The sequence below is a fragment of the Ambystoma mexicanum genome, chromosome 4p, assembly GCF_040938575.1.
Source record: "Ambystoma mexicanum isolate Mex_15411 chromosome 4p, UKY_AmexF1_1, whole genome shotgun sequence".
Taxonomy (NCBI): Eukaryota; Metazoa; Chordata; class Amphibia; order Caudata; family Ambystomatidae; genus Ambystoma; species Ambystoma mexicanum.
This window is the reverse complement of record NC_090927.1, coordinates 1,124,317,293-1,124,461,471: the sequence shown is the minus strand read 5'-3', so window position 1 is coordinate 1,124,461,471 and position 144,179 is coordinate 1,124,317,293.

Genomic DNA, 144,179 nt, shown 5'->3' with positions numbered 1-144,179 from the left:
GCAAGGATCAAGACACGGCAGCAGCAGGAATCAAGTGGCAGCACACTGGAGGGGACTGCAACAGGCACCCCAGCAGCCAGCAAGTCCACAACCCCAGCACCACAGGTCCCCCCAAAGAACGTATCTGATGGCACCGCCTCTGGTGGTAGCAGCACCATAGGTGACACAGCTGTCATGCCAGCATGCTCCGACACGGAAAACAGTGCTGGCGACGTAGGTACCATCCATGACCTTTCCCAATCCCCCTGCATGTTCCATCCCCTACACCATGACGAAACCACGCAGGGGCACCCTGAAGACGACGACTGGCCAACCCCCACAAGTCCTGTGCCAAGGCAACATGTGTTGAGCAGCCCCCCTGTCACACCACCGCAAATGTCCATGGCCCAGCAGAGGCAACAGTCCCTCGACCTGCTGATCGAGCAACAGCAGGAAGCGTCCACGCTACTCAAGGACCATGCAAATGAATGCGGGGGTTCCAGGGCAGCCATGGAAACATCCACCGAGACACTCAGGGCACAAATAGAGAAAAGTAGTGAGAGCCTCAGGGGAGAAATGGAGAGAAGCACCGAGAGCCTGAGAGCACAAATGGAGAAAAGCACCGAGAGCCTGAGGGGGGAACTGCATGCGACGTCCAAAGACGTCTGTGCTGAACTTGCTGCTGTGCGCCGTGTGCTCTCGGAGCTCTCACAAACCCTCAGAGACATGCATGGACGCGAGCAGGCAGAGACCTCATCCGTGGCAAGTTCCGTCCAGGGCAGCCCCCAACGCAGATCTGGCAGGAACCTGCGCTCCACGGGCAGGGGTGCCCCTGATACCCGTAGAGGGGGCTTGCAATAGCGTCTACCCACGGACAGCATGCATATTTGGACACTGGTGTTGGGGGGGGAGGTAGTAGGGTGGAGGGGGTGTGTTGGGCTTCACTGGGTGGCGGGTCCATAGGGTGTATAAATCAAATCACATTAACAATACAGCACCTCATTATCATCCAATGACATGTGTGGACATTGATATTTGCGTACGAGGCCTTCATAGGCGTACAGTCCACAATGTGCCTGTACTACACACACACAGTGCCACAGGTCCCCTTTCCGTGTAATAGGCACCATGCGTGGTTGCTAGAAGCATGCATCTATGATGCTCTGTCGGATTGCACGTGCATCCTGTGCCTCATGGACTCCTTGAGGTGCCTCCACATCCCCACCCTCATCATCATCATCATCTTCAGGTGCATGCAGTACAGCGTCAGGGGGCATGGGCACATTCCTACGTATGCACATGTTGTGCAGCATGACACATGCCATGACCATCTTAGAAACCTTCTCATGGCTGTATATGAGTGCCCCGCCAGACCTGCTGAGGCTGCGGAAACGAGCCTTCAGTAGGCCGAATGCCTGTTCAATGACCACACGGGTACGTGAGTGGGCATGGTTGTAGTCCTCCTCATGCTCGTTCTGTGGGTTCCGGATTGGTGTAAGGAGCCATCTCTTCAGTGGATACCCGGCATCACCTGTATGAGACGAATAAAGGGTGTCAGTGGAATGATAGTGCTAAGTAGCCCCCCCCCCCCCCCTGCAAGGTCATTGACGCATCAAATGGGCCACGATGTCATGCATGAAATGAGACTCACCGAGTAGCCAGGATCTGTGCCCTGCGTGTCGCTCCATGTAGCGTGGTATTCTTGTGTTCCTCAGGACCATAGAATCATGGGTAGATCCTGGAAATCTGGCACAACAATGCGTAAATATCTTGTTGGAGTCACACACCATTTGCACATTGATTGAATGAAATTGTTTCCGGTTGCGGTACTGGACCTCCATGGCATGTGGGACAACCAATTCAACATGGGTGCAGTCGATGGCACCAATGCAACCCGGGATGCCGCCAAGTGCATGGAATCCCACTTTAGCGTTGGTAATCTCCTGGTACGTGCGTGGTAGTGTGATGTGGTCGTCGGCGTGCTTCAGGAGGGCATCGTGCACTTGGAAGAGTGTCCGTGAGAACAGTGGCTGTGAAATGCCATGCAACTGTCCCACTGTGTGCTGGTAGGTGCCTGTGGCCAGGAAGTGGAGTGCAGACACCACCTTCAGTAGGGGTGGGATGGCGGTTGGGCTATCTATCATGCTCACGAGGTCAGCATGTGTCATGTCCACAATGGCGATTATGGTGTCCCGGTCCAAACGGTAGAGGGTGTGGATCTGCTCAGCAGTGAGGTTGAACGGATCGGCTCGGAGGCGTGGGATTGCGGGCCGCCTGCGTGGTGGTGGTGGCAGTGCTTGTGGGCCTTGCTGACCCTGCCTTGCCCTCCTCCTCCTCCTCCTCCTCCGTCTCCCCTGTGCGCCCGGTTGTTGTACCTGTTGTTGTTCGTCGTCTTCTTGTAGTTGTAGCACTTGCAGTGCTATCTGGTACCCCAGGCCCAACATCGCTAGTCCTGCCGGTAGCATTTTGGAGTGGGAGTGGTTGTGGGAGGGGTTTGGGTCTGCAATATATGTGCTGTCGGCCTGTATGGCCTCCACCTGTGCTGATTGAATGAATCTGTGGCAGATGCAATCCCTTCTGGTCGAGCACGGCCCGCACGTAAGGCTGCATTTGGCCGCATGGCATCTTGGGATTGGAATCATGTATCAAATCCCGATGGCAGTGTGATGTACTTTGACTGATTTTCATGCTATGCTCCCATTGTTACACATGCTATGATTGCAGCCGCTTACATACCTGTGAAGAGTCAGTGGTATGTAGGGCTCGATCGATGGCCGACCCTCATGCAGCACAGTAACGTACTTCACCGACGGGCGTGGCGTCCCATTTGTGATTGCAGCCAGTTAGCATCATGACACACAGCCGCACTACATTGATGTAATTGTGAATGCAAGCGTTCACAGAAGCCTTTTCGACGTAATGTTGCAAGTGAGGAATTCGAAGGCCAGCATTTTTGGTTTTGAAGTAGCGGCGAGGATACGCCCACAGGTCTGGCTGGAAATGTAACGTTCTATTGTAGAATGTCCTTGGGACATGGCCCATAACGAGCAGGCAATGAATGATATGAATTGATTGGGATGCGCAATAGCGTAGTGGACGATGAGGCAGGACGTTCCCAAATCCATCTTGCTTCACAACACTACAGATCCGGCCAGGGGCACAGTGGTTTTTGCGGACTGCATTACGCACAGACGCGATGGAAGTTTCACATATTATGTGAGTGAATATTCATGCGTTTTCATTGCGGGATGAGGGAATGATGTGTGGATGCATGGACTGATGAATCCGTTTAGGGTCTGCCATGTACATGGGTTTCTTGGTTCACTCCCCTTCCCCTGCGTTATGTGATGCAAGGCTGCCATAGTGGGACATACGTCTCTCTGCCCTTGTCGGATCCTCCCTGTCTCGACGCGCCTTCATACACTTGTGTCTAGGCACGTTACTAATCCCATGTCATGGGTTCTATCTTGACGGACGCATGCACAGTAACCGACGTTGCCAATGGTGTATTTAGCTCGATTGGTTTCGTTGTGATTCGATACTGGATTAGGGGTGTGTATATTCCTTTGGAGTGGGCTAGCATGCATATGGGTGTGGATTTGGTGTGTTGAATGAAGATTGTAATGCATCATGAGTCCCGTAATGCAATCGGTTGATTTGTGTTTCTTTTGGGTGACAGGTATCTCCTGCCCTATTGCAGATGCCATCTCTACGCCACTCCTCCAGATGGTTTTTACTCTCGACTCCTGCAGCTTCGGGTGAATCAGTGGAGCACCATTTCGATCATATGGGACGATCGCCAATGGGCCACATGCCCTTACGCTGTACTGGTGGCTAGGTGCAACATTTCGGCCTTTCAGCTCGACTAGTGCCTGCCTCATGGGACGGACCTGCGGTTCTTGCCGCTTCCATGTTGCCTTTTGGAACGTTGATGTAAGCCCTGTGTGCCATGATGGTACAGGGCGTCACACAAGTGGAAGCCGGTCAATTATTGCAGATGCAGCCCTCGGTGATGATGGTTGTTTTGGTGGGATTTTGCAAATTGATGTGGGGCCTTTGTCATTTGGATGTGCATTTAAATTGTATTCCGATATTTGTCGTGTTGCGTTGTTCTTTGCAGGTGATGTGGCGATTTTCGCTTTGTGGCGGTATGTATTGCGTGATGATCTGCTTTGTGTTCCGCCTTCTGAGTTGAGTTGTGTGGTACAGTACTGGCCGCGTTTGCCTACGTAGCACAGTATGGTCACGGATAGAGGCTGCCATTGTGTCTGTTTACATGATGTGCTGTTCAGGGGCGGGGGATTGGCTTTTGGCCGACTGGTGCCTGTCAGCCAGGTCGATTGGTGGAATGATGGGTTGTTCAGAATGTGGCTGGTCACAGGTGACTGTGTTTGCGTGCGTTTGTTGGAGGGGGACTGGGGTCATGTCCATTGGAATAGCTTCTGTATTGATGCCATCTGTGCCCTGCAGCTCCCATCGGCCCCTCTTGGGATGGGCCTGGCTGCTCAGTCACTCTGCCGACTTGTGTGGTACATGCTTCTGCTGATGGTTGGTTTGTTTACTGGCATGAGTACAGGGCTGGTGCAATCCCCCTCAGGATGCTGTTGTGGATGTTGCCTTGCGCTGGTGGCAAGCGATGGGGGACTACTGTTGTTTTGTGTCATGTGTTCTTGATTTTCATTTTGATGTGTTGTACCTTCACATGCCTGTGCTGCGTCAGTACGGCTATGGTGACATGCCGTACATGGATGCCCACTCACGGGGCGCTTTGAGCCCCTGCATGCTTTTCTACGTTGGCATGCATGGGTGAATAGTGGATTTCACTGGTTGCATAGTGTGAGTACATTGCGCCTGCCAGGAGTTGTGCAATGAGGCCAGGGAGTGGAGTACAGGCACTCAGTGGGCCATTTACGGTTGGTTCGCGTTGCCGTATTTCTCGCCATGGCGGAATGGTACTTTACGACGTGCTTGATGGCGTTCAGTACATGTCTGCTAGGGTCAGAATTCGCGTACCGTTGCGCCATGGCGGTGATTCCGGTTTTGCAAGGCGCGCGTGCGCGTACTTGGTGCAGTTAGCGTTGCCGTTCACTGCGGTGTCGCTAATGGCATCGTACTTTACGGTGACGGGTCATGATCGCAACGAGCGGTGTTCGATGGCGGTCTTGCATTTCCGCCATCATTTTTCCATTTCCGCAAGGGTCGTAATGAGGCCCTATGTGTCTTAGGAGCCCATTTTCTGGGTCTCTGGCTGAGTTTTATGGTGGACAGTAGGGTAGGTCTAGGCAGGATACTTGGTTATAGCAAAGGATATATCTCGCACCAACGTAATCACACCCAGGCAGTGACCCTAAAAGACAGGCTGGACAGAGCCATTGTAGAGTCTGGATGATTTAGCACCTAGGTGGGATTGTATCTTAGGTATGAAGCCAGGACAGGGTAGGGAGAGAAAGGGTATGATCATCTTGATGGCGCGAGAGGCTGCTAGGCCTGTGTAGTAGAATAGGGAAGCGGAGAGTCAGCAGTTGCATATCCTAGAACCTGTAGGATGCTAAGGTTGTCATCTGTGGCATCCAGTTCCTAATTCTGTCTTGGTGACCTATTGGTTGCATTCTTTGGACTCTTCGTCCCGGGATATTTCCAGAACATTGTCGGCCGGCTGTAATTACTTTCCAATGTAATGTCATTGAAGTCATGAGTCCTGATGTTGGAGAGTTTCAGTGGCCCTAGATGGTCCTAATCAAGGTTTACGGAAAGAGACCGGTTTTTAGAGCTTTGCGAAAGGCAGATATTCTTGGTTGTGTTGAATGTGCAGAGGGAGTGAGTTCCACAGAGTTGGAGCCAAGGTTGAGAAGGTGGACCCTCCAATCCTGGCTGAAATGGATGCTGGAATCACTAGTAAGAGAGCAGTGCTTGATCTTAGGGTGCGCGATGGGCGGTAGGGTGTAATCTTCTCTTTTAGGTATGCTGGGCCGGTCTTGTGCACTGCTTGGTGGGTAATGCATAGGATTTTGAAAGTTGCCCTTCACCCAACAGGGAGCCAGTGAAGGGAGCGGAGAGCGGGGGAGTTGTGATCCCTTGGTCACAGAGCAAAATTTAGTCTGGCAGCAGCGTTTTGGGCTCTTTGGAGTTTGTTAGGATTTTAAAACATTATTGCTCTGTGGGGAGAGGGGTAAGCCCAAAGCCATAGTGCAGCCCACGTTTTTGACTATTTTGGAAGTGGGAGTGGTTGCGGGAGAAGGGCAGTATTGCCACATACCATGATCTCAGTTTTACCTCGTTTCAAAAGGAGGTGGTTTCTTGTCATCCATCGGTCAATATCTTTGAGGGAAGCATCAAGGTCAGGACATGGGTTGGAACTCTTTTTTATTCGCAGGATAATTTGGGTATCGTCAGCGTAGTTGTAGCAGGGGAGGTTTTCCGTGCGGATGGTTCCTGGTAGAGTGGCCAGATAGAGGTTGAAAAGGAGAGCAGAGAGAGAAACATCTTGGGGTACTCCAGTGTTCACGCTGCGAGCGGTTGAGACAAAAGGGGAGAGGAAAGCGATTTGTTTCCTGTTGTTGAGGAAGGAGGCAATCCATTTGAGTGTCGAGCCTCGCATTCCTAGGGAGTGGAGTCGGTCAAGGAGGATAGAATGGGCAACGGTTTCAAAGGCTGCTTACAAATCAAGGAGAACCAGTGCTGCTCAACGCTCCAAGTCTGCTGAGAGCTTGAGATCATCCCAGATCAGGGTGGTTTCTGTTCCATGGCACGGCCTGAAGTTTGATTGTGATGGGGTTGAATAGTTTTTTTAATTCTACGACGCGGTTGAGTTGAGAGTACGCAGCGCGGTCAATGAGTTTGGAGCGGTTTGACATGTGCTAATTTAAAGGCTTCTGGAAAGATGCCAGAGATGAGAGAGTCATTTAGTATGGACCTTGCTTGTTCTTCTGCACAAGTGGAGGAGAATGTTTATTTCAGAAGAGAGGCAGGACAGGGGTCAAAGGGGGATCCAGAGGGTCTCTTGCCGGATAGTAGATCAAGGAACTTGTCTCCCGAGACGGGGTAGAAAGAGTCAAAAGATGGCATTGTGGTAGTCTGAGCAATTTGAATAAGGAAGGGCAGGTGTGGGGTGGGGGGGTGAGCATGGATAGTTTGGTATTCAGGGTTGCCATCCTGTCTAGTGATGTGTTGTAGAAATGCAGCGAGAGCGAGTCCCAGAGCGTTTGCAGGGTCATGGTCTGGGCAGAGGTGCAGGTGGGTTTCACAAATTTGAAGATGATCCGGTGGTGCTCTTTGCTGCTGCTGCGACACTTCAGGAATTGTTTATTGTAATATGCCTTTTTTGCCTTTCTAATCTCGATTTGTAATTATGGTGGTGCCGGGCGAGCATAGATCTGCTGAGAACGGTTTAAGATGTTCGCAATTTGCACTCAAGAGAGTTATTTTGGCTTTTGAAAGTCTTCAGGTAGGGCATGAACCATTTGGGGGATGGTCTCACACCCCTCACTGCAGGGCGTGAGGGGGGTGAGAGGAAGTAGTGATTTATTAAGCCAGGAGTCAAAGGATTTGATGGTTAAGGGTTTATCTGAGTTCGGCGGTGCTGGGAGACTGTGTAGCAGGGCTTCAGCTAGGTCATGGAGTACCTTGACTTTGTTCCAGCATTTGTGATCATGTGTAAGGGCAGGGATAGCCATGGGTGTAGGTGGGTGGGTGTGGACAGAAAAAGGTATGGAACAGTGGTTTGTCAAGATGGTATTTATGATTGTAGTACAATCATACAATTGTAGTACAATTGAGGACAGCGCTCCTCGATGTTTCCTCCACATTTCACACGGTCAGCAATTGTATCCTCATTAAACAGTTACTTGATACCATTAGTATCACGGAGCGGGCACTAGACTGACTACTTTGTTTTCCTCACTAGCTGCCCAGACCAGCTGCAACTGTGCTGTTTGTACTCCACAACCTCACTGTGTACAAGCAAAGTACCCATGGTTTTATCCAATAATTGTGGTTCTTCCATGTCTATTTCGTCCCTCTGGCTCACCTGATGTCCTTCTTCGTTTCTCAATTCCAGTCTTATGTTAATGGCACACAGGTTTCCTTGAACTTCCCTGAACTAATATGGTGTCCTCATTTTTTATCTTTAATTGGCTGACCACCATCGAGGCATTGTGTGTGGCTAACAATCTGTGTCTCAATGCCAGTAAGATGGAGATCTTTTTTACTGTGACACCTGCGCCCTGTTTTTCTCCTACCCTCTGGCCGCTGTGTTATGCCCTCTACTCTCACCATCCTGTGAGGCAAATAACCTTGGGTTAACTTTAAGTCCTCTCTCTCTCCTTTACTCCTCATATTTTGGAGCTTGTAAAGAAAGCCCATGCTTTCAGTTTGACCTTCTTACAGGCATTGTACCATTCCCCACCTTCACCCAGAAGCTGAACGTCTGTAGAGCCCTGGTCCTGTGTAGGCTGGACTACTGCAGCAGCCTTTTCCTTAAACTTCCCCTTTGTTGTCTATGCCCCCTTCGGCTAATCTAGAATAGGGCTGAAAGACTTATCCTTGGCTGCAAGCCCAGGTAGTGTATTGCTGCAACCCTATAATGTGTACATTGGCTCCAACTAATTGTAAGATTACAATATGTCCACCGTTGTTTCCCCAAATACTGCCCTGCTAGAGCCTTCTGATGCCATAATTCCAATACTCTGCTTGTCAAACGCTTTTTGAAACAGAGAGTGGGAGGCATGTCTCTGTCTTCAGCCCATGCTTGTCTTTGGTACAGCCTTCCTGCTCCTCTTATACTTGAGCGGGACACCCCTAAAGTGTCAGAAACATCTGAAAACTCTACTTTTGTTTTCCTATTTTACTTAATCCCTTACCCACTAACTCATACCACTGCCACTTAGACTGGTGGCCTGGTCCCTCATGAACCTCACATTTACCATGCCCTATATGTAGTGGACACCATTAAACCCCCCCTTCAGCACTGCCCTTCCCAGTCTACAATATGGCGGATGTGTACCACACTCTACGGACTTCTCTGCCTCAGCAGGTAGCTAGTGGTCTCCCAGTTTGGCATGTCTTGGCACTTTTCTTCTGGGCTTGTATGAGCACTTGATAATCCCTACTCCTGATAAATTGATTGATTGAGTCATTGGTACCACGCAACTAGATGAACCAAATCGTATCAAGGCGCAGGTGAAGTTATAACTAAGGCTGTTATGGCCCAGCTATGGAATATCGCATCTACTCCTCTTTCCATTCATGCACTTCTTTTACTGCACAATGCATATGTGCATTTATATCAGAGGTGTGTGAATGTTTTGGGGATAAGCAAGTGAAATGCATATGCAAAAGATGTGTAGAACATTTGTAAGTGACAGTTGGTGTGTGGAAGTTTACAGGGTAATTCATGGAAATTCGCACAAAAGTGTCGCACGCGGCTGGCGCACAGTGTGCCCGTGCGAATGTCTGCGCCAGCCGCGTGCGATAAAATCAATTTCCGCGCACAGCGTATTCATGGATTCTCGTCTCCAAAAGCAGACGTGGCGCAGCGACCCTGCAGCAGCGCCAGTTACGCCCCCAAGAACGCCCTCGCGCAAGGAAAAGCCATCAAGATCGCAAAACCATCGCAAAGGGCTGCGCCAACCCTGTACCAGTTTACCGGACTGGCAAACAGCAAACGCAAAGTGGGAAATATGTATTATGGGTTTCGGGAACACGCGCGCGTGAGAAGTTTCACACGCGATCTGGCCTGGGGGAGCGTGTGCGTGTATTTCTGGGGTGCGCGAGAAGTCTCACACGCGATCGGGCCTGGGGGAGCGTGTGCGTGTATTTCAGGGGTGCGCGAGAAGTTTTACACGCGAATGGCCTGGGTGCGTGTATTTCAGGGGTGTGCGAGAAGTTCCACACGCGATTGGCCTGGGCGCGTGTATTTCAGGGGTGCGCGAGAAGTTCTACACGCGATCGTGCTGGGCGCGTGTATTTCGGGGGTGCGCGTGAAGTTCCACATGCGATCTGGCCTGGGGGAGCGTGTGCGTGTATTTCAGGGGTGCGTGAGAAGTATTACACGCGAATGGCCTGGGTGCGTGTATTTCAGGGGTGCGCGAGAAGTTCCACATGCGATTGGCCTGGGCGCGTGTATTTCAAGGGTGCGCGAGAAGTTCTACACGCGATCGTGCTGGGCGCGTGTATTTCGGGGGTGCGCGTGAAGTTCCACACGCGATCTGGCCTGGGGGAGCGTGTGCGTGTATTTCAGGGGTGCGCGAGAAGTTTTACATGCGAATGGCCTGGGTGCGTGTATTTCAGGGGTGCGCGAGAAGTTCCACACGCGATTGGCCTGGGCACGTGTATTTCATGGGTGCGCGAGAAGTTCTACACGCGATCGTGCTGGGTGCGTGTATTTCGGGGGTGCGCGTGAAGTTCCACACACGATCTGGCCTGGGGGAGCGTGTGCGTGTATTTCAGGGGTGCGCGAGAAGTCTCACACGCGATCGGGCCTGGGGGAGCGTGTGCGTGTATTTCAGGGGTGCGCGAGAAGTTTTACACTCGAATGGCCTGGGTGCGTGTTTTTCAGGGGTGCGCGAGAAGTTCCACACGCGAACGGGCTGGGTGCGTGTATTTCAGGGGTGCGCAAGAAGTTCCACACGCGATTGGGCTGGGCATGTGTATTTCAGGGGTGCGCGAGAAGTTTCACATGCGATCGGGCCTGGGGGAGCGGGGTACGTGTATTTCAGGGGCTCGCGGGTATTTTTACACGCGATCGGGCCTGGGGGAGCGGGGTACGTGTATTTCAGGGGCTCGCGGTTGTTTTTACACACGATCAGGTCTGGGGGAGCGGGGTACGTGTATTTCAGGGGCTCACGGGTGGTTTTACATGCGATCGGGCCAGGGGGAGCAGGGTACCACTCACCGTCTGCCTTGCGTGTAGAAGAACGCATAGCCAACACCCACCCGCTGTGAAGTAATAGCGTGTGAACCCCAATGCCTGCAAAACACAGGCACCGCACCCCACGAAAAGCAACGCCCGTGCGCGATACGTCACAGATGCGCACACGCGCTAAGGGCTTTTGGTCCAATGGAATCGCGTATGCGTGCTGACGCGCTTACGCGCTAAGGGCCTTTCCTCGATTTACACGCTGACGTGCAGAATTTTCACGTGCCAAATCACTCCGTATCAAGCTGGCCACGCGTAAGCACACGGAAGACCACGCTCCTGCCCAAAAGGCCGAATTACTGCCCCCCAGAGCCCCGAGCAGCCTCCCACGAGCCATCTGCTGCTGCCTGCCTGCCTGCTGCCACCGTGCCCTGCCATTTGGTGCCTGCACATCAGCCATCTGCAGGGTCCAGTTGCTGTGTCCACCCCTGCTGGAACAGAACACTCCCGACTGGGATACCATCGCTCCACAGCCCAGCCCCAGGACCCAGTTGCCCACCCACGTCTGCCTCGGGGGTCGCCATGTCGGGGCAAACACCATCCGAGACCACTGGCGACCCCCAGCCAGAGGGGCAGAGGGCCACCAGCTTCAGTCAGAAGGAAGTTGGTGTCCTGGTGGAGCTTGTCCTGGGGCATTATGATGCCCTCTTCGGATCACCACGCGCCGACAAGGAAGGACGGGACAGGATCTGGGACGACTTTGTGGTTGCCATCAACGCGGAGGGGGTGGCAACCCGCAACATCAAGCAAGTCAAGAAGCGCTGGGAGGACTTCAGGTCCAGGACCCTCATAAAGGCCCGGCGCCTCGTGGAGGGGGGCGGGGGCAGCATGAGTACCATCCAGCTGAGGGTCCTGGAACGCGTACGCCCAGCGCTCCATGCCCAGATCCTTGAGAGGCAGACCCGTCTGGAGTCGAGCGGTAAGTGGCCAAGCATTGCTGTGTGAGACAGGGCATGTTGCAGTGTGCTGGTTGTCTGATACTTGCCTGTATGTGTGACATAGGCCATGTACACGTGTGTGTGTGCAGGGACATCATGGTCATGCATGTGAGACCAGTAATGTGTGAAGCACACGGTTGGTGTATGTGTTTAAATGCAACATGGGGAGCCCTATGCGGAATGGACACATGAGAGCATGCCAGTGTCTGTTCCTGGACATGGGTGGGGGTGAGGGATGGGTGCTGATGCCATGTACATGTATGGTGTCCATGTCTGTGTTTCTGACCTGCGTGTCTGTGACTTGTGAATGCCATGGATGCATGACACATGTCTGTGACAATGTTCAGAATCACTGATGCAGCCTAGTTATCCTTGCATCCAATGTGTCTGGGGTGTACGAGTCCAAATGGATGAAAGTACGTTGAAGTGTGTGCATGTGATAGGCATGACCCATGATGCATGTGAGTCCAAAAACAACATTGTATGCTTCAAGAGTCCCTTGGACATGTTTGCTCAGGTCCATAGCATGCGCCATGCCTGTTACTGCATGTGTTTTGCCTGCACTGACCCATGTGTTGTGGAGGGACATGATGGAAGTGATCTTTGACAGTGCCACTCATCTGCTATCGCTTCCTGTCTAGGGGACCATTGTACAGTACCCTGATGCTTGTGTTCTATGTCTCCCTCTACACAGCGCAAAGTGAAGAAGAGGGCGGAGACGGCGCTGTGGAGCTAAGCGGCGGGGATGTTCCCACGGCTGCAGCGGAAGGGGTGGGTGAGCCCCCACAGGGGCTTGCAACGGCGGAAGACGGTGTGGAGCCATCCAGGTTGGTGGTTTCCACAGAGGAGGAGGAGGCCGCTACTGAGCCGCACATGGGGCCTGGTGGGGGCATCCATGCTGGTGCAAGTGGTGCAGTCCAGGGGCAGGGGCAGGAGGCAGCACAGGTCGCCGTGGAGGTGCCTGTGCATGTCACTGTCCCTGACACTGTGACTGCACCACCATGCACCAGCAGGGATTCCCCATCCCAGGCCCGTCCGCAGGTAGGGGGGATGTCCATGTCATCTGACTCCCCTCCACCTGCGGACGAGGGGACCCCTGGCCGTATGGAGAAGGTCCTGATTGGTGTCGCGTTGCGCACGGCTGTCATTCGTGATGAGGTGCGTGCTTCCCGGGGGGGAGCACGCACGTCATCACGAAGAGCACCGTGGCAACACGGCCCAGTTGGGAGCGGTCATGGTCGGGGGTCTCGTACATGTGTCGGGCACTCTGGCAACCCTCTCCTCCTCTGTGGAGGCTATGCGCCAGTCGTACTCCATGCCGTCTTCCGGCCCAGATGCCACCAGGGCCCCCTGTGGACCTGCCCCGACCAATGCAGCCACCTCGGTGGAGATCCCATCCCTGCCACAGTCGGGAGTCGGAGGTCCAGCAGGGGTGGACACACCAGCAACTGGACCCCAGCAGATGGAGGATGTGACGGCATCATCGGGCAGGGCACGGGCACGACGGCGTCGGTGGATTCCATCAGCCTGGATTCCGTCGTGCTGGCAAAGGCAGTTGCGTCGGAGGCAGCGGCAGGCTCGACGTGGGAGGCATCATGGCTCGGGGCCATCAACATCAGGGGTGCAGGCATCGGCCGGAGGGCAGGAGAACCCTGGAATGGGAGTGGCTTCCGTGTGGGAGCGGTTGGGCCAGCAGATAGGTGCAGAGCGGCAGCGGGCAGAGGAGGAACGGCTCACAATGGTCAGGGAGGAGAACTCCATGCGGAGGGCGCTGAGGCGGGCTGAGTGCCTCGAGGGTCTTCGCAGGGAGTTGGAGCTGGACACTGCATTATCCCTGCGGGACCTCGGGGCCAGGGAACATGCCCGCCTCCAAGCCATTGAACAGGAGTTCGATGATGCCCTGGCACATGACAACAACCAGTGAGCCGTCGGACTAGCCCGCTGCCCTTGTAAATAGTTATGTAGTTAGTGTTAGGTTTCCTTTGCTTTTTTATTTATTTTGGACCTTTTGGACAATCGGCCACATTTTTGTATATAGTTTTTTTTTTATTAGGTAGTGTTGTTAGATAGGTTTCATTTCTTTTGTTGGGATCATGGACCCTGGCTTGTTCATCTGTACATAGTTCATGGTTGGATTTTCTTTTTATTTTACAATTTACCCATGGAGCAATGGCTTTCGATTATTATTTTGCATAGGATTTTCTTTTGTGGACTGTGACTTTGGACACCATTCCTTTGGATTATGATTTTTGGTTTTGCATTTTTTCACGGACATGCTTCTTTTAATTTTTTTACATTCCCATTTCTGTTTGTTTATTTTTGATTCAATTTATGTTTCCTATAATACATATTTCTTGATCAAACTTCAATGTGTAGTATCATCTCATTGGTTTCATGCATATCATGATATGGGTTTTGAGATTCACTGACACCCATTGGGTGTATGTGAGGGACATGTGTTCGTTTCCAAACTTGCAATTGGTGTTCTATCATGTTATTGCCATTTCTAAGTGGGTGGATGCAATACTCGGGTGGGTGTTTTGCATTTGGAGGCTGACCATAGGGACCAGGGATCTAGATTGTGATGACATGTTGGCTGGGGAACATGAGTTGGGGCCTGCTGGCAGGTGCCCCACAGTGCTGGGGGGTGGGGGTGCAGGGGAACATGAGTTGGGGCCTGGTGGAGGGTGCACCACAGTGCTGGGGGGTGGGGGTGCAGGGGAACATGAGTTGGGTGCCTGGTGGAGGGTGCCCCACAGTGCTGGGGGGTGGGGGTGCAGGGGAACATGAGTTGGGGCCTGGTGGAGGGTGCACCACAGTGCTGGGGGGTGGGGGTGCAGGGGAACATGAGTTGGGTGCCTGGTGGAGGGTGCCCCCACAGTGCTGGGGGGTGGGGGTGCAGGGGAACATGAGTTAGGGCCTGGTGGAGGGTGCACCACAGTGCTGGGGGGTGGGGGTGATGGGAGACATGAGTTGGACATGAGTGGGGGCCTGCTTGCAGGTGCCCCACAGTGCTGGGGGGTGGGGGTGCAGGGGAACATGAGTTGGGGCCTGGTGGAGGGTGCACCACAGTGCTGGGGGGTGGGGGTGCAGGGGAGACATGAGTTGGACATGAGTGGGGGCCTGCTGGCAGGTGCCCCACAGTGCTGGGGGGTGGGGGTGCAGGGGAACATGAGTTGGGGCCTGGTGGAGGGTGCACCACAGTGCTGTGGGTTGGGGTGCAGGGGAACATGAGTTGGGTGCCTGCTGGAGGGTGCACCACAGTGCTGGGGGGTGGGGGTGCAGGGGAACATGAGTTGGGGCCTGGTGGAGGGTGCACCACAGTGCTGGGGGTGGGGGTGCAGGGGAACATGAGTTGGGTGCCTGGTGGAGGCTGCCCCACAGTGCTGGGGGGTGGGGGTGCAGGGGAACATGAGTTGGGGCCTGGTGGAGGGTGCCCCACAGTGCTGGGGGGTGGGGGTGCAGGGGAACATGAGTTGGGGCCTGGTGGAGGGTGCCCCACAGTGCTGGGGGGTGAGGGTGCAGGGGGACGAGTGGGGGTGCAGGCTAGTCCCCCGTGGTGTGGGCTGCCTGCAGGGGGCGTGGAGGTTGTGGAGCGAACACCTGGGAGGACCCACACGGCCAATTCACGTGTAGTACTCCATGGAACCCCTGAAATACACGTACCCTGCTGATGTCGCATGTGAAACTTCCCGCGCACCCCAAGATACACGTAGCCAGGACATTCGCGTGTGAAACTTCCCGCGCACCCCGAAATACACGTACCCAGCCCAATCGCGTGTGAAACTTCTCGCGCACCCCTGAAATACCCACACGCAGCCCATTCGCGTGTGAAACTTCCTGCGCACCCCTGAAATACTCGCACCCAGCCCAATCGCGTGTGGAACTTCACGCGCACCCCCGAAATACACGCGCCCAGCATGATCGCGTGTGGAACTTCTCGCGCACCTCTGAAATACACGCACACGCTCCCCCAGGCCCGATCGCGTGTGGAACTTCTCGCGCACCTCTGAAATACACGCACACGCTCCCCCAGGCCCGATCGCGTGTGGAACTTCTTGCGCACCCCTGAAATACACGCGCCCAGGCCAATCGCATGTGGAACTTCTTGCGCACCCCTGAAATACATGCACACAGGCCAATCACGTGTGAAACTTCTCGTGCACCTCTGAAATACACGCACACGCTCCCCCAGGCCCGATCGCGTGTGAAACTTCTCGCGCACCTCTGAAATACACGCACACGCTCCCCCAGGCCCGATCGCGTGTGGAACTTCTCGCGCACCCCTGAAATACACGCGCCCAGGCCAATCGCATGTGGAACTTCTTGCACACCCCTGAAATACATGCACACAGGCCAATCACGTGTGAAACTTCTCGTGCACCTCTGAAATACACGCACACGCTCCCCCAGGCCCGATCGCGTGTGAAACTTCTCGCGCACCTCTGAAATACACGCGCCCAGGCCAATCGCGTGTGAAACTTCTCGCGCACCTCTGAAATACACACGCCCAAGCCAATCGCGTGTGGAACTTTTCACGCACCCCTGAAATACACGCGCCCAGGCCAATCGCGTGTGGAACTTCTCGCGCACCTCTGAAATACACGCACACGCTCCCCCAGGCCCGATCGCGTGTGGAACTTCTCGCGCACCTCTGAAATACACACACACGCTCCCCCAGGCCCGATCGCGTGTGGAACTTCTCGCGCACCCCTGAAATACACGCGCCCAGGCCAATCGCGTGTGGAACTTCTCGCACACCTCTGAAATACACGCACACGCTCCCCACGCCTGATCGCGTGTGGAACTTCTCGCGCACCCCTGAAATACATGCGCCCAGGCCAATCGCGTGTGGAACTTCTCGCGCACCTCTGAAATACACGCACACACTCCCCCAGGCCCGATCGCGTGTGGAACTTCTCGCGCACCCCTGAAATACACGCACACGCTCCCCCAGGGCCCATCACGTGTGGAACTTCTCGCGCGTGTAGAACTTTGGTGCACATTTTTTTCCTACGCAGGGACGCTACTGCCTTCTTTCGTGTGGCGGACATGTATGGGCCTGTGCGCGTCTTTGGCGTGCGCTGTTTTTCCCTATTCCATTTCATGAATACGTGTTGTAGGCGAGCGTGTGGACGTTCCGCGCACTTGCCTACTGTACTTCCCCCGTGATGCCCACATTTTCACGAGTTGTTCCCCATTCTGCGTGTAACGCCCCGTGTTACGCCTACTTTTGTTATGTGCGCCGCGCTATGTGCGAATTCGCTGTGGCCTTATCGCACGGCGTTCGATGACCTGTGCGCCAGCGTGCGCCAGCGTGCGCCAGCGTGCACCGCGCACTTTTTCAGCGCACATCCCACATTTTGCGCGTGCACGGACTTCCATGAGTAGATGTGCGCTGTTTTCTGTGCGATAATCGCACTTGCACTGCGATTTTCGCTCTTTCACTGCGAATCGCACGTTTTCGCACGCTTGCGCCGAGATTTTCGGCGCACATTAATTCCATGAATCGGCCTGATAATATGTTGGTAGGGTTATATGTAGATTTTTTTACTGATTGGTGGATATATGTGTGACTGTTTCAAAGCAGGCAATGAGGGAGTGCTACAAACATAACAGTAAAAATGGTAGAAGGGCTGTCTTGTGCGATGGTGTGCATGTGCAATCCAGGCTTTTTAATAATGCTTGGCCTAGAGAGGGGACTGCGGAGACCGTGGATAGTCATGAAGAGCCATAGATAATGGTCCTAATTGTATGCTACAGAAAAGTATTTGGGACAGAAAATTGTTTCTGTGCGTTTTTTTTCTCTAGTGTACAGTTGCCCATTATTGGCATAGTAGAGAATGCTAATGGGAATGTTGGAGAATCTTATTGAGTCTAACTAACTTACTGAAAAATGTAAAGTAGAGGGAGTCTATAAGCTTATTTTCTTTTACTTCTATTTTTTAACTCTGAAAGGTGGTTCCTAAAGGAACCTTTTTTGGGTTGTTTTTTATTTTAATTTTCTTTTCTTTTTGCAGCACAGGCCAGAAGTAAGGTGTGGAGGGAAGTAAGGGAAGCAGCTGTAAGCACAGCTATGGAGGTGCAGATGAACAGGGGAATATGTTGGACATACATTACATATAAGGTAGGGGGCAGTGTTTCTCATGTTCCTTGATTACTGTCTTGAAAGCACTGTGAAACTGCTCCCCCCTGCAGAGTGGTTTGTTGCAGTATATACAGAGTACTGTTTTCTTCGAAAGATATGAATAAACCACCTCTTTTATGGCTTGCAAGTTAACTGGTAGGATTTTGTGCCCCATAGGAGTAGCCTGTGTGGTCACAGTGTTGGTTGAGGACGATGAGGAAGAGGAAGACAGCCCACTACTTCCTGAGAAAGGAACAGCCTTTCTGATAGCATTGTGTCGGTTGGATTTGGTGTGGCCGCGCATGAAGGTGGTCCTGTAGGAGTACCGCCCAGGTTTTCTGTGACTGAGTACACTCAGTGCATTTCACCAGCTTCAGTCAGAAGGAAGTTGGTGTCCTGGTGGAGCTTGTCCTGGGGCATTATGATGCCCTCTTCGGATCACCATGCGCCGACAAGGAAGGACGGGACAGGATCTGGGACGACTTTGTGGTTGCCATTAACGCGGAGGGGGTGGCAACCCGCAACATCAAGCAAGTCAAGAAGCGCTGGGAGGACTTCAGGTCCAGGACCCTCATAAAGGCCCGGCGCCTCGTGGAGGGGGGCCGGGGCAGCATGAGTACCATCCAGCTGAGGGTCCTGGAACGCGTACGCCCAGCGCTCCATGCCCAGATCCTTGAGAGGCAGACCCGTCTGGAGTCGAGCGGTAAGTGGCCAAGCATTGCTGTGTGAGACAGGGCATGTTGCAGTGTGCTGGTTGTCTGATACTTGCCTGTATGTGTGACATAGGCCATGTACATGTGTGTGTGTGCAGGGACATCATGGTCATGCATGTGAGACCAGTAATGTGTGAAGCACACGGTTGGTGTATGTGTTTAAATGCAACATGGGGAGCCCTATGCGGAATGGACACATGAGAGCATGCCAGTGTCTGTTCCTGGACATGGGTGGGGGTGAGGGATGGGTGCTGATGCCATGTACATGTATGGTGTCCATGTCTGTGTTTCTGACCTGCGTGTCTGTGACTTGTGAATGCCATGGATGCATGACACATGTCTGTGACAATGTTCAGAATCACTGATGCAGCCTAGTTATCCTTGCATCCAATGTGTCTGGGGTGTACGAGTCCAAATGGATGAAAGTACGTTGAAGTGTGTGCATGTGATAGGCATGACCCATGATGCATGTGAGTCCAAAAACAACATTGTATGCTTCAAGAGTCCCTTGGACATGTTTGCTCAGGTCCATAGCATGCGCCATGCCTGTTACTGCATGTGTTTTGCCTGCACTGACCCATGTGTTGTGGAGGGACATGATGGAAGTGATCTTTGACAGTGCCACTCATCTGCTATTGCTTCCTGTCTAGGGGACCATTGTACAGTACCCTGATGCTTGTGTTCTATGTCTCCCTCTACACAGCGCAAAGTGAAGAAGAGGGCGGAGACGGCGCTGTGGAGCTAAGCGGCGGGGATGTTCCCACGGCTGCAGCGGAAGGGGTGGGTGAGCCCCCACAGGGGCTTGCAACGGCGGAAGACGGTGTGGAGCCATCCAGGTTGGTGGTTTCCACAGAGGAGGAGGAGGCCGCTACTGAGCCGCACATGGGGCCTGGTGGGGGCATCCCTGCTGGTGCAAGTGGTGCAGTTCAGGGGCAGGGGCAGGAGGCAGCACAGGTCGCCGTGGAGGTGCCTGTGCATGTCACTGTCCCTGACACTGTGACTGCACCACCATGCACCAGCAGGGATTCCCCATCCCAGGCCCGTCCGCAGGTAGGGGGGATGTCCATGTCATCTGACTCCCCTCCACCTGCGGACGAGGGGACCCCTGGCCGTATGGAGAAGGTCCTGATTGGTGTCGCATTGCGCACGGCTGTCATTCGTGATGAGGTGCGTGCTTCCCGGGGGGGAGCACGCACGTCATCACGAAGAGCACCGTGGCAACACGGCCCAGTTGGGAGCGGTCATGGTCGGGGGTCTCGTACATGTGTCGGGCACTCTGGCGACCCTCTCCTCCTCTGTGGAGGCTATGCGCCAGTCGTACTCCATGCCGTCTTCCGGCCCAGATGCCACCAGGGCCCCCTGTGGACCTGCCCCGACCAATGCAGCCACCTCGGTGGAGATCCCATCCCTGCCACAGTCGGGAGTCGGAGGTTCAGCAGGGGTGGACACACCAGCAACTGGACCCCAGCAGATGGAGGATGTGACGGCATCATCGGGCAGGGCACGGGCACGACGGCGTCGGTGGATTCCATCAGCCTGGATTCCGTCGTGCTGGCACAGGCAGTTGCGTCGGAGGCAGCGGCAGGCTCGACGTGGGAGGCATCATGGCTCGGGGCCATCAACATCAGGGGTGCAGGCATCGGCCGGAGGGCAGGAGAACCCTGGAATGGGAGTGGCTTCCATGTGGGAGCGGTTGGGCCAGCAGATAGGTGCAGAGCGGCAGCGGGCAGAGGAGGAACGGCTCACAATGGTCAGGGAGGAGAACTCCATGCGGAGGGCGCTGAGGCGGGCTGAGTGCCTCGAGGGTCTTCGCAGGGAGTTGGAGCTGGACACTGCATTATCCCTGCGGGACCTCGGGGCCAGGGAACATGCCCGCCTCCAAGCCATTGAACAGGAGTTCGATGATGCCCTGGCACATGACAACAACCAGTGAGCCGTCGGACTAGCCCGCTGCCCTTGTAAATAGTTATGTAGTTAGTGTTAGGTTTCCTTTGCTTTTTTATTCATTTTGGACCTTTTGGACAATCGGCCACATTTTTGTATATAGTTTTTTTTTTATTAGGTAGTGTTGTAAGATAGGTTTCATTTCTTTTGTTGGGATCATGGACCCTGGCTTGTTCATCTGTACATAGTTCATGGTTGGATTTTCTTTTTATTTTACAATTTACCCATGGAGCAATGGCTTTCGATTATTATTTTGCATAGGATTTTCTTTTGTGGACTGTGACTTTGGACACCATTCCTTTGGATTATGATTTTTGGTTTTGCATTTTTTCACGGACATGCTTCTTTTAATTTTTTTACATTCCCATTTCTGTTTGTTTATTTTTGATTCAATTTATGTTTCCTATAATACATATTTCTTGATCAAACTTCAATGTGTAGTATCATCTCATTGGTTTCATGCATATCATGATATGGGTTTTGAGATTCACTGACACCCATTGGGTGTATGTGAGGGACATGTGTTCGTTTCCAAACTTGCAATTGGTGTTCTATCATGTTATTGCCATTTCTAAGTGGGTGGATGCAATACTCGGGTGGGTGTTTTGCATTTGGAGGCTGACCATAGGGACCAGGGATCTAGATTGTGATGACATGTTGGCTGGGGAACATGAGTTGGGGCCTGCTGGCAGGTGCCCCACAGTGCTGGGGGGTGGGGGTGCAGGGGAACATGAGTTGGGGCCTGGTGCAGGGTGCACCACAGTGCTGGGGGGTGGGGGTGATGGGAGACATGAGTTGGACATGAGTGGGGGCCTGCTGGCAGGTGCCCCACAGTGCTGGGGGGTGGGGGTGCAGGGGAACATGAGTTGGGGCCTGGTGGAGGGTGCACCACAGTGCTGGGGGGTGGGGGTGCAGGGGAACATGAGTTGGGTACCTGGTGGAGGGTGCCCCACAGTGCTTGGGGGTGGGGGTGCAGGGGAACATGAGTTGGGGCCTGGTGGAGGGTGCACCACAGTGCTGGGGGGGGTGGGGGTGCAGGGGAACATGAGTTGGGTGCCTGGTGGAGGGTGCCCCACAGTGCTGGGGGGTGGGGGTGCAGGGGAACATGAGTTAGGGCCTGGTGGAGGGTGCAACACAGTGCTGGGGGGTGGGGGTGATGGGAGACATGAGTTGGACATGAGTGGGGGCCTGCTGGCAGGTGCCCCACAGTGCTGGGGGGTGGGGGTGCAGGGGAACATGAGTTGGGGCCTGGTGGAGGGTGCACCACAGTGCTGGGGGGTGGGGGTGCAGGGGAGACATGAGTTGGACATGAGTGGGGGCCTGCTGGCAGGTGCCCCACAGTGCTGGGGGTGGGGGTGCAGGGGAACATGAGTTGGGGCCTGGTGGAGGGTGCACCACAGTGCTGTGGGTTGGGGTGCAGGGGAACATGAGTTGGGTGCCTGCTGGAGGGTCCACCACAGTGCTGGGGGGTGGGGGTGCAGGGGAACATGAGTTGGGGCCTGGTGGAGGGTGCACCACAGTGCTGGGGGGTGGGGGTGCAGGGGAACATGAGTTGGGTGCCTGGTGGAGGCTGCCCCACAGTGCTGGGGGGTGGGGGTGCAGGGGAACATGAGTTGGGTGCCTGGTGGAGGCTGCCCCACAGTGCAGGGGGGTGGGGGTGCAGGGGAACATGAGTTGGGGCCTGGTGGAGGGTGCCCCACAGTGCTGGGGGGTGAGGGTGCAGGGGGACGAGTGGGGGTGCAGGCTAGTCCCCCGTGGTGTGGGCTGCCTGCAGGGGCCGTGGAGGTTGTGGAGCGAACACCTGGGAGGACCCACACGGCCAATTCACGTGTAGTACTCCATGGAACCCCTGAAATACACGTACCCTGCTGATGTCGCATGTGAAACTTCCCGCGCACCCCAAGATACACGTAGCCAGGACATTCGCGTGTGAAACTTCCCGCGCACCCCGAAATACACGTACCCAGCCCAATCGCTTGTGAAACTTCTCGCGCACCCCTGAAATACCCACACGCAGCCCATTCGCGTGTGAAACTTCCTGCGCACCCCTGAAATACCCGCACCCAGCCCAATCGCGTGTGGAACTTCACGCGCACCCCCGAAATACACGCGCCCAGCATGATCGCGTGTGGAACTTCTCGCGCACCTCTGAAATACACGCACACGCTCCCCCAGGCCCGATCGCGTGTGGAACTTCTTGCGCACCCCTGAAATACACGCGCCCAGGCCAATCGCATGTGGAACTTCTTGCGCACCCCTGAAATACATGCACACAGGCCAATCACGTGTGAAACTTCTCGTGCACCTCTGAAATACACGCACACGCTCCCCCAGGCCCGATCGCGTGTGAAACTTCTCGCGCACCTCTGAAATACACGCACACGCTCCCCCAGGCCCGATCGCGTGTGGAACTTCTCGCGCACCCCTGAAATACACGCGCCCAGGCCAATCGCATGTGGAACTTCTTGCGCACCCCTGAAATACATGCACACAGGCCAATCACGTGTGAAACTTCTCGTGCACCTCTGAAATACACGCACACGCTCCCCCAGGCCCGATCGCGTGTGAAACTTCTCGCGCACCTCTGAAATACACGCGCCCAGGCCAATCGCGTGTGAAACTTCTCGCGCACCTCTGAAATACACACGCCCAAGCCAATCGCGTGTGGAACTTCTCACGCACCCCTGAAATACACGCGCCCAGGCCAATCGCGTGTGGAACTTCTCGCGCACCTCTGAAATACACGGACACGCTCCCTCAGGCCCGATCGCGTGTGGAACTTCTCGCGCACCTCTGAAATACACACACACGCTCCCCCAGGCCCGATCGCATGTGGAACTTCTCGCGCACCCCTGAAATACACGCGCCCAGGCCAATCGCGTGTGGAACTTCTCGCACACCTCTGAAATACACGCACACGCTCCCCACGCCTGATCGCGTGTGGAACTTCTCGCGCACCCCTGAAATACATGCGCCCAGGCCAATCGCGTGTGGAACTTCTCGCGCACCTCTGAAATACACGCACACACTCCCCCAGGCCCGATCGCGTGTGGAACTTCTCGCGCACCCCTGAAATACACGCACACGCTCCCCCAGGGCCCATCACGTGTGGAACTTCTCGCGCGTGTAGAACTTTGGTGCACATTTTTTTCCTACGCAGGGACGCTACTGCCTGCTTTCGTGTGGCGGACATGTATGGGCCTGTGCGCGTCTTTGGCGTGCGCTGTTTTTCCCTATTCCATTTCATGAATACGTGTTGTAGGCAAGCGTGTGGACGTTCCGCGCACTTGCCTCCTGTACTTCCCCCGTGATGCCCACATTTTCACGAGTTGTTCCCCATTCTGCGTGTAACGCCCCGTGTTACGCCTACTTTTGTTATGTGCGCCGCGCTATGTGCGAATTCGCTGTGGCCTTATCGCACGGCGTTCGATGACCTGTGCGCCAGCGTGCGCCAGCGTGCACCGCGCACTTTTTCAGCGCACATCCCACATTTTGCGCGTGCACGGACTTCCATGAGTAGATGTGCGCTGTTTTCTGTGCGATAATCGCACTTGCACTGCGATTTTCGCTCTTTCACTGCGAATCGCACGTTTTCGCACGCTTGCACCGAGATTTTCGGCGCACATTAATTCCATGAATAGGCCTGATAATATGTTGGTAGGGTTATATGTAGATTTTTTTACTGATTGGTGGATATATGTGTGACTGTTTCAAAGCAGGCAATGAGGGAGTGCTACAAACATAACAGTAAAAATGGTAGAAGGGCTGTCTTGTGCGATGGTGTGCATGTGCAATCCAGGCTTTTTAATAATGCTTGGCCTAGAGAGGGGACTGCGGAGACCGTGGATAGTCATGAAGAGCCATAGATAATGGTCCTAATTGTATGCTACAGAAAAGTATTTGGGACAGAAAATTGTTTCTGTGCGTTTTTTTTCTCTAGTGTACAGTTGCCCATTATTGGCATAGTAGAGAATGCTAATGGGAATGTTGGAGAATCTTATTGAGTCTAACTAACTTACTGAAAAATGTAAAGTAGAGGGAGTCTATAAGCTTATTTTCTTTTACTTCTATTTTTTAACTCTGAAAGGTGGTTCCTAAAGGAACCTTTTTTGGGTTGTTTTTTATTTTAATTTTCTTTTCTTTTTGCAGCACAGGCCAGAAGTAAGGTGTGGAGGGAAGTAAGGGAAGCAGCTGTAAGCACAGCTATGGAGGTGCAGATGAACAGGGGAATATGTTGGAAGTACATTACATATAAGGTAGGGGGCAGTGTTTCTCATGTTCCTTGATTACTGTCTTGAAAGCACTGTGAAACTGCTCCCCCCTGCAGAGTGGTTTGTTGCAGTATATACAGAGTACTGTTTTCTTCGAAAGATATGAATAAACCACCTCTTTTATGGCTTGCAAGTTAACTGGTAGGATTTTGTGCCCCATAGGAGTAGCCTGTGTGGTCACAGTGTTGGTTGAGGACGATGAGGAAGAGGAAGACAGCCCACTACTTCCTGAGAAAGGAACAGCCTTTCTGATAGCATTGTGTCGGTTGGATTTGGTGTGGCCGCGCATGAAGGTGGTCCTGTAGGAGTACCGCCCAGGTTTTCTGTGACTGAGTACACTCAGTGCATTTCACCAGCTTCAGTCAGAAGGAAGTTGGTGTCCTGGTGGAGCTTGTCCTGGGGCATTATGATGCCCTCTTCGGATCACCACGCGCCGACAAGGAAGGACGGGACAGGATCTGGGACGACTTTGTGGTTGCCATTAACGCGGAGGGGGTGGCAACCCGCAACATCAAGCAAGTCAAGAAGCGCTGGGAGGACTTCAGGTCCAGGACCCTCATAAAGGCCCGGCGCCTCGTGGAGGGGGGCCGGGGCAGCATGAGTACCATCCAGCTGAGGGTCCTGGAACGCGTACGCCCAGCGCTCCATGCCCAGATCCTTGAGAGGCAGACCCGTCTGGAGTCGAGCGGTAAGTGGCCAAGCATTGCTGTGTGAGACAGGGCATGTTGCAGTGTGCTGGTTGTCTGATACTTGCCTGTATGTGTGACATAGGCCATGTACATGTGTGTGTGTGCAGGGACATCATGGTCATGCATGTGAGACCAGTAATGTGTGAAGCACACGGTTGGTGTATGTGTTTAAATGCAACATGGGGAGCCCTATGCGGAATGGACACATGAGAGCATGCCAGTGTCTGTTCCTGGACATGGGTGGGGGTGAGGGATGGGTGCTGATGCCATGTACATGTATGGTGTCCATGTCTGTGTTTCTGACCTGCGTGTCTGTGACTTGTGAATGCCATGGATGCATGACACATGTCTGTGACAATGTTCAGAATCACTGATGCAGCCTAGTTATCCTTGCATCCAATGTGTCTGGGGTGTACGAGTCCAAATGGATGAAAGTACGTTGAAGTGTGTGCATGTGATAGGCGGAGTCTGCTGCAGAGTCTTTTGGTTGCGGTTGTGAGAGGACTCTACAGCTTTTTGCTCCTGAACCCAGTGAGGACCTGCTTCTTGTCCTACCTTTGTTTTGCCTACTTCCACCCGGTGACTTTAAAATACCCAGAACACCGCGGAGCGGCCGCGGAGTCTGCTGCAGAGTCTTTTGGTCTTTAGGCTCTGCAGGCTCCGCGGCGCCTCCCCCAGAAAAATCCACCTACTGAATCACCCAAAGACAGCCAAAGACAGCCAAAATAGTGTAAGTGACCTACTTCTCATCACGCTACATACACCTAAAGCATCGCTCCCCGTCCTGCAGGATCTCAAACCCGTTACATGCTCCTCGCCTACCACCCATCCACGCCCTGCATCACTGACCCTGAACTTGCTGATCGCCTTGAGCCCAGTTGCGACCGCTGACAGCCCTGCTGTCCCTTCGTGTGCTCGCACCAGCTGGCCTGTAACCAAGCGATTCATCTTTGACGCCGGAGCCTGCCTGTGCCTACTGTACACGCGTCTTCACCCCACCTCACACCGAATAGAATCCTCTACCGCCCGCGCTTTTGCGGCCTCGCCCCTGCTACTTAACGTTCTAACTTCTGGCATCTCCAGTTACCCTCGTCGATCACGAGACGGAAAGGGCTTCGCCCTTGGATCCTAATCCTCCAACCCCAACCGCTCCAGAGAAACAAAACAACCATACATCCTCGTTCCATTCGTTGATCAAGAAACTGAAAGGGGTCCGCCCTTAGATCCTGAAAGCGTACCTGACTTTCTACAATAAATCGAAACGAAGATTCACCAGTGCAGCCTCGCTGACCGGGAGACCGAAAGGGCTTGCCCCTTGGATCCTGAAAGCGCAACTCGCGCCACTACAAAAGGACGAATCAAACATTCACCTGCGCAAAATAACTGATCAGGAGACCGAAAGGGTTCGACCCTTGGATTCTGAAACCACAATTTGATCCACCAGAGAAAACCGAAACAAGGATACACCTACGCAGCCCCTGCTGACCAGGAGACCGAAAGGGCTTGCCCCTTGGATCCTGAAAGCGCAACTCGCGCCACTACAGAAGGACGAATCAATCATAGGCATGACCCATGATGCATGTGAGTCCAAAAACAACATTGTATGCTTCAAGTGTCCCTTGAACATGTTTGCTCAGGTCCATAGCATGCGCCATGCCTGTTACTGCATGTGTTTTGCCTGCACTGACCCATGTGTTGTGGAGGGACATGATGGACGTGATCTTTGACAGTGCCACTCATCTGCTATTGCTTCCTGTCTAGGGGACCATTGTACAGTACCCTGATGCTTGTGTTCTATGTCTCCCTCTACACAGCGCAAAGTGAAGAAGAGGGCGGAGACGGCGCTGTGGAGCTAAGCGGTGGGGATGTTCCCACGGCTGCAGCGGAAGGGGTGGGTGAGCCCCCACAGGGGCTTGCAACGGCGGAAGACGGTGTGGAGCCATCCAGGTTGGTGGTTTCCACAGAGGAGGAGGAGGCCGCTACTGAGCCGCACATGGGGCCTGGTGGGGGCATCCCTGCTGGTGCAAGTGGTGCAGTCCAGGGGCAGGGGCAGGAGGCAGCACAGGTCGCCGTGGAGGTGCCTGTGCATGTCACTGTCCCTGACACTGTGACTGCACCACCATGCACCAGCAGGGATTCCCCATCCCAGGCCCGTCCGCAGGTAGGGGGGATGTCCATGTCATCTGACTCCCCTCCACCTGCGGACGAGGGGACCCCTGGCCGTATGGAGAAGGTCCTGATTGGTGTCGTGTTGCGCACGGCTGTCATTCGTGATGAGGTGCGTGCTTCCCGGGGGGGAGCACGCACGTCATCACGAAGAGCACCGTGGCAACATGGCCCAGTTGGGAGCGGTCATGGTCGGGGGTCTCGTACATGTGTCGGGCACTCTGGCGACCCTCTCCTCCTCTGTGGAGGCTATGCGCCAGTCGTACTCCATGCCGTCTTCCGGCCCAGATGCCACCAGGGCCCCCTGTGGACCTGCCCCGACCAATGCAGCCACCTCGGTGGAGATCCCATCCCTGCCACAGTCGGGAGTCGGAGGTCCAGCAGGGGTGGACACACCAGCAACTGGATCCCAGCAGATGGAGGATGTGACGGCATCATCGGGCAGGGCACGGGCACGACGGCGTCGGTGGATTCCATCAGCCTGGATGCCGTCGTGCTGGCACAGGCAATTGCGTCGGAGGCAGCGGCAGGCTCGACGTGGGAGGCATCATGGCTCGGGGCCATCAACATCAGGGGTGCAGGCATCGGCCGGAGGGCAGGAGAACCCTGGAATGGGAGTGGCTTCCGTGTGGGAGCGGTTGGGCCAGCAGATAGGTGCGGAGCGGCAGCGGGCACAGGAGGAACGGCTCACAATGGTCAGGGAGGAGAACTCCATACGGAGGGCGCTGAGGCGGGCTGAGTGCCTCGAGGGTCTTCGCAGGGAGTTGGAGCTGGACACTGCATTATCCCTGCGGGACGTCGGGGCCAGGGAACATGCCCGCCTCCAAGCCATTGAACAGGAGTTCGATGATGCCCTGGCACATGACAACAACCAGTGAGCCGTCGGACTAGCCCGCTGCCCTTGTAAATAGTTATGTAGTTAGTGTTAGGTTTCCTTTGCTTTTTTATTTATTTTGGACCTTTTGGACAATCGGCCACATTTTGGTATATAGTTTTTTTTTATTAGGTAGTGTTGTTAGATAGGTTTCATTTCTTTTGTTGGGATCATGGACCCTGGCTTGTTCATCTGTACATAGTTCACTGTTGGATTTTCTTTTTATTTTACAATTTACCCATGGAGCAATGGCTTTCGATTATTATTTTGCATAGGATTTTCTTTTGTGGACTGTGACTTTGGACACCATTCCTTTGGATTATGATTGTTGGTTTTGCATTTTTTCACGGACATGCTTCTTTTAATTTTTTTACATTCCCATTTCTGTTTGTTTATTTTTGATTCAATTTATGTTTCCTATAATACATATTTCTTGATCAAACTTCAATGTGTAGTATCATCTCATTGGTTTCATGCATATCTTGATATGGGTTTTGAGATTCACTGACACCCATTGGGTGTATGTGAGGGACATGTGTTCGTTTCCAAACTTGCAATTGGTGTTCTATCATGTTATTGCCATTTCTAAGTGAGTGGATGCAATACTCGGGTGGGTGTTTTGCATTTGGAGGCTGACCATAGGGACCAGGGATCTAGATTGTGATGACATGTTGGCTGGGGAACATGAGTTGGGGCCTGCTGGCAGGTGCCCCACAGTGCTGGGAGGTGGGGGTGCAGGGGAACATGAGTTGGGGCCTGGTGCAGGGTGCACCACAGTGCTGGGGGGTGGGGGTGATGGGAGACATAAGCTGGACATGAGTGGGGGCCTGCTGGCAGGTGCCCCACAGTGCTGGGGGGTGGGGGTGCAGGGGAACATGAGTTGGGGCCTGGTGGAGGGAGCACCACAGTGCTGGGGGGTGGGGGTGCAGGGGAACATGAGTTGGGTGCCTGGTGGAGGGTGCCCCACAGTGCTGGGGGGTGGGGGTGCAGGGGAACATGAGTTGGGGCCTGGTGGAGGGTGCACCACAGTGCTGGGGGGTAGGGGTGCAGGGGAACATGAGTTGGGTGCCTGGTGGAGGGTGCCCCACAGTGCTGGGGGGTGGGGGTGCAGGGGAACATGAGTTAGGGCCTGGTGGAGGGTGCACCACAGTGCTGGGGGGTGGGGGTGATGGGAGACATGAGTTGGACATGAGTGGGGGCCTGCTGGCAGGTGCCCCACAGTGCTGGGGGGTGGGGGTGCAGGGGAACATGAGTTGGGGCCTGGTGGAGGGTGCACCACAGTGCTGGGGGGTGGGGGTGCAGGGGAGACATGAGTTGGACATGAGTGGGGGCCTGCTGGCAGGTGCCCCACAGTGCTGTGGGGTGGGGGTGCAAGGGAACATGAGTTGGGGCCTGGTGGAGGGTGCACCACAGTGCTGGGGGTTGGGGTGCAGGGGAACATGAGTTGGGTGCCTGCTGGAGGGTGCACCACAGTGCTGGGGGGTGGGGGTGCAGGGGAACATGAGTTGGGGCCTGGTGGAGGGTGCACCACAGTGCTGGGGGGTGGGGTGCAGGGGAACATGAGTTGGGTGCCTGGTGGAGGCTGCCCCACAGTGCTGGGGGGTGGGGTGCAGGGGAACATGAGTTGGGTGCCTGGTGGAGGCTGCCCCACAGTGCTGGGGGGTGGGGGTGCAGGGGAACATGAGTTGGGGCCTGGTGGAGGGTGCCCCACAGTGCTGGGGGGTGGGGGTGCAGGGGAACATGAGTTGGGGCCTGGTGGAGGGTGCCCCACAGTGCTGGGGGGTGAGGGTGCAGGGGGACGAGTGGGGGTGCAGGCTAGTCCCCCGTGGTGTGGGCTGCCTGCAGGGGCCGTGGAGGTTGTGGAGCGAACACCTGGGAGGACCCACACGGCCAATTCACGTGTAGTACTCCACGGAACCCCTGAAATACACGTACCCTGCTGATGTCGCATGTGAAACTTCCCGCGCACCCCAAGATACACGTAGCCAGGACATTCGCGTGTGAAACTTCCCGCGCACCCCGAAATACACGTACCCAGCCCAATCGCGTGTGAAACTTCTCGCGCACCCCTGAAATACCCACACGCAGCCCATTCGCGTGTGAAACTTCCTGCGCACCCCTGAAATACCCGCACCCAGCCAAATCGCGTGTGGAACTTCACGCGCACCCCCGAAATACACGCGCCCAGCACGATCGCGTGTGGAACTTCTCGCGCACCTCTGAAATACACGCACACGCTCCCCCAGGCCCGATCGCGTGTGGAACTTCTCGCGCACCTCTGAAATACACGCACACGCTCCCCCAGGCCCGATCGCGTGTGGAACTTCTCGCGCACCCCTGAAATACACGCGCCCAGGCCACCCCCGAAATACACGCGCCCAGCACGATCGCGTGTGGAACTTCTCGCGCACCTCTGAAATACACGCACACGCTCCCCCAGGCCCGATCGCGTGTGGAACTTCTCGCGCACCTCTGAAATACACGCACACGCTCCCCCAGGCCCGATCGCGTGTGGAACTTCTCGCGCACCCCTGAAATACACGCGCCCAGGCCAATCACGTGTGAAACTTCTCGTGCACCTCTGAAATACACGCACACGCTCCCCCAGGCCCGATCGCGTGTGAAACTTCTCGCGCACCTCTGAAATACACGCGCCCAGGCCAATCGCGTGTGAAACTTCTCGCGCACCTCTGAAATACACACGCCCAAGCCAATCGCGTGTGGAACTTCTCACGCACCCCTGAAATACACGCGCCCAGGCCAATCGCGTGTGGAACTTCTCGCGCACCTCTGAAATACACGCACACGCTCCCCCAGGCCCGATCGCGTGTGGAACTTCTCGCGCACCTCTGAAATACACACACACGCTCCCCCAGGCCCGATCGCGTGTGGAACTTCTCGCGCACCCCTGAAATACACGCGCCCAGGCCAATCGCGTGTGGAACTTCTCGCACACCTCTGAAATACACGCACACGCTCCCCACGCCTGATCGCGTGTGGAACTTCTCGCGCACCCCTGAAATACATGCGCCCAGGCCAATCGCGTGTGGAACTTCTCGCGCACCTCTGAAATACACGCACACACTCCCCCAGGCCCGATCGCGTGTGGAACTTCTCGTGCACCCCTGAAATACACGCACACGCTCCCCCAGGGCCGATCACGTGTGGAACTTCTCGCGCGTGTAGAACTTTGGTGCACATTTTTTTCCTACGCAGGGACGCTACTGCCTGCTTTCGTGTGGCGGACATGTATGGGCCTGTGCGCGTCTTTGGCGTGCACTGTTTTTCCCTATTCCATTTCATGAATACGTGTTGTAGGCGAGCGTGTGGACGTTCCGCGCACTTGCCTCCTGTACTTCCCCCGTGATGCCCACATTTTCACGAGTTGTTCCCCATTCTGCGTGTAACGCCCCGTGTTACGCCTACTTTTGTTATGTGCGCCGCGCTATGTGCGAATTCGCTGTGGCCTTATCGCACGGCGTTCGATGACCTGTGCGCCAGCATGCGCCAGCGTGCACCGCGCACTTTTTCAGCGCACATCCCACATTTTGCGCGTGCACGGACTTCCATGAGTAGATGTGCGCTGTTTTCTGTGCGATAATCGCACTTGCACTGCTATTTTCGCTCTTTCACTGCGAATCGCACGTTTTCGCACGCTTGCGCCGAGATTTTCGGCGCACATTAATTCCATGAATCGGCCTGATAATATGTTGGTAGGGTTATATGTAGATTTTTTTACTGATTGGTGGATATATGTGTGACTGTTTCAAAGCAGGCAATGAGGGAGTGCTACAAACATAACAGTAAAAATGGTAGAAGGGCTGTCTTGTGCGATGGTGTGCATGTGCAATCCAGGCTTTTTAATAATGCTTGGCCTAGAGAGGGGACTGCGGAGACCGTGGATAGTCATGAAGAGCCATAGATAATGGTCCTAATTGTATGCTACAGAAAAGTATTTGGGACAGAAAATTGTTTCTGTGCGTTTTTTTTCTCTAGTGTACAGTTGCCCATTATTGGCATAGTAGAGAATGCTAATGGGAATGTTGGAGAATCTTATTGAGTCTAACTAACTTACTGAAAAATGTAAAGTAGAGGGAGTCTATAAGCTTATTTTCTTTTACTTCTATTTTTTAACTCTGAAAGGTGGTTCCTAAAGGAACCTTTTTTGGGTTGTTTTTTATTTTAATTTTCTTTTCTTTTTGCAGCACAGGCCAGAAGTAAGGTGTGGAGGGAAGTAAGGGAAGCAGCTGTAAGCACAGCTATGGAGGTGCAGATGAACAGGGGAATATGTTGGACGTACATTACATATAAGGTAGGGGGCAGTGTTTCTCATGTTCCTTGATTACTGTCTTGAAAGCACTGTGAAACTGCTCCCCCCTGCAGAGTGGTTTGTTGCAGTATATACAGAATACTGTTTTCTTCGAAAGATATGAATAAACCACCTCTTTTATGGCTTGCAAGTTAACTGGTAGGATTTTGTGCCCCATAGGAGTAGCCTGTGTGGTCACAGTGTTGGTTGAGGACGATGAGGAAGAGGAAGACAGCCCACTACTTCCTGAGAAAGGAACAGCCTTTCTGATAGCATTGTGTCGGTTGGATTTGGTGTGGCCGCGCATGAAGGTGGTCCTGTAGGAGTACCGCCCAGGTTTTCTGTGACTGAGTACACTCAGTGCATTTCACGTTGGTAGCCTTAGCCTTTGCTACACCCCCAGCAGTGGCAAATAACTGCCACACAATGATTCTCTGTGAGGGATGGAGGTAGGCATTTCCTCTACCTTATCTTCCTGGTCTTCTTAATTGTTTTCTGAATTATTGTGCTTCTTCCATTGTCTAGGCCCTCCAGCTGGTGGTGGTGGCTCCTGGGGAGGAGTGATGGCAATAGATGATGCCTTTTTTGAAGATAAACAGCAGTTTTTCTAATATTCTTCCAAGCATGTGCTGTGTCCTAGATTGTTCATAGATAATGAATAAGAATAGGTGTAGGAGCTGTGCAAGGGTACATATTCAGCTTCAAACTTCCTACATCAGCTGAAAATGCAGTTTTTAACTGTTTGCAAAGCATGGATACATTCGTAAATTGTGGATACGTTTGCGAACATCTCCTCACGCCACACGTGTCGTCAAGTAACACTGTCAAGAAAGTATACAATGACGTCAGATGTTCGCGGACGTCGGCGAACACAAAAACTGTGGGTTACAAAACATTTATAGAAGTATTAAAAATGTGGTTGGGAGGTGGGGAATGGCACAGTTTTAAGTTCAAACTTTCTACATCAGCCGAAAATGCTGCTATATTGCGGGGAAGTATGATATTAGGATGTTGTAGCAAATTAGGGTGCACTGGTAAAAACCCATGAAATTCAGTGAACACAATTTGTTAAAGGGATATTATGGTTAAGTTGCACTAATAGAAACCTATGAAATTCAATGAAAACATTTTGTTAAAGGGATGTTAGGGTTAAGTTGCACTGATAAAAACCTATGAAATTCAATAGAAAAACTTTGTTAAAGGGACGTTATGGTTACAAGTAAAACCCCAAAACCCCAGAAATTCGGCAGTTATGGTAAGCTAAGCAACCATAACACATGCCACCACCGTGAACTGCTAAGACTAACACCCAGAACATGAAAGATGACATCACAAATGTCATTGATGACATCACATATTGCATTCATTTTGATAAACAGTCCCTACATAGCATTTCAGTGCTGGACTGCCCAACTGGGTGGGACAAAGACTGATATGAACATGGGTATTTCCCATCTATGAAAGGTACAGTGAGCTAAAGTGTGGCTGCGGACTCTCGAGTGGGTACCTTCCCAAAGAACAGGTCAATAGCTAACAATTAAGAACTTACCACACAGTTCTGTTAGTAGAAAAAATAAATATAAAAACCCAGAATGCATACACATTAGAGGCACATACAGGAAAACTAAAGTAAGGAAAAAACAACAGCACCAAAAAAATGACAATAACATTAAAGTTGATCATCATGCACACAAGTTAATTGTGGGTTTGAGGCGTGCTTGTTGCCCCATGTATGTGCACCATGAGCTCAGATCAAACTCTAACGAAAGTACTTCAGGAAGATATGAGATGGTTAATGTCTAGATATATAGCACCTTTTGAATTTTAGAAATTCTCATTGTCAGTAAAAAAAACTAGCCTAGACATGTCAGTGAACAAAAACAAGTGTACCAGATATGTGATGTCATCAGTGATGTTTTCAATGACAATTGTGATGTCATCTTTCATGTCCTGGGTGTTAGTCTTAGCAGCGCACGTTGATGGCGCGAGTTATGGTTGCTTAGCTTATCATAACTGGTGAATTTCCGTTTTTTTTCGCTTTTACTTTTAACCATAACTTCCCATTAACACAATTTTTTGATTGAACATATATATGAGTGCAAGGATTGGAGTAAGAAATTCAATGGAATAGAGTAACAGCTTTTGTAATGTGGGCAAGTAATCACTGTGTGCCACTGTCAAACTTATTCCAGGCAATCGTGTTTTGTACGGAAAACATTTATCAAGTTGGAACCGTTAAAGTGGTTTTGTGTGTAAAAGGTGTGCTTTACTGCCGAGAATCCTGCAAGCTCCTTCTAGTAGACAAGACCACGACATTTTTTGAACTTTGAGACCATCAACAAGAAAGACTATAAGGTTTTCGGTGGAAAATTAAATGCAATATTAACAATAACCTTTGCCACAACGTGCGCTGGCACAGTTTTAGAGAAATGAGTAGTGCTTCTACAAGACGTGTTCATTGAATGTAGCACTGCTCTACCTTACATGTACATTTTAATGGTTCGAAATAAAGGGCATAACAATGTAACTTGCTTCTTGAGGCTTTGAATATAGCGAACGATTAAAGATTTATGGGTGCTAGTCATTCTACCCGCTCAGAACAGTATATAATTAAATTAATGCTCAAACAGTGTTTCAGATGAGAGACTTCATAGCTCATGTTCTTTGCAGACACTCAAGCTGTGCGAATTGATTCTAGCTACACAATGCAGTGGTGGGAATGAAAGCCTGCCCACGTTGGTTGTGCTCTTGTGATGTTTATGAAACAGCAATGTTTGCTCTCAATTTTCAGAACATTTGCTTGTAAGCTGTCCTCCCTTCCCTGCAGTGTATCTCTCTGAATTTAGGCCTGGCAAATATCTGTTTATTGTTTGGCATTGAAGGGATACCAGTGGATGCAACATGAGGGCTCTGGAACCAGTCTATGGGGGTCATTATAAGGTGGGTGGTAAGATATTACCGGCACCGGTAAGGAGACCGGTGCCGGTAATCCCTTACTGCCCTACTACGAGGTCCCTTAGTGGGTCCCTCCAGTAACGCCTGGTCTGACCATGCGTTATGGACAGGACCCGTTAAGGGACCTTGAAGCTAATAATGGTACTGCAATTTGCAGTACCGTTATTAGCGCCTTCCCCATTTCCATTGAGCCCTATGGGGGCTCAAATGGGAATGGGGAATGGCTTTTTCAATGGGGACTTACCGGTCCCGCAAAGGTCGGACTGCACCGGTAAGTCCCCATTGAACCAAGCCGGAGTCGGTACTGTTATGGGAGACAGTCATGGCGCAAATGGCGCCATGACTACCACCATACTCGTAGTGACCCCCTATGATCTGATACTTGAAGTGTGTGGACCAGGCCCATAAAAGATATTTTGTTTTTCTTAAGGACCAGGTTTCAACAGTTCGCCATGATCTTATAGGCGATAGGCATGGCAAAGTGTGACAAGGATCGTACCATTTTGCCTTCTTTGGTTTACCTCTCTGCTAGCTATAGCCAGGGCACCCTGCCGCCTTCTGGATTGTTGCTCGCCCATTCCTTTCTTGGCTTTCTCTTAATGGGGTAGGCCCATAGAGCCCGTTTAATCCTGTGCTAAGGTAAACCACAAAAAGAATCCTGCAGTAAGATGACCTTGCCCTGTGTCACACAAGCAGTTTTCTTGAGAAATCCGGCAGAGCACAGAAAGTGGGGTCTTGGTCAGCCTCATTTTGAAAAGTACAATCAGGCAAGGAGCAATCTACGCATACAAGTTGTTGAATCACTTATGTTTAGGCCGTTTGTTATTTGGCAGCATTATTTAGTCTCTCTCTCCTGGCTGTTGATCTGGATTCTGCTCTATTCCAAATGTAGCAAAAACTCACATCTACTGTTCCACTCACATCAAATATCTGTGAAAATTCTCACCTCCAAAACACAACCCCAAATGTAACCTTGACGACATCACTCATTTTTGACACCCCTCGATCTCACTTCAATATTCACGATAATCCGGCGCAAACCAGAAGCTCATTCACACTACTCACACCGCTAGTTACTAGCACATCACCACACTCTCCTGTGCCAAACCACTGTGCACCAATGCCACAGTGTTCACCCACCAAAATCCTTTCTCCCATCATACATACACATATATCAACTATATCAGTGAAACAATCACAGCATTTTGGCATTCAGCACTTCCACAGATGCTAAATCTATACATCAACGCCCCCACAGTGATTACCTCCACCCCAAATCACACCCATGTTTCCTACAATGACCAATTCCACCAAAATACATTCTCATCATCCTACTTTTCAAAGAGGGGGAAAAAGTTAGTGGGCTAGGTGACAGAAATAAACACAGTTTTTGTTCACAGATCAGTGAATCCATAACTATCAGTGCTCCATGGAGGGACAGCAGGGGTTAACTGTGATTAAATTTAATTGCACATGCCCAGCTATCGGAAGAGGAAAGCTACCTTTGTTGTTAATGGAGTCTACACAATCTGTCTTTGTGCCCTGGTCCTTCACCTCGCAATTTCATTGATATGCAGATCTCGTCGGCCTGTCGTGATTCCAGCAAAAGCCTTGTTTGTCTGGGCCTCGTCTCCATGACCTGACACTGGTACTCCCCTTCATCCAATGTAGTCTCATTGTACAACAGTTCCTGCCTGCAAGCCCAGTTCCTGCCTGCAATGTCCATGTTGTCAGCTTGACCTTCTTACAGGCATTGCTCTCCAAAACATCATATCATGTCATTCCCCATTCTACAGTGTTTCTTTAAGCAGTTTAAGTCTAAGTACTAATTACTTATGTCTTCCCAGCTCCACTGGTTTTACTGTGCTGCTGCGCCAAAGTTCCTTATGTCTATATGCCTCATGCTTGAGGAAAAATGCTTGCTCCTACCCAGCCCAGATGGTGCCAACACCACTTGGTGTTTTGATGCACCTCACTATCTCCATGGGCGTGTATGGAAGCTGAGAGGGTCAATGCTCCCTCACATCAGTTCCAGTGAGTATTGGTGAGTGTGCCAAACTGTTTGTGAGGCCTGCCCTCCTTTCTGTACCTGAATCATTCATTGCGCTAAAACAATGTATGGCCCAGATGGGCCAAATCCAAGTAGAGATAGCAGTCGGACATGCAAAAATGGCTGTCAAGTGCATATCTGCCTTGCAAGAAACGTAGATAGGAAATGTGGGGGTGGGGGGGCTACCTAATTACTCATCCTTCGCCACGCTGGCATGCAACCCGGTCAAACGAGATGCTCTTTATACCAGAATGATTCTGACTGGAATCATGACCCGAGTGATACATGAACTCTTCCAAAACCAGTTTTTACATTTTCAAACGCAAGCCTCTAAGTTTCCAAATGACCAATCTAAAATCATATTCACAGTGTTTTATTTATTTGTATTTATATTGTATTTGTGTTTTGGTTTCCATTTCACCTTACACAATTTAATAACGCATACAATATATATAAAGCATATACTTTTCTAGAGAATTCAATTATTAACAATACAAAAATACAAAAGAAATTTAGAACCATTGATTAAAAGGGTTAATAATACCACAGTTTCAATTACGTTAAAATTCATCATTATCACATCCAAGATTAAGAATATAAATCATCCATTTTATACAAATTTAATATCTAAAATCTATTACAAATATCTTAGATTGACAAATTAGGGAAACCTTCATTCCAGCACATATTTGTAACCATACATTAGCTTTTGTCACGTCATTGTCATCTACTAGCATGTGCTTACAAAATGCATAGCTTTTAGCTTAGTTTCAATTATTTCAATTGTCTCGCAAAAGTGACAAGATAATGTAGTTTTTAGTGCTTTAGTTCTACAACTTAGCATCTCGTTAGTAGGTAGGGCATTTAATCTGAAGCACATGCACAATGTTCTCCATTTATGGCATGGATATTTTTGCAAATAATCATGCACAGTATTACATGGCTTTTCTTCAGAAGCAGCAGTATAGGAAAGGCAACATTTACAGATCGTCTCCCTAGTATTGCACCAAACGTTGCCAAATACTGCTCTTTTCACAACTTCAGCATTCTCTAAAAGGGTCTTATCAGTTAAGTTCAATGTATTTAGCATGTTTTACATTTTAGGATCCAGTTGTTTAGAACATAGATAGATAGATAGATAGATAGATAGATAGATAGATAGATAGATAGATAGATGCATTCTTTATTTTCATCATCAACATAACTTTATTCGGCAAAATAGCCATGAAAGTATACACATCAACATCACAATTATAGAACAAAACAAAATCAACATTCAAAACAGCCAGAGTAGAAAGCAGTTTGTCAAGAAGATCTCGGTGAGCAAATTCAGGGTCCAGCAACACTCTGCCATTTTTTTTCTCCAATTTAGACGTTACCACGCTGTAAATACTGGTGATTGTAAGAAGGTCTATTAGCCCGCTTTCCCCCCAGAAGGGTGGCATTTCCACCTGTCAGCACCGGACCGAGAGGCCCAGCCCTGGGGTGATAACCCATTTCGATTACACTGTTAGCCCGGGGGATACGAGACGTATAGGCTTTCAGTATGTCTCTGGCCACAGCATTGTTACAGAGTTTGAGTTCAACAGTATCATCCGCCCCATGTTTGGATATTCTAGCACAGTTAGCAATGTGTTCTTTGGTCACAAATGGGCAACCACCTATAGTTTTCAGCCAATGTAGAGTTTTGTTCAGAAGTGCTTCCCTGGGTTCTTGGCGACTAGAGAGTGGTTTTGGGAAGATGATCCCAGAGTCCAGAGGCCTAGGGTGCATGACTGGAAGGGGATGCACATTTGAGGGAGACCACCCTTTTTGGACTTGTGTGAAATGAAGGGGCTTGGTATGAGGGGGCTTGGTATGCGCATTTGCCCTCACAGAGTTGTGCTCTACTTGCCTGTGGGTATTTGGGCGAGGGCAGATAGGGGCCCTTGGTACAGTAAGAGGGGCGAGGGTGGGGTGGTTCGAGACATGCCCGTCATCCCCATGATTACTTAATGGTTCCCCTGCAGCAGTTGTGGAATCATCCCCTTTAATGAAACTTAGCAGGAGAGCCTTAATGTGCAAGAGTTCGGCCAAGACCAAGTTACAGTTGCAACAGCCTAGAGAAGGACTCATTCCCCCGCCTCATTCCTTTCTGGGGTGGAGATAAGCGTTGGTTTGGGTGTCGGGGTGACAGCTGACCCAGGCATACTGATCACGGGGGGAGGGGCGGTGACACAGAGGTGTTGAGCAGATACTGGGACTGAATCCAACCCTTCCTCAAGCCCCATGTCTGTGTCTGTTAAGTGTTTAGTTGCTGTTAAGGTTGCTAAGTCGCACAAACCCCCCGTTAGTGGCTTCAGGGCCCCCACTCCACTTGAAGATACTACACATGGGCCTTCTCCAACGACTGGTATAGGTGGTGCGTTTTCGGGGGCAGCACTCTCCCCTTGCCCAGTAGGTGATTTAGCAGCGGGCAGGACCGTCACAGTAAGCTCTATAGCCGGAGGAAGCTCTTCCCACACGTCTCGCTGCGGCTGTACGGCATATGCCAAGGAACGGGGGGGGGGAGCCGAGTCCCCCTCTCCAACAGGGAGTTGAACCAACAGCGTTCACCACAGCACTAGGTGTGCTGGGCAGGGACTTGGCTACTAGGGCAGCCATGTCTTGCATTAGGGTGACAGGGACCCCTCCCCCTGGGCTGCCCAAAAATTGCCGGATCTCTTTAATCAACATATGAGCATCCCCGAAGGATGCGGGTGCTACGAGTGCTATGTCCTCAGAAGAAGCCCCTGACAGACCATGTGAAGCACGAGCTTTTCCCAGTTTCCCAGATTCAAATTCCTCTTCAGTTGGCTGATTATTCATTTAGCACCTATTGCAGGACCCATGCCAAGCTCAGGACCATGGAGCACAAGAGGTGTGGGGGCAGGGTACCCCCCACTGTCATTGCCAATAGGCCTCGGGCATGATGACCCCCAGGGAGTGCTCCAAATGGGTGACTCAAAGGACACAGTACGTCACCTTTCACCAATCAGGCAGTCAGCGGACAGTAGGGGCACCCCCGGGCTTCACTTTGTACTAACACTCGCGTAGGTCTGAGAAGAGTCTGATCGTAGAGTTCAATGAAGTCAGGCCTGGATCCAGGGGGCGTAGGATCAACGGGAATGGCAGAACCCCACTTTTGTTTTGCAGTCTTAGGGGCGCTCAGGGTGGCGAGAAAAAGAAGCAGAAAGCAGGTACCTTCTGGGACGTCTGAGGCGACAGCCACACAGCGGCAGGGAGCTGCCTTCTTCTTCAGGTCTATGCGGAGGGGGGGGGGGTCAGGAGGGTGTATGATGGAGCGGCTCTCACCCCCTTAGGACGCCAACACCCGAAGCCATTTCCCCAGACGGGCATTCTTTATTTTGGAAATATAACGTTCCCATAAAAGATACCAATATAATACTGTAACAACAAGTCTGTACCTTGATTAAAATCCAGCAAACATTTCTAAAGATGAAAATATGCAGCTGTAACAAATGTGCTCTTCATGCCAAAGCACGTTCAGAATAAGTATAATTACACTGAGCAGATTTCAAATCCAAAATCGTTAACATTGAGTAAAACGCTACGGGCACCTGACTCCGCCTCCAATTTCTCAACATTGACAAGAGATATTTATTTCTTAATTCTGCATAGACAGGGTACAATAGCATAACATGTAATAAATCACCAGCATTATGCGAATTACAAAAACATTTGCTCGCTCCCTTGCGCGACTCATCTGTTGAGTGAGCTGTACCTTTCGTGAATAATACATTTGTTCTCAGACACAAAAAAAATGTCTCGCTTCCTTGGAGTGGCATACCCATAAATTGTTTGCTCCTGAAATAGAATTGAAAACTCCGTTTTCATGCTCTTTTTCTTCTCTATGTCTGTTTTAAACAGAGAAATGCTGTCATCCCTTGGAAGCAAGACAACGCACAGCCACAGGTTTGAATCCCGTGCTCGTGCTTTGAAACTGGTCGCTGGTATTAAGCGCTTTATAAAACATTATAATTATATCAATTAACGGTCAGTGTTATCGCATCGCTTGTGTGCCTCAATATTTCTTGTTTTTCTATGTACATAGTGCTAGCACTACTACCCGTTTCCTGCAAATCTAATTAGTCACCTGGTGCATTATATAGGTTAGTAAAATGTTGGACGCATTTTATAGGGGCCGCCTGGCCGACCATATCAGGTGGTGACTTTAAGTTAAAGCCAGCAGCTATTTCCATCCAGTACATTTTGGGATTACTGAATGCTGCAGCCTGTTCTAAATGTACCCGGGCCTGTTCAGGCAGTTCTAATTTCCATTCACCAATTCCCTTTTTGTAGGTTAGTCTAGCACAACCTATTTCTGTTTGACTTCTATTGCATTGTTTTAAAGCTTTCAAAAGTGATTGCTTTGTCATTTTACAATTGGTGTCGAACCATTGTATCTGCTTCTTTGCATTTTTTTCTGTACAGTGAGAATTTCTAAATGTTTTACTTACTACAATCATTATGTTTTCCCATGATAACAATGTTCCCTCTTGATCACTTGTTACGTTGAGACATTTTTTCAATATTGGGTATGATATATAAGCTTGGTTACTTTCTGTTTTTTGCTCAACATGTTCCCAAGCTATTGCTTTATGTATTTCATACTCACCAAGATGCCACTCCTCATCGTGGTCCACACTGGACATAATTTTCCCCCTACAGTTAATCATTAATATCAAAGTATCGTGATTGCTCTCAATCCTAGATACTATTCCAAAAACTACTTTCCAAATCCAGTTCTTAATAACAATTCAAAAATAATGGATTGTTGATCGATATCTAATATTCGTAAATGCGTAATTCCCCAAAGTATCGGAAGGGAATCTGCCACAACCCGTATTGATAGTTCGCTGCCTCTTTTATCAGATGTTGAGTCGAGTAAAGTCACGGCGGTAAGTGTGAAAGCAGAGTCCTCCTCTTCCCTTTCAACCCTTCAACCATGCCACCCATTGAATCACCCACCTGTTTCAAATTTAAATCGCCACCAGTACAATTTGTTTGAGAAGTGACAGTTTCCCATATTTTTTATTACACCTAACAATTCAACTAATGGGTCATCTACGGCGTTGCTCCTCTTTGAATTATAGAAGCTTGCTATGTGCCATTTCAGCACTAAAACCCATCTACGACAAGAATTAAAAGAGTGGTTGAGAAGTATTCTGTGGTCTTTTTATGTTAGTCTCTTTGAAATATAGGTTACCAACCACCACAATTCCTTCCTTTCTGATTGGAATGGCATTAACATGAACTTGGAATTTTGCCCCTTCCATTAACATTTTCAAATCAGAGTACAGAGATGCTGCTGGTGGGTCAATCATTTTCCAAAAAAAAGGCCAAATCGGCAGAATTACTGCCAGTGGTATTTTTGCCAAGATCCCGATGCAGTCCTATGGACTCCAATAAATGGGGACTAACACTGCCTACCACCACTTGTAAGTCTGTGGTAAATCCGCGAGACCAAGTTGCTGTAACAGTAAATCTGTTTTGTGGTCTTTCTGCAGATTCACTGGCAAAATACCATCAAATGTTTAATGAAGCCAATTCTGGCCAAATTATCTAGCCTAATCCTAATCTCTGCATCCAAATCTAATACAAAAATAATATTCATGAGAAAATCTGTGAATCCCAGTCCTCATCTAGGACTAAAGCAGCTTCTGCTTTACTTTATTGAAGGCTGTTGACAGATCAATAAAAGCCAAATAAATTGGTAATTTCTTCCACAATGTTTCCTGTTCAAAGAAGGAAAGGAATGAGCCATTTAGCTGGGCTCCCACGCCTTTCCAGAAACCAGATTGATATTTGTTGAAATGATCATCCACCAATGTCCTATTATTTAATTCTGAAAGAATTCTGGAAGCAAAGACCTGGTCAACCGTTTCAAGAAGGGCAATAGGACAATAGTTTACAGGCTCAAGTCTATTATCCTTTTTTTTAAAAAAGGAACCAGGAAGGAGATCTTCCATGAAGACGGCATTTCGGCTGTCTGCATTATGTTCTTAAAAAGCAGATAAAGTATTGACGCGCATAATTCCAGATTGCTATTCAAAGTGATATTAGATAAGCTATCCAGGCCAGCTGCTCCTGATGGTTTAAGTTTTAGGATCAGATCTAAAATATCATCCTGTGAAATAATTCAAAATGATGTAAACTTGCTCCATGGGGGTCAGAACTCTTCATATTCATTGTTTCACACTTAGGAGGGGTGGGTGACACTGGAACTCAGACCACCCCATTACTCAGTTCACATGACCCCATTCTTAGATAGAATTTTGTGCCTTGTTTAAGTACTGTCTTCACGTGTTTCTCATCCCAGGCCAAGTGAGTAAAATGCTTGTTAGGCAGAAACCTGTGCAGTGCCCTTAGGGACCACTACATACGATTAAGACCACAGGTGGTAATACAAGTTTTAGCTTTGGTACAAGCCGTTACTACTTAGTTATAGTGGTAGCAGTAGCAGAGCAGCCAGGCTTATCTCAAGAGTATATGAGCAGTAGCAGAGATTACACAAAGGGACCACAATTACTGTGACTCAAGCAAACACTGACTCAAGGTTTCAGGTAAAAAATATAAGTACATTCATTTTTAAACCATCAGTTATAAACACAACACTTCTATTAACCTTTAAACAAAATCACACGTTAAATATACTACAACTAACCAATTCACTTTGTACAGTATGTCTCAAGGTAAGTACCCTTTGTTTGAAAGAACCGGTGTTATGAACAAAACACGATACCGCGGATACTGTTGCGATCAATTTTTGACAGTTCGGTCTACTAAATAAAAGCGTATCCGTGACATGAAATGCTACCGGGGCAAAAACACACTTAGCACCTGAGATACCCAGAGGGAGTTGGAGGCAAAAATCATAGGCAATATTTAGGTTAGGCAGACAGCATCGAGAATCACTCAGAAACAGGAGTTCAAAAGTCAAACGGCCGGTGCCAGGGTTAAGTGACACCGGAGACCTGTTGCCGAAGATCACACCGTTAGTTCACGATTCAGCGTAGCCCAAAAGTACTTTGATATTGTCAATGTTCGGAAGCAAAATGTATAAGAAGGAGGGAAGACAAGGACGAGCCTTGAGGATGAAGAAAAGGGATTCACCCAGTTTCCTCGAGCAGAACACAGTACCTTATTCCAATGGTGCAGCTGGTGCCCTGGCAGTTGTTCCTGTTGGTTTCCCGCAGACCCACGATTCCTGGAGCTTCGTTGTGAAGGAGGACGTCTGAAGGGGGTCTGCGCCACACAGGGATGAAGCTGGCAGCAGCGACAATGAATAAAAGGGGCGCTCCTTAAAAACAGGAGAGGCTCGGCAGGTGGCTATCTGGACCACTACAGCAGTGTGCAGCGATTTCGACCGCGACGGAGAACTCTGTCTGAAGAAGATGAGCTGGTTATCCCCACCAGGCTCAAGGGAAGAAGACTCCGGACTGGATCTTCTCTTAGTCGTCGAATGGTAGATAGCTCAGGACTGCAGCAGAGCTTGCAGCCGTCGTTCTCTCCGCTTCTCTTCAGTTCCTTGTAGTTCCAGAGGCAACTCTGACTTCTAGCCCAAGAGACCTGCCTTTTATGTGCAAAAACCCCATTCACACAGCCTGGCTGTCAATCACGCAGCAGGGGGGTTGTCCAGCCGGGACAACCACCTCAGCCAATCATGACAAAGTGTGACTTGGGTTTCCTAGAATACCCTGTGCAGGGGGTGACTACACCCCTTCCCCACATTCAGTCTACCTAGACACCCAGGCACCAAGAGGAGGGCTTCTCTGCAGAAGACCACCAAAAGACGGTGAACAAAGAAGGCGAACTTAGTTTGCCGCGCAAAGTAAAACACAAGAAGGACTTTAACAAAAAGAAATGGTGAATAAACCCAGTCGGAACCAAAAGAAAGACGATTTGGTCAAGCGGGTTTATGCTTAAGGCTGTTAAAAATAGCCAAAAGTATTACCACGTTTATCTAATATAATCGCGGTAGAAAAGTTAGGGTAGATACCACTGCCACCAGTCAAGTCTAAATGTTAAAAGAGTGAAACAATGCTCAGGAAGGTACAGACAGAAAAGGGGTACAGATTAGCCCTTTCCAGTACTCCATGTAAGATGGGGTGCACTGGGTCTGTGGTAAAAGTGACTATGTAAAGTAAATGGCAATTTTACCCTTCTCTGGGGGACAGTAGTCAGCCCCAGCGAAATGGAGTCAGAGGGCAGTCTAAAAGACAACCCTGGGTTACTACACTGAGGGTGCTGTGTAACCCATACAAGAATAGGGGCACCTGGAGTGGTGTGCTCCAGTGCCCAAGATCACACAATGAGTAAAAAACACATAGGCCAAAAGAATGTACACTCTTACCAGGTGGAAAAAATAAACTCCAGAAATCCAGCAAAGCTGCTGGGGGACTCACTAGGTGAGGGAAATTAGCCCTAGAAGGAGAATTCTTCCTAACAATGCTGATGCTAAAACAGGTTTCTTGATTACATTGCATATGTTCAAAACATTATTGCAGAGCTCCAATGACACTCAGATGATTGCTTTCCAACAGGGATTTTGATATGAAATCTAGGACACCCTAGTACACATGCTCCCCGCCTTGGCCACCACTGATGATCTTATCGATGTGGAATTGGAAATTAATCAGAGAATCCATGCCCACATGTAAGGAGCGCTAGAAAACCAAGCGTATGCAGCACTCTCATGTTTTCTCTGGCAGCTGGTTGGTTTCTGCTCAAGTTATTATGTGGTCCACTGTCCCCAGAAAAAAGGAACACAATATGACTGGATGGTGTATGTATGTGTTGCAGAACAAAGGCCACTGCATATATGACTGCCATTTAGCGAAGCTGCGGAAAGAAAATGCTCAGTGGTAAAGGGGAACTCTTCTTCGAGTGTATCTAGCCCTCTTGTGTGTCGACAAACTGTGTGCTTTCACATCTAATGCAACGTTCCACAATCTATGTAACTGCTGAGTTTCAAGAGCTAGAGCACCAGAAAAAGTTGTGTTCAGTGACTATTGTGCCACCAATAATTGCTTGGATCTCCAGTTTACCTGAAAAAATAAAATACCAATGTTCTTGAAGCCTCATTCTGTGCCAATGTTTCATATATATGGATTATCAATGACTTCTGGGGACATAACCTATGTGAACATTGCTATGCACAAACATATTCAAGAACATCAAGAGTAAATTTGCTTTAAATTCACGATTGCTTCCAAAATACAAGTTATTATGGGAAATATATTAATTTATTGTGATTTAGTCCAAAATTTGAACTTTACACAAACATAACAGCATAACATAACATTACAAGAATTATCATCAATATCACAGACCATTGAAATGGTAAAGAATGAAAACATACAGTAGTAAAATAATAAAATATAACACAGATTGAAGGTTAAATCAGATACTAAAACTAAAATAAGTATACAGTGAATGCACAGTTAATGTTAATGCCCCCCCCCAACCCCAATACACCACAGCGTCCAAACTATCCTGGGTTCATTGTATAAGCCTGTACTCAAGCTACCTAAATCCGTGATGGAAGTGATACTTTCAATCGTCCATAAAAGAGCAGGGCAAGGGGAAAAACGTATGTTCCAACCTAGAGTGTTTTACCCAACTTCAAAGACTTCAAAGAAAGGGTAGCTCAGGGACAGCAAAGATGGAAATACCACGTCCGATCTCTTAAGGAATTAATTCGACAGAAGACTCCTCACATGTGTCCAAACTCTCAGGGCAAGATGAGACGGTGTCTGTATTAAGACAGTAATCCCAGAACGAAACTGTTGATAGTATCAAAGCTATGCACCAGCTTTCCCAGCATGCACATGTACAACGGTCCCAATGTGGGGCTGACAGTGAGCACATGTCTGGTAGTCTCCAGAAAATCGGTTCTCCCACAGATACGGCAGTTCCTGTCCGTTGAGGCTATACCCAGACGAGGGCCTGTGACAGTAAGGACCTGCAGTTGGTTATTATGTAACCTTAACAGAAAATCCCTTACATCAGGGTCCGGGCATAGGAGCAGGTAGGGTTGTATCCTCCTTTATATATGAACTACATGAGATACTGCCTCATACCCTTTCAGCTTTTCAAAGTGGGTATAATTTTCACACCAATCCCAGCGATTTAACTTGTTTTCAAAAGACTTTTTCAGGTGGGTGTATGATCTGATTCTCTTCCTGGAGTGAATCCAGCCTATCTCCAGAAAAAGGGATTTGTTAAGTTGTTTAAAGTTACACCCACGCGGGACCTTTTCTGAATGGTAATTACGTCCCGCTATAGCCAGCAATTTACACACAGGCAAAGTGCATGATTTCAGGTAAAAGGTACCCTCAGCACGCAGTGCCATTCCCCTCAACGAGGTTAAGCCCAGTTCTAACCTCAGATATTGCATAGGACAGGAGGGCCCAAGGCCTAATACTGTTCGCCAATAATGACCCTCTAAGATGTTAAGCCAGGTCTAATGCTTCCAAGCCGTAAAGTATGGCAGGTACAAAGCATTGTTGGGACAGTTTTACAATGCCGGCCATACTATACCCTGCAGTTCCTTTTGCAAATTTAAGGGCCTGGAGGGTGAGCAGCTTGGCTCACCTCTTTTTGTGCAATTATCAGGTCATAGTTAGGTAGTACGTCAAATTCCAGGCCCAGTAAGGGTTAGTAAGATTCAGTGAATTCAATCACACCCAGACTGGTTTCAATTCCAGATCGCCTAGGGCCCTTTCTGATGATTTGTACTATCTTGGTCTTCCTTAAATTGATAGTTAATCCCAGCTGAGATGAGTACAGTGAGAGCTCCTCTAGCATTCTCGGTTGATGACCGAGTTTGATCGAACAATATCGGGTCGTCTGCGTAGAGAATGCCTGAGATAGGTGAATTACCTAGTTTAGGGGGACAGTTGGATTTTGCCGCCACGCGTGGGAGGAGGTCAGCAATATAGAGGTTATATAACATGGGAGCCACCACGCATCCCTGTTTAACCCCCATATTAATGCTGATAGATTCTGTCACTTCTCCCTCATTATTGAGTCTAACACTAGTACTATTCTCACTGTGCAGTGTCCTCAAAATATGCATTATTCAGCCAGGGCAATTTAGACCGCTGAGCTTAGACCAGAATGTCTCTCTCACCACCTGGTCAAATGCACTACTGAAGTCAACGCAGACTATATATAAGGTAGCCTCTTTATTACTGAGAGTGGAGTTAATCAATGCATCCAAAACTCTGATATTGTGTGTTGTGCTAGAGCCTGGTCTAAATCCGGTCTGGGCAAAACTCAGCACTTTATTGGCCACCACCCAGGCCTCCAGGTCTCTGAGCACTAGTGTCATAAAGATCTTGCTCGTCACGTCCAACATGGACAGAAGGCGGTAACTGGTCACATTCCTCGGTACCCCTTCTTATGGACCAGAATAAGCACCGACCTTCGCCATATCGAAGGAATAGAGCAAGACCTGCAAACCCGAGAGTAGATAGTCAGGAGAACCTGAGCCCAGTTGTTTGGGTCCTTTTTCAAAACTGAATTAGCTAATTCATTTGGGCCTGGAGCATTTGATGTCTTAGTATCCATGATGGCCTGTTTCTTAATTGTGTGGCTCCTTGGAAGCGACCAAGCTTCACAGTATTTCATTACACAACATGCACATGTGAGGGCCTTATAGAACTTGGTCTTAACATGATCAACCCACTGTTGAGCCGGGATCGGGTTGAGGATTTTCTGAGTCCATTTCCCCCCTCCCTGAGAGAGAATTTGACAGATTTTCCGTGTGTCTCTACTACACAGGGTCCAAATAAAATGTTGCCACTGCCCTCTCTGCTGGGATTTACGATAGTGGTAGAGCCAGGTATGATACTGCAGTTTTAAGATCTTTATGCAGGCGGTAATCAATAGGTGACTACAGAGGAGTGGGCTTCCGATCTGCAGGCTCAGATTTCTCGCCTCATTTGGCGCTTACGGTCTCGAATATTCATATCGAAGGGATTTCTACCCTCTCCCCAATCTTATCTTTGTAGCTTGATTATCCTTAAAGAGGGCTAAGGATTGGTACTCTATCCAATTTTCAATGGCCTCAGGGTTTTTACCACAAAGTTCCCAGTTTATCCTAAAACACAGGGGGACGGCAAGAGTGTTCGCCCTCTCGATATTCTTTTGGGACCAACAAATCCTGTTCCCTGTTTGATTTGGGAAAGTGATCAATACACTGAGCACACCTTCTTCTGAATAAAGTAGTTTAGTTTTAGCCATACGGATTTGTTTTTTTTTTTTTTTTTTTTTTTTTTTTAAACTTTTATTTTTGCTGGCAGTGGTAGTTGACATATACACACAACAGATCGAGAGTATGGTCTTCAAACATGTCAAGGTACATTGCACTGGGATGCTCACAGACAGTAGCATACATTTTCAGGTAAAGATCGGCTGAGTGACATATTGGGGAGCACAATATACAGATATGGGGTCTAGGGCGAGCCATCCGCCAAAGAGGTAGTGTCGAGGGCATTAAGATAGCTGTTGAAGGCAGTCCAGATGTTTTTGGGCCGGGACCGGCCCGGGAGGGTAATGATGTAGTCCTCCTCGCAATTACGGGACCAGGTCACCAAATTCAGCCATTTCTGGAAGGTGGGGGGGGTTGAACAGTTCCAGTTTTGAAGGATACATTTTTTAGCAATTGCACAGCATACATTTAGCAGCCTGGCCTCCCCTCTGGCGCTCTCAACAGCCCATTGACCAAACAACACCCCCATCGGGTCAGGCTCGAGCACCGCATCGCAGAAACCGGACATGGTTTTAAGAACCTCATCCCAGAATGGGGCCAGGTTAGGGCAGTCCCAAAACATGTGGAGATGACCGGCATCCACCGCCCCACAACGGGGGCAGAGTCGCGTGTCGGAATGGGCGAATTTGGAAAGTCTGCGTGGGGTATAGTATAGCCTATTCAGCAATTTGTACTGTATAGTGCGATGTCGAAAGTTAAGGGAAACCCTACTGGTGTGGGAGCACATTTTACCCCACAATTGTTCTGAAACGACAACCCCCAGTTCAGAGGCCCAGTCCTCTCTCGCCTTGGAGGGCGGTGTTGCTGAGGCCGTGAGCAGGAGTTTGTACAGTGATGAGACCACTCCCCTCGCTCCCCCAGAGTTGGCAATGTAGGAGATGGCAGGGTGGTCTGGGGGTTCGCTGGGGAAAATGGGCCAAGCCGCCCGGAACGCTGCGCGGAGTCGGTAATACTGTAATAGCTCGAGTGGCGAGCCCGTGTGGGCTGGCTTCCACGTCTGCGGCGTTATGAATACCCCATCCGGGTAGAAGTCAGTAAGGGCCAGATATCCCAGGTCCCGCCAGTGCCGTGCCAGGGCTGAGTCATTTGTGGGATCCAAGCAGGGGACCTGCCATGCGGGGAGCCATTTGTAGTAAGGGAGAGCTTCGGAGCCAGCAGAGAATATCCGCCTCCAGGCAAACAAGGTGGTCTGGACGGGGTCTATGGGGGAGTCAGGCTCATATTTCCGATGCAGAAGTAGGGACATAATGTTAGCACCGGAGGCAGCAAGGATCTCAAGCCTGACATGCGGGCGGGGAGGAGGACCTGGATACCAGTATGTGGCAAATTGTGCCTGCGCCGCGGTCCAATAACTCATCAAGTCAGGGGCCGTGAACCCGCCCCTGTCATAGGGAAGGGTCATATCACCCCACTTTTTCCGCACCGCGCCAGAATGCCACAAGAATTGGGCACACAGCTTGTGTAGATCAGTGAAGTACCTTCTTCCAGGCCAGACGGGAACATTAGTGAACGTGTACAGGAACCTGGGGAGCAGTATCATCTTGACCAGTGACAGCCGCCCGGCCAGTGATAAGGGAAGAGAGCGCCAGCGCTCTAGTTTGGCTTCGGCCAGTGCAGCCAATGCCACATAGTTGTCAGCCAGAAGAGCCTCCCTAGCCAAGGACACATGAACCCCCAGATATTTGATCCCATTGGGAGACCACCTGAGTGGATATTCAGTGGCCGGCTGAAGTGTGGAGTGCGTGAGGGGGAAAAGTTCGGACTTGGTGTAGTTTATTGTGAAGCCCGAAAATGTCCCGATGCGGGTGATGTCCCGGAGGAGAGGGTCAAGATGGAGATCCGGGTTCCTGACGAAGAGGAGGACATCGTCCGCGTATAGGGAGACCACCTCGGGGGTGCCCCGGAGACGTATTCCTCTGTGCATGTGCCGTTCCCTGATGAAGTCCGCCATAGGCTCAATGGCAAGAGCGAACAGAATTGGGGAGAATGGGCAACCCTGGCGGGTACCCCGGAAGAGAGGAAACAGTGTAGAAGTTTGAGAGTTAACGCGGACTCTGGCAACCGGGGAGGTGTACAATAGTCTGATGTAGGAGATCATCCCAGGACCGACGCCCATGGTCTCCAGGACCAGCCACATGTATCTCCAAGAAACCATGTCAAAAGCCTTCTGGGCATCCAAGGTCACCGCCACCGCACTCACGCTCTGGTCAATGCGGGCCATCACGTTGAGGAGCCGTCGAATATTGTGTGATGTGGACCTGCCAGGGACAAAACCGGATTGGTCCTCATGAACCATATAAGGCATGACCGGGAGAAAGCGATTGGCAATCACCTTGGCGAAGATCTTCGTATCCAGGTTCATGAGTGAGAGGGGGCGATATGAACCACATTCATCAGGCGATTTGCCAGGCTTAAGGAGAACCGTGATGACCGTCTCGCGTAGGGATGGGGGGAGAGAGCCCAGACGCAGGGATTCGTTCCAGACCTCGAGCAGTTCAGGGCCCAGTATGGCTACGTGCTCCTGAAAGAATTCAGCCGTAAGCCCGTCGGGGCCCGGTGCTTTCCCCTTCGGAAGGCTGGAAATGGCCTCTACTATTTCATTCAGGGTAAAGGGGGAGTCCAGCTGTTCCCTTGTAGCATGGGAGACGACAGTGGTGGGGATCTGGGCGAGAAGCTCGCGCATACGAGTTTCGCTATGTTCGGGAGGCTGCGAGTACAGTTCGGAGTAAAAGTCTGTGAAGACCTCTAAAATGTTTTGGTCCGACCACTGGGTCAATCCATTGCTACTCTTGACGCAGGTAATTTGGGCTGGGCCCCACTCCCCCCTGGCCAAAGCGGCCAGAGTTTTGCCAGGTCTGTCCCCCTCGCCGTATTTCCGCGCCGCCTGAGGTCGGCTAAAGTACTGCACCTCCCTGATGGCCTGCTCGTTGAACAACTTGAGTTCCTCTCTTATCTGGGAAAGAATGACAGGGTCAACAGAGGCGGGGTGGGCCCGCTCGAGATCTCGCAGTTTGGTTTCAGAGCGTGACAGGGAGGCCCTTATGGACCTGAGAACCCCAGACTCCCTAGAGATGGCTGCCCCCCGAATGAAGACCTTGAAGGCGTCCCATCGGACCCCCCGGGTGGTGTCCTGAGGTGAGTTGAATTCAAAGTAGGACCGGATATCTGACAGAATGTCTGCCTTGAAGACGATGTCCTGCAAGGCGGCCGATTTAAAACGCCAAGTATTCATGGTGGGGGCCAGAGTGCCCATATTGATGGTCAGTATGACCGGTGAATGATCAGACAGAGTGCGTGCAAGTATACGAACATCCGAAACCACACCAATCAGTTGGGCCGACAGTAGGATCAGATCGATTCTAGAGGAGCTATCGTGTACCGATGAATAATATGTGTATTCCCGCGTTAACGGGTGGAGAGCTCTCCAACTGTCTAGGATGTCAGGTGTCTTGCAGTGTGCTAGGAGCCTGCGCGCTGCGCTCGCTAAGGATCTGGGGGCAGAGCCAGTCCTGTCCACGGCAGGGTCTAAAATAAAGTTCATATCACCACCCCAAATGACCTGTACACCCACGTATCCCAGGAGTATGGACACTACCTGGTCAATAAATTCAGGGGAGTCTACATTGGGGCCGTAAGTGTTCACGAGTAGATAATCTCTATTGGCGATGGCGCAGTGCAGGATGATGTACCTCCCCCCCGGGTCGATATAGCTCCTGTGAAGAACGAATTTAAGAGACTTATGAATTAGTGTCAGCACTCCACGGGCCCTTGTAGAATATGTCGTGAAGTACCTGAGGGGTCCCCAGGTGGGCGCAATGCTTCTGGCCAACGGGCCAGTGGAATGTGTTTCCTGCAGGAGTAACACCTTGCAGTGGTGCCTATTAGCATAAGCCATGATCCTGCGACCCTTGGTGTAATTACTGAGGCCGCGGACATTCCATGTCATTATCGTCACAGCCATGTTAGTACCCAAATCAATAGAATCCCTAGACGGAGAAACCAGGGATGGTGAACCAACGTCAGAGGACGCCGGGTCCCACGTCCCACAGTGTCGGACCCCAGCGCTATAGTCACCGGATCTCCCAATGACAGAGTGATCATGACTGAAGCGGACAAATACATTTCGACAGGCTTAGTGAACATCCCACCACAGGTGCTGAAATACAGAAATAGAATGATGTACAATTAGAGCATCGCGACCCGGTGCGCGACCGGCTGCCAGCCCACCACTGCCATTTTTGAGAACATGTCCCCAATCCCCCCCCAGCCACGTCCCACCCTCACTGCCCACCCCCAACTTGCAGTGTGAAACCCCCACCCCCCCCGCAGGTGTCTCCAGCTAGCCCGACACTCCCAATAACCTGGAGGTCGGGGGGCGAAATCCAACAGGGATGACACCCTTCCCGTGCCCAACAGGGGCACCAAAGCAGCGACAACCAACCAACCAAGAACATTGCAAATGCAACGAGGTGTGCTGTAGCCGTGTGGGCGGCTTTGTGGACAGATATTTAAGACAGCAACGCCGTCAGTAGCAGGTTCTGCGGTAACCGGATCAGAAGACAGGCCACCATAGCCAGCCGAGCGACTCGCCCGGTTGGGCACTTAGGGGGCCTGGAATCATAGGGCTGTTGTGAATTGTTACAATGATCACGTTCCGATTGAAGGATACCCTGGACAAGCAAGAGAAGGCCGATCAGTGTGTGGCATTGGCTCAGACATCCTCAGCCGGAGCTCCCGCCGGGTTGGGAAGCGGTAGGTGCGCCTCGATGAATTTCACCGCCTCCTCTGGTACAGTGAAGAAGTACAATTTCCCGTTATGTGTGATTTTGAGACGGGCTGGAAATAGGATAGCGTAGGGGACATTCCGTTCTCTGAGTAGTTTCTTGACCCCAATGAAGTGGCGTCTCTCTTGCTGGACCGCTACCGAGAAGTCCGGAAAGATTCTCACTGTGTGTGACTCGAGGCGCAGGTCTCCCTTCTCCCGGGCCAGGCGGAGGATAAGATCTCTGTCTCTATAATTGAGAATCCTGGCTATGATGGGTCTGGGAATGTCACCCGGCCTGGGTCTGGGAGCCAGAGCCCGATGGGCGCGCTCAACGGCGAAGTATGGGGACATGGCAGGGTCACCCAGTAGGGTCCTCAACAACGACTCGACCGCGTCTTCCATGCGACCCTTTAAGGCATTTTCTGGAACTCCAATAATACGCAGATTGTTCCTGCGGGAGCGCGACTCGAGGTCGTCACACTTTGCTTTCACATTCCGCATATCTCGGGACAGTGATGCCACGGTATCCTGCAGCGTATGTATAGTATCCTCGTTAGTTGATATACGGTTTTCAGCGTCCGTAATCCTGGTCCCCGCCTGATCCACCCGTGTCTTTAAAGAGGCAACATTCGCATTGATATCATCAAGTTTCTCGTGAAAAGAAGCAAAGTTTTTTGCCATAGCTTCCATGATCGTGGTCAGGTCCGGGGCCGCAGGAGAGGGGCAGATATTGATCTCCGGTTCCTCAGTAATGGGTAGGTCCTGGTCAACCTCCTCCCTCGGGACTGCCCTGGCGAATCTATCCATGGCGCCCCCCCTGGAGGACCCCTTGATCTTACTAGGCATCGTGGGTCAGTGCGCGGGTGTGGAACAGGTAGTAATCTCAATAATAGAGAGAAGTGCGGAGCCTATGCCAGGGGGGAGAACCGCATTTGCAGCGGCCTCTCGGGTGAGGGAGAACAGGGCTCGGCGGTGGCTGATTAGGGTGTGCTGGTGTTGGGCAGCTCCCAGGGCCCACGGCGTGGAGAAGCCCGGGCCGCAGAGGCAGGCGACCCGGGGAGTGGATCCAAGGGGGGGGAGGGGGCCACACAGCAAGTCTCAAGCGGGAACGTGGTGAGCGACGTCCAATGCCAATCCGCAGGCCGCGGTGCGCCGGCGGGTCTCCCCAACGGGCCGCAGTCCGCCCAGGACGGGGAGGGGCGGGCCGGGGATGCAGGGCCCACGGGCAGCCGCCTCTTACCTTCCGGGGGCGCCCCCCCCGATCCCCCAGTAAGGGACCACAGCGGAAAACCGCCCTCAGTCGGCGGAGGGCCGGGACGCGCCCCGCGTCAGCACCGGCCGCGAGCCCCCAGTCAGGCCGCTCTCGGGGGGGGCCGGGCTCAGGACGTCTGGAGGCCGCCGCGACTCCGATCGGGCCGCAGTCCGCCCGATCGAGCGCCCAGGAGAGGTGCCGGGCCCCAGGAGGGGGGAGGGCCTCGGGCCGCAGTCCGCCCGATCGAGCGCCCAGGAGAGGTGCCGGGCCCTAGGAGGGGGGAGGGCCGCGCACACCGCGGGGAGGAGAGCTGGAGTCAGGCCGCCTGATCCAGGACCCCGCTCTGGGTCACCTGGGGTCGTAGAGGAGCCGGAATTTCGCTAGGCAGAGGCGCTGAAGTGCGGGACAAAAGTAGCGAGGAGATGGGCGTACAACGCACAGTGTAGCCGCAGATGCAGACGGATATCGCCCGGTCCCACACGGAGCTCAGGAGCTAGGCAGCCATCTTGGGCTGCTCCACAGCGCCACCTAACATACGGATTTGTTTGGCACTTTAGATTAGTGTTATGTTAAGTACAGGTGTGGGGGAGAGGTACTCGGCCTTGGTATCTAGGCCGGAGGGGAGAGACAAAAGAAAAAATGCTTTCCTATTTAGGAATGCTTTGTCCCCTGCACACTATCTGCGAGGCCAAGGCCTAATGGTTGCTTAAGAATTAGGTGGAAAGAACCTATTAAGAGGTCCCTAAACAATGGAAGCACACTAAACAGGTTACCACCCTTGGTTAATGGAAATAGAAGACATTTTTTAGGCATTTTCAAACATATTTGTTCTGGGATATAGATCTTCCCCAATAAATTCTATTTGACAACTTATAGATCAATTCAAAACAATACAATTTATTATTCATACAAAATAATGGGAGTTGGCCCAACGCGTTTCGAGTTCAAAAAAGACTCTTCATCAGGGGCATCTTTTCATTTTCAATTACATTTCTATAAAGAAAAGAAACATTTTAAATTTAAACAATATACATGAATGCCTGTGCATATATATATATTGCCAAAAGACAATTTTCAAAATAACTTGAGTGTGAACAACATTTCAAAATCACAAAGTAACGCTCAATTCCTCGAGTTTAAGGGTTTAAATGTAGAGTATATATTTTACATCAAGAATCTAGTGACCTGTTACTGGGTTCGAAAGAAGCGCCACAAAGCTATGCTTTTCGATGTGAATCTCATTGGTTGAGAAGATTGTCTTCAACATTAAAAAATGACTTGCTAACATATAGGTGTTATTATAGGGCTATTCTTATCCTATTGCTATAGCCAAAGAGGGTATCCTACATGTCCAATGAAGGTAATATACAATCTGTAGAGGATAGCTATGGTTCAAGAAATAACGAGGCTGTAAAATAGTCCAGTATATGGGTAAAAGCCCAAAGACATTTCTATTCTGTCTAAAAAAGATATTAACTTACTGCTCAAGGATCTTGGAGCTGCCCTATGGGGTTGATCAGGTCCGTGAATACCAGAGAGCCTTTGCAGTTAAAGTGATCCTGTTGACTAATCTATTCATGTGGGTCTGCGTCTAAAGGTTGAAGTCCTGCAGAGTCAAAAAGGGAGTGGTAAGTCTACTATTTCCAGTCAGTTAAGGTATTATAGCTAAGAGTATCAGGGTGACTTACTTCTGTCTCTGTTTTTTAGATCCTGATGGAGTGCTGCATCTAGTCCGGTGAGGGTAGGAGAAGCGTCTGCCATCTTGGATTCAGGAGTCCCTTAAATATGTCTACAGGTGTCTGACATCACTCGCGCATGCACGAGTGACGTCACAGTCATCCTGCCGCTCGCGATTACGCAAGCTTCTACATAATCTTGAAATCATGGCACCAGGCGTGCCACAGACAGTTAAGTATCAGGCTGAGCGTGCGTCGGGGTGCGCAAGCTGTTCTATGCTTGAACTAAATGTGGACCGTTAGTCACATAGTCAATTGGGTTGCCGGTATTGTGACGTCATTCGCGCATGTGCGAGTGACGTCACTGATGTTTGTGTATCAAAGTTGTGTCATTCGCGGAGTGCGAGGCGCTAATTCTAATGGTAGCTGGCAGCTATATTGTGTTTTCAATATGAGGCTGGATGCAATGCCTGTTGCTGTCCTCAAAAGACTTATTATTAAAAAAAACAGAGGCTGTTTGGTGTTCTAACTTAGACAAGTAGTAATTCCCATTTAAGGTTTAAATGTATGGAAAAATAGAAAAATAGAAATACAGAAAAGGTGTCCTTAGAAAAGGAAAACACGGATCATTGCAGGGTGCATATCTGTACATACGTGTTCATAGGATCAAAAGTCTCGGTACAACCATATTGTAGAACGGTAAACACCAAAATGGCTATAAGCCTCAGCCTATTTACCAATTCAAAGGTACTGATCCTATTGCTATCCCATCTATATGGGTGTACAATCTATGTAATATCATATATCTATTTTTTTAAATGCTTTGCAGAAAAGGAAACAATATTGAAGCATATTCATTCTAAAAAGATTACTTATGTCAAAACTCAAATAAATCTAGTCCTGATTTTGTTTCTAACAAATGTTGATTGATCTGGGGCAGAAATATAGAGATAAAATAGGGAAGATAAAAAACAATAAGCAAAAGATCTAAAGAAATGTCTTAAAAAGAAGGATATTTGTACAATTTAGAGGAATGGTCCAAGCTAGTAATCTTCGTTCATCCCTAGGGGGGTCATTGCATCAAGTCGTTGTATCCAAAATAGTTCTCTTTGTGATAATTGTTTTGGTAGGTCACCCCCTCATGGGAGGGGATGTAAGACTTCCAGTATGATCATTTTCAATTGTGAGATATTATGATTGTTATCTCTGAAGTGTCTGTATACCAGATATTTGATGTTCTTTGTTCTGATGGACGATTTATGCTCTGTCCATCTTTCTTTGGCCTTACTGTTGGTTTTACCTACATAGTATACTCCACAAGGGCAACGAATGGCGTAGATAACATTTCTGCTGTCACATGTTGCGTAATGTCTCAGATGTATTTTTTTACCAGTGTTCGGATGTCGTACATGATCGCCTTTGATGATATTGTTACAGTGCTGACAATGGAGACATGGGTATGTCCCTGTTTTTTGCTTCGCAAGTATCGTTTGCAATGGTTTTTTTGGTCTTTCTGCTTTGATCAATTGGTCCCGCAAGTTCTTTCCCCTTTTATAGGCCATCATTGGTGGATCTGGAAATAATTCCTGTAGAGTTTTGCCTGACTTAATCAGGTCCCAATTTTTGTGTATTATCCTTTTTACCTGAAAACTTTTGAGTGCTTCAGTGAGTGTATCAAGTTCTTGGGATCCGATTTATTATAGCTTGCCAGGAGTTCCTTTCTTTCCTGAATTGTTAAATAGGCTGAGGCTATTAGCCATTTTGGTGTTTACCGTTCTACAATATGGTTGTACCGAGACTTTTGATCCTATGAACACGTATGTACAGATATGCACCCTGCAATGATCTGTGTTTTCCTTTTCTAAGGACACCTTTTCTATATTTCTATTTTTCTATTTTTCCATACATTTAAAACTTAAATGGGAATTACTACTTGTCTAAGTAAGAACACCAAACAGCCTCTGTTTTTTTAATAATAAGTCTTTTGAGGACAGCAACAGGCATTGCATCCAGCCTCATATTGAAAACACAATATAGCTGCCAGGTACCATTAGAATTAGCACCTCGCACTCCGCGAATGACGCAACTTTGATACACAAACATCAGTGACGTCACTCGCGCATGCGCGAATTACGTCACAATACCGGCAACCCAATTCATTATGTGACTAACGGTCCACATTTAGTTCAAGCACAGAACAGCTCGCGGACCCCGACGCACGCTCAGCCTGATACTTAACTGTCTGTGGCACGCCTAGTGCCATGATTTCAAGATTATGTAGAAGCTTGCGTAATCGCGAGCGGCAGGATGACTGTGACGTCACTCGCGCATGCGCGAGTGACGTCAGACACCTGTAGACATATTTAAGGGACTCCTGAATCCAAGATGGCAGACGCTTCTCCTACCCTCACCGGACTAGATGCAGCACTCCATGAGGATCTAAAAAACAGAGACAGAAGTAAGTCACCCTGATACTCTTAGCTATAATACCTTAACTGACTGGAAATAGTAGACTTATCTCTCCCTTTTTGGACTCTGCAGGACTTCAACCTTTAGATGCAGACCCACATGAATAGGTTAGTCAACAGGATCACTACAACTGCAAAGGTTCTCTAGTATTCACGGACCTGATAAACCCCATAGGGCAGCTCCAAGAACCTTGAGCAGTAAGTTAATATCTTTTTTAGGCAGAATAGAAATGTCTTTGGGCTTTTACCCATATACTGGACTATTTTACAGCCTCGTTGTTTCTTGAACCATAGCTATCCTCTACGGATTGTATATTACCTTCATTGGACGTGTAGGATACCCTCTATGGCTATATCAATAGGATAAGAATAGCCCTATAATAACACCTATATGTTAGCAAGTCATTTTTTAATGTTGAAGACAATCTTCTCAACCAATGAGATTCACATCGAAAAGCATAGCTTTGTGGCGCTTCTTTCGAACCCAGTAACATATACAAACAAACTAGTCAGGTCACTAGATTCTTGATGTAAAATATATACTCTACATTTAAACCCTTAAACTCGAGGAATTGAGCGTTACTTTGTGATTTTGAAATGTTGTTCACACTCAAGTTGTTTTGAAAATTGTCTTTTGGCAATATATATATGCACAGACATTCATTTATATTGTTTAAATTTAAAATGTTTCTTTTCTTTATAGAAATGTAATTGAAAATGAAAAGATGCTCCTGATGAAGAGTCTTTTTTGAACTCGAAACGCGTTGGGCCAACTCCCATTATTTTGTATGAATAATAAATTGTATTGTTTTGAATTGATCTATAAGTTGTCAAATAGAATTTATTGGGGAAGATCTATATCCCAGAACAAATATGTTTGAAAATGCCTAGAAAATGTCTTCTATTTCAATTAACCAAGGGTGGTAACCTGTTTAGTGTGCTTCCTTTGTTTAGGGACCTCTTAATAGGTTTCTTTCCACCTAATTCTTAAGCAACCATTAGGCCTTGGCCTCGCAGATAGTGTGCAGGGGACGAAGCTTTCCTAAATAGGAAACCCTGTTTGATTTGGGATCACATCGCCACAGGGACTCAATTTCCCACCTGCACCACACATAGTAAGTACAATGGGGGCATGATCACTATAGGTGTTCAATACAATTTGTAACTGTAGTACATAATCCAACAAGGGGTCAGAAATTGCCATGTAGTCCAAGATAGCACTTTTAGACCCTACAGCACAGGTCAACTGCCCAGGATGATCTCCAGAAGTGCGCCCATTCAGGACCCTACAGTTCCACTCATTCAGTAAGTCCAACCATAACTTCCCTTTGTTGTTTAATTTCTTGGATGGCATAATACAGTAGTCAAAAATATTATCAAAGGCCCCACAACCCCCTAGGTCCACTACCCTCGCATTCCAGTCCCCACCTAGAATGACCGAGCTGCTATCTGGGGAGACCAACCAGCAAGTAAGTATAGAATCTAATTGTTCACCAATTAACTCTGTGATAGATTCACCAGGGGGGTCATATACACAAACTATCAAGATGTTCCGACAGCTGCCCCAACCACCTGGGGGCGACACCTCCACCGCCAGTATATTATCCCCAGGGTTTGGCTGGTAGACTATTCTCAGGTTAAATATAGACTTAGCACCAATCAAAAGGCCACCCATAGGACGGCCCTGTTCACCCTTAGTGGCTTTAACCTGATAGATCGTGTACCCATCAAACTCAATGTCAAAGGTGAACCACGTTTCTTGTAACATAAACATTTTGTGGGTGTGTAACAATTCCACAGAACCATCCCCGTTCAGCCAATGACTAAAGCCCCAGGTATTGCAACTAGTCAGCGACCAATTTCAATCTGGGGCTGTCTTTAGAGCAATCATTGATTTCAGCCACTCCCACCACTGGGAATCGCTGCACATGGCCATGGCCTTTGTCTGAGGCTGAGTCGGAATAACATTGTCTTGAGGACAGCTGTATTTGGCACAGCCCATCAAGGCCACTTCCTTCGAAAGTGGTAAATCCAGGGCATAGCTCAAATGATCAAGCAAAGCTTTGTGCAGCCTGATAAGTGAGATGGTCTCAGGCACGCTGCAATGAATGAATGAAGTTTAGTGGCTGTGGACCCAGGGAAACGGGGGAGTTCAACAAAGCCAAAATCGCCAGAGTTCAAAATCCTGAGCAACGGAATCTTATTGAACAAAGCCAAAAGAGAGGATTGATTGAACTGGCGAGTTCCTTTAGATCCCCGAACTGGTGCTATTGTTAGAGACTTTAGGTCCAACCTCTCAACAGGAGGTACCGATGGCTTGGAGTTGTTGGGTATAGGCGTAAGAGCAGGCAGGAGTTGTTCTTGAGACAATGTAGGGTTTGTGGGTGACTACCCCGTCAGACCCAAAATTGATCTATTAGGCTCAGTTGATGGTGGGGGAGGATTGTGAGGTACGTCCTCTAGTAACCAGCTGGTGAGCGTACCCACTGTCTGTGCTGATCGCCTTTTTTCACAGAGAAGCACGTTTTTGTTGTTTTATTTTAATGTCAGTGCCACTCAGGCATAGTGTAGAGTTCAGAGGTTGAGCTGTAACTGGAGATTTGTCCCCTAAAGGAGGTAAATCAGGGGTAGTCTGTGGTTACTGCCACTTGGCCAACCTTGCCTGCTGTCTCCAGAGAGGAACTTTCTCAGTAGCTGCCTTTACAGGGCCCTTTTTCAGGGGGGCTGATACCATAGCCTTAGGCACTTCCGCTGTGTCAGGTATCGTGTGACTGGAGGCCTCCCGTGAGTCTGGTGTAACAGTCGCTGTTGATTTTTTGAGAGAAATCAAGTGCTTATATAACAGTTGGGTACCCCCTGCAATTTAAGGTCTTCATGGATAGTGCCACAGAGATTTAATAGAATCTTTACTGCAAAGTTTAAGATTCCATTATTTTGGCCTGCACTTGATGTATCATGGGTGCTGAAGTTATCTTGCAAGGGATCGCTTACTGGAGGTGTAGAGTCATAAAGAAGATTAGGGCTTGCAGAGAGGTTGTGTCCCCAGCTGGGGCAGAGGATAAGTTATCCCGAAAACTTCTGGGGATACCTCCAGCTCTGAGTTAGCATGTGCCACAGGTTCTGGGACCTGCTCCCCAGTTTGGACAGTAGACAACTGAGCTGTCTCTGGGCAGTCTTCTAACTCACCAGGACCCCCTATACCCGATTGATTTCTATGGGTAGATCTTCCTTTGTCCCTGCCCCCATTAGATGCAGCAGTATGATCCTGGAGAGCGTAACATAACTGCAAAAGTGAGTCATTGTCAAGATCAAGGGGATGATAACTGTTTTCCGCCTCAGGTAATTGTGCCATGGTATCCAGCATAGGTGGCTCAGTCCCCTGTTGTACTGATTTAGCCCTAAAACATACGTCCAATTGGCCTTTGTGGGGGTCCTGCTCCTCCAAGGAGCTTACCCCCTTTCTAACCCTCTTTTCCCCACTTATTGGGAGTTCTGCCATGTCTGCCCGGAGTTTGGTGGATCAGAGCCCTTAGGGTTTCTTTCTGCGGGTCACAGTTGTTTTCCCGCGACTGGCAGCTTTCCCTGGCATTTAGGTAGTAGAGGCGGACGAAGAAGGGGGGGTGGATATGGGGGGTTAATTCAATTTCTAATGTCTACCCTCGCTCCTGCAGCGCATGACACCTCAGGGCAGGCACACTTAGTAAGTTCGGGTAGGAGGAAAAAAGTACCAGAACGGGTTTGTGGAGCACCTGGTTAATTGGAAAACAAGAGGCATGCTATGTGCTAATAACAAACCTCTCAAACATTGCAAGCTAATCCAAAATATTGATGATCTGGTCACCTCTAGTGGGATGACCATCTATTGGAAGAAGGTGAAGGGTCATTCCAGAAGAGAGGGACCAGACAAAACTGGAAACGACCTAGCAGATCAGCTGGCCAAAACCAGAGCCATCCAGGGGTATCTCCTCGAGATTGAGTCCCTGTTAGGGGAAATCCAGGTCACTGCTATCACTAGGTCCCAGACAAATGCTCATAATGAACTCTCAATTTCCCAATGGAGTAAGGAGACCCCAGATGCTGATTTAATCACGACACAAAAAGGGGATCCCATTATTGGTAAATGTTATCAACACATTGAGGACCCTGAGACCTTTCCTCTGACAGATACTGATTACATTGGGAAAGAGGACCCCAGGGTGTTGATGAAATGTCCACAAATTTTCCAAATCCAAGACGGTTTGTTGGTAAGGAGATCCATATCTGGCTGGGACCAGTGGTTGGTCTCTACCTCATTCTGAAGCCTTATCCTAAGTCACGCCCATGATGCGGCCACAGCCGGTCATCGGGGGTTTCACACTACTCTAGAAATCTTGTGAGAGGTTGCATACTTACCACACATGGGGCAGGACCTCGACCAATACTTGAGGGGGTGTCTTGTGTGTGCACAATTTCAGCCAACATCACTCACACACCGAGCTCCCCTCCAGAAGAGGGGGATGTATTGGTCAGATTTACAAGTGATTTCATCAGGCCCATGATTCGCTCATCTAGGGGGAACAAGTACATGTTAACAGTAACATGCTTGTTTACCAAATGGGTGGAATGTCTCCCGGCCCCAAATTGCAAGGCAGAAACAGCAGCTGCCCTGATGATCAATCACATCTTCTCACGTTTTGGCCTACTCCAAAGGACTGAGTCAGACTGAGGTAGTCAATTCACCAGCAAAGTGATGACAAAGATGTGGGGGATACTTGGGGTAAATAGGAAACTTCACAGTGCATACCACCAGTCCTCTAGTGTTGGAGTTGAGAGGTACAATAAAACCATTGTGAGCATTCTAAAAAAAGTTTGTGGCAGATTCTGGGCCAAGTTTGGACATCCGATTACCGCTTGTCCTGATGGCCATCAGATATACACATTCTTCTGCAACTAAGATGTTTCCATTTGAGCTGATGACTGGACGAAGGATGGTGTTACCTCAGGATTTGCTCTATAGAACACAGGAGCAGACACTGATAAACGTCTCCACAACTCATGAGTATGCTGAGAATCTAAGAAAACACCAACATGTTTTTGCGTATACTCAGCGGAATATAGAAAGATCTGCAGAGGGTATGAAGACCCAATATGATCTAAAAACAACAACAAAAGAATACCAAATAGGAGACAGGGTCTACTTGTACAATTTCCAAAGGAACTAGACCAAAGAGCACACATTTTTGCCCAGTTGGCGCGGTCCTTTTGAAATTGTAGATAAAATTTCACCTGTTATGTACAGAATCCGCATCACCAAAGGCGAAATGACAGAAGAGAAATGGGTCCATATTAATCAGCTAAAGAGTTGTCACCCTAGGCATAGTTTGCAACAAATTGAGGAGCTCAGAAAGAATCAAATAAAGGAGACATCTGAAACGTGAGAATAAGAAAAAGAACCGATAGGATTTATAAATATAATTATGTAAGGGGGAGTATTTTTCTTCATTGACAACTGTCAGTATTGAACGTATGCGTATCCCACTGCTTTCAACCGGATTGGAGGGCAGTTAGTGGCAAATTGTAGTAACCGGTTTGTGTTTCTTTCATAGATTTGTGCTGGTTGCGACATCACTACCAAGGAGGACCTCCCCAGGGACCGGGAAAGGAGAAACCAAAGGAAATCCGGGGTTTCGCTCAACACCATAAAGGAAGACCTGAGGGAAAGCTGTGGGTGTCGGCCCATGTTCCAACCAGAGACAGCGAGAGGAGCGTGGCACACCGCTCTCTGATGGAAGAAGGACTCATACCTGACTGATCCTGCTTTGCCTCATTGAGGAATCCCACTTGCCCGAGTCTCCCAGAAGAGGTCGGGGGGGATATGTGGGATATATTGACCCACTCAAAAGTATTTCTCCACATCACCAAGCTGCATTTGCGGAGAAACAGCAAAGTGGCTGTGCTGGCTCTTTTGAGCACCATGGCCTCAAGACTGCGTTTTGCAGCAATAAAAGGAAGGCTGCACCATTGTGCCAAGCACACATGGGGCAGGATGGAACAAGGGGGCATACTGAAGTAGATTTCCAGTGTGTTCCAAATAATAAAGTGAAAAAGCAGCATTCTTTTGCTGCAAAAGCCCAAAAACCCTATTCAAAAGGAAACCTTTTCACCTTTAAAGAAAATGCTGCTCTGACGCTATTTCCATCTGTTCTTCCTTAAATCACAGTGATTAATAAGGCCCTGCCATGCCCAGTATATTTCATTGTGCCTCAGTAAAACCAAGGCATGATTTCTGAATGACAGGACCTGTCAATCCAACTCTGAAAAAAATAAAATAAAGAACTTCCCTTTTACTTGCATGGGAATACACGTTAATTTCTTTACAAAAGTATCCAAACCTCAGCAGTTCAAAGGCACTCTAACTATTTGAGCCATGTCAGTTTCAATGTATCTGTGCTTCAAACAAACTCTTGCCTACAAGAGAAAATAACTATGGCTGCAGAACAGTGTGGGAATCTAGATAGAAAAAGCGGTTTGGCAAGAAAAATGCCACCTTCAGTCACCACATGGGAAATGTACTATTGCAAAATAAAGGAAAATGCCTGTTTAAAAAGTAAACTGTTGAATGAAAGCCTGCCTTATATAGCAATGTGAAGGGGTGTTGTTTGCTGGTGATAATATACACATGGGCTATTTTATTCTAAAGGTTTGTTTTAATTAAGGACCCAAAATAAGAAAATAAAGGTTTTAAACCATCTCGGCTGGAGTTTGCAAGCTCTAAAAAACAGATTATTCCAGTTTCAGTGCCAAGGCTTCCCCCAGAGGCAGCGAACCACCATAAAATCTCTCAGCAGAAACAAACACCCCACTGATAATTACTAGGTTGGAAAGAATCTAGTCTGGGCAGGGGCCTATTTCAATAGAAATTCTGGGACATCAAAGTGCGAAGCGGATAAGGGGCAATAAACCTTCAATCAAGCTGGAAAAACCCCACCTTGCTTTGGGGGAAGTGACAGTTGGTGGTAGCTGAAAAAGAAAAAAATGGTCCAGGGCAGAACAAAGGACGGCCATTTGCTTACAAAGACTATGTATTAATAAAAATGTAAAGACGTTTATCTCTGCAGCAAGACTTTGTAAAAATGTAAAAATTTTGTAGTTTAAAAGTAATTTTGTGGCCTTTCATTTAAGACATGGTAGAATTCACTGACTATTTGGGAATAGAAATGGCAAAGAATCAGGCGTTACAAGGAAAGTATCCATGATGCCAATCCCTTATGATGATCCTCACATGTGTACAAAGTTATGGAATTTTAGGCTGAACATTTCACACTGAAAAGCACGAAAAACTGGTAGAAGGGCGAAACAATGTCTCACAAACTGGATGATTGGACTTCTATGTGCTGCATCAAATATGGGACTTGTTTATGTAATTTGTTTAGTTGTTTCCACTGTATAAAGGTGCCACTTAGTTCAAAACTGGATTTTAGTTAAAGAAATTGTAGGAGGTTTTGGACATTGTAAAACCTACATCACAAATCTTACATCATTCCCTTGAAACCCAGCCAGCTTAGAGCGAGGCAGGGACTAGCACCCCTGACCAATCCAATAAATTAGAGGCGTCCTTAGCTAAACCTGCACAGCCATATACTTTATTGATGTCACTGTGCATTATAAATAAGAGTCCCTGACAAGACCCCACAGACACACTCTTCCTGAAGTTCCTGCGTTGTGTTCCTGTTCCATTCATCATCCAGATTCCATACCCTAACTACAAGGCCAAAGCATTGCTGACCCTACTCCAGGGCCCACAGCAAAACCTAAGCAGTGCTGATCCTATTCCCAGCAAGGCCTCAAATCTGAAAACCCACTAATCTCCCATTAAAAAGGGGAAAGCTTGTGGTACCTTTTGCATCCAGAACCAGCCTGGCTTGCTGCCAACTAACTGCAAGCCCGCTGCCATCCTGCTATCCTGCAATCCTGCCATCCAGCTGACCTTTAGTATCCAGTGACCAGAATTGCCAGTCCAGAAGTTCCATCCGGTGACCAGAACTGCCCAGCTGTTTGCCAGGCACGCTGCCGTGTAGTGACCAGAACCCTTGACAGTCCAAAATCCCAAACTAAAAGTGGACTGTGAGTACAAATCACCACCCCATAGAAATCCATAGTATACCTTGTCTTGCCTTTGTCCTTATCCCACTCTCTAAGCCCTCCTATCCTTATACTGATAATCTGTAAAACTGTCAGAATTATCCATGCAACCCTGCCCTTGATTTCTAATGCTAACACCATCTCTCTTTTCAATTTTGTCTTGTGTAATCCTATGAAATTAGTCATATTTCGAGTGATCGGACTGGTTTCCGCCAGGGTTGGGCGCTGGGGTGATAGGATTGAACTCGCGAATCAACCTTGGATCTTACTGTGTCCATCTTTGGTGGTCTAGCCTGAATACTCTAGTTTAAAGTAAAAATATTCTTGCCACAACTGATTTCCTTTCCTATTTCACAGCTTCATTTTACTCAAAGCGCACCTTGTTATATCTTGCACAACTCATCCAACTTACCAGCTAGAGACTTACATTCACTTCCATATTGTCCCTGTGATATAGCTCTATCCCCTAGCCCAAAAACTCCAGATCAGTGTATTTCACCAGTTTTTAGTAAAAACCGTTTGGGTAATTTAAGATGGGAATTGAAAAATGCAACTTTTGCACGTGTCATTTTGCTGCCATCTGTTTTAAAATGTCCACTCATTTTTGAAATGTATGCTTTTGGTAATCCATTCTTTTTGATTCTTAGTGTCTTTGCATTGTTGCTTTAGTGAGGAATTATATTTGCTTCAAGGTTTTTAACACACATTCATTATTTATTTGTCCATTTCCAAGTATCATTTCATAACATTGAAAGGGGTTTAAAATATGTTTTTCTCTCTAATTTGGGAAGGGAAGGTCAGATTTGGATTCTGTCTCCTTTTTCGTATTCCTTATTCTTATAATCAAAATAAAATAATAAATAATTAAAAACCAAACAGATAAATAGATAAAGATTTTGACAACGTCAAAGTCCATGCTGGGTGCAACGCATCCTAGAATACCCTCCCGGGACCCCGGCTTTATCTCAAAATTATAAAAACAAGACACAGAACCAGGGGACTGAACAACAGAGGCAGGCCTCCACAACATATCAACAACAGAATGCCCTTTACAAACGATGTGATGTAAGCAATCTTGGCAACAATCTATACATCAGAAATGTAAGAAACTTCAACTTCTTTATCACCATCAACTGAAACAGTGATCAAATGAACAACAGAAAAACAACAGTGCTGCCCCCAAAGGCTTACCGTGAGAAAAGCAAAAAAAAATAGGACGATACTTTCTGTAGAACCACTGAGTTTATCATCAAATTCACATGAAAAGCTGGCAATAGTATTTATTATAAAACACTATACACATTGTTTTCTCATTTCCCATTTTCTCACTCATTTAGTAAACTATTCATTAGTCGATTCGTGGTAGTGATGTCTATAGCTTCCCTGATGGACTATACATGGTATGTATGTTTTGTGTCGTGCTTCCATTCAGAAAAGAACTATATCGAAGATGTCATACATACATCATCAGTACTTATCAAAATGACACGCTAATGATTAATGATGGTGCCATATTCAATGTAACTAACGTATGAATTAAATAAGTAATACTATTTCTTTTTCTATTTACATTAGCTTGTAAAGTGCTCAAACCCGACGGCATGAAAGTGCTGTATCAGGGAAGGCAATGTGCAGAGAACCGTTATTATATTTGCAGATTTGTGCACCTTGTACTGCAAAGGTGCTTCCCCATAAGAGTTGAGTGGACTTCGCACAGGTCTGGCACACCTCTGCGAGCAGTCGAGTGCCTTGCGCGATACAACGCGCAAAGTGTCGATTAGGCCTACGCAGATTCCAAAATAGGGGGCGGAACTTGCAGAATAAGGAAGAACCTGGAAAATGTGGCTGTGTTGAGGAACAGCCCATCGCTAAGCAAGTGTATGCCCATTCCTAGGCAGATCCAAACGTATTCATGGATCTCAGCGTGCAACCTCGCATTGGGAAAAGGTACACGCAAACCCTGTGATCTATCCGCCACACGTATAAAACACAATGGTCATCAAACTAACGTTTACAGCCATGATGAACCCGGCAATAGTAGGAGCTATCTTGCATGAACACCGCAGGAGGAGGATGTCCAGAACATATATATTTACACCACGCAACACACTGTTTGGAATGCCGGATGACTAGGCATATGAAAGGTACAGGTCCCCCCCATGTAATTCTAGGCCTTTTCAGAGAGTGGAATGATGACCTAGCATCAACCACCATTTGCTTCCAGGACCTACCCCCTAGAAAAAGTGCTGACTGCACTCCATTTCATAGTAACTGGGCCCTTTCAGCGAACCACTGCAATAGTTGGTGGGATAGCGCATGCCACATAATCCTGCTGCCTATATCAAGCATTGCCATGCATAACAGCACGTGCATGTGTGCACAAGCAAATATATTTGCCCTGAACACTGGCAGAAAGGCAGACGGTGATCCAGGAATTCTATGCAACTTCCCCTGTGTAGTAGGTGCAATTGACTGCAAACATGTTGCACTAGGGCCCCTCAGATTGACGGAGCACATCTGCCGGAATCGAAATTACTGACACTCTATTAATGTGCAGATAGTGAGTGACGCCAATGGAATCATCATGGAAGTGTATGCCAATTTTCTGTGCAGCAAACATGATAGCTACATCTTCCACCAGTCACGAATACACCGGACACTGGCATCTGGAAAACATGGCAATGGATGGCACATTAGTGAGTATGAATCATCACGCACATGCGTGCATGAGACACACTGACCAACTGACCCTGACAATAAATACCAATGACAACCATGCACACATTTTCATGGGACAGTACCCACCAGCTGTCAAAATTCATGAAACCAATCCATAATACCACAACACCAGCTGAGGTGAAATAAAATACAGCAAATGTAGGCATCTGGGACATAGTGGAGCGCACAATCGGAGTGCTGAAGTCACGGTTCCACGCCCTTGACCACTCTGGTGGGTTGTTGCTATATGCACCACCAGTAGTACGTAAACTCATAGTGGCAGCAGGTGTACTGCACAATGTTGCCACACAGCGTGGCATACCAGTGGAAATGCAGGTGGGACACGGCCCACAACCACAGGCACAACCCTTGCCCTTGTTTGGCCAAAGGGCACGTGGAGAGGCTGCACACACCCAGCTAGTGCAATAATACTTTACATAAAAACCTGCCTCTATGGAAAAAACATGCAGTGAAATCACATCCCAGGTGCCATTCAATGATGAATTGGGGCCTATCCTCTGTGTCCATAACAACACCCTGAGAATGTGTCTCTGGGAGAGGCAAATTGTGTGTGTCTATTAGACATAAATCAACATGCACAAACAGAGCCTCAGATAAGACGTGTAAGTGGGAGTGTTCTACTCCCAATATTAAAAGTTCTGAGTAAAATTATTTTGTAGGCAAACAAAATGTAAGTCCAAATCACAATAATGAGAAATTCATAAGCAAGTAAAAATATGTTGGAACAGAAAAATGCATTAACTTGGCAACATTCAATTCTTAGCACCGAGCAATTCATGGCCATCAAAATCTACATGTTTACTAATTCAGATCCTCCAATACAATTGTCAACCTGTGGGACTACGTGCACTACTGATTGAAAACTTTAAATGTTGCTGTGAGTATGAAATCAGGCGTGCAAGATTGCACATTTTCTCAATGTATTGTAAATAGGGGGCAATAGTACTCCATATTTTAACTTCAACTGAGCATCAGCTAATTGGTAATTGAACTAAAAGCACACGGCACAAGCAACAGAGTCCCCGACCACTGTCACATGGACAACAACTGTTGTGCACGTAGATAAAAACTACACACATGAGACCACAAGTAGGACGGCATAGTAGCTAATGGAAGTGATCAATAAAGACATGCAAGGACTGCCCTGGACCCCTATGCATGTTCTGCAACAATAAACAGGTCAAGTGGCCAATCCATTCTGCACATCTCACCTCACACCTCATCCCCATGTGAGCCTGCCCCATCCGGACACTAGAATTCATGGATGTCCTCCTCTGTAGGCTTGGAAATCACCAAACGCTGATGCTGTGACCTGTACATGCCTACAGCATCAACTCTACCTTCAATTGCAATAGCCATCTTCCCCTGCAGACTGCTGCTGTAGAGAAATACAACACAATGTGAGGGCAGGCAAAACATCTATGCACCCAATTACACAGCAACATGTTCCCCCTTGAGTGACATGCAACACATGCAAAAAATAACTCACCAGCCACCCATCACCACGTGTCCTAGCACTCATGCAGCCAGAACTGCTCACCTCACTCCAATGCAATATAAACACCTCACACTGTGATACCTCACCCACCCACAACACCTACACTGCCTACCTCCCTGAGTGCCATGCAGTGAGGGACCACGTAACGGTTACCTATTTTCATGGTGATACGACATTGCGAACACTCTGATCCCGCCACAGTCAGTATGACACTGAGAAGACTCCCAAAAAGAGACCAATGAGAGGTTAAAAACCCAAGATCACATTGGAAGTACTCCCAATGCCACAATATGGCATCCTCTGATTAACGTGGCAGTGGGAAGTGCAGGAAACACTGGCAGGTGAGCCGATGATTTAAAGTCCAAGACAATGCCATGCAAAGCTATCACCAATTGCACAGAAGACAGGATACAGCAGAAGGCAGCTCTTCACAGAGACAGCAGTCAAACCTGGAGGCAGGGCACTGAGGCAACTGCAAATAAAGAGACAAGCAGGCATGATAAAGGAAAGAGAAAGAGCGGCCAGGGACACTGCCACACAAAAATGAGCAGGCAAGACAAAAGAGGAAGGGAAGGCAAACTTCACAGAGTCAGGATTAAATTGTGTGCAATGTGCTTTAACTGAAGAGAGAGTTGAGATGTGCTCAGAAGCTGTAACAAGGCCCCAAATAATCTGCCGGTGTACCATGCACGGTAAATGTTCACCATGGCAAACAACAACTCCTGTCCAATGGTGTGTGCCTGGTGTCTGTGGTGAACATGGCATCCCCCAAATGGCCAACAATGCTCTTCTGTGTGTTGAATTGTCTTGGGACAGTACTCCCAGAAGGGGAAGAAGGACCAAGATGTGACTGCCTGCGTAGGTGGACATGGCTAGTACGAATCTCATTGAATGGAATGCCACGTGGCAGGCAAGACACGTGAAAAGTGCAAGGAAATACTCCCCATCACTACCATCATCATGTGTCACAGCACACAAACAGCCAGGACTGTCACCCTGGTGACAACTCGCCAACAAAGGCCCTACAAGGACAGAGTCCCTCAAACTATGACCCCACAAGCAGTGCCACCCTGATCGACTTGACAAAACCGCATGCATAGACACATCAGCCTACCATCGCCATGTGTCACATGCAACCATGAAGCTGGACCCGCTCACTTCAATACAAGTGAATGAAAAACAACCCCGCACAGTGCCAGACTACCTGCCACCAATCACAACACAAGTGCAACCCTGAGTGCCCTTCACTTACCTGCACAGACTACACACCAGGCTTGCATCCACTGCCTCCAACCTGAAAAAAAACTTTTGGAAACAGCAAAGACATGCATTGCAGCAACATAAAGATACTCCACGTCCATGACAACTCCCGAATGGAACAAGCAAATAGGCATAGACCACTCAGTGTCGAAGGATGACAGAGTCCAAGAGGGGAGACTGGATCATTGCCTAGCCGTGGAGTGGAGGGAGAGAGAGAGAGAGATACGTGAAAAGCGTTGCAAGGAGGAGCCTGGTCAGAGAGAGCATTCAAAGCAGAAAAAGACCCATGTACGCAACATCCCTGCAAATAAGTGCCTGCTACCACATACCCATACTCTACACCAACCAACAATCTTCCCTGTTGAACACTGCTGTAAATGGACCTCAGGACAACTTGCAGCAGTTCACTCACTCTCCAACAGACCACACACCCTGTATAGCACCCTCCCAGTAAGTGTGCATGTATCCCAGGATGCACTGGTAACTCACACAGGGACAACAGATGTGGGGAGTGGACAATGTAACACATGCATGGGCCCACAATGTGCACACCCACTGTGCAGTCATTAACAGTACCGGATGCGATGAACAAGTAATGAAAGCAAAAAATCATGTAGCAGATCCTGGTGTAGAGAACATACAGAAATAAACAATGTGCAACAAGTGACCTCATTGGGTAACAGAAGAGAAGTCTGTTAGGGAGACACATCTGCATATCCGTACAACCCTACATGCAGAATGTGTGATAAACCTGTCCTGTGGAGCCAATTTATGAAAAATGCCCAGAACTGTGTCACGAGAGGCTTTGACATGAAGCGGCGCCGCTGAGGATGAATAGACCTGACAATGGACATGTGGGGTACATGTGGAATAGTGGAAGGTCAGGGCAAGTCGTGTAAATGTATAAGGGATTGGAGTGGGCAGTGACACAGGTCAAAGGGCCTCATTACACGGAAAGCGGTAATGGTTAACGGCCACCGTTAATGGTAACGGTGACCGTTAACCATTACCGCCTTACTACGAGGTCCCTTAGCGGGTTGGTGCTTTAACGCCTGCTTTTTGCAGGCGTTAAAAACCAACCCGCTAAGGGACCTCGGAGCTAATTACGGCACCGCAAAATTGCGGTGCCGTAATTAGCGCCTTCCCCATTCCCATAGAGCCCTATGGGGCAGAAATGGGAATGGGGAAGGGCAATGGCGGAAGGGGGATTTACTGCCCCACCAACCTTGGAATGGGGCGGTAAATCCCCTTTCCGCCAAGGCGGTGCCGGTAATTTACCGGCATGGTCCAGGGTGCTAATAGCACCCTGGATCACCGCCTTCCGTGTAATGAGGCCCAAAGAGTAGTGTGGATAGGGAGTAAACCTGCAGGGCCCCATAGGAAACATGGGGGCAGGGTGAGAAGAAGGGTGGCAGTAAGGAGACATCATCACGAACAGTGAGGAAAGTGTTTGTCAACCAAAATACACAGAGTGCAGATGCAGAGAGAATGCATGTCGTCAATAAATAGGAACATCCAGAATGTTGGAAATACTGCCAATGGCTAAAGTGTGACAAGTGCTGCCCAATAACTTCCATTAATTGCATCAATTGTGAACGTGCATCCCCAAAACAATAAACCTGTATATAAGTGTAACTTCACATACAGACACATTCATGTGGACAGACATACATCTGCACAGACATTCACCATGACGCAAGCATCACTACCCAGCTAGCAGAAATGTGACATGCATGCAAAGACCATGGTGACCAATAACACAGACACAACACGGGAGACAGTGCACATGCTTACCTGCTGACAGAGCTGTCATAATGTGATTCCCTCATCACCTTCATCGGAAACTGTACCTCCAAAATTGTGAAAGGAGTGCCAGTGCCTTGCAGGGCATGGGGACTAGAGATGTGAAAGGGTGAAGGGTGGACCTCCCATGGAGTGCAGTCACCAGATAAATCAAGATCACTGCAACAACATGGTACATTGCATTTCACCAGCCATAGTTGACAATCATGCATACTTTATTTATTTTTATTTATTTGAATTAGTAGAGCGCTCTGCTGCCCGCGGGCATCGAGGCGCTATGAGACAACTTAAGAAGGCTTGATTCAAGGTTACAAAATTTGGCCTCAGCATAGAAAGCTTGATACAGAGATCAATGTTACAGTTACAGGATTAACAGAGAACAGCAGAAGGCATACATGAGTGTAAAGTGCATAGACATCACAAGGCATACAAGCATTGCCAAACAAAGAGCCTGGTTTTGATGGCTTTCTTGAAGGTTGCATGGGAGTCAATCATCCTAATGAAAGGGGGGAGGGAGTTCCAGTAGTTGGCTGCCATGCTGGGGAAGCTGGAACCGCCCACCCACACTCTGATGGTAAGAGGGACAGTAATTCTGCTGGCATGGACAGCTCTGGTAGGTCTGTAGGAGGTGTGGAGGGAGATTCTTTGTGCTAGATATGGTGGGGTAAGGCCGTGAAGGCATTTGTGCGTCAGTGCTAGTGTCTTGAAGGCAATTCTTTCCTTCACAGGGAGCCAGTGGACTTTCCTCCGGATCTCAGAGATTTGATCTCGTCGGGAGTTGCCAGTTGCAACCCTCAAGGCATTGTTCTGTACAAGTTGTAATTTGGTCAGATTCTTTTCGGAAGTGCCAGCAAGGAGGGCATTACAGTAGTCAAGCCTTGACCCTATAATCGCCCTAGCAATGGTGATGCAATTAGGTAGGGAAAGGAATGGTCTAGCTGCGGTGAGAAGTTTAGAGTGGTAGCCAGAGGTGGAGGCTACTGCGTTGACCTGTCTATTCATGGATAGATCAGGTTCAATATAGACGCCCAGCGTTTTTATGGCTTTGGCTACAGCGATAGGGATGTTATCCACTGTAAAGGAGCGATATTGATCACCCAGTTTGCCAAGTGTAGACGGGGACCTAATTAGAGAGGTTCGGTCTTCTCTCTGTTGAGGCATAGCCACTTTTCTGCCATCCTTGCTTGGATTGTGGAGTAGATGGAGTTGAGGTTGTTAAGGTCAGCAAGGTAGTCCCCTGCGAGGGGGGTGAGCACCTGAGTGTCATCAGCATAGTTGGTGTATGCGATGCCGAGTGCATCAAGGATCTTGAACAAAGGACGTGTGAAGAGGTTATAGAGTGTAGGAGCTGTGCAAGAACCCTGTGGGACCCCACACTTGATGAGACTAGGGTTGGCACAAGAGGTTTCAAAGAAAACCTTCATCACTCGATCCTGCACGAAGAAAGTTATCTATGAACAGGCCCTCAGGGAGAAATTGGCTGCGGTAGCGAGGTGATGGCATAGGGTTTTATGGTCCACCAAATCAAAGGCAGCTGAAAGGTCTAGGAGCAGGAGGAGTGCGGGTTTGCCTGCATCTCTTAAATTGTGCATTTGTTTTTTTAGGTCAAGCAATGCTGATTCCGCCCCATGCCTGGGCCAGAAAACGGGCTGCCTGAGAACAAGGAGGTGGTTGTCCTCAATTAATTTTTGGACTTGCAGGTAGGCTGCTTTGTCCAAAATTCTTAGCAAAAACGGCACAGTGGTGATTGGCCTGTAATAACCTGGGATAGATGGGTCGAGTGTTTTTTTTCTTTTTAGGAGCGGTCTCACCCATGCTTCTTTTAGTCCAGACGGAACATGTCCAGTCTGAAAGGACGAATTAATGAAGGCAGTGATGAGTGGGGTCAAGGAGGGGGCACAGTGCTTGATGACCTGAGCTGGGCAGGTGTCCCCTTTGCAGTTAGAGGGTTTGATGGAGTTGAAGAGGGTGGCGACTTTGAGTTCAGACATCTCCTTGAAATCAAACACAGGGGCTTGGTTGGGAGAGGTGGCAGGTGTGTAGGTATGTTGAAAGTTATCTAAGAGATTGGATAGAACTTTTTGGTGAGCTAGGATTTTGGAATGTAAGGTTTCAAGTTTATCAAGCATGGCTGATTGAATTTTATTACACCATGAATCATCTTTCATGATGGTCGGTGGAGGGGGCGCCGGGGCCTCCAGCTCTCTGAATATAGCACAGATTTCTCTAGTCCCTTATTTGGCATTTTCAATCCTGGTGTTGAAGGAGGAGGCCTTGACCTGAATGATGGCTTTTTTATAGTCTCTGGAGAGATCCTTGTAGGCTGCTTTGGTGACGTCATCGGGCCTTTTTTTCCAGGTAGCCAAAGCTACCCTTTTTTGGAGCGAAATACTAGGAGCTCTTGTGTGAACCAGGCATTGGAATGCTTTACTTTCTTCGCTTTTTTAAGGGTGAGTGGAGCAACAGAGTTGACCGCCAGGGTGATGGTCTGATTGAAGGCAAGGGCCAGAGTATCTGGGTCATTTTGGAACGGGGGCTGGAGTATGGGACAGCAAGATAGGGAGAAATGTTCTTCTTAGTGAGTTTGCGTGAGCTTCTCACATAGACAGCAGGAAGAGGGGTAGTGGTTTTTTGAGGGACTTTGGAGGGGAGAAGGTCAAATTTGATACAAAAATGGTCTGACCACGGGATGGGTGAGATGTCAGAGACCAGGAGTGAGCAATTATGGTGGGCCACCCAGTCGAGCGTACAACCTTTGTCGTGTGTAGGCTGCGATATAGCATGTGTGACCCCAAGGGTGGATAGGGCTTGTAGCAGGGCTATGGCGTGGCCATCTTTGGGGTCATGAAGACCTAAGTTGAGGTCACCCAGAAGCAGGACTTTAGAGGAGTGTTTGAGGTTGTCTGAGAGAACATGGATAAGGGATTCATGGAAGTCAGAGTTTGGGCCTGGTGGGCGATAGACCACGTGGAAGGTGATGGTGCAATTGGGGGTGAGCCTACGTTTAAGAAGGATGTCGTCAGAGATGTGGCCCAATCTGTCTGAAGTCAAGTGTGTCCTTGGAGAGACAGCGACTCCGCCACCTCTTTGATTCAACCGGTCTTGCCTAAATATGGTGTATCCGGGGGTGATGGCAAGGGATAGGGAGTGGCCTGAGGAATCCTTAAGCCAAATCTCACAGAGGAAGAGAAGGTCTAGATTTTCCTGGGTAATGAACAGCACATATGTGTAAAGATTCCCTCAACCCATTGTAACATCAACATGCCATCCTGTCGACCTCAAGGGAACCATGGCAGTTGACACCACTGTGCATGGCTGCATGGCTGCATGTCCACAAGTGCACTCATCATACCCTTTAGAGGGCCACGGGACATCTCAAGGGGAAAATGTTAAAAAAGCAAAAGAGTCCACCTTGGAATGGGCCAAAAAAACTCATGCCAACCTCCTGGCCAGGAGTTTGTAAAAACAAGAAAAAAGTGTCCATGCTGAATCAAGGGGTCCATAATGAACCAAAATCCGACCAAATCGGTCTTATTCCAAAACAAACAGTTGACCCACGACAGGGGAGAGGGAAAGTGCATGTCAATATCCACATGAGTGAAAAAAAAAAAAACCTCCATGAGCTCATGGACCTCATGGCAACGGTGGTCCAGGAGGCTGGTCTGTGCTGGGACCCCATCCTGCGATTGATATGTGGGTGGTTGTGGTGGTGGACCCATAACACTCAGTGCTAATGCCTGGTCTACATTCGCCAGAGCCAGCCGTGCCATGGTTGAATGCACCAGAACAGAACGGATGGTGAGGTGTCCATGCACTTCCTCACTAATGGCCGCAGAGTCAGTATGCACATTCACTCGTGATGCATTGAGTTGCTCCAGTGTCTACCTGAGGGCATCCATCTCCTCGTGGATCACTGTCCTTGTGGCTGAAAATTCTTCATGGATTGTTCTCCTCAAGGCCTGTATCTCACGCTTCAGGGCCTCTCTGTGTACATGAGCATCTGCATGCAGGGAATCCTGCAGACACCTCATTTCAGCCCATCTGCCCTTGATGTTGTCCTCCATGTGCAGTCTGTGGGAGCGGCATGAGGACCACATGACCTGCAGCTGTTGCTCTACCCGGGCCGATGGTGGGGTCATGGTCTTGACCGTATTATCCATTCCCTCTGAAATGTTGTCCAACACATTGCCATGACAGATGGCGGCACGTAACATATGCTGCTTTCAAACTGTCTCCCCAGCCTGAGCACATCCACCACATGTGTGGGGACCACTGCGGCCTGATGCAAGGGACCATGGCATTGCTGTGGTGCTCCTGTTGTTTGCTGCAGGCCTAGACCACTCCCTTGGACATCAGCCCCAGAACCTGATGCCAATTCATGGGAGGGTGGCCTAGCAGGCGTAACCACCGCTGATGGGGGGCAAACCACTTTCTGGCCTTGTGAAGCCAGCTGTACTGCCGCAGACTCTTGGGCCCCATCTCATCTGCCCATTGGGGAACTCACCTTTGCTCTCTTTCATACATACACATACAGCATCAAAGTCAGCTGAGTCCAAACAGTCAGAAGAGGCCGCAGCACAATTGAGGATGGTTGGTACCAGCAGTGGGTTCTCATTGCATACAACACCACATCCTCCACTGGTGGTCTGACGCACCACAAACTTCTTCCTCCTTCTGATCCTCTGAATCTGGTGTATCCTCACCTGCACATGGACAGAGAAATACATTTTGGTCATGTGCCTCGAAAGACAAATGGACATGTGCATCAAAGAGAAGGACATCATATGGCATCAGTCAGCCACCCATATCCACAGACACTACCGCGGTCAACACATGATACACAATTCATGATTGGGACAGAGAACTGAAGACATTGAGGTCCCGGGAAAGGTGAGGAAGGTGGAAACGCATCTGAGGAGGTGCAGCTGAAAATGGGTCTTATAGGCAAAGTCTGTGATGTGAAGAGAGAAGGAGAGAGGATTCGAAAATTACAACAACGTCTATTTACCCACAAGAGGGTGAGGGGAGTGGGCCGATGGAGTGTGGTCAGAGTGTGGGAGGGAAAGAGGGAGCAGGGGTCCCAATGAGTAGGCTATCTGTGTAACTGGCTTTAAGGCAGAGATTGGTAGCAGTACACCATGCCTGTATGACAGATAGGCAGTCATGAATGAGAGGATGAGGGGGAGGCAGAGGATTGAGGATTGGTTGAGAGCTGCGTGTCATCCACATTACAGTGGCATAGCCCTGCCCTATTGCACCAACTCCAAACATGCTGGTGGTGAAGCTGTGTATGTGCAAATGTGGAGTGCATAGATCATATCCTGAGACACAGTTGTTTGGATATAGTGATGAAGATCAAACAAAGTCCTTGAGTGGCTTGAATGTGCAGCAAGTAATCCCTACAGCAATGCCTGTGATATAGGTGTTTATGTTTGCAAAGAAGTCCCTGTTCATGAATATCATCCCACGATGATGGGTCAAAAGTACATGACCATGCATACTCAGACTGTGAACAAGCACCGCCTCTAATTATAATTGATTATTTAAAACACGCTTAATACCCAGAGGTTTCTAGCATGGACCCAGGGATCAAACCCATGTTGCTCCACGTCGTTTTGCTTCCAACGTGCACATGTTGCCCCTGAGCTATCCTCCCAGCCCCTACGACATTGCACATGAAGCCACAGTAACATCATGCCACATCTGAGTGGGCGATGTAGCTGGCATGTCTGAACTCAACAGACAATTGACATTAGTATGGGGAAGTGTGCATGTATCAAGTTCACAGACAGGCCATTGTCTGTGCACCTGTACAGCACAATGATGATAGTGACAAGGAATGTGCCTGTCAAGTATCAACTGACAGGCACGTACAGGCCTTTGATGTCAGACAGGTGCTTCCAATTTTAAGTTGGTTGATATGTTTGAACAACTAGCATGCACATACATAGAATGTAACGCAGCAAGGCACACTCATTGCCATTCATGACGCCTATGACCTTCCACGTGGGCTGTCTACGGCCACGCAATTTTCAGATTGCAAGGATGGCAACCTGTGCATGACAACCCACCATCAGCTATTTTTCACTATGTAGTCAATGCGTAACCTCTTAATACATAAACGTGTTATAGCACTAACTTCATGCCTGCAACTCGGGGCTGCGGTTTGTGTGAACTTATGCACCTTCACTCTGGGCACACCACAAGGCATGGTGACAGACAGCTCAGACATGCATTATGACAAGGCATCCCATAGGAGCAGGTGACAATTTCAACTTGCAAATCAGCATAAAATTATGTGATTGTTGAACATCTATCGCATGTACCTGTCTGTCAGTGCAGAGTGACATGCCACACAAATAAAGCAGACAACAGTACATATAGCTGTTTCTTTTCTTGCTAATTAAACAGGGGAGTACACTGTGGGTGATGTGTACTGTCACACGGAGATGTGCCACACATATCCACCACACAGGATACTCCCAATATTTGTATTTGTTTATTTATAACGTGCAAACCATCAGGCCTGGAGGCATCAGGGTGCAATTTGTACAAAGTTACAATAATGCATATATACAGAAATAAGACTTACATTACATTAACGCATATGTACAAACATAAAAATTACATTACCCAAATAATGACAGAGTTTCTATCTACATACATTGCAGTGCCGCGAAGGCTTAACAGTGGATATACCCATAGGGTGTACAGAAAGTAATAACGGAGGTCAGCGGGCCAGAGTATGTAAGAGAAGAGCATGTCTTAGTGCTGGTCGAAAACGGATTGGAGCCTTCAACCTGTAAGGCGCCAAGTAACCTTTGGAAAAGGAACGCTGCGTACCAAAAGAGCAGTGAAACATGACTGCTCTGTAATGCTTTGCAAAGTTGTCATTGAACTCAATTTATCGTCATCAAACCAACAATAGCAATGACAAAACAGTTTTTGTAATCTGACCCTGTTAATTGCTTATGTGTGATCTGAAACTGTTATTCTTTGACAGATAATGCAGAAATTAAGGCAGAGCCTACAGATTTGGTTTCCTAGTGCTTGCAAATGCATTTTACTTGTCATGCTGAGAATCAATGAACTTAATGCTTACTTTCTATTGTACAAAATTGCTATGCTATTAAATCATAAAAAAAAAATGCTTAATTTATTTTCCAGCAGGTTTGCTTTCAACCAAGAACTGATACTAACTTCACATTTTTTGCCAGGCTAATTTGCAAGATTTATGAACTGATTTAATAAGAATAAAATGTATGAATAAACAGTACATTGTGCACCGGAAGGACTGGAACAAAGGCATTAATTAACTACTTACCGCAGCATGGCTAAGAGAAAAGCTATTTCACGTGTGCTTGGACAATTCAGAAAAGAGAGCAATTAGAGATTAATTGAGGGTGACGAGGAGGGTGGATAACAGAGGTGGGATGCCCTTCTGTGGAAAAATACATCCTACACACCGGCTAAGAATCCAAATGTCCCTCTAAAGCAGGGGAGGAATGGCTGCTCTTGGCCTGTGGCAAGTACATTTCAGTGGGCCATAATACACCCCCGTATCCCCCCAAAACGGATGGTGTGGCGCCCCCACAGCTCACCATTTAAATTGCATATCAGTTATTCAAATGTTTTGCAAATTTAAATACATAGGACACAAAAAGGTGGTGCTCTTAAACATCGCACTTTTTCTTTAATAGGAAGTACTTAACAGATCAACACATAAAGCACTTCGATAATTCAATACATAAATTAAACATGCATTGGGAAACCAAATATAATATATAAACAATAAAGACCAAATTAGCAGCATTAGTGTAGTACATGGCATTTTATTATATTTAGATTTTTATAAATGAAAGAAGAGATGAAACATTGGTATATTATTAATTGAACATTTTTACCAACATCTTCATTCATACGGTTATCAAAGACCTCATCAAATACGGGCTTTCGCAAATGATATCTAACACAAGGGAAACTCGATACGTTCCAGAAGATCTCTCTCTGCTGATATGATCATTATCACATCAAACAAGTCTTGTCTCATTGGCCTCCACTTCTGTAAAATTGATCAGTTTCCAGAGAGGATTTGTTCACTTTTGTCAAAAGAGAAATGAGAAATTGTTCCTCGAGTCCATCACTCTAGCAATTTTAGATAATTTCGCAAGGTCTAAAAAAAGAGGCACCAAGTACTGGGAATTAAGATCCAGCTCCTTATTTCCAGAAAATCCCTCTGTTAAGCCTAATAGAATATGCTCATGAACTGGTCACAATACATCAACTTAAAAAAGGTGGCTTACATCAGCAGATTGTACACCATGTGAGGTCTCTCCAGGAATATGCTTTTTTTCTTGCAACCCTAGATATCTGGAGGGTAATCTTAACTGCCAGGGAATTTAGGACGCCACTTTAAGACAATTCATTTATTTTTGTTGCCATTTCTTCTAAAGGTTAAATTTAATTTGTTTCACTTGGTAAACTGTACTCCACCATTTGCCACGCCCCCAAAAATTCCAGGCCGTTAGTTTGCAGATACTTTCAAACTGGGCCAATAACATCAAAATAGGCAGGGATATGTTGGCTAATAAAATGGCGCTGTACTCACACCATTTTCAAAAAAGCAACAAGACCTAAGGAAACATCTTTCCCGCAAACCTATTTATTTGTGAAATCAATGACAAAACTTCAAGCACATTCAAAAATAGTGTTTAACTCCAAAAAGCCAGTTTCTGACTATTCCCATTGGCTGCCATCTTGTTTCTGCATGTTTTTTTGTAATCCCAGCAACTTCTCCTGTCCTTGACTATAATCAAGATGATCTTTCTAAACATTCCTTCTTTTGCCGTAAACCCCAGTAAAAGTTGCAAAGCAATTTAGAAGAGACTGTAGACATGTTTGCCTCCAAAACTTCAAAACAATCTGAGACACCGAAATGAAGAATGTGACTGTAGCAGCAAATATAGACATCATTAGGTACTACCTCGGCAATCTGTGATCGCAACCCCACATACACTCTTCTCATATTTGCTGCACCCTCAGAAGACTCTCCTGCAATTTCTTTATAATGCAATTCATGGACTTTGAAAATGGACATTAGCAGTTCGTTGAACCCTTTTCTTGGCAATTATTTTACAGTGGGAATGGAGATGGTCCGTCCATAATAGATTAATCTTTAACATATTTATTGACATCTACAGCTTGGTCTACAACCCCTACGTCTTGCGTGGAATCAACTTGAATGATGAATCTCTTTTCCCCGATTTAAGACACTACTGTTGTTCTCATGGACTGAACTATTAGCATAAAAATATTTCTCGCAGTCTTATATGACAATAATGTTACGAGAGATCGACACCCAGATGACTGTGTCCCCATTGCTCTTCTGTCTTCAGCAAAACAAAAGAGGTGATGGCTGGAAGGATTGGAATTAATCCTAACCACTGGCATTGCTCTGGGCAGCCCTCCAGACCATCATTCTTCGCCCGCAAAGCCATCAGAAAAAGTGCAAGACCATATTCAAATCAGGCTTGGTCCCACCACAAAAAAGGCAGTCCATGCCGAACTGCTTAGTCAAATCCCTTCTGCATGAGACCACAAGCATTGCCAAACATGTTTCGGCCTTGTTGGGCCTCATCAGTGAGGAGTACCTTGGGTCTCTAGGCCCAGCAGGCACGGGAACCACGTTTGGGCATACCGATCCTACTCAAGCTAACTTTACACAAAAACAAAAGAGGTGATGGCTGGAAGGTTTAGAATAAATGCTAACCACTGGCATTGCTCTGGGCAAACCTCCAGACCATTGTTCTTCACCTGCTAAGCTATTACAAATGGGTAAAGACCATATGCAAATCAGGCTTGGTCCCACCCCAACAGGGGCAGTCCAGCCTGAACTGCTTGGTCACATCCGTCCTGCGCCAGACCACAAGCATCCCCAAACATACTTCAGCCTTATTGGGTGTCAACAGTGGGGAGTAGCCTGAGCCACTAGACCCAGCAGGCACAGACCCATGTCTGGGGATACCCATCCCACTTGGGGTAACCTACGAAAAAACAAAACAGTTGATGCCTGGAAGGTTTCGAATGAATCCTAACCACTGGCATTGCTCTGGGCAATGCTCCAGACCATTGTTCGTCGACTGCCAAGCAATTACAAAAGGGGAAAGACCATATGCAAATCAGGCTTGGTCCCACTCCAAAAGGGGAAGTCCAGCCTGAACTGCTTGGTCACATCCCTTCTGCACAAGACCACAAGCATCCCAAACATATTTTGGCCTTATTGTGAGCCCTCAGTGTGGAGCAGCTTGGGTCACAAGGCCCAGCAGTCATGGGTCCCATCCCACATCTGGACATAAACCTCCCACTCAGGGTGACTTAAGCAAAACAAATTAGATGATGGCTGAAAGGTGTGGAATTAACCCAATCCACTGGCATTGCTCTGGGCAATCCTCCAGACCATCATTCTTTGCCTGCCAAACTATTACAAAAGGGGAAAGACCATATGCAAATCAGACTTGGTCACAACCATGAGGGGCCATCCAGCCCGAACTGCTTGGTCAGCATCCCAAACATGTTTCGTTCTAGTTGGGCCACATCAGTGAGGAGTAGCTTGTGCCTCTAGGCCCAGCAGGCACGGCACCCACGTCTGGGCATACCTGTCCCCCTCAGTGTGACTTACGCAAAACAAAAGAGGTAATGGCTGGAGGGCTTGGAATTATTCGTAACCACTAGCATTGCTCTGGGCAACCATCCAGGCCATCGGTCTTCATCTGCCAAGTGATTATAAAATGGGAAAGACCATATTCAAATCAGGCTTGGTCCCACCCCAAAAGGGGCAGTCCAGCCTGGACTGCTTGGTCACATCCCTTCTGCCTGAGACCACAAGCATCCTCAAACATTTTTCAGCCTTGTTGGGCCTCATCAGTGAAGAGTAGCTTGGATTTCTAGGCCCAGCCGACACAGCATCCATGTCTGGGTATACTCGTCCCACTTGGAGTGACTTACGCAAAACAAAAGAGGTGACGGATGGAAGGTTTGGAAATAATCCTAGCCAATGGCATTGCTCCTGGCAACTCCCCAGACCATTGTTCTTCACCTGCCAAGCCATTACAAAAGGGGAAAGACCATAAGCAAATCAGGCTTGGTCCTACCCCAAAAGGGACAGTCCAGCCCAAACTGCGTGCTCACATCCCTTCTGCACAAGATCACAAGCATACCCAAACATGTTTCGGCCTCATCTGTGAGTAGTAGCTTTGGTCTTTACGCCAGGTAGGCACGGGACCCATGTCTGGGCATAGACGTCCCACTCGGGGTGACTTGCACAAAACAAAATAGGTGATGGCTGTAAGGTTTGGAATTAATCCTAACCACTGGCATTGCTTTGGCCAACCCTCCAGACCATTGTTCTTCTCCTGCAAAGCCATTACAAAAGGGGGAGACCATATGCAAATCAGGCTTGGGCCCCCTCCAAAAGGGTCAGTCCAGCACAAACTGCATGATCCTCCCCTTACTTTCTTCTATGCACTTACTCTATCAGAATTGTCCCTGGACCTAGTATGTTAGCAACCTCGTCTGTCTCCTCCCCCCTCCCCTTACTGTTTTTTTTCCTCTGCACCCCCCCTCCAGCACTATCTGAAATGTCATCAGGCCTAGTATGATAGTTGCTTGTTTTGTTCCTCCCCTATCTTTCTGCACCCCTCTTCTCACCGCATAGGGCTCAATGGGAATGGGGAGCACGCTAACAACGGGCCCGTTAATGACGGGCCCGTTGTTAGCATGCTGGGCCCCTCGCTGGACCCGTTAAGGACGCCTGGTTTTACTAAGCGTCCTTAGCGGGTCCCGCAAGCGGACCTCGTAATGAGGCAGTAGGGGTTTAACGGGGCTGGCAGCACTATCTGCCCCGTCAAACCCCTACCGCCAGGGTCGTAATGACCCCCATTGTGTATAGGTGCTATATAAATAAACTATCATATCATATGATATCATCCCTTCTGCACTAGACCACACGCATCCCCAAACCTGTTTTGGCCTTGTTGGGCCTCATCAGTGAGGAGCAGCTTCGGTCTAAAGGCCCAGAAGGCACGGTCTTCACACCATTATATCCTTTTTCATTTTTTTCACTTTCTTGAATATACACTTTTGAAAGTAATTTTGTAAGTGGAACATCAAAATGTGACAGAAGTAAGACCATTTCTAGAAGGTCCCCATGATTAATTTCACTCGTGTTCAAATTGTGCATGGATTAATTCGTTCCATCACCACAAAAGGACACCCGTTGTTTCTTAAGCAGTTTTTCATTGCCAGATATACATTTAAAAGTGTCTTTCTTTTGGAAACATTGCCCTGGTTTTTTCATGTATCTACATTTCTGTTATTTTTACAGTGCAATACGAGCGTGACATTGACGTTTTAAGGTCTCGTGCATATGAGGTGTCTGGTGAGAATGTTTAAAATTAGAACAGCCAGTGAAGAATGATGAAGAGGAATATCCGAAAGCGATACATATATTTGCACTATAATGCTTCTAACTTCGGTTTCCTTAGTTTGCAAGTGAGCCAAGAATGCTTAATAAGGTATCCATTTGGATGTTTTGTATAGTACAAATCTGACTCTTTAAATATAGATTGTCACAATCGGTGATGTCTGGTTGAAAGTGATGCTGTTCAGCAAATGCATTGCAACAGAATATGCTGAAGAAAGAACACATGGTTTCTCTATGGGGTTAAAGAGAACATCAGATGATTCAGGGACCTTTTCTGACGTAATACCCTCCCAATCAAGGAGGCTTCTTGTATCTTCTGGGACATTAGAATATTATCATGGTGGAGATTTTGAAAACTTCAGCCAGAGACAAACGTCCCTTCCATGTCTTCAGGTGACACATCTGAAATTCCTCAAAGATCAGTTGGACGAGCAGAGTCCTTGAAATAATTACTTTCTTGGGGTACAACTGCATCACCACAGCCATCCTAAAATAAAGCATTTTGCCATGCAAGACCTAGTTGTCCTAGTTTAAAGTTAATGTATTCCAACGCATACATGGTAACAAAACATAAAATGAAGTATAACAACTACCACTCTAGAAAACCATGCAGTGTAACAAAATGGAAAATTCCATCAGGTAAATCAAAACATTTGATGTTTAACGAAGTCTGTTTCCCATGAGTTTTCAGGGAGTTTAAAATAGCAAACCACATGCATGATGATACAGTGCTAACTCACAGTTGTATGACTGATATTGTTTGAAAGCACTGATTCCGAGCGAACCAGTGCATTATGCACAAATCATGTGTACATGAATGTGTACATATGGTTGTAAATCTTAGACTGCATATTTCAAGAGTCCCCTTTCAAGCAATATCTCCAGGCCAATAAAAGAACAATGTTCATAGATTCAAAGCCACTTTGGCATGCAACAATTGGTCACAGAAGATGTTATCATGAGCAATATATGTTACCAGCTGTACCAGGCATATACTATGCCAATATGTACTCTCTCCCTTCTCCCTACCTCTCTCTCTCTCTCTCTCTCTCTCTCTCTCTCTCTCTCTCTTTCTCTCTTTCTCTCTCTGTCTCTCTCTGTCTCTCCTTGTGTGTTTCTCTTGTTCTCTCTTTCTCTCTCTATCTCTCTCTCTCTCTGCAGGAGGTAGCTGTTTTGTCAGGTGTGCATTTGCTGTTGCTGATAGCAGTGCAACCAGAGAAAAAACAAAAATAACCTGAGTGGAGGTGTGCTGAGTTTTGTTTTTGCAAAAGCAGCTATATAAAAGGAAATATGTGTAAAATTAGACGATGCTTCTAACAAACACTTCTAGTATATATTTTTGCCATAATAAGAAATGCAAACTTGTCTTACTTGCCAAAGCATATTATCAAACACCTCAAAAACCTATATGAATTATGTTATAATGGGTTACCATTACAAGATGAACAGTCAGGCACTCCTATTGTACCCTTTTAAAATACCAAAATACTATAATGAAAAGGGGAAGGGAACAATTAGAATGACTAAGGGTCACTGGCTGCTTCACATAGAATCAAAGAGAATTTTATAAGCACAAGAATGATCCCAGATTGTTTTATTTGACAAATATGTCTGAGAAGAAAAGGGGGTTGTATGCTTGAATAACTATGTGCATAGTACACACTAGTGCTCATTTAATTTTTCACAACATTCACTCTAACATTAACAGACATGGACAGACATGCTTAGAGTTTTATAAATATATATCTGTAAATTAAAAGACTTTGTTAAAGGGACGTTATGGTTAAGTTGTACTAATAAAAACATATTACATTGAGTGGAAAACCTTAGTTGACGGGATGTTATATTTACAAGTAAAACCAAAAAACATCAGATATTCGTCAGTTATGGTAAGCTAAGCAATCATAACTCATGCCACCACCATGCAGTGCTAAGACTAACACACAGGACAACAAAGACACACAATTATTTTGGAATTATGGAACATTTATTTTAACTTTCCCAATGTCTACTTCATTGCAAACTGCAATGAGATTCCAGTCAGATTCCCTAAACTGTTCCCACCACAATGAATGATAATAAAGTCCAATTGAACCATATTCCCACAAAATGGGAGCAAGTCCACCACTTCATATCATGCACTCCCTACCAGAACACTTCCAGCTCAGGAAATTCAAGATTTACGGCTATTCCACAGTGCTCAGCAAACACCTTCACCCAGCGGACCCAAGAGTCCCCCAAAATCCAAACACTCTGCTTTCTGAAAGACATTGCTATGGCCATTTTCAAAGCTCTCACAACTTCTACTAACAAAACTCCTCCTACCCTCCCTTCCTGTGCACCACACCCATGAAAACCGATTGGGTGATCCTCGTGCTGTTCGCAGCCCGCGCTATCCCCTCTCCATGCCAGCCAGCACCAAAAGATCCGGATGAGGCATGTGACATCCCGGACTACTGGGCTGTGCACGGACAGATCATACAATTGGACAGGGCATGGAGGTAAATAAAACAATGTTTAGTGGTGGCTCTGAAAAGAACATTTTTGTTGGCGAGGTTGTAAACAAACATTTTCTTTTTTTTTCCCTTACAGGACCCTCTACAATGCATTCCTTACATTATAAAGGAAAATTGCATTTCTGACATCTGAGAAGTGAATTCCATCTGGACAAAAAAAATCACACCCTGATAATTGATATTATCATTCTCAAAATATGACATTCGTGAAGCATACAAACGAGCAGATATATTTTCATTTATATTCTGTCTTGATTGTTGAATTTGAGGACTGAAAATGTTTGTTGAACATCTAAATGTGTGTCTCTTTTATTTATTTCTGAAAAAAATCATCTGAGCAGCAGCAAACAGTTGCATTAGGCTTTTAAAAAAATCCTTCAGCGCAACTTGCAAAGACACTGAAGTCACAAACCCCAACTGTCCCCTCCACAATGGACAATCACAATATGTGAATATTTGAAGGGAGCCATATGCTCACAAAATGAAAGCAAGCTTGCCCAGCTTGAGCCACAAACTGCATGCCAGGAAACTTCCACTTTTGCCATTTCAATATTTCCAAGCATACCCTGATTATCAGCATATACCTTCAATGACTGAATTGAAGAGTCCCCAGAATCCACACAGTCTGCCTTCTCAAAGACTTCACCATAGCCTTTATCACTGCTCTCACAACTCCTGAAAAGAAAACTCCTACTACCCTCTCTGTTCCTGTACGCCACACCCACCAAACCTGATTGACTACTCCACACAGTCCCCTTTCCATGGCAGGCATCCACAAAAGGCCCGGACGTGGCACAGGCTGTCTGCAGACTGCTGCAGTGTCCATGGACCCGCTTGCAGAGGGCAGCCCTTCTACCCTTTCCACTTCCATGTTCTTAACACTCCCTCAAAGGCTGCTTTCAAAGAGTCACACATCCATCCACCAATCACATCCAAAACCTCTACACCTAACCCTGTCATCTCTCTTCAACACTTCATATGTACACTTGAACACTCAAAGTACATATCATCTCTTAATAAAAAACACATCTGCATCAAAATCTACTGTGCGACTGTCCAACATTTCTATTTCCAGAATCACCAAGATCTGTATCTAAGAAAAAATAATACAGCTATGCTTATATTTAAAAATAAATGTTCTTGAACTCTTTCACAACTATATATGTCTACAGGGTTCCTGCCACTTCCCCTGTAATAAGCTTCACAATAAGCATATTGGGCCTCATTACGAGTTTGGAGGCAGCCATGCCCTTAATAAGGGCATGGCTGCCTCCAAACTCAGTCACGGGTCCGGGTTCCCTGAATGGGGAAATACCAGGCCATTCTGACTTTGGTCAGCCCGGTATTTCTTCCTTCAGGGAACCCGGATCCGGACCTTCCCCATTCCCATTTGAGCCCGATAGGGCTCAATGGAAATGGGAAGGAAGCTAATAATGGGCCCTTTAATAACGGGCCAATTATTAGCTCCCTGGTCTCCTCGCGGGACCCGCAATGGACGTCTGGTCTGACCAGACGTCCAGAGCGGGTCCACAAGGGAACCTCATGACAGGGTGGAATGGGATAAACGGCGCTGGCACCATTACCAGTGCTGTTAAACCCATTCTGCCCACCTTGTAAGGAGGCCCATTGTCTTTTTTAACCTCTCTAGCAAATGCCATCTAGTGCAGCAAGCATCATCTGCTCACACGAAGCAGCACACAAGTACACTGCTCTGCATTTCAAAATATTTTTTTTTACAAGCAGTTTGATGAAAGTTGAAAAATGCTTGTGTGCATGTACAGTAGCACTGTGCCACTTTTCCATAAAATAAAGCTACACCAAATAAAATAGATCTGTACACCATTTTGAAATGCCACTTAATATGTCACAGTTTAATATCGTGGCAGCACATGCATACATCCCAACATCGCCGATTCCAATGTATAGGTGCTGCTTAAGTCTTTCTATTTTCCTTTGCACTCTGTCAGTTCCAATTCACTTCACCCATTATAAAGTTCCAACTACAAGCTCCAGAATGCAAAGGAAAAAACATGACTAAACTTCACAATTACAAACTGTGAAATGTATTCCAAATAAACATATGTAATACTGTGCTTTTCTAAATATTGTTTTGGAAGCCTTTCGAGCAAAGTGAAAAAATGCACATCTCCATTTCCAGCAGCAATGTGTCACTTTTGCATAAAACAAAGCAAAAGCAGGAAACATTGATTTGTACACCATTCGTAATTGGCACTCAGTGTCAGCCAGTTTAATATATTAACATTACATGTATACTTCCATACAGAACCCATTCCAATCTACAGCTGTTTATGCAGGCCTACATTTTTCTTTACATTCTGTGACTTGTACTCCAACATTTATAATGGTAAAAGTGGAACTACAAGCCCCATAATGCAAACAAAAACTCTATGACTACATAAACACCAACAGATTATAATGCATCATGTTGGCAAGTGTTTATATACTCCTTACACATTAAACTTGTACACACCCTAACTTCCATTTAAAGTGTACTACAAATATTTTCCATCAAATTATCTTTGCTTTTACAAATGGTTACAGAGCTTCTGCAAATGCACACACACATTTCATAAATTTCAAGAAAATGCTACCAAATGTATTAACTTTTTCCCCACCACTCTGCCTTCAATTACAAATAGAACCCTAGTTTCCTAACAGTACTTCACCATTACCAAATATGCCCACTAACTTTCTTTTACAATTATAGGAAAGAAGCACATCACTGCAATCAAGAAACGAAAAACGAATACCCTTCAAATCTGACAAAGTAAGTTCATTAATGGACCAGGTATATGTATGTTATTATAGCAACACATTGCCACTATATATATTACCCCAGACTACTTTTTTCAAATCTTTCAGTCTAGCCCATTATATTCCACCATACTCACTTCTGCTCTTTCCATCTACACATCACCATTGCAACACCCACTCTGTCCCTCAAAACAGCAAAATCAACCTAAAGATTCCACACTACCACTGCCTTGCTCACTAACTCGAAACGATCACACCTCTGTACACTCGTATTCCCACAACCTTTCCAACCACACCTTTGAAACACTTGTGTAGAGGCACATTATAAATGCCATATCATATCATATCATATCAAATCATATCATATCATAACATATCACCTAATATACCACTTCACAAACAGTACTCTATTCATCTCTACAATCACACCCACACACCCACGCACCATACACACATTTACATTGAACAACTTCCCCATGCAACCTTTCTCTTTTCCCAACAGACACAACAAAATGCCTACCAAACATCAACTCTGTAGAAAAGAAAGAAAAACTAGAGCAGACAAGACTAAAAGTACACCACATAGTCGTCCACCTCTAAAACAATGGGCCTCATTACGACCCTGGTGTTAAGGGTTTAACGGCGCCCTAAAAGGTGTCGGCGCCGTTAAACCCTTAACTCCTCATTACGAGTTCCCTTTGCGGGACCCAACCTTAACGCCTGCTTTTAGCAGGCGTTAAAGTAGGGTGCCTCAAAGGGACCTTGGTGCTAAGTACGGTGCGGCAATTTGCGGCACCGTACTTAGCGCCTTCCCCATTCCCATTGAGCCCTAAGGGGCAAAAATGGAAATGGGGAAGGGTCCATGGTGAATGGGGAATTACCGCCCCGCCAACCTTGGAATGGGGCGGTAATTCTGCCACTCACCATGGCGGACCCCGGCATGGACCATTGTGCTAATAGCACCATGGTTTAGCGCTGGGGTCGTAATGAGGCCCAATGTATAGAAAACCTTAAAAAGAAAGAGCTACTAGCCTCACTCAACAAACCTAAACCATCCACGACTAAAAAAGGCAAGGCCCCTCTTGCAAAATCAAAAAGTAAACAATTATGTACAAAGAAAAGCGCACCTACTAACAAACCCAATACTCTATCTACCAGTGTTAACATAGTCACAGTAAAGCAATGCAAAAAATGTTGCTACACAAATTGTTCCACCTTAGAGTTCATCACAATCTTATAAAAACATCTGAAAAGTGACAAACTTTCCTTAAATACTACTGCAAGCTCTAATCGAGAGCGCTTTTTGACTAAAGAGAACATTGTTTATATTGATTTTAAACAGAATGAAGCCACTAAATGTATCATTAAACTACAAGTACTTCTAAACAATTTCAGTATCAATATAGAGACCTTTTCAAACTTATGTGATGGTGAATGAATGCACACAAGCAGCACAGAACCATACTTCTATGAAGAAGCGTATAACAACAGGGATGCGGGAGCCGGCCCCTTCAGTCAAGGCCCACAACAAGGTCCTTAAATTCATTCATTTTCTCCTGCATCTCTGACGAGGCCACACTGCCAGCGTTCAACAGGCTGATCCAGCCTGCAGTTTCATCTGCTGCACAATCAGCTGTTGCAGGGTAAGCCTGGAAATTTGTTGGGTGAATGTGTATGCTGGTGCCGTGACTTTCTAAAAAGCTGAACATTTTATTTTTATTCTCCCCTTCGCTAATGGGCGTAAATTGAATTCAGCATCCTGTCTCCTACTGTTTGTTTGCCTCAACCCGACTGATTGGGTCCTTTTCTAAAATTAGACATCCACTGTGCCTTTGGCCTTCCAACATGGCTGCATCAAGATCTTCATGATGCATCTGCATTGGCCTGGCCCTGCTCCCATTGGTTGCCCTCGGCTTGTTAAGCCGATCGTAGCAACTGGAAGGCGGGAGCCGGCCTATTCAGCCAAGGCCCACAACGAAGGCCCCTGCCTGCTCCCTGTCCGCTGCCGGCATGCTGTCTGGGGACTGTTTGCACCCCCCTACCTGGAGCACTCAAGATGCTGCTCCCCCACCCCTCAGTGAAACCTGGACTACCATAACCTTTTCACTTCCATAACACTGGATTAGTTCCCTCCAATTGGACATATTCCTACCCCCTTTTCACTTCTCCCTCCCTCTCTCCATCTCTCCTGTCCCCACGCTTTCAGCCTGTGTTTGTACTGTGTTCCCACCCATTGTTCCAATTTGAATTTAGTTGTCTTCCCACCCACTTTTCCAATTTGAATTTAGTTGTTTTCCCACCTACTGTTCTGATTTAAATGTAGTGTATTCCCACCCACTGTTCCAATTTGAATTTAGTTGTGTTCCCTCCCACTGTTACAATTCGATTTTAGTTGTGTTCCCACCCACTGATCCAATTTGAATTTAGTTGTGTTCCCACCCACTGTTCCAATTTGAATTTCGTTGTGTTCCCACCCACTGTTCCAATTTGAATTTCGTTGTGCCCTTGTGGTTGTATTGCATGCTTTTTTTCTTGTACTTAGTTGGCCCAGTGAATGCGTTGTGCTACTCTGCCTCATTGTTCCTATCCTAACCCTCACCCCCTGCTTCTCTCCCCCTCTCTCTGTATATCACCCATTGTGCTATCTGTTTCTCCTTTCTTCTCCAACTGTTTCTCCATTGACATTCCTTCCCTCCTTACTAAGTCTAGCAGGAAAAAGGGATATCTTGATCTCTAACCCAGGTCTCCCTATCACTGACACTTACACTAATGCTTCCTCCAGACAGACCCTCATCGACATCCTCTTTGTCGTTCCCTCACCAGATCTATGGACTCTTCACATGGTCTCTGTGCTCTCTCCTTTCCCCTCTTCTCCCATTAATGGTGGCACCCACTAGGAGGCCCTCCTAGCCCCCTTTGACTCCTCTAAGGTCATCATTAATGTCTACCTGAAAGGCACTGTCTTGGTCCAAGGCCCTCAGGACAACCTTCTCCTCTTTGATAGATGCTTCCCACGCCTCATCAATTTTCTCTCTTCTCCTGCTTTCCCTTCTCTCCCTTCATCAGCGTCCTTGCCTCCCTCCTCTTCCTCCTCCTTGGCTACCTTGCCCTCTCCATCTTCCTCTCTAGCCCCCGCTCAGGCTTTGTCTACACCTCCTCCACACCTCTGCAGGGCATACCTCTGATCTGTATCCCTCCCCGGAAGTCCTTCAAGGATGGCAACCTTCTCCATATTGCCCCTCTCAACTCTCGCTCAGCTGTCAAACACTCATCTGACATCTGTCGCCTCTTGCAGGAACTTGACATCGATGTCCTCGGTCTCACAGAGACATGGTTCACTGCCAGCTATGTCACGAGCTTTGACACTCTCCTCTCTGACGGCTTCAAGATCCTCTTCACAGCCAGATCCACCCGGTCTGCATGGGGGTATAGCCCTGAACTTCCCTGAGTGGATTCCTGCCACTGTCATTCCTATGCAGACCTACTCCTCTTTCAAATGCCTTGTCTGCAGGCTCTCTCTCTCACTCCTGGCCACTCTCTTACCATAGCTACTATCCATCGGGCAGCTGTTCAGATCACCTCCTTCCTCTCTGATTGGGAGGACGTCCCCTCTTCCCTCCTCACCTCAACCACTCAACTCCCTCCTTCTTGGTGACTTCAATACCAATCTGGATATTCCCTGTTCCTCTTCTGTACTCTTTTGTGACCTCTGCGATTCTCTCTCTCTCTCTCTCTCTCTCTCTCTCTCTCTCTCTCTCTCTTGCCTGACTCAATCTGCAGGGCACACACTGGATGCTCTGATCCCCTGCGACCTCCCCCTCTCCATCCCTATGACCACTCCCCTCTCCTGGAGTGATCATTCCCTCCTTTCCTCCCTTCTCCCCCTGACTACCCCTCAGGCCAAGCCAACTCAAACACTGCCACCTACTTTCTCGGTCATCCGACCCATGAACCATGTGTCAATTGAGGCTTTCGCCACCATTTTCTCTCTTCCTCCTCCTCCGGCTGACTCACATCTTGACACTGCCCTTTCCATGCTGTACTCTTCTATCTATGATACTCTGGATGTTGTCACCCCTGTCATGAGGATCTGCTTGAAGCCCAAAGACAAGTGCAACTCTTGGTACAACTCCCATCTACCAACTCTTAAACGCAATTGTAGGGTGGCTAAGAGGAAACGGCGGGCTTCTTGTACATCCCCTGACAAACTGGCCTGCCACCTGCTCCAAAGGGGTTACCAGCTCCATGTCCAAACTAAGAAGAGAGCCCACATCCAAGCCCGCATTTCTGCGGCCTCTGACAACTCGGCCGGACTCTTTAAAATCTGCAAGGTGCTGGCCAAACCTGCTGTTCTCTACCACTCCTGTTGCCTCCCAGGCCCTTTGCAAAGCCCTTGCCTCTCATTTCAACTAAAAAACCTAGGACATCCTGTCCACCCTCCCATTCTCTCCTGCTCTTCCCACTTCTCTCCCCTCTACCACTGGCCCTCCTACAGCTGCCCCCCAACCCACTTTCTCTTCCTTTCCTCTTTTCTCCCCGATGAGATTTCTAGACAAGTCCAATCTATGAAAGTCCCGTCAAAACAGGTTCTTCCCTGTTCATCTAAAACCAGCTAGGAACACATTGATACCCTTGCTCCTGCTCTGGCAGACTTCTGTAATGACTCCATCACCTCTGGAGCCTTCCCTACCCCTCTGAAGCACTCTTTTGTGTACCCTCTCCTCAAGAAACCCACAGCCGACCCTTCATGCCTGGCTAACTATCGCCCAATCTCCATCACTCTTTTCCTGGGAAAACTCTTGGAAAAGCTGGCCCTCTCCCAGCTTAATCTTCACACCAATTCTGCTGATTGTCTCCACATCTTAACTTGTATGAGAGCATTATGCTGCAAACAGTGCACCCATTTCAAGCTATTTTACTCCTTCAATGAAAATAAGACAAATTACCTCAATCCGAGCTACTAAAGAGCATCCGTGGCAAAGTAGTATCTAAAAGAAAATGTTCAAACTCTAGGACTACAACAGCCAATAGATCAATCTTTAATTGTACTAGTTAACGGTGTGCCAACAAAGACAACATTGTTTGGCAACAACTAGTGGACTTAAACACAGTTAGACAAGCCCTACAATATCTAAAAGAAAACAATGAGTACTACAAAGATATAAACATAGAGGAAAACTTAAGTGAAACCACCCACATTATTCAAGAGTCACCAGAAAGTGGTTATTTTCAATGTGTAGATCCTGTTACAGCAGCCAACATTTTAGACCAATATAGCAGTCACCCACTGCACTCCAAAGGCACAATTGATGATGCTTTAGAAAAATATCAAATGCATCAAGCCAAAGGATCCCCAATGAGCATATGGGAAAAAGGTGTAGATGCACGTTCTTTTCATCTACTCTTTCCAACAGGAAAAGGAGGATGATATGATGAAAGGTCCATACAAATTAGTGCATCAGAATATTGCTTTTTACAAATGTATTCAGAAGACCCCAGATTCAGCCAAAATGTTGAATACATTTTCCACCTACTCTTCGAAAGTGAACTAGCAATGTTATGAGGTTGCACACACATTAAAAAACAGGCTCTAATTTTTTAGATATATCTGCTAAGCAACTACCTCAAAAAATAAAAGACAAAGGTGGCGTTTTGCAGTCAAGTATCACAAATCTCTTGGCAAACCCTTCATGCCTGGCTAACTATCACCCTATCTCCATCACTCTTTTCCTGGGCAAACCCCTGGAAAGGTTGCCCATCTCCCAGCTTAATCTTCACACCGATTCTGCTGGTTGTCTCCATGACCATCAGTAAGTAGTTAGAGCTGCCAGAAGCACGAAAACCGCTCTCCTGAACATCCATGAAGACCTGCTCTCCAACCTTGGTACAAAAGAATACTGGTTCTAACACCACGCTGATGTACGTTGTATGCTAAGGAACCAAGGCCCACCCACATGGTTTGTTACTTAAAGTTGTGCAGACTAAGCATGGGATGACTTGCATGAATTCTTATGCACTGCAAACCAGAATAAAGACAGAATAGACATAAAGACACCACGAGAACTCTGTTCTCTTGACCCTGTAAAAAGTACTATCACCATCACTTCATAGCCATGCTGCATTTTATATGCAATAAAACTACCCCGCCGCTTGGAGAAGTGCAACACTTCTTTTAGAGACAAGAATATGAATCCAGAGGAGCACCACACATCCACATGCTTTTGTGGATAATAGATGCTCCAAAATGTGGGCATGATTCTGATGCCACTGTTTTACAATGTATTGAAAAATACATTACCTGAGACATTCCTTCATAAACCACACAAAGTAACCTACATACACAAGTGTTAGGCTTCCAAAAACATAAATATGGCAAACACTACCAATGTAGATATAAAAACAAAGGGAAATACTATACCAAATGTTGCTTTGCCTTCCCTAGAGCAGTGTGCAAAAAAGGACAAGTAAATAGACTAATGTCTTCGGTAAGACACAGCATTAAAGGCACATCCCTTACAAATACCTACAATATTAGAAGGAACAAAGCATCCAAGTGCATTAATGATTACAATGTAATCATTGACCTCTTGTTTAAAGCAAACATAGATACATAATACATTGTAGATAATTTTACTGCAGTTGCAAGATATGTCACAGCCTTTCTCACCAAAGGTGAGAAAACAGAGCTAAAGGACCTCTGGGATGACATATCATCTGCCAAAAGACTATCACAGAAATTGTACAGCTTTGGTATAAAAATGCTCTCCCATAGAGAATGCAAGTCCTACGAAGCTGTAGACCGTTTAACTGGTACAGCCTTATATGGCAAATCTGAGCACATTGTCTGCCTGAACCTTGGACCAGCCTCATCCCAAAAAAGAGTACTGAAATCCTACCAAGAAATATAAAACATAGCCACAAATTATCCCAAAAGCCAGGACATTGAAAAAAAAAACTATTTAGTTGTCACATACTACCCAAACAGAAGTACTACTTTGGAAAACATGTATCTCTACGACATTGCCCAAAACTACACTTACAAAAACAATGTCACACCAAATGAGACAACTGGCAAATATTCAGTTTCAACTTGTGAAGAAAGCCTAGTGAAGCATACTAAACCCAGTCTAATTAATCAAGTGAAGTTACCATTTACACTCCACAACATAGAGAACTGTATTAGATGGCCCTACTCCAACTTTTTAAACCTTGGAGAAAAGAAAAATAATTATTAGGTGACAATGACTCATTTGAAGCTGCATTTAAAGCAAATGAAAGCAGTATAAACAATGACAATTTCAAACAATACAAATAAATGTTGGACAATGAATGCCAACAAGCGGAAGAAATTGAAGCTCAACTACACAAAGACACTCCGGAGGGCAGTCAACCTTCCCTTACAGCAATCCAACACCCACTTGGAGAACCATTCATTCTAAATGAAGCAGAAATAGCCATGGCTGAGGTAGAAAATACCATACATTAATATAAACAATCTGAGGAAAACTTGTCAGTTCTACAATCTCAGATAAATGATAAACAACTCACCATTTATCTGGAAATCACTCAAGAAATCGAACATGATTTTAAAAATAAAAGTAAAAACTGTACCTGTAAAAATGATAAACCTCTGCTCCTGTATGTAAGTGGTGAAGCTGGTTCTGGCAAAACATTTCTAATTAAAATAATCAGCACATTTCTACAAAACTTAATTTAACAACTTGTCTTGGGAGGATAGCTCAGTGGCAATGTGCTTGCCTTGGAAGCAAGATGACACAGAGCAACACAGGTTCAATCCCTGGGTCCATGCTTAGAAACCTCTGGGTATTAAGCGTGCTATAAATAACATATCATATCATATCACAACCGTTCACCAGTAGTAACAGCCCCCAATGGTTTAGCTGCTTACAACATAGGTGGGGTCACTTTACAACGACAACTACTCCTCCCCGTAGAACACCAAAACAAATTACAATACTACAACAGTAGTATGCAGAGGCTGCAACTGAGAAAGGCAGAATTCAAAAAAATATGAAAGTGCTCTTGATAGATGAAGCAAGCATGGTGTCCAACCTCATGTTGGCTTTTATTCATCTCAGAATGCAAGAAGTTCTAAAAAAAAGAACTACGAGGAACTGTTTGGATGAAAACATGTTTTTGTTTTTGGAGAACTCCTACAGATGATGCCAGTGAAAGGGCAACCTATTTTGAAAACATTAGGACACAAAGAATGCTGCAATACTCTTGGCAGCATTGGAAATGTAAATCTGTGTCAACACTTTCACTACAAAGAACTAACTCAAAACATGCGCAAGTCTGCAGACCTCACATATGCTAACATTTTAAAAAGCATTAGAACTGGGATGCTTACTAAAGATGCAAAGCCCACCTTAAATAGGAGACTAATCCATGAGCTATATGGGCGAAACACATCTGCTCCTGATGTCGTGGAACAATCAACACGCCAAAATCTAATATGTATGTCCTTAATGCCAACACTTGCCAGCTGTAGTCAATTCAATGAAACAATGTTGAAAAAAGAAATGCAACCTCTACTGCATATCAGCTCCACAGACAAACTAGAGGTGCACAGCATGCCATTTCCTACGTGTCAACCAGCAACAGCACCACTAAATAGCTTAAACAAATGTATCTCCAACATAGCCGGATTGAGAAAATATTGACTTTGGGGGTCATTCCGAGTTTGGAGGCAGCCATGGTTCTATTAGCACCATGGCTGCCTCCAATCCCGGGTCCCGGTCCGGTGTCTCTGAATGGGGATTTACCGGGTCATACCAACCTTGGAGGACCCGGTAAGTCCTCATTCAGAAAACCATTCCCCATTCCCATTGAGCCCCTATAGGGCTCAATGGGAATGGGGAAGGAGCTAATAACGGGCCTGCAAATTGTGGGCCCGTAATTAGCTCCATGGTCCCTTAACGGGTCCCGCTAAGGACGGCTGGTCAGACCAGCCGTTCCTGGTGGGACCCGCTAAGGGACCTCGGAATGTGGCGGTAGGGGGTTAACGGCACCGGCATCCTTACCGATGCCGTTAACCCCCTACCTCCAGGGTCGGAATGACCCCCTTTGTGTCTAAACTGACAAACTGGCCTGTCGCCTGCTACAAAGGCAATACCGATCCACGGTCCTCACCAAGAGAGAGTCCACATTCAAGCTCGTGTCTCTGCTTTTTCCATGTGCCAAGGTGCTATTTTTACAGATACCACCGAGAGAACTATGGAACTGCCCCAATTTTTTCCTTCCTCAGTAAGATGCAAAACGGTGTCTTGTGAACAGAGGCATATCTTCCTTTTTGTGTTTTGCTGGGATATTATCTTTTGAGAATGAGAACATTCATTCTCTGAGTGTAATTTCTTTTACTGGAGATGGCATTCATTTGTCAAACATTGGAAATGCCATTTTCCTTTATAATCTAAGGAATGCGTTGAAGAGGTTCATGTAAGGCTGTAAGGAATGAAACAAGAGAAAAAGCAAAACAAATGATTAAAAAAAGGTTTTCTTTCCAAGTACCTAAAAAAAGCTGTTTTCAGAGCCAACACAAAAGAGAAAATCTCATACCCTGGGTTAAATTTCTCTCCCCATTCCCTTGAATTGGATAATTTATCCATAAACAGCGTGGTAGTCGCAGATAGCACATGCCACATCCAGGGCTTTTGCGGATGGCAGGCATGGAAATGGGACTGTGGAGCCCAGGGGATTGGCCAATAAGGTTTCCTGTGTGTGGTATGCAAGAAGAGATTGTAGCAGAAGGTTGTTTGCTGAGAGGAGTGCAGATTGCTATGGCTGTGTCTTTCAGGAGGCAGAGTGTGTGGATTTTGGGACACTCATGGATCCATTGGTTGCAGGTATATGCAGAGCAGTTTGGAGTGGCTGCACATCATGGATTTGATCATGTTGATGTGCAGTGGTATGGAGTGCACAGAATAAAGTGGGTAGACCTGCTCCCACTTTGCGCCACTTTGGTAATGCCCCAACATCCAGCCATTATTATTGTTCATTGTGGAGGGGGCAGTTTAGGCCATGTAACTGGAATTTCACTGCAGTTTGCAATAAGGGAGACATTTGGGAAAATTATGGACATGTTTCCAAACTCTAGAGTCATTATTTCTCACATTGCCCAGAGACATAGGTGGCTGCGCTCCAGTTCATTTGGTCCGCAAATGGAGAAAGCAAGGCCCAATTTCAAGGATGTTTGTGCATTTTGGAGAGATGTTGGCATGACGTCTTTCCATAATGAAATTTCACAGCTACAACATTTTCATTTTTCACAGAGATGGAGTACATCTTACTTTTTTGCAAAATATCCTAAATGCTTTGCAGCCCTTTTTAAAAATATAATAAGCATTTTGCAGTAGGTGTTGCCTGTCTTATTTTAAAACTTCAAAGAAATCATCCAAAACAAAAAAACTACTAAAAAGCTCTTTTTAGAGTCACCAATTTCTTTGCAAAAGAGTTGAATATTTTTGATGCAACCACCAGCAAATTTATTTTAGATGTCCGCGGACTACTGCGCTGACCATGGACTTCCCAGGCTGTGTAGGGGCCTACACATTTGTTTGGTACTTCTATTTTTGAACTGTGAAAGGTGGCTCTGAAAAGGCAATTTTTGTGTGTGTTTTGTGATTCTTTTTGCATTTTTAAACAGGATACAGAAGGGAGGGAATGGAAGGGAGGGTAGGGAAGGGGTGATCCCATAGCTATACAGCCCAGGCTTTCTGCGACTGAGTCAGTGTATTGAACCTTGGCCGCATGCACTTTGTGTACCCCCCAACAGTGGTAAACATCCTCAACACCCAAGACTCATGCTGGCAGCTGGTAGTAGGGACTTCTACCTATCTCATCCCCTTTGTCTTCTTGATCACCCTCTGCATCACCACGCCTGTTCCCCTCCACAGGCCCTTGAGAAGGTGGTGGTGCTAATCATGGGAATGGTGGTAAAGAGGCAACTGCAGCAACCATGGATGCCATTGCATGGAAAAGCAGGGATCCAGCAACACCACTCACCAGCAATTGCTCAGTCCTGGTGTCAGGATCCTGTCTAGGACCGGTTTGTATAATAGCGCACAACTCAGGGCAGCCACAGTTCCATCCATATCAACCACAACAACAAAACCTGCTCCACTCGCTCTGTGTGCACCCCGTTCCTCGTTTCATTCTCTCTTTCGAGGGAGATGCTTTTGCTTTTACAAGAAAGCTCTAGTTGGACACAGATCCTTAGTGCATGGATGTTGGCGTTTACCATGGAAACACTGGCGTCCCTTACACAGGCACATCGTTCTCTCTCCCGTACGGAGAAGCGTTGTTTAATGTGGTCATGTGATGTTAAGGACTTAAGCCCCTCCCATGAACTCCTCAGTGCTTGTGAATTCAAACAGCTAAACTGAACCTGCGTTCTTGTGAACACCTTCTTGATACTGTTGCCGACCACGTTTTTGAAGTAAAGACCTTGCACCTTCTCGTTCCCTGCTCTGCTCTGGGGCTTCCCGATACGACCTACATCTGCCTACTGGATTGCTTTTTGCTGCTGACTCTGTACTTTTGCTGCCCGTGTTCCTAACAACCTAGTTTTGCCTCCCAGACTTCTTTGGATATTGTTTTGTACCTCACCCCCACAATACAACGCTGACCCAGACTGCCATTCACATTGCATAGACTCTGCAACTTGGATCCTTCCTGCTACTCTTTTGACATTCTGCATTCTGACGCATGCCCAGTACATGGACTAGAGACTTCCTCAAGTGTACTCTGACTTTGTTAGGCGTCCACATGCCGTCGGGTCAGGATTCCACTTGGATATTGTCATCTTGCCACGTTTCGGATAGACTCCTTCATGCTTTCATGACTTTCAACCTCTGGAGTAATCGTCCACCAATCAGGAGCTTGAATCCATCATTCTGGAACTTAGAAAGACTACAACACAGTAAGCCGTTTTACGTGCTTTTTACTCATTCTTACCAGCCCTTTGCACTGATATCTGTTTGTGCTTCCTTACAGAACTTCTGAATTGTGCCACCTTACACCCTACCACTGCAATGCTGACTTTACAGTCATTCTCTGCTGTGTATTGACAAAGGTTAGCTTTTGTCCTATTGGTTAATAGTACTGTTCTGTAATTACCATTTGTTCAAGTGACGCATGTTCTTGTGTTTTCTTGCAACCATCGGGGTCCTGTGTTGTTTTCCATCTTTTGATTAATTGACTCCACTGTATGTATATTTGAACATTCAGAGGAGTACATTAGTAGGAAGAACTCTTCTCCTAAACTACGGAGTCAACAACAGACTTTGAAGGAGAGTTCTGACATATTCAGAAGACTTCAATGGACGCAAACAAGACCATGGCATGTATAGTGCAACAGGTGGCTGATTTACATGCTGATATGTTGGCGTCTCATACCGCCACACAGCGCTGTATCAATGATTTGCAAGCAAGTTTACGCCCCCCCCCCCCGGGATTGAGGTACCTCCACATTCAGTGACCTCTGTTTCTGGTTCTGCCCAGCTCCGGTCGGAGTCTGGTCCTGTGTATATGACTTCACAGTTTCCGTTGGCGCCTCCTGAGTGCTTTAACGGAGGTCCCAGGTCTTTCTGTACGTTCTTGAATCAATGTCGATTACATTTCCTATGTTGACCCTCTTCCTTCCCGGATTCCTCGACTATGTCTGCTTTTGTTTTATCGCATTTCAGGGGTACCACTGCCGCATGGGCCAACCTGCTGTTGGTAGTGGTCGAAGTGAGCGGGAGCAGTTGGGAGCAGTGCTCCTCTACTTTTTGAAATTAAGGTTTACTGTTCCTATACTTTTATTTTAAAAATAAACCATTCCGGAATGGTTTAGTTTTACAATAAAATTGTAGGAAGAAGTTGAAACTTGCACTTTCAGTGTACTGCACTGAACGTTCCCTTAAACAGCAGGCACTTGTGGTTGGGGGTTTGAATTTTGCGTGGGAGGGGGTGCCAATGAGGTTTCTGGGGGATGAGGGCAGTCCAGTAGGGAACGTAGTTCCAGGACTTCTTTTTGTACACTTTGACCACTGGCTGTTGGAAGAGGGTAACCATATGCTTTATAATTGTGATGCCCTGATCGACTCCATTGTCGGGGGGAAATTCTGCCGGGGTCGGCTGGGCCGTCCGTGGACCCCCGGGCAGGGAGGCCCCAACTCCTCCTGCGTATCACAAAAATGAGCATGAGGCACACGCAAGAAGCAAGGTGGTTCTGCTGTTTATTATACAAACGGCAGGGATGGGTCGAGGATCGTACGCGTCCGACCTGACACACACACAATCGTGGGGCTCGCATGCCCTTTTTACCTTGGTATGACGCGCTACTTGCGCCACCTCGAAAAGTTAGCAAAAAAACCTATCTCCACTCTGGATTGGTTACTTGAGTGGTAGGGTTAGTATAGCATACATATAGAGAAGGGTATTAGTGGCTGAGGGTCAGTCAGGTGGTATACCTGGGTTGTCCCTGCAATTAGATACATGAGAATTGTTACCTGAAGACCCCTGAGGATTGGTCAATGTTAATGGCGTCAGTGATAAGAGCCCCATGTTCTGATTGGTGCGCTCGCGAGCCTCCCAGCCTGGGACCATCGCCGTTCCCAGCTCGCGGTGTACCTGTCATTTGCAACAATGTTTCACTATGGGTACGTGTAGACAATGCGAGGATTTATTGATAGGCTGGAAGGCCGACTACTCCCACTGTCGCAGATGTCCATTGAGTCTTTTATTTGTATCTGCCTGTGTCTTGTAACGAGGGATCCAGGCGCCTCCGTTCTCCTAGCCTTGGCATCCTTTCAGGTTTGGCTTGGTCACGTGAGGCGGGACCGTGTTTGAGGCCGGATTCTGCACAATTAATATTGTTTTTCCCACTGTGTGCCTTGTTTAATTTGCAGGTGTGACCTTGACGTTGGTGTGCGGCGTGCGAGATTGCAACATTGTGGCTTGGCTGTCTGCTTTTTGCCGTGCTCATTCTGCAGGATCAGCAACCGGGCTCTTGGTCTTTTTAATGTTCATGGAAGCTCTTGCGTGCGGCCTACTTGAATCAGGTGCATAAATGGAGCCGTTGAGTGCACAGGCGCTTTAGGTTATAGGGTTTATGTGAAGCGTAAGCAAGCCATTTAGATAAGTTCATCGTGCGTCTTGCGTTTCTGCATCTTAAAAGCCTATGTGAAAAATAATAAAGATGCACGTCCGTGGATGTGTTCGTCACCTACGTCATAGCATTGAGTATATTCTTCGTGTAGGTTGGTGTAGGAGTGTCCAGTTTGCATGGTCGTACAAGTGTGACCGTTGGCTAGGTCGTCATGGCATCTCTAACGATGTGTTGGTTTAGTCGAGTTGATCCATGTTGCAGGTGTCGGCCTGGGTAGGGCGAGCTGCTGGGCAGGTAGGTGGGCACATCCGTAGGTTCCTGTACCAAGGTATTTGGTCGTCTGGTAGATGGGCAAACTCATCTCGTGGCGGGTGCCTAGGCCGTGATCCCCTAGGCCAAGCGCGAGAGGGGATTGGTGGGAGCCTGTTGTTCCATTCTCCCACTTCAGTCCCCCCTCTGGTCGACTTGTCGACCACAAACATATCCTTTTCTTTATCCCCTCTTACTCTCCATATTTTAGTTATTCCTCCCAAATGTCCATAGTGGTTAACATGGTCCTCAAATGACCAATACATGTATTCACAGGTTCCTCCAGGAGTGCAGTATACCCATTTCCCTATGTAGCTCCTTGGGTTTCCTGGGTTTTCGAGCTTCACAGATGGTGGGTCCAGGTGGTTGGTGGTGATCTGATTGCGCAACCTCTCTCTCTCTTGTATTATCATTCCTGTGTGTTGGCCGTCATCTGCTGGCATCAAGTGGTGCATACCGGCCATTTCAATCATTTCGTCTGTGGTGCGTGCCTTCCGGGCTTTCCAAAATCTTATTATGATCAGTGTAGCTCCAGCCAAAATAGTACATCCAACTATAACCTTCAGTCCATCTGACAGCCATGATGGCATCCATGACGTAATATTGAAAACCAGCTTCCATCCTTTGTTACACCTTTACTTTCATCCATCATTTTAGAGTGCATCTGGGCCAATTGTGAAACTGCTTCTGTCAGTGTACCGTTGTCAGCATCATTGGCAGGGATGAATGTACAGCATGATTGTCCTATCTTTGCGCAAACTCCTCCTTCCATTGCTGTGAGGAGGTCCAGTACATATCTGTTCTGAAGTGCCACCATCCTCACTGCGCGCAGTTCCTCTTTTATTGCGTTGAATCCATTTACTGTAGAATTGATGGTCATCATTAGTTCCCATCTAGTTATCTGGAGCCATTTTGCATTTGCGTAAGCCTGTAATCCCGGATGTATTATTGAGGAGAAGAACATTGCTGCTCTGCTAAATAGTCTGTGTTCTGGCGGAATTGAGGTGAGTGCTGTTTCTGATCTACCCCATAGGTAATTTCCTGTCAGAGGTTCTCCTTGTCTTTTCTTTCTATTCAGGACAGTATTATTGCTGTTGGTTTTGTTCTCTGGCCCCTTCTGAGGTTGTACAGATCTCTTCTTCCTCTCGTTACCTTCATCCATTTTGGGGAAGTTGGCCATATTCACGTGTTTCTGGGGTACCACTAGTGATGGTACATTAACGTGCACTATTGTGCATATACCATTCCACAGGGGGGGCAGCGTGTGGTATGCCTTTTCTCCGCAGGCCCAGTAATGGTCCATTATCACTGCTGTTCCTGCTCCCCCCTCAGGTAGCTCCATCACGCTTGCACAGTTGGTGTTATATCCTACGTCCACCTCTCCTTTATGTTGGTAGCATACCTTAGGCGCAGTTAGCGGCAGTATTATTATTGGGTCTTCATCCTTCTCTATCCACGTGAGCATGGGTACGTACTTGATCCAAGTCGTCCAACATCTGTGGTTGTGTCCATCGATAGTTGAAATAGTTTCTTTTGTTATCATGTTGCTGCCAACCACTCCTATCTCCCATTTTTTATCCAAGTACACCTTCCCTGTTATCGTCACCAGTGGCCTCTCCCAACATCCTGTTTTACCAGGAACTTCAGTGGCATACCAATCACATGGTAGGTACTGTAGTGTTACCTTCTTTGTTTCTCCTTTTTCAGGACCACTTGTCATGTATCTGAAGGCTTCAGTATGTAAACTTTTCTTGTGGTAACTTAAATAAGTCTTGAGGAAGTTGTTTTCATATGGATATGTGTCTCGTGTTTTCCATACCAATTGCACCACTGTCCCTTGAAATCTTCCTTTCGTTTGGAACAGTGCCAGGTATATTATGCATCGTGCTGTCTTTTCATCTATTTCTGTAGCAACGAATGTTCGAGAAGCGCTCATGGCATATGGAATTAATGAGCAAACGTAGCAGCTGTCTTCTGTTGTCTGCTTACCTATGTGGGTCATGTGTTGATACCACATGTTGTTTGAGATGTGTGCTGAATCTTGTATGTAGTTGTCAATACCTTTATTATCTGAGTATGTGCTGCGTTTAACTCTATTTTCTTTGAGTGGGATTATACTAATACCACCTGATGTAACACCTGTTGCAGCTGGGGGTGGGGGTATATTAGGTTTGGGTGCAGCAACAATATTCATAGCATAGCTGTACTGCCATACAGAGGCAGCGAAGAACCCGGTGATCATCAAAATCCCTATCAATTTTATTACAAAGGCTAATTTCACTGGCATTTTGCTCTTACCTTGCTGCAGTCTGGCAGCTTATTCTTGCGATGTTAAAGTTGCCCGCCTGAAAATTCTCAATATGCTTGTTATTAAGGTTAGTGATTGTTTTTTTTTTTTTTAAGCCCTCCCTATCAGATAGTCATTCAGTGCCCAGGCGAAGAGCTGTTCCCACGCCACTCTAAGTGATCTATCTCTTAGGGCAGGCAAGTATGGGTGGAGGTGGGGCATTGAATATTCTATGGCCAAGAGGAATGCTGTGTAGTAGACACGTACCCTCCTTTTGTTCAGGTACGTTGGCCTTCTTACTTCATATACAAATTGGTGTGACAATTCTTCTGGGTAGTTATCATCTAAGGGTACCATCTACTCCTAGGCAGTGAATTTGTTAGTTAGCTACTTTCTTAACAGTACAATAATACGCAGTACCTGCATGTGCGAGAGAAAAGAAAAAGAGAACATTCAAGTGTTTACGTGTGTATATGTGCAAAACAATGTCCTTCAGTTCGGTCGTTACTGCAGTGGGTAGGGGGTCAATGGGCAGAGGGTTTGGGGCTTAGCTGGCGGAAGTCTCTTTACTCTTTGATCGTGTGACCATGGGGTGGGTGGGTCCAATAGTTGTCTCTGGGGGATCTGGAGGTGGGGGTTGACAAGGTATGGGGACACTCAAGCCGTCAGCAATGGTAGAAGTCTCTTCCTTCGTTGGTGACGCTGTTGTTGTTCTTCCGATGGCCCTGTCGGTGGCGCTGGGGCAGGTCTGGAGTTTGTAGATCTTTACGTCATGTAGGTGATTCCAGGCACGTTTGTCCTGTAGCTTTACTGCTCTCGTTGATATCTCCTCTACCAGATGGGGGCCAGTGAAGCGTGGGCTGTACCACTTCCTGTTGAAATTGCGGAGTAGCACGTGGTCACCTTTAGCAATTTTACACAGTCTTTCCTTTTCCAATTCTTTATCCGCGTCTTCTTGTTGATCACTGTTAGACCCGCCCCGTGTGCGCTCGAGCTGTTGAGACACAAACACTACACTAGTAATCAAAGAAGACACATATTGGTACATTTCATCACCAAAAACAGTGGCAGTACTATCGTGGTCTGTGAATTCTCTTGATGTTGGTGTCAGAGGAAGGCGCATTTGATGTCCGGTAACCACCTCGTGAGGGGTGAGGTGGTGGTCGGAACCTGATCTATTCCTTAGCTCAAATAGGGCTAGCGGAAGGCAATACAACCAACTCTTTTTTGTTGTTTGCTGTATTTTTGCAATTGCCTCTTTTAGTAGGCCGTTCAGGCGTTCGCATATACCGTTGGCCTGTGGGTGGTATGCACATGCAAATTTATGCTTTATGCTCAATAAGGACGTGATGTGCTGGAACATTTCGTTTGCGAAATGTGGGCCATTATCTGACCGCAGTACCTCGCACACCCCCCACCTGGGGAAGACCTCCCTCACTAGGAATTTAGCTGCTCTGAATGCATCTGGGTGTGAACATGGCCCTGCTTCAATCCACCTCGAAAATGGGCATACTACTACAATCATATACCTGTTTCCTTGACATACGTTGATCATATCAACATAGTCAATATGGAGATGTCGGAAGGGTCCCTCTGGCCGGGGTATAGTACCTTTTATCACCTTCAGAGTGTGACCGGCCGTAAACTGTTGACATGTGAGACAGTTACTTATAAAATTTGACACATGAGAATTTAACTCGGGGCAAAACCAGTCTTCCCTAATTCGTGCTGCAATTACTTCCTTGCCTGTATGGGCTGGGTGGTGTAGTTGGCTCAGGGCGGTATTCAATAGTGCCAGTGGTATTACAATTTTTCCAGTGTTACCCTGGCGCCATAGTGCGTCAGTTGGTGACATTGTGCATCCTCTTTTTACCCATATTTCTTTTTCTGCCATTGGTGCAGCCACTTGTAGCTCCATTATCTGTGTGGCTGGGAGATGGGTGTACCCTTCTCTTATCAACATCTCCTTAGCCATTCCCCTCCCTCTCCCTCTGTCTGACTCTGGGGGGTTCCATATCTCACCAAAGTATGCAGCATACTTCGCATGTGCGTCTGCCGCTGCATTCCCTCTTGAGACATGATCTTCTCCATTGGTGTGTGCGGTACACTTGACCAAGGCTAATTCCTGGGGGTTGTTTATTACTTCAATTAGTTCCGCCAATAAAAGAGCATGTTGCACTGGAGTGCCGTCAGCTCTTCTAAACCCTCTTCTTCTCCATTTTGACAGTCCTGAGTGGACAGTGGACGTAACATATGCGCTGTCAGAATATATGGTCACTCGTTTATTAAAGCTTTCCTTCAACGCCAAGATCAGAGCAATTAGCTCTGCCGCTTGAGCAGAGTAATGCTGTGGTAATTGCACACATTTCATTGCCACACACACCGGTGCCTCCATCATTTTCACCACCGCTGCCCCAGTCCTCCTTATCCCATCTTTTTGGTCAATTGTTGATGACCCATCAATGAACAGGAGCTCACCTCCCTCTAGTGCGTTTTCTTCAACTTTTCTAGCACATGAGTACATTTCAGTGGTTTGCGTACAATCGTGTGCATAATCTCCTTCCTCAATTACTTCTGCTAAAAACCTTGCAGGGTTGACCGTGCTACATCTAACAATTGATAGTTCAGCGCTAGATAAGATGATCTCATAACCTGATGCCCTCTGCGTGGTTAGGGTGGACTTGGGTTTATTCAATATTGCAAATAGTGCATGTTCCACAAATAGTGTGGTTGGGCACCCCATGGTGATTGCTGACGCTTTTTCTACCGCAAAAGCAGCTGCGGCGAGACCTTGTTCGCAAGGGAAATGACCCAACATTACAGGATCTAAGTGGCCGCTGTAAAACGCTACTGGTTTGTAGCCCATGCTTGTTTTTTGAGCCAACACTGCTTTCATTACTGCTGAGTCGCAATGTGAAAATATGAAAAATTGTCGCTCATAATCTGGGGTGGCCAGTACTGAAGCAGTTGATATCGCATCTTTCAGTTCATCAAAAGCCTCTTTCATTTCCATTGTCCACCCCAACTGTTTCTCCCCTTTGTTAGCTTCTTTTAACCCCTCAAGCAGGGGTCCTATGTATGAGCTGTAATCAAATACCCATGCTCTACAGTAGTTACACAGACCTAGGAACTGCTGTAGTTCCCTCACTGTTTGTGGCAATGGCGTTTTTGAAATGGCCTGTGCTCTTTGTGGTGCAATCTTTCTTCCATGTTGGGATATGAGCTGACCAATGTAAAGTACCTGTTCCTGACAGTAGTGTAACTTTTCCATGTCTACCTTGTAACCTTTTTCAGCCAGTATTGTCAGCATCTTTAATGAGTCCTCTCTGCATCTTTTTTCGTTTGTGCTGCAAACTATTATGTCGTCTACATACTGCAACACTGTGCTTCCTACTTCAATGTTACCCAAATCCATCTGTATTACTCTGTTGAATATTGAGGGTGACTCGCAGTATCCTTGTGGCAATCTAGTGTGTTTCCACTTTGTGTTTCTGTAGGTGAAGCTTGTCAAATCTTGTGAGTCTGGGTGCAATGGTATTGAGAAAAAAGCATTTTTAAGGTCGATCACTGTAAATCGTGATGCTTCTGCTGGAATGCCACACAATATTGTGGCCGGATTTGCTGCTATGGGGTACTCTGCTTCCACTATGTTGTTCAAGGGCCTGAGGTCCTGTATGAAGCACCAAGATCCCCCTTTAGCCTTGCGCACTGGGTATACAGCTGTGTTACATGGTGATTCTGATGGGACCAGTATGCCATTATTTATGAGGGCCGTTATGGTTTCATATATGCCCTCATCTGCCTCTTTTGATAGTGGGTACTGTTTTACTCTGGGGAGTATTGCACCTTTTTTCAATTTTATCCTTACACCCCCTATACTTTTTATACATCCTACGTCGTAGGGGCTAGTAGTCCATAGCGATGTGGGTACCTTTGTCATATCCTCCTCAAAGAAAGGAACTGGGGTGGATGCGGGTGCCTCAAGTGCCATTGCAATTTTTTGTGCCACTTGTTTATACGCCACTCTTAGCCATATCTCCACACTCATCATAAACACCATTTCACCTTCCTACTTTTCTTCTGAGAAGAGCTCCTCGTCTGACACCTGGGTGAGTCTACATCCCTCTGCTAGTGCTATTACTGCTCTCCATGCTCTTCCTTCGCTGTCTTGGGCATGCACTGCAATGTAATCAGCTGTTGCTATGATGCTCTCTATGTTCACTGAAATCACCTTTCCTTCTTGTTCATTGGCTGGAGTTTCTGGTCTGAACAAATAGGCTGCTGGCCTCCTCCAGATCTTTCCTTCTATCCCTGGCATCCAGGCAAATGCCATGTCTGTCCCGTACTGGAATAGTTCACCATCAACTGGCTCAGCCCTAATCGCTGTCTGTCCGCAGTATGCTTGCATGATTTGTCGTGCTGTGAGCATGTCGATCCCTGGCGTAGAGCAAATTATGCCGTTTTCCGTAAAGGAGATCGTCATATTCAACCTGTTCATGATGTCTCTCCCCAGTATATTTACTGGTGAGGCCCTATAATATAAAAGTGGGACTGACATGTCGTAATCCCCTATTGATAAGGGAACGTTATCAGTAAAGGGAACCAACCCCCTAGCCCCAGAGAACCCTTGGGTGTTCATGGCTTCGCCTGACATCTTAAACTTACCTTCCCTTATGCAAGACCGGGTCGCCCCGGTATCAACAAGGAATGATAACTTTTTGTCACCTATCGTTACCTCTATGCGTGGTTCCTCCGCACTATTAGGGGTTACTGACAGGATGGGACACACCAAGGCCGTCTGTGGGCTGTCCTATTGAGGGTACAACGATTGACTGTTTCCTGTGTAGGGGTTGTGTCCTAGTACTGTCACCCTACCCAGTTGTGTTTGTTGTGCTTGGGGTTGTTGTATTGTCGCTACCTGTTGTTGTGGCAGTGAGAATGCCTGTGGCTGTTGTTGTGTTGCTAGTTGTTGCTGGTCATTTCCCTGTTGCAATGTCTGCTGTTGCTGTATCCCCTGCTGTTCCTGTGTGGGCCTTAGTTGTCCCTGCTCGCTCCATGATGGTGTTCCTGGTCTTACTCTACACGTGCGTGACATGTGTCCTACTAATCCACAAATCCAACACACTGGTGGTTCCATACTCTGCCATGGAAAGCTTCCTGTGTTGTCCTGGTATACTGGTTGACCGGTGGGGTATGAATTTCTAAGTCCTCCCACCTGTTGTTGTGTGTTATATCCGTATCCTCTCCCTCTCATTATTCCTCCTCTTCCCCTATTGTAATTATAATACCCAGCTCCTGGCATTGAGTATCCTCCTCCCAAGTTGGTCGTGTATGGTTGGAGTGGCGGCATCTGTTGTGTTATAGTCTGGGAGGGTTGTATTTGGGAGGGGTCTTGTGCAGCCACTACTTGTGTGGGGCTTTGGGTCATTGTTGCAGGTGTAGTTATTAGTGCCCCTTCCATTGTGTATTTAGTAAGTTTTTTCTGTACAAGTTTAGCCTCTTCCGTTTTCCTGTCCTCTTCCTTTTGTTTCATTTTACCTTGCCATGTCCTACAATGATGTACTATTGTCAGTTGTATTTCTGGCCATGCTTTTGCTTCTATTCCCACCACTTTCTTCAGTTGTTTCTGAACTCCTTCTGGGAGCCCTTGTACCAGTATATGATAGAATATTGCTGGTGTTTTGTCCCATTGTTCTCTAGTTTCCATGCGCCACTTCTCTTGAATTTCCTGGATATAATCAACAGGATCTTTGTTCTCACACATCTTGCGTGAGGTAATTGCTCCTATGTCTGATGTGTCTGGGTACTGTACCCTTATTGCCTGCCATAATGCATATCTGCAGTTTGCGAATGGTGCCCCATCGTGTGATGTGTTGGTTATTGTTACCCCAGTGAATCCCGCTCTTTTCCAAATGTCATCCGCTGCATCCCCTAATATGGATATTAGAAGGCCCTTTACATCCCCCACTGCCAGTTTCTGTCCTGCGGTGTGTTTTTCCATTTCATATATCCATTTACCTGCACCTCCACTTAATGATGGGAGCCTGCACTTTATATTTTCTTTGTCTACATGCTTCCAAGGGACGTATTGTGGTCTCACCCCTCCCCTCTCCAGAAGTGGCATTAAGTTGTGTCTCGTTATCTCCCTTGGGTTCCATAAAATTGAGTCCCCGCACCCCTCCTCTTCTTCCCTCTCTCTTATATCGTCGATTCCGTCCGTAGTTCCCCTGCTCGTAACTCTTTCTTCTCCATCTTTCCCCCTTCTTTCATCATCTCCTGTATTTAATGTGGGCGTGTGTATTCGTCCTTCCTGCCTACGTCTAGGGAGGTCTCTAAGCCTACCTACATAAGGTGTCATTTCGTTTGTGAAAGGCACGAGTTTAGTTGTACGTAGTGAGCGTGGGGTGGTTGGCTGAGGGTAGGATGGTGAGGGTGTGGCTTCATGTATCTGTCTTTTCGCTATCCCTCGCTCTTCCTCCTCACTTTTCTCCAGTTCATCCTTTCTCATACATATCCATGGTGAGTCTGTATTGGTCCGAGTGGTGTATAGTTTATCTAGGCTTTCCCTGTCACTATTTCTTCCTTCCTTCTCCATTCCTTCTTCTTCCTCACTACAAAAGTCATCTGTATGTAGCTGCCCCCACTCTGTCTTTCTCCCCTTGATCGTTACTGTTTTTAAGTCTATTAGGTCTGTCTCTCCCCTTTCTCCTTTACCACCCGCTCCCCTTTGTGCTGATGTTGTTGCTACTTCTGTATCTCTATATACATACCTCCTCTCTTCAATCTCTCCTCTCCTATCTTCTCTTTCCCCTCCATTTCTCTCCTCCATCTCTCTACCAATTTCCTCCCTTTTCCTTTTTAATTCCTCCATTACTTCACTACTCATCTTTCCCAATACTCTTTCATCCTCTTCCTTCCTTTCCCGTCTCACCCTCTCCCGTTCTAATATACTCTCTATCACCCTCCCTTCTTCATATTTCCTGTTCGTTTCTGATAGTAATCTCTTCTTCCACATTGCCATTTCTTTTTCTTTCTCTTCTTCTTCCTATTTCCTCTCTCGTAGTACTGCTCTTGATACCCTTTCTGCTGCTGCTTTTACCCTTTCGGCTTCTCTCCTTTGCTCCTCATTTCGTTCCCTTATTCTTTCCAACTCGTTCCTACCTTCTTTCCTTTCCCTTGCTCTCTCTCTTTCCTCCCTCTCGAGCTGTTTGATTAGTTCATTCTGCTCATTCCTTAGCTCTGCTAGCCGTTCCTCCAAAACCTCTTCCTTTTGTCTTATCAGCTCTTCTCCCCTTATTTCACTCTCCCTGGTATTATCCTCGTCCATCTTCCTCACTACCTCCCTCTCTTCTCCTGTTAATGTACCTCGTAATTTTAATAGTATCTGTGCAGCTACCCACTCGTCATGTCCTATTTCCTCAGTTTGCTCTTCTCCAGTCCTCCCCTCCCCCCTCTGGCATCTTCCTATAGGCTGATCCCGTCGTACTAGTCCGCTCCCTTCCCTTGTGTACACCTGTCACTGCATATGGTGGCGGGCTGTATGTCGGGTTCGAGTACCCCTCAGCCGCCCTTAGTTGTTCTCTTCCTATTTCTCCTAGTTCTCTTAAAGGGTACAACCCCCCTCCCTCTGTTTTCACTACCTTTGCTAGGGTTATATCGTCGCTCTGTTCCTTTTTTAGTTCATTTTCTTTTGGGTTGTTATTCTTTTCTCCTCCCTCTTGTCCGTTCCTCGTGTTCTTTGGGCCTTCACTCTCCTTCTCCCCATTCTCTCCTTCCTCCTTAATCTCTTTTTCTTCCGGTGTTTCCCCCATAGTGAACATTCCATTTGGTCCTGGTCGGGACCCTTGGAACATCCGCCATAAGTTAAACACCTCCACATGGTGTGTCAACTTCTTCCCCTTGTATGTATTATGCAGATGGTTTAATAGTGAATGTTGGGTATATGAATCGAAGCTACCATTAGGCGGCCATGGTGTTGTCATTTTGTTGTCCGTCCCCTGTGTCCATTCAATGCTATACTTTATCAATTTCTCCCGTTGGGGTGACAGTGTTTTGCATATGTGCTGTAGTGGGGTAGTGAGGGTGTTCCCCCACCCTCCCGATCCTGCTCCGTGTGACATAGCAGCGCTCCACTTGCTATCCTTCCCCTATTTGGTAGCTGTTATTTTACTAACACCTACAATACACAACCTTTTACCTTTACCTGGCCTCGTGAGTTTGGGGACTTGCGATAGTCCGCTAAGGAAAATTATTAACATATAGTATTTACATTTGTATATTCTTTTCTTTCTTGTCTTCCTTTACAGAACACCCTTACGGCCCCCTGCGGCCGAGGCGCACGTAGCCCCCTACGGCTGCGTACCCCTTGTGACGTTCTTATACAGTCGTCCTATTTTCATTTGCTCCTCCTCCCTCTTCTATACTTGCCCGTTTCACCTTTTCCCCGATCAACTCGTTACCGTTTATCTCCGTTTCCACTCCCTTACCACAACTCTCTTCCCCACCACCCTCCGAAAGAGAGATGCCTTGTGCTCGGGATATCCTATGAAAGCCCTACTGGTGACATCACCAATCTCTTCAAACTATTAGTCAGTTCTTAATACACTTGTACTCTACCCCCGTTAACCCCACAGCTGTCTTCCTGTCACGCCTGGAACAAGGTAACCAACAATATATAATCGGACTGCGCACTGGCCGTCCGCGGACCTCCGGGCAGGGAGGCCCCAACTCCTCCCGCGTATCACAAAAATGAGTATGAGGCACACGCAAGAAGCAAGGTGGTTCTGCTGTTTATTATACAAACGGCAGGGATGGGTCAAGGATCGTACGCGTCCGTCCTGACACACACACAATCAAGGGGCTCGCAGGCCCTTTTTACCTTGGTATGACGCGCTACTTGCGTCACCTCGAAAAGTTAGCAAAAAAACCTATCTCCACTCTGGATTGGTTACTTGAGTGGTAGGGTTAGTATAGCATACATATAGAGAAGGGTATTAGTGGCTGAGGGTCAGTCAGGTGGTATACCTGGGTTGTCCCTGCAATTAGATACATGAGAATTGTTACATGAAGACCCCTGAGGATTGGTCAATGTTAATGGCGTCAGTGATAAGAGCCCCATGTTCTGATTGGTGCGCTCGCGAGCCTCCCAGCCTGGGACCATCGCCGTTCCCAGCTCGCGGTGTACCTGTCATTTGCAACAATGTTTCACTATGGGTACGTGTAGACAATGCAAGGATTTATTGATAGGCTGGAAGGCCGACTACTCCCACTGTCGCAGATGTCCATTGAGTCTTTTATTTGTATCTGCCTGTGTCTTGTAACGAGGGATCCAGGCGCCTCCGTTCTCCTAGCCTTGGCATCCTTTCAGGTTTGGCTTGGTCACGTGAGGCGGGACCGTGTTTGAGGCCGGATTCTGCACAATTAATATTGTTTTTCCCACTGTGTGCCTTGTTTAATTTGCAGGTGTGACCTTCACGTTGGTGTGCGGCGTGCGAGATTGCAACATTGTGGCTTGGCTGTCTGCTTTTCGCCGAGCTCATTCTGCAGGATCAGCAACCGGGCTCTTGTTCTTTTTAATGTTCATGGAAGCTCTTGTGTGCGGCCTACTTGAATCAGGTGCATAAATGGAGCCGTTGAGTGCACAGGCGCTTTAGGTTATAGGGTTTATGTGAAGCGTAAGCAAGCCATTTAGATAAGTTCATTGTGCGTCTTGCGTTTCTGCATCTTAAAAGCCTATGTGAAAAATAATAAAGATGCACGTCCATGGATGTGTTCGTCACCTACGTCATAGCGTTGAGTATATTCTTTGTGTAGGTTGGTGTAGGAGTGTCCAGTGTGCATGGTAGTACAGGTGTGACCGTTGGCTAGGTCGTCATGGCATCTCTAACGATGTGTTGGTTTAGTCGAGTTGATCCATGTTGCAGGTGTCGGCCTGGGTAGGGCGAGCTGCTGGGCAGGTAGGTGGGCACATCCGTAGGTTCCTGTACCAAGGTATTTGGCCGACTGGTAGATGGGCAAACTCATCTCGTGGCGGGTGCCTAGGCCGTGATCCCCTAGGCCAAGCGCGAGAGGGGATTGGTGGGAGCCTGTTGTTCCATTCTCCCACTTCACCATGAGGCGTGTTTTTGATACATGCTTTAAGTCACAGGCTACTGGCATAAAACTGTTGGGTCTCCAACAGAGGGACTTTACGCTTCTTGGGATCTGGCTAAGTTCAATCAGTTGGCGGCAGAAACTGGATGGCCAGAGGACAAAAAAGCCTCATTGTTTTACAAGGGGCTTTCTGATTCCCTAAAGGATACCTTGGCTACGGATGCCATGGTGCCCACAGCGTTTCCTGAGCTCCTGGATCTAGTATTACAAATAGATGCCAGAAAGAACAAGAGACGGGTAGAAAAGCAGGCTATTCCCCCTGTTATCCTGGCCTCTTCTGCCCCATACCTCTGGTTCCTCTGAACCCATGCATATTGGGGCAGTAAGGGGCCCTTTGTCCCCAGGGGCAAGGGAGTACCAAAAGAGCAAGAACCTGTGTTTCTACTGGAGCTCCTCTGATCATTATTTGCAGTCATTTCCCAAGAAACCAGCTAAGAAACAGGGTCATGTCAAAGCTCTGCCATAGAGGGAGTCTAGTTGCCGGGCCATCTACCTCAAGACTCTGTTGTCTCTGTCCCCTTCATGATGCCAGTCACTTTGGAGAACACCCTCATAGAACCCTGGACAGCAACAGCGGTACTTGACTCTTGGGCTACCGGTAATTACATCGACTGTCAGTAAACCAGGGAAATGGGCATACCCAATATACCTAAGGCCTGTCCGGAACTTGTTAATGCAGCTGACAGGTCCACTTTATTGTCCAGGTTGGTGACAGAATGCATTGTAGATCTAACCATGATCACTGACTGCGTTCATACAGAGACAATTAATTTTGTTTTAATTGCTGCATCTCAATTCAAGCATTTCCTTGGGTTTCCCTGGCTTAAATGACACAACCCAGCGATCGATTGGCAGAAGAGTGATATTGCCGTCCTATTGGCCTTCTGTGAGCAGCATTGTTTGGTTCAGGCACAAAACCGAGGAAACTGATGTCGTTCCCTTTTGGACACTGCTCCGACCATCGGCGCAGTCGTTAAAACATCTCTCCTGAAGGAGTACATCAGTTTTTGGGACGTGTTTGATGTGTGGGGTGCCGACGTTTTACCCCCTCTCAGTCCATACGACTCTCCTATCGATTTAGTACCTGGGACAAAGATCCGGGTTGGTCAGGTATACTCATTGACCTAGAAGTAGTATGCGGTACTTAAAGAGTATATTCACAAAGCACTGAACAACGGTTTCATATGTCCCTCCCATTCTCCAGAGGCCTCACCGTTGTTATTTGCGCCCAAGAAGGAGGGAGACCTCCAGCCATGCATCGATTACCGTGCCCTTAATGTAATAATGATACGAAACCAATATCCCATACCATTGATATCGGTGCTCCTTGATCAACTGGGCTCTTCTGTGATTTACACAAATCTTGATTTGTGGGGGGGGCTGCTTACAATCTTATACAAATCTGCAAGGGGGATGACTGGAAGACTGCCTTTAAGACCAGATATGGACTGTTTGAGTATTGTGTGATGCCGTTTGGTTTATCCGATACACCAGCAATGTTCCAGTATTTAATCAATGATGTGATCAGAGACATGCTTTTTTTTAAAATAAATATTTTTATTGTTTTTAAAGAAATATACATAAACCATACACACATACATACACTTCCTTCCAGTTAGTAGGTTATGGCCAGGAAAGCAGGCCATTAATACAAAACAATAACTAAACACTGTCAAGTCCGTCCGGGCAATCACACCTGACTCCCCCCGTGGAGGCCAGTAGATCTGTTAGTCTTTTTCTTCCAATTTGCCCCATATTAGTGTGGCTTTTTCTGGACATCCACGTGCTGTGTATATGCGGTGTTCCACCATTGCACATATGTCCATTTCCGCAACCCATTGGGCCAATGCCGGGTTCTCGGGTGAGCCCAAAAGACAGGCTATATTCTGTTTGATCAGCCGAGCTGCCGTGGAGATAAACAGTTTTTCCCAATTATTTAGTATATGTTCATCGGGTATGCCCAGTAGTAGTAACTTTGGATCTAATGGCACCGCCCTCCCCAGTACCCTTGCAAGTTCACCACAGCATTGTTGCCAGTACCCTTGGATTTGAGGACATCCCCATGGAATATACATAAAGGTTCCCTCCTCCTGCCGGCATATCAGGCAGTTCGGACTGGAGGCGCACCTCCAGTTATACAGCGCCATCCTAGGATAGTAACTCTGTCTAATATTTTCAACTGTATTAGGCAAATTCTAGAAATTATTGCTATTTCTCTGGGGTGCATCAGTGCTAGGATCCAGTCTTCTGGGTCAATGGTGCCTACATCGACTTCCCATTTCTATTTTAGGGTGGCCAGTTCTGGAGTAGCAAAAGCCATAATTGCATTATACAGAGTGGACATGACCCTGGCAGATACACTTTCCATCAAGAGGTTATGTTCTATGGGAGTATATTGAGGTATATTAGTAAATGAGGGTATGTTCTTGCACAGTGCATGGATGGTGTGTTTATAGTGGTAGTGTTCAGTCTCTGGGAGATTGTATTTCTGTTGGAGCGAAGCAAAAGGAATCAGATCACCATCTAGAAGAACATCACCAACCACGCGTATCTGAGCCTCGGCCCACCGCGGCCATATCGGATCAGAGACATGCTTGATCAGTTCCTCATTGTGGATCTGGATGACATAATGATCTACTCTCCCTCCTATGACTCTCATGTAAACACATCTCACAAGTCTTACAACCCTTACGGGAAAATCATCTGCTTGCAAAGCTGGAGAGGTGTATGTGCCACGTTGCTGAGGTGGAATTCCTAGGATACGACATAACCAATAAGGGAGTACAGATGAGCAAGTCCAAAGTCAAAGCGGTATTGGAATGACCTGTTCCTGTTACCTTGAAGGCGTTGCAATCGTTCCTAGGCATTGCTAAATTTTATAGGCGGTTCATCAGGGATTACTCAGGTACTATGGTGCCTCTCACACCTTTGACCAGTTTAAAGAAGGACTTTAAGTGGACCACTGTGGCTCAGCAGGCCTTCGAAGCCCTTAAGTCTGCGTTCACAACAGACCGGTTTTGCGGCATCCGGACCCTGCTTTGCCATTTATTGTTGAAGGAGACGCCTCAGACATTGCCATTGGTGCTATCCTATCCCAGCAGTTCTCTAATGATAGTGGTGTACACCCGGTTGCTTATCATTCAAGAAAACTCACTCCTTATGAGCGTAATTACACAATAACGGAGCGAGAACTACTAGCAGTCGGGATGCCTTTTTGGTTTGGAGACACCATCTACTGGGTACGGCTCTCCCAGTACACAGGCCACCAAAACCTTCTGGCTCTCCAATCCGCTAGGTATACAACAGCCCGTCATGCCCATTGGCATGAATTCTTCTCCATGTTTCACTACGTTATTACATACCGGCGGGGGTCGTTGCATTCTAAAGCGGATGCACTGTCTCACATTCATGGGGCGTTTTCGACACGAAACCCGGAGGGTGCGCTTCTGCTTCCTCACCAGGTGGCTTATAGCTGTACATTATGCCCTCTCTCAAGTCTGCCATTCAGGATAGGGTTAAGACTGTGGGCCTCATTACACGGATGGTGGAGAACCATGGCGCTTTTAGCACCATGGTTCATGCCGGTAAAATACTGGCACCGCCTTGGCGGAAAGGGGAATTACTGCCTCATTCCAAGGTTGGCGGGGCGGTAATTGCCCCTTCCACCATTGCCCTTCCCCATTCCTATTTTTGCCCCATAGGGCATAATGGGAATAGGGAAGGCGCTAATTAAGATACCGCAAATTGCGGTACCGTAATTAGCTCCCTGGGTCCCTTTGCGGGTTGGTTTTTAACGCCTGCAAAAAGCAGGCGTTAAATTCCCCAACCCGCAAAGGGACCTCGTAGTAAGGCGGTAAGGATTTACCGGTACCAGTAAAATACCGGTACCGGTAAATCCTTACCGCCATATGTCTCCTGAGGTAGGAGAGTACAATATGGACATTGTCCATTCTCTGCCTTATGTACAAGGCAGGATTTATCTACCAGACTCAGCTACCCACATTACGGAAATGCAAGGGTGCCATGATTACCTGATAGCCGCACATCCTGGCAGAAGGAAGAGCCTGGAACTCCTAAGGTGCTGGTGTTGGTAGCCAACAATTAATAAGGATGTTACTGACTACCTGGACTCTTGTGCTATCAGTGAAAAAGCACTCCTTCCAAGCCTGTTGGTCTTTTACAGCAATTACCCATTCCTTACAGCTTGTGTGACATGATTTCCATGGATTTTATTGTGGAACTACCTGCTGTCAGGGGTTACGACACAATCTTTATTGTCATTGATTATTTCACAAAAACGGCTCTATTCGTTCCATGCCAGGGACTTCCGACTGCTCCCAGTATGGCAGATATGTTCCTCAAGAACGTGTTCTGTTTTTTTGGGCTTCCCACTATAATGATCTCGCAACATGGGTCTCAGTTCATGTCTCACTTTTGGAGGGCTCTAACAGCCTCTTTTGGTATTGACGAGAGAGATACTCAAGCGCCTATCATTCTCAAATGGACAGCCAAACTGAGTGCTTAAATGCAACATTAGAACAATACTTGCGTTGTCTTATGTTACAACATCAGGATTCTTTGCTTTCAATGTTAGTTATGGCTGAGCTCGCATACAATAACTCAGTGCATTCTTCCACCATTCTTCCACCATTTCTTCAGTGTTCTTCGCACTTTATGGTCAACATCCACGTACCATGCCTATGCCATCTACAGTTCGGTCAGACAATCCGGCTGCTCTGTTGGACAGAGCATAAGTCCAACATACGGACAGGCAATCTTAAATCCCCAGTTACATCACATTTTCTTGAAGCTAGGCACACCATAGCACAACTCAAATGTATGATTTTAGAACAAGTCTCTATTGGAAATAGAGGGGGAGACATTACCAGGAAATTACAACAAAGAGAAGTGTGGTGGATTCATTATCTGGATTCCATGTATCCAAAGGGAATGAACTGTGAAACAGACTTTATGTGCTATGTCTAACATATTGCCAGTATATGCTCGAATGTCTTAGTGAATGGTTTATACATTGCTGTGTCTAGCCTAGCCTCTCCGGGCGCTCTGGGGTATATAACCGTATCACGGTCCAAATGTTTAACTTTGGTTTTTTGCTTGATTTATGCTCAACCATCTATTTGTTTTTGTACACACTGTGAAGCTGTCATTTGTTGTTTTGTTATGTAAGTGGGTGGCATGGGTTTTACATAAGGAAGTTATCCCTTTACACTTTGTGAGGGATCATTTAAATTGTGGAGCACATAAGGCTTAGGACAGGACTCGCTTAGTCTTTACCGTGGTATTCTAGTTTTTAACATCTAGTATAGAGCTTGGCTGCACAGTGGTTCCTTTGTATCCAACTGTCAGCCACAGCGTTAGGTACTTTTGAACGGTAAGGAGGGACACAGGCGTCTACCTAGGTTGGCGCTTGGTCCCTCCTCCGTTCTACACTCACTCTGTTCAGCGACGTTCCACGAGCATAGTATCGAATTTTAAACGCGCTGTCTTTTCCGTAATATGCTTCAGGTACACGCAGATTTATTTGCAGCTGCTAACTGCCGGGAGCGGTCCCAGCGTGTGTTGACATTGCCGTCGTCGTGACAACACACATTGTTGCCCCTACCATCATGGCGTCTGAGTGACGTTCTGCGCATGTGCACCATTTGCGTTGACTCTTATATAACATTGGGCTCACAGCAGCGATACATCGCTTGCAGCCGGACGCCCAGCGCTGATACTACGCAATGTAAGTTTGGCTTTTTGGAACACAGTTACGATGACCAGCAAGAGAGAGTTTTGCTCGTAGTATGCACCCTGAGAAGTGTAGTCCATGTACGTTTATGTAGTCATGGCTTGTTTACGTGAGGCGTAGTAGATTGTGTTATTGGGGAGTGTTTGATGTGGACATTCTTTATATTTACAAGTGATGTTGTTCACATTATGGTGCCTTGTAGGATTTAGATATTCTGTTTAGTTCGTACAGGCACGGGACATACTGGTTAATTAGATTTCTCTATTTTATTTCTTTTTAGTTGACTATCAATTGACTCTGAGCTGGTTTTTGACCGTGGCGGCCGCGCGAGGTCCTGTCCTCAGCCTTGAGTGCATTCTACCGTATTCTATCATATCCCAGTACAGCCTTTGGCTCCACCATTGTGGCCCCCGTTTTGGTGATTAACAGAAGGTCAGTTTTGTGTTATTCTTGAATAGCGGGATGATCAGATGCCTGTCGGTTGAGAGGAGTAAGAGTACAGCTTGACTCACCCTTACACATTTTTGTATTTATTCACAGCAACTCAGACTGAATTTGAATGAAAATGTATGTACAGCAGTAACCGCCCTGAAGAAGGATTTTTTCCGAAACGCGTTGGCATTTTTGTATATAATAAAGTGGACACTGCCCACTGAATTGGAACATATTGGGACATCAATATAGGAAATCCAATTGTTTGTAACAAAGAATTCCCGGAAGTATCATTGTGATATTGACATTCTATAGGCTTATGATGAATGTTACAACTCTTTAAATTTCCATATGAAAAGTATGTGCTCAATGTGATCTAACATTTGACTCGATTCAACCCTAATCAATGTGGAGTTGTCGACTTAATGTATTACAATTTCAAGTGAATTCTTGCCAGTTAGCAAGAAGGGGTGTTGGTGCAAAATTCAATTGTTTAAAATTAAGTTTGGGTTTGTGTTACGTATCCAATTTGAAATATTGTTCAAGCCTAGGGTCTATTAACCTTGATAAATTAATTTACTTTACACGAACAACTTATGCTTGTTGTGATTTATATTTATATTTATTTAGAGTGAATGTACCTATTTCTAATACTGTAGGGGTTTTGTTTTCCCCTGTTGGAGTGCCGTTAGGGACCACCTGTCAGCAGATGACAGGTTCTGTTTGTTTACATTAGTGTACTTGTCTCTGGTGGTCTTGAGACACTTTTCAGTCCCTGTGCACCTGAAATATATTTATCAGCCAAGAGTGCGATTACTTAATTCTCCCTCTATGTTTGTTGTTAACATAGTTTACTTACCAGATTTACCACTTTTTTGTATTGTGTAGTGCCCCTCCATCCTTCGTGATTTGTTGTCTGTATCAACAACTTATCAGGGTTGGATCAGGATGTTAAGCGTCACTGCTTATTATTACCCACGGTGTGTGGTGCTCATTTATCAACCTCGGAAGGATGAAAGGCTGAGTTTGGCCCAGCCGGGATTCGAATCTGCGTTAGCCGACTCTGCACCGATGTCAAAGCGAGCGCTCTACTCGCTGTGCCACTTGACCGGCTAGTTTGCTGATGTTCATCGCACTCCTGCTCCGGCATACATTGCAGGTTTTGTTGTCCACCAAGAACCTTTGCATTCCCGGTCGCAGGTCACTGCTCCCCCGTTACATAGGTCCCAATACGATCTGAGAAATCATAAACCCTGTTGCCATACGTCTCAAGCTCCCTGCTAACTGGAAAGTCAACCCTGTATTCCATGTATCATTGGTTAAGCTTTTTCATCCTTCTACCAGGGTTCCGTCTCGTCCGCTACCTGTGAACATCTTGGGTTCGGACGAATACAAAGTGAATAAAGTCCTTGACACTAAGCTATGTGTGGGTTGCGGCTTTACCTCATGGACTGGAAAGGTTAAGGTCCAGAGGATCATACTTGGGATCCTGCAGTGAACGTTCATGCACCTGAACTATTCTCTGAGTTCTGTGCCTCCTGTAGGGTGAGGGCCCCTTTGAGGGAGGATGCTGTCAGGGTCTTGTCTAGGACTGGTTTGTGTAACAGGGCAAAATTCAGGGCAGCCACAGTTCCATCCACATCAACCACAACAACAAAGCCTGCACCACTCACTCCATGTGCACCCTGTTCCTCGTTTCGTTCTCTCTTACAAGGGAGACACTTTTACTTTTACAAGAAAGCTCTAGTTGTACACAGATCCTTAGTGCATGGAGGCTGGCGTTTACCATGGAAATGATGGCGTCCCTTACGCAGGTGCAGCTTTCTCTCTCTCATACGGAGAAGCATTGCTTAATGTGGTCATGTAATGTTAAGGACTTAAGCCCCTCCCATGCACTCCTCAGTGCTTCTGAATTCGAACAGCTAGTCGAACCTGCATTCTTGTGAATACCTTCTTGATACTGTTGCCGACCACCTTTCTGAAGTAACAACCTTGCATCTTCTTGTTTCCTGCTCTGCTCTTGGGTTTCCCGATATGCCCTACATCTGCCTACTGGATTGCTTTTTGCCGCTGCGTCTGTACTTTTGCTGCCCGTATTCAAAAAACCTAGTTTTGCCTCCGGGCCTTTTTTGGATATTGTTTTGTACCTTGCCCCCACGATACAACGCTGAATCGGACTGCAACATGTATCCTTCCTGCTTCTCTTTTGACATTCTGCATACCGACGCGTGCACTGTACATGCACTAGAGACTTCCTCAAATGTACTTTATTGGTTAATCGTACTGTTCTGTGATCACCAGCTATTCAAGTGACACATATTCTTGTGTTTCCTTGCAGCCATCGGGGTCCTGTGTTGTTTTCCATCTTTTGATTAATGGACTCCTCTGTATGTATATTTGGACATTCGGAGGAGTACATTAGTAGGAAGAACTATTCTCCTACACTACAGGGTCAACAATGCACTTTGAAGGAGAGTTCTGAACCTGGTCAGACAGAAACACAATGAGGAGCAGCAGTGGGGTGTCGCCTTTTATAGGGGTGCGCTTTTCACACAGTCACGAGTTCCAGGGACACCACGAGCCTCAGTTTGGGCTCAACAAGTTACAAAAAGTCTCTGGGTCGACCAAGGTATGGTGTAGGACCTCTGCAAGGGTAATGTTTCAGCTTAAAACACCTTGGATTGACCAAAAAAGCACTTTAACTATCTGTGGGTGCGAACAGTATCCACAGATACTCACCATTCTCAGCGTGGTTGAGGTCACATGATGACGCCCCCTTACGACCGCAGATAGGACGGCTTCCGTTAGGACCCCTATTGTGCCGGATACAGTGTGCACATGCGTCCGGGTGTCCACAGGACAGGGTTGGGATCCTTGAACTAATTAAAAGTGTGATACGTGCAGAGAACAGTTACAAATAGACACGGTGTTAGGAGGGCACAGGGGATCAGATGCGCATGCGCCCAGGTGTCCACAGGACAGGGTTGGGATGCCCAAACTAATTAAAAGTGCAACACGTGCAGCAAACAGTTACGGACAGGTGCAGCGTTCGGGGGGCATAGGGGAACAGATGCGCATGTGCCCTGGTGTCCGCAGGACAGGGGTGGGATCCCTGAACTAATTGAAAGTGCGTCACGACTTTACAGACATCACCGGACAGGCGCAGTGTTTGTAGGACACAGGGGATCAGATGCGCATGCGCCTAGGGGTCTGTAGGACAGGAGTGGGATCCCCGAACCATATAAAGGTGTGGAATGACTTTGCGGACATGTCCGGCCAGGCGCAGTGTTCACAGGATACCTCCATTTTGATTACGGACAGCCCGAACAGTTGCACTGTCTGTGGACTCCTAACGGGGCTTTTAAAAAAAATAACACACACACACACACCAACACTATATATATATAGATATTTATTTACACACAGAAATACACTCAATTAGGAACGGAAAGGGGTAGCAGAATGAGAAACATATATGGGGGAATTGGGGCTTTCTACAGATTGTTCATGAGGGGAGGAAGGGATTGAGGATTCATCATAGCATCATTGATTGCAGGAATTTGGTGGGGATGATTGGCTGGGACAGGGTGAAGGAGCACAGGTATAAGTGGGGCAGTGGTAGCGAAAATTGATATGATATGATATTTTATTTATATCGTGTTCGTACACAAGTGTTTCAGAGCGTGAGCAGGCAAAGGGAGGGGAACAAAAAAAACATATATTACATGGCCTGCGGTGGCAGCCATGTGGTTATGGTTAAGTTGCTAAACCCATAGGAAGAACACTTTTTGGGCGGCTTATAACTTTGCTACCCGTGGACCATTCTTCAACAAACTTTGCAAAAAAAGTATATGTGCCACTCTGAATTTTCGTGAAAAATTTGGTGAGGTTTGGTCAAGGGGGGGTAAAGTTATAGCAGGGTCTCAAATTTCTTTTTTCCCCATTATGGGGAACCGCTAGACAGATTTTCACCAAATTTGCGACAGGAGCGGCGGCTTGGTCTCAAAAGCGTACTTTTGTTAATTTGGTGTAAATCAGTCCAGTATTTTTTTTTAAATGACCAAAACGTAAGGCAAAAAAAATAGTGATAACTCTGTCCGCTCTGCGGACACACCTCCTTGTTCACTCCATGGACAGGACACCGATTGGCTAATCGGCTTGCGTCATGTCCATGGACGCGCGACGTGTTCTCTGATTGGCTGGGATGAGGTGTGAGGTGCATCACATTCTTTCGATTGGCCCGCCATTTTTGATCTGCGGACATCCGTGGACATCTGTGGACCGCGCTGCGTGGAAGTGAGCATAAATACAATTTTGGGGAGTGTGTTGTTGTGTAGGAGTGCCTGGAGAGGGTGGGGGAGTAAGAGATGGGTCAAATGCTGTATTTGTTTAGGTGGCAGGAGGCCTTGATGTGTTTGCGGTGTCCGCTGTCATCGCGGTTGTCCGCGGGCATACTAAATACTGCACTAATACCCTCGCCAAACCCTACTGGCTATTGTACTTTAGTATGATGTTGGTCTAGGTCATTAGTAGTGCATTGGTTGTAATTATTTTTAGAATGTTAATTGAAGTGGATAGATTTTGAGGTGGATGTGTTATGTTTTTGGGTTGTGGTTATTTGGTAGGTGTTTGCTTCTATTCATGTGTTATGCTTCAGTGGTTGTGGACAGGGCCTAGCGTCTCGGGTGCATGGACATAGTTCCATTGCAGCATCTGTAGAAAGTTTGTAATAGTCTAATTTGTTTTGGTGTTCTACTGGAAGGAGTAGTAATCGGTGTAAAGTGACACCGCCTATGTTGTAGGCAGCTAAACCTGTGGGGGCAGTTACAACAGCTGACAGTTTGTTGTTTGTCAATTGTTGGAGGAACTTGCTGATGATTTTGATTAAGAATGTTTTGCTTGAACCTGCTTGACCACTGATGTATAGCAGTATAGGTTTGTAGTCTAGGCAGGTACAGTCTTTATTTTCATGTTGCACACCATGTTTAATTAGTTGAGTTACTTCTTCGAAAATGCTATGCTGCTCATTGTTCAGTTGTGATTTCTGTACAGCGAAGTCTTCTGTAGCTTGTTCATACTGACACATGGTGTTTTCTACTTCTGTCATGGCTAATTCTGCCTCATTTGCTATTAGTGGCTGTCTAAGTGGTTCTTGGCTTCCTGTTACAGAAGGTTGACTACTGTCGGGAGTGTCCACTTCTAGTTGGGCCTGGAGTTCTTCTTCGTGTTGCTGTTCATTGTGCAACATTGTTTGGTACTGTGCAAAGTTTATATCTATGTCATGGCCACTAGTCAAGGGCCATTATCCTCATTCTCCAAATGGTCCTTTGGTGCCAGTCTCATAAGAAAGGTGCTCTGCACACTTTGTGTCTAGGGCATGTGCATCCATGCCGGGCGTGGCCATTGAGCAGCTTTGGAAGGCACGTGCAGGAGTCTTTGGGAGTGGCAAGGTGGAGCCACAAGACAGCGCTAAAGGGGAGTGGCTGGGGCCAGGCTATTTAAGGCAGCCCACCCACATGCAGGCGCTTCACATTAGTCTGCTGTGTGCAGTGTAACACTTACCGCAGCCTGAAGCTCTCGTACCTGTCGCCAGCTCAGCTCACCAAGTTCTGGAACATCCTCTTCAGCGCGCACCTATCTGATTCCAGCTCTGCGTCTTCAGCGTGCATCTTACCTGACTGCAGCCACACCATCACCTCAAAGAACAGCTTACCTGATTCCAACTCTACATCTTCAGCATGCATCTTACCTGACTGCAGCCACACCATCGCTCGAAGCGCATCTAGCCGGTCAAGTGGCACAGAGAGTAGAATGCTTGCTTTGACATCCGTGCTGAGTCTGCTAATGCAGGTGCAAATCACGGCGGGGCCAAACTCAGCCTTTCATCCTTCCGAGGTCGATAAATGAGCACCACACACCGTGGGTATTAATACGCAGCACTCAGATACCTGAGGGTTTGTAGCGCTATATAGTGCCAAATTATTATTATTATTATTATTACCTGATTCTGACACTGCATCTTCAGCGCGCATCTTACCTGTCTCTGCAAACCCATCGCCTGCAGCGTGTAGCACCTTACTTGATTCCCGGAGCCATCGGAGTCGGGTCGCATCCTCACCTGTTCCGAGCATCCAACTACGCAGGAGTCTTCTTCTCGCCCAGCATCCTTGCAGATCCATCCATCTGGCACCCGCCGACAGGTCCTCGGATAACCGCTCTCAATCAGATGTTGCCAGGCCATCCTTGCAAGAGAAAAGGAACGCACAAGGTTAGAACTGCATAAAACATCTTGCGTTCAACCTTGAAACCCTACTTACCTTCCAGTGGGGCCTGCTCAATTCCCTCTAGCTCCACTTGGACTCGCTTTCAACACTGTGACTCCGCATGGACATCGTCACACCTATTGGGGAGAGAAAAGACATTACAAGAATTACGGACAATAATCTTTGGGAAAGACATTGCAAAAGGATACAGACAATAATCATTGTTATGAACACTTACCTTCAAAGTGGATGGGTCACAGCCAGCCTGGGCCGCCACGCACACGACCCGTGAAGCAACTAGTTCCATCAAAGGTGCCTCTGCTGAAGAGAACCAGGACAGAGAGCTCATCCTTACAAGATAACAGGTGAGACCATGTGGGAAAACGAATGCTCATCTCATTCTGGAATGAAGGGTTTGAGGGGGATCACAATTCAACCGCAGCATTCTCACTGCCTCTTACCTTCTCCCAAGGGAAGTGCCAGCAACCACAGCAGCCTACACTACAGCATCTGGGGGTAAACACTGATCCGGGGGAGCCAAGTCCAGGGAGGCCTCCAACCGTGCCCCAAAATCCCAGCAGAGACCAGGTGAGCGTAAAGGTCTGTTATAGTGCTTTCATTTGCTTTGAAAGCCTCTTCATAGGAGTCATACAAATCCAGTAACTCTTCTTCTTTTCTCCATGGTTTAAAAAGTTGTAGCAGGGACATGTAATATAGTTCTTTATGTTGAGGAGTTTTTAATACAATTTGATAAGATTAATTAAGCTGTGTTTGGTAGGTTTCACTAAGCTGCCTTCACAATTTGCTACTCTGTATCTACCTTTCTTTTCATCTGGTTTAATATTATTTGTGTATGTGAAGTTTTGGGCGACGTGGTAGAGACACATGGTTTCCAAAGTGGTACTCCTGTTTGGGAAGTATGCATCTAGTAAATTGATTTTCAAAATGTCTTGGCTGTTGGGATCATTTGTGGCTATTGTTCCTTTGTGCTCACATGATTTGAGAACTTTTTTTCTAGATTTAGCAGGACCAAGACTTAGCCATACTATATTGTCAGATTTTCCATACAAGGCAGTAACGGTTAAATTGCCTACAGCTTCATAGCAGCCATATTCTCTATGAGAGAGCATTTTTATGCCTAAACTGTACAATTTCTGTGGTAGTGTTTTGTCAGATGATATATCATCCCAGAGGTCCTGAAGCTCTATTTTCTCTGCTTTGGTTAAGTAGGCTGTGACATATCGTGCAACTGCAGTGGAATTGTCTGCAATGTACTGCACATCTATGTTAGTATTCCATAGGAGGGCAATGATTGCATTGTAATCATTGATGTATTTTGATTCTTCTATTATTTTTATCTAATATGTGTTCTTGTATGTGCCCCTACTTTGCTGGAAGATCTGGAACACTTGGTTCAGGCAGTAATAAAAGTACTTTCAAATGCCATGGTTATTTTTTCTGGTTTAGTACCTAGGGCAATATGGGACAATAGTTCAAAATATTGCTAGGTGTGCAATCAACCGAGGCATGCTTGCTTTCATGCTTAGAGCTGGCATGTTCTTTGTAATAATGAGAACATTGATTCTGGTAATGTTGTTTATTTTAAAGAAGATGGCATGTCTTTATCTTTTAAGGGAAATGCCATGCTCTTTTGGAACATAAGGAGAGAAGCTAATGTGAAGATTTTTGGAGGAAAATAAGAAAAAAAAACAAAAAAGGTACAAAATAAAAGGTGTTTCTGAAGCATCTTTAAAAAAAGTCTCTTTTCAGAGCCAACCTCAAAGAGGAAATGGGGCACACTATTTAAAATTTAATTCCCCACTCAAATTTTTCGATTTGTACGCGGACATCACGGTTGTCCGCAGACATCGCGTATTACATACAGGGATTTTGGGGTTGAGAGCCATGCAAATGAGACTGAGCAGAGCAGGGGAATTGTCAATAAGGTTTACTGAGTGTGTTGTGTAAGGAGAGATTTTTCATAAAGTCTTTTTCCTGAGAGGAAAGCTATTGCTTTGTGTTTCAGAAAGCAGATTGCTTGGATTTTGGGAGATTCGTGGATAAATTGGTTGGAGGTGCATGCAGATCGCTGTGGAGTAGCTGCACATCTTGGATTCCCTCATGTGGAAGTGCACTGGCATAGAGTGCGTGGAATGAAGTGGCTGGATTTTGTACATCTCTGTGCTACTTTTGGTGACACAGCGTCATCCAGACATTATTATTATTCATTGTGGAGGGAACAGTTTAGGACATGTGTCTGGAATCTCTTTGCAATTTGCAATGAAAGAAGGACTTGGGAACGTCATGGACATGTATCCAAACTCCAGAGTAATCTTTTCCCGTATTGCGCAGAGACAAATGTGGCTGTTTTCTTTTTCATTTGGTTCACAAATGGAGAAAGCAAGGCACAATGTTAACAAGGTTGTCTGTGCCTTTTTGAGAGATGTTGGTATGTCCTCTTTTCAGAATGAAAACATTCTGTTTCGTAGTACACACATTTTTCGCAGTGATTGAGTACATCTTACTTATGCCGGCAATCAGATTTTTCTGCGAAAATATACAAAATGCATTGTGACCTTCTTTGGAATTACAGCAATCCATTTTGCAGTAGGTGTTGACCATTTGAAGTTTTTGAAACACAAAAAAACACCACCAAAAGGCTCTTTTCAGAGCCACCACTTCCTCCCAGAGAAAAGTTCAGTGGTTCTGATAGGGCAGTACCCCAAAACAAAAAAAGGTCCGTGAACTGTACGCATACTTCTAAAAAATGCACAGTGCCCTGCACTATTTATTTGTCCCGTCTATTTTTGAAATGTGAAAGGCAGCTCTGAAAAGAGACTTTTTTGGGGGTTTTTGTTGTTTTATATTTTTTGGTTTTTTAAACACGACACACAGGGAAAGGAGGGGAAGGAGGTTAAGGAATGGACACCAACCACGGGGATAAGAATGGGCAGGTGGCGAGAGGAAGATGTAGGGTGGGCCTTATTCAGGTAGGTCGAAGTCCTTCTCGTGCTCTTTGACCGCAGTTTCGAAAGCACTCCAAAGGTTCTCCCCCCTGCAGAGTACAGCGTCGCAGTACATGCACAATATTGTGACCCTCGAAAGGTAAGGGTCAACAGCATCATGAATGGCCTGCGAGGCAGCTGGAGGGATGCGCTGTCCCACAGGAGTGTCTTTTGTGGTTGCAGGAGCGAAACTGGAGGATGCTGCAGGGGAACCCAACCTACTACGTTTAGCGCAAGGTACAACCTTACGAATAGCCCCACCATGGAACGACCTTAGGTGTCACTTCATTGATGTCATACCATAGCTATACAAACCAGGCTTGCCACGACTCAGCACCATGCGGCACTGAGTGCAGATCACCTTGTTCGCACAAGCTTTTGGCAGTCCATCAACAGTGGTAAATAACCACCACACCCAAGACTCACGATGAGTGCTAGTAGTAGGGACTTCCAATAACTCATCCTCTTCATCTCTCTCCTCTGCATCCTCACGCCTGTTCCCCTCTGCAGGCCCTTGGGGAGGTGTTGGTGGGGCTGGTGCTGAGACAGCAGTAGCACCAGCAGCAGCCATGGATGTCATCAGGTTAGCTGAAGCAAAAGCAGCAAGAGCAGCAAAAGCAGCAAAAGCAGGTCAATTTGCAGTAGTAGAACGACAGAATGAGGATGAGCTCTGGGGTGTGGCCTTTTATAGGGGTGCACGTGCGTGCTCTGCGAACAACCACGCTGTCTGCAGACACGTTGAACACCAAGAAAGGGCTCACAAAGTGCGAAAAAAGTACATAGATCGCCAGGGACATTGTCTGGGACATGTGCAATGGTGAACTTTTACTGGAAAATACTTTGCTCAAAAAAGCACTTTTTAAATGTTAAATGTGCAGGTGTTCTACAGACAGTGTTTGGATCCCCGAACTAATTTAAAGTGCGACACATGTGCGGCGGACAGTTACGGACAGGCTCGATGTTTGTAGGACCCAAGGGTGTGGTGCTCATGTGCGCGGGTGTTCTACTAACAGTGTTGAAGTCCCCAAATAAAATAAATGTTCGTCAAAACTTTGCGGTCAGGCGGACGAGATATGTGTTCTACTGACATATTCATTCTTGTTGCGGACATTGTGAACAGGGGGGTGTTCTTAGGACACCTTAATTTGAATAGTTACGGACATGCAGGTGGATTTAGTGTCCTGCGGACACCTTCATTTTAACTACGAACAGTGCAAACAGGTATAGTGTTCTTAGGACACCCCCATTTTGGTTAATTACGGACAGGCGGACATTGTGTGTATCCTAAGGACACCTCCATTTTGATTGCGTATAGTACGAACAGGTATAGTGTCCTTAGGACACCCCCATTTTGGTTAATTGCCGACAGGCAGACATCTAGTGTGTTCTAAGGACACCACCATTTTAATTACAAACAATATGAACAGTTAGTTTCTGTACGGTCTGTTAAAAAAAAATGTGCTAAGTACACATAAAGTAATGGTTATTGATTGGTTTATATAGATAAATGTTGTGTCTACCATTAGTATCACTTTTTTCACTCATGTCATCCCGTGGGAAATTTTCTTCCAGCCATTCCAAAGTACTGCATATTTCTGTGTAAAAAAAAAATGTATATTAGTTTTAGTGTATCTAATACAGAAAGTTTATAAATATAAGAAATAAATGTAGTGACTTACTAGTTTCTTACAAACTTTTGGTGTTACTGCTGTGTAGGTGTGCTCTTGCTTTTTGCTGTTGTGTTTCTGTGAGGGGATCCTGTTGGAGGCATATTTATTTTGTTTTGGTATATTCCATTATAGTGCAAACACTATTTCAGTGGATGGTTGGTGTTTTACATATACAGTTTCCACTTCTTATTTATTATTAAATGTAATGGATTTATGTGCTGCATTTGTGATGTAATATTTGATGTCCTTAGTGTTAGTCTTAGCAATGCACGGTGGTGGCGCGAGTTATGGTTGCTTAGCTTACCATTACTTGCGAATTTCAGGGGTTTTTCGGTTTTACTTCGAACCGTAAAGTCCCTTTAACAAAGTTTTTTTCACAGATTTTTTCATAGGTTTTTAGAAGCGCAACTTAACCATAACGTCCCTTTAACAACGTTTTTTCACTGATTTTATATATTTATAAACTTTCTGTATTAGGTACAGTAAAAATAATATATGCATTTCTTTTTACACAGAAATGTCTACTACTTTGGAATGGCTGGAAGAAGATTTTCCTTGAGATGAGATAAGTTAAAACAATGATAATAGGGCTGGTCTTTGCATCGGGCCATGCAGGCGGCTGCTTGATGTGCCAGCCTCCAGGGGGCGCCACCACCAGTAGGTGTGAATGGGAGTGGGACGCCTGTGGCACAGGACTAAAACACTGTGGGGAGACTCGGGATGTAGCACCACACGTGTGTCTGGGGAGCAGGACTGGGCCCCCATTATGTTGAACTTGCCTAGTCACTCGTCTCGTAGCACTTAACTTAAATCTCTGTGCCTTCTAGTATATGTACTATCATGCATTTATAACCAGAATTGAAAACCCTAAGAACCTGAATTTACACCGATAGGATTTATGAAAATAACCATTTGCTGAACGTCTCACTACGGTGGGCACCATGAGGTGTTCTCAGAAATAAGGGACAGTCTTCTTAAAAATATAGGGCGCATACATGCTTTAGTTTACCTAAAAACCCACACGTGGTAACACATCTGCTACAAAGCATTTAAAAGCACACAACTGGGCATAGCAGAGTATGAAGAGCAGTCGCAAAACCTGACGGGAGCATGTGTTTTTGATGTACACTTGCATAGCTGTCAAGTGGTCCCATATCATGCCCGATGAAACAAGTCTGTCCTTGCTTTTGACTTTACATGCTGGAATTTGTAGGCCCATACTTAGCAAGGGAAACATGAAACTACAAATCCAATCATGCAACGAGAAAAGCCAGGAATGGCTCTTGGTGGCTCACATGGCACTATGCAACTGGACATCAAGTAGCGGCAGGGAGTTTAGAAATGCAAGCAAGGCTCAAAAGTGCACTGACTGGACAGCAGGATACGAAGACGACCATTAAATGTAGCGTGGAGCATATTAGACTGAAACCAATGTTTGGCAGACTAGTTACTGATACAGTGATTGGAAGCATGTGTATATGTATGCATTGACACGACTTCCTTTATAGCACAGAAATCTTCCTTCGTTGTGTTTGAAAATTCCAGCATACTCAGTTGTATGCAACCTCTTAGCAGAGGTCTGCTAAGTAGGTTCACAGTGTGTACCCTCTCAACCAACAACTCATGGCATTCCTTTTGTAAATGCCTGCACATTGTAAAGATATGTGGACCCATCAAACACCTGCGATGATGCTTGTATCACAGTATTCCCAAGAAATATGATTTACCCATACCTTTTACCTCTCTCCATTTTACTAACCTTACATTTAGTTGGTGCAAGATACACATTTGTATAGTGAACTGTAGAATTGAAGTCATACTAACATGTCTCTTTTTGTAACCAGTTTTAAAGAGAATAGATAACATATTTATTATGGTGAATAATGCATTGTATAATGGGAATATTCTGCAGGGAAGATCATGCAGTTGTAATTAGTTTATTAATTCTAAACATAGCCCACCCTGAATCACACTTATACTGTAGTAAGAGGGTCTGTACTCATCTGCAACAAATTATGTTGTTGTCATGTTTTGTTGCAGGAAGGGGCGCCAATGATGCTTCCTGCCTGGGGTACAATCAGGTGTAAGAACGTCCCTCCTAATGGAAGACACCACACTTCTCTATATAAACAAATTATTACCCATTACTTTATGTGTACTGTCCAAATTTTGTTTTTTTAAACACACCACACAGAAATTAAAAATAATACAGAAACAGACCTTAGAAAATCATCTGCAATGAATGATGCAAAAAATGGATCTATTAAAATAATAGTGCACTCAGAAATATTATTTTCCCAAGTGTTCAGGTATGTACTTCTAAGCATACATTGATCGATCGTACAAACATTTCCTATGCACCTTACCGTAATTTTCATCTTGTTTTACACATGCGAAATCAGGCAGCAGGGCGTTGCCATCTTGTGATAATCTTTTCCGTTCCTGCATCGCCCAAGGTGGACTGCCCTGGCGGCACAAATTCATATGCCCCGCCCCTGAGGCTACCATCACCAAACCTAGTGATATGCTCCACCTATCTCCAGAACACTACTATACAGCGTAGTAAAATGCACCCAATCTTCACCTACGTCATAACGCTATTTGACGCAGAACCCAGAATATCAACACGTATCATCTCACAACGCAGCGCGTCCCAATTTTGAATATGAAACCATACTTTTAAATGAAATAGCAAAACTGTGCAATTTCACAATAAATGCTCCGAGAACATCCAGAGACTTACATATGCAAGCAAACAGGTAATTGTTTAATTCGTTCTTGATCCACAAATGTTTATTGTGAGTCACGCGGTGTTCCTTCTTGATATAAGAACACATTGGACGTACTGTGAATCGCAAGACTTTGCCATGATCTTCGCGATATGCCACCATAAACGATATCAAGTTGCTCCTTGTCGATCATCCCAAAAAAGAGTCAATGTGATCCACCCACTGATGTTATTCTGTAGCTGACGGTTAAAAAAAACATCAGTTGGTGTCTGGAATCCATCACAATCACAGAAAGTCAAGATGTAGCTGTTTAAAAAAAGATAACAGAAATGTGTCTCAGTAACCGATCTTATTACAGTTTATCATTTTAACTATTAATTTGGGCCCCTGTTACAACTATTGATAAACGCGGACATCAAACAATGATAACTTAAACAAAGAAATGTGCAAAGTACTCTTCAGTTTGCTGTACAAGTTACTGCTACGGAGTATGGTCAGCTCGAAATGGGGTGCTAAAGCTAACACTGCAATCAGAGAGCTAAATAAAACCAAGAACAACAAATACACACAATTTTAATTAAATATTAGCGTTCAATTACGCGTTTGTGAACCTGGGGCAACCCACTACTGAACTACACCCATCTCGATGCTGCACTGCCCATGTGCTCACAACAAAACAAACTACACACCACCTGTAGTTGCGTGTCATTGAAATATATCACACACAACAAAAAATACAATTTACCCCACCAATAATGTCACCGAATGATAATTTGACAAGTTTGTGTATAAAATCGTCCAAAGTAAAACTTACATAATATTCAGCATTTCCATTCTATTGGCGTAAAACACACACTCCGTTCAAAATGAAATTACATGTTCCTTTGTCCAATTTTTGAATGGTCAACATTAGCATATTTGAAAGTCTTACATCCCTCCCTTCATGCATTCCATTCGCAATCCACCCTTTGTTTCAAGGTCAAAAAACAATTGAACCCTATACTGTGTACCATGCGTGGGTTTGCTCAGCTAGGAAACAAAAATTCAACGGCGCTGACCATCACTCAGAATGGGAACCAATAGCACTTCACACCACAGTGGCATTACAAATATTTTTGAAAAACATAGAAATTGTTTGCTACCATTCACCAATGTGGACAACATTTGTACGGATTTATTTTGTTCCTCTGGAGAACTTTGCACTCTCCGAGCAACTCCCACAGTCAGGCCACACCACCTGTCACCTCATCGCATCTCCTTTTCACACAGCAAATCACGTAAACATTTTTGAAAGAAGCAAGTCTCGAGCCTTGACATAAAGTGGTCGTATTAGAATGTCCGAACAAACTCTGCTACAACCCCCTCTGCCCACGCCGCTAACCCTGACATCAATGACCACACTTATATATAAATGGCCTATAATTTGCACACGTGTGTTTGTACTATCCAACTTTCGGTGACTAGCGAAATGAACGTGTGGGTGTCTTACCGCCTTACAAATACAGACACTTAGTAAATACATAATAGTAATGCTTTCACGTTAGAATGCAAATGATACCAAAAAGAACTGCAAGATAACTGGATTTACAAATAGTGAACTCTCACATTGTAAAAAAAAAAAACTTCACACCATTAGGTATATTCTACTATGCACCACCCACAACCAATGCACATCACTATACTTCATATATTGAAAAGAATTGTAGATGGGTCAAATATAATGATACCAACATTACTGTAAAACAGAGAATAAGAAGTTCTGCCACCTACCTCAATAAACTGCACCATACATCTTCTTCTTTCCACCTGCTGAGCACAAAAAACAAAACTATTGTCCCATATTGCCCTAGGTACTAAACCAGAAAAAAAACCTTGATATTTAGAATTAATTTCATTACTGCCTGAACCAAATATTCAAAATCTGCCAACAAAGTAAAGGCACTGATATACCCAAATACAAAGCACCACAGTGCAAAACAATTACATGTGCAATGTTTACCATGCCCATATCTCCATAATCTTGACCAATTCCCTGCTCATTAAAACCAGGCATAGAGCTACCAAAAATCTATGAAATTCAGTAAAAAAGCTCGGTTAAAGGGATGTTATGGTTAAGTTGCCCTACTAAAAACCTATGAAATTCAGTGAAAAAAACTTTGTTAAAGGGACGTTATGGTTAGTGCTACTAAAAACCTATGATATTTAGTGAAATAAATTTTGTTAAAGGGACGTTATGGTTCCAAGTAAAACCGAGAAACCCTTAAAACTCGCCAGTATGGTAAGCTAAGCAACCATAACTCGCGCCACCACGGTGCAAAGCTAAGACTAACACCCAGGACATCAAAGGTGACATCACAAATGTCATAGAGTCAATCAAGTGCTTGGTACCAACAGTTATATGTCATGTGTTCTACAGTGCGTTCCCCGAATCAGTTATATATCTTTGCTCTAGTACCTATGAGAAAATGAAATCCCAGGCAACTAAGCTATACATGTTTGTAAGGCATGATGAACACCTATGGGAGTATTATCCAGTCAGACATAGTCATATGCTTTAAATAGACCTGACAACAATTGATGTACTGTTATTCTTGGTGGAAAATTATGCACTTCCTTGAGAGCTTCCCCTACAACAGCCATTTACAGATACAACAATGTGGGGGCTAAAGCACAACCTTGCCTAAGCAGAATCTTTGAGGTAAGCTGTCTATCCATATTTGAGCTTGTTGCTTCTTCAGTGTCAGTATATAATAAAAGGACCACCTTTAAAGAATCTTCATCAATGCCTTATTTCCATAAATTGTGCCACAGTCATTCCATATTGGGTATGGCGTTCTTTCATTGCCGACTCTCTGTAAGCCGACTCATTTTACGCCAGAAATGCATCGCCTTCCCCCACAATGTAGGCACACTTCTGTGATATGAAGGCTGCCGACTTTAAGGCATTTGGTTCCTGACGCTTGTCAGTTGCTGATTGATAAAGGAAGTCCTGAAGAATCGTTAATCAGGAAAATATGGGTCAGAAAAGAATTCCAACACCACAAAATCAAAAAGTTACTTGCCCGCAGCCCAGATCCTGAACCCAGGTTTCCACAGTCACAGTCCTCTACACCAGTGGCTCCCACCAACATGCAGCTCATATTTCACGTGTGAGAGGTAGGTGCACTGGGAATCTAAATGTCATGGATGCACGGACCGTCATCTCCGCTGTATGGTGGGAATTTAGATATGCCATGAGCGTCAGAGAAGTAAAACCCTGCTGTTCTGTCCTGATTACTGGCCATTTGCAGTACAAGACGCAAATATGAAGGTAAGTGGAAAAAAACTTGATTCAGATTGGTGGAGGCGGCAGAGGGTGCTAATGGGTAGCACTGCAGTTGTTTATGAAAAGAACTGATGGACTTATCTGTTTTGTGATGGCTGCTGCGGTTTGGTTGTGAAGTCTGTTTATCTGGAATTACTTGATTGAAAATGTGTTTAATGATAATGATGAGTTATTTATATAGTGCATTCATCCAAAGCGCTTTACAGAGCACATATTTACATACAATATCACCCAACCGAAATTGGTACTCATTCATCAACTTCGGAAGGATGAAAGGCTGAGTTGACCTTGCTGGGATTTGAACCTGCGACCTGCAGATCATGCTCAGATTGCAACAGCGAGTGCTCAACCTGCTGAGCTATCTTACCAGCTTCAAGGATTAAGGAGTTTGCTAGTGGTCTGTTTTCAGCGTATTTATCACAAAACATACATGCGCAATCAGATAAAAACAACATTACAGGTGGATTTTGTATTAAAAGGTGTCATCCTTTTATTCACAGGTAACATTGTAATTTCCCGAACAGTGACACAATCTAATT